Source organism: Meriones unguiculatus, chromosome 1 (assembly GCF_030254825.1).
Source record: "Meriones unguiculatus strain TT.TT164.6M chromosome 1, Bangor_MerUng_6.1, whole genome shotgun sequence".
NCBI classification, from domain to species: Eukaryota; Metazoa; Chordata; class Mammalia; order Rodentia; family Muridae; genus Meriones; species Meriones unguiculatus.
Genome location: NC_083349.1, coordinates 197,022,940 through 197,155,006, shown reverse-complemented (window position 1 = coordinate 197,155,006; position 132,067 = coordinate 197,022,940). Strand labels below are relative to the sequence as shown.

General features: G+C 47.9%; 3 protein-coding genes across 10 annotated transcripts; all 3 read left to right on the top strand.

The window, feature by feature from the left end:
- The first annotated feature begins 10,468 nt into the window (after nucleotides 1-10,468).
- Paqr5 (progestin and adipoQ receptor family member 5) lies at nucleotides 10,469-78,787 on the top strand. 2 transcript variants are annotated; one of them, XM_060375583.1, is made up of 9 exons: nucleotides 10,469-10,603; nucleotides 36,016-36,139; nucleotides 47,435-47,576; nucleotides 59,987-60,114; nucleotides 63,188-63,393; nucleotides 66,263-66,389; nucleotides 72,147-72,243; nucleotides 74,019-74,160; nucleotides 78,532-78,787. In XM_060375583.1, the coding sequence occupies exons 3-9, from the start codon at nucleotides 47,526-47,528 to the stop codon at nucleotides 78,771-78,773; spliced, it is 993 nt and encodes a 330-aa protein (XP_060231566.1). In that variant the 5' UTR covers nucleotides 10,469-10,603; nucleotides 36,016-36,139; nucleotides 47,435-47,525; the 3' UTR covers nucleotides 78,774-78,787. The 2 variants fall into 2 exon arrangements, with proteins under 2 accessions (XP_060231566.1, XP_060231573.1); XM_060375590.1 differs by lacking the exons at nucleotides 10,469-10,603; nucleotides 36,016-36,139 and adding an exon at nucleotides 48,681-48,859 and having other exon boundaries at nucleotides 47,441-47,576.
- A 9,139-nt stretch (nucleotides 78,788-87,926) lies between these two features.
- Kif23 (kinesin family member 23) lies at nucleotides 87,927-117,277 on the top strand. Of its 7 annotated transcripts, XM_060375534.1 has the most exons (24): nucleotides 87,927-88,049; nucleotides 89,540-89,609; nucleotides 90,619-90,747; nucleotides 96,710-96,815; nucleotides 97,018-97,154; nucleotides 97,467-97,576; nucleotides 98,263-98,433; nucleotides 101,278-101,319; nucleotides 102,767-102,879; nucleotides 103,025-103,146; nucleotides 105,115-105,217; nucleotides 107,087-107,166; nucleotides 107,244-107,363; nucleotides 107,555-107,681; nucleotides 107,935-108,093; nucleotides 109,010-109,167; nucleotides 109,616-109,789; nucleotides 109,954-110,133; nucleotides 110,549-110,860; nucleotides 113,438-113,665; nucleotides 114,916-114,998; nucleotides 115,186-115,267; nucleotides 115,855-115,925; nucleotides 116,877-117,277. In XM_060375534.1, the coding sequence occupies exons 1-24, from the start codon at nucleotides 88,039-88,041 to the stop codon at nucleotides 116,890-116,892; spliced, it is 2,904 nt and encodes a 967-aa protein (XP_060231517.1). In that variant the 5' UTR covers nucleotides 87,927-88,038; the 3' UTR covers nucleotides 116,893-117,277. The 7 variants fall into 7 exon arrangements, with proteins under 7 accessions (XP_060231517.1, XP_021495629.1, XP_060231546.1 ...); XM_021639954.2 differs by lacking the exon at nucleotides 101,278-101,319; XM_060375563.1 differs by lacking the exon at nucleotides 110,549-110,860.
- A 3,003-nt stretch (nucleotides 117,278-120,280) lies between these two features.
- Nucleotides 120,281-121,378, top strand: Rplp1 (ribosomal protein lateral stalk subunit P1). The gene is made up of 3 exons (XM_021639953.2): nucleotides 120,281-120,472; nucleotides 120,782-120,856; nucleotides 121,141-121,378. Exons 1-3 carry the CDS (start codon nucleotides 120,401-120,403, stop codon nucleotides 121,336-121,338), a joined length of 345 nt encoding a protein of 114 aa, XP_021495628.1. The 5' UTR covers nucleotides 120,281-120,400; the 3' UTR covers nucleotides 121,339-121,378.
- Nucleotides 121,379-132,067: the final 10,689 nt, after the last annotated feature.

The following is a 132,067-nucleotide window of genomic DNA, read 5'->3' as shown; positions in this document are numbered from 1 at the left end:
TTGTGTCAAGTTGACATGAAACCAGCCAGCACATGGGCAAAACATCTGCCCCTGAATGATCACAACTTCCCCTCACAGGAAAGATGGATCCCACACACGCTTCAGACTCTTGGGCGAACAGGAGTCCCACTTTGAACATTAGTCATGACCCTCAGAATAGACTTGTTCCAGGTAAAGCCGTATACAGACAGAAATATAGAAACACAAATATTTAATTTTTGAGCTCCACATCTGTCCCTGGTGCTAGGAGAAACAATACAGACAGAAAAGGAGGAGCACACACTTTGGACCTGTCCTGACTGGAGTCGCAAAAGCAAGGCCTCAGCTTTCTATTGTGAGAGGAGTGGTGATGGCAGATGTGGGCAGCATTAAATAAGGTCTAGAGCCTGCAGAGCACACCACAGCTGGCTTGGACTAAGAACGTGGCAGACACCTTCAGCACTCAGTGTGAGGCTGTTGCTGGCCCCCAGAATGGTCTGTGTGAATACAGACTTCCATAGGAGCCGCAGGCTGGTCAACAGGGCCATGATCTGGCCTGAGATTCCCCGTGGCAGCCAGGCTAGGCCAGGAAGCCAGCACTGCAGGGACTTCCGGTGCCTACTCCTGAGCCTGGTGAGGACAAAACACAGGCAGGCTCCCTCCCACCTTTCCTGAAGCCACAACTTTGAGATGTCCACACCCATGCTCTAAGAACCATAGGCCCAGTGCCAGCTCCTCTTCCATAAGGTAACAGTTATCCATTCTGCTCCTAATTATAGAAGCATCCCTGCCCAGCTAGCCTGCTGCTGAGGAGGCTCGGGGAGTACCAGATCCTCTCTCCTCCCCACAGCAGGGGAAGATGCAGAAACAACAGGTTAAACATCCCCTCAGCGCTGGCTTCAAGCTCATCCCCACCTTCTACAAGCTGAGGGACACCAGCATCTTTCTGACCATGGCGGGGAGGGGTCAAGTTCACTTTCCAACAGTGTAATAAAACATCAGAACTAAAGCAGTTTGGGGAGGAAGCTTTATCTCAGCTGCAGAAGCCCTGGAGGAGTGCTGTTTAGCGACTTGCTCCTCATGCTTCCTCATGTGCTTTCTTATGCACCCTAGCACCACCTGTCTAGGGTGGCCCCACCCACAGTGAGCTGGGGGCCTTCTACATCACTCAACCAATCAAACAAAAGTGTCCCACAGGCTTGCCTACAGGCCAGTCTGAGAGGAGCATTTTTCTCAACTGAGTTTTCCCCTGATGATAGCTTGTGTCACATTGAAGAAAGAAAGGTGAAAAGGAAGGAGGAAGGGAGGAAGGGAGGAAAGAAACAGGACCAAGGTCCCCTCTGACCCTTTCTGTCCTGGCTGTCCTAGAACTCACAGACACCACGTGTGTCTGCCTTCTGAGTGCTGGAATCGAAACTTCGCACTGCTGTGCCAGCCCGACATTCTCACTATGAAAAAGGAATGTCTGGAGAACCAAAGCTCAGGACGCGAGGTCAGCCTGCAGATTCTCCATGGGCGGCCATCCCTATCATCGTGAAGACAAGCTCTGGGGTCAGCTTCCCCGCATGCAGGATGTGGGGAAGGGTCACCCTGTCCTGGAACCCTTCCACATTTGAACTTTTGTCCTTGAAAGGTCAGTATCCCAGAGCGGCCGGCCTGTTAGCCCCTGTGTTCACATGAACAACTGAATTCCAAGGCCTTCCCTGAATGCAGAGCCAACGATACTATTGTTCTAAGCCCATGTCAAATGTTTGTAATACAAACAATATTATATCAATAGCAGGAATAAAAAAAAAATCACCCATAATCCCCCAAACCTGGAGGTGGACAGTTTGGTTTTCTTTTGATTTGGTTTCTGTTTTTGGCTTCTCTTCCAGCTCTCATCACCCACAAACGTGACTTTTCCAGTGCTGAGTTCTGCCTCGATGCCCTGCCACACTGGAACGCCCCCCCCCCCAGCGGTTTCCTTGGCCGCGGCAGCCTTCCCAGTCAGCTTTTAAACAGGAGTGCTGTTGCTAACCGCTGAGCTGGGCACAGAGGCCGCAGCTGAGTCTCCAGGCAAGTCTCCAGTCCGAGGCTGTTTCCTCAGGCTACACTCTCAGCTGTGGGGCTGCAAGGAAGGGGTTAGGGTATTCCTGCAGCTCCTGAGAGAACTGAGAGTGCGGCTTTGCCTGGGGCGCAGCGAGCTGGCACTTGAGGGCTGAGAGGGAGCAAGCGGTTAGGGACGGGTCTCTAGACTGGCTGAGAGAAACGAAGTTTGCCCTTTATCCCCCAGGAGGAAACCCGGCTTCCGCACAGGCAGAGGAGCAGCCCCCTGCCCCTGCCTCCCTGCCTTCCCTCCCGCGTCGTCAGCTGCAGAGTTCACCCAGTCCAGGGCAGCGAGACACCCAGAGGAGCTGTCTGTCCTTCAGACAGGAAGTGCGATTGCAGCTGCTGGGAAAACCCACCCACCATCCTTGTGTCCTGGAGAGAGCGGAGAAAGCGCCACGGGTTTTGTGTATAGCTGCTATGGCTAGATCTAACCTGGAACACCGTGAGAGACAAGGAAGGAGACAAGGTCTCTGTGGTGCTGTCCCCACAGTCAAGCAGGCCGAGGTAGATTCCCCGAAGGCCTCCGCCCTGTTGTGCATTAGGGTCATCAGAGGAGCTATGAGTCTGCCCTCTCTCTCTCTCTCTCTCTCTCTCTCTCTCTCTCACACACACACACACACACACACACACACACAAACAACATACGCACAGATAAACCCACAACTTGGGAAGCTGAGGCAGGAGCATGGTGAGTTCAAGGATAGCCTGGGCTACCTAGGAAGACACTGTCTCAAAAAAACATTCTTTAGTGCGTATGTGTAGTGACCGCAGAGCATGTGTGAGCATGTACATGTGTGTGGTTCTGCGCACACATGGACGTGTATGGAGGCCTCTTTTTCTAATATTTTTTTATTTATTACAATTTATTCACTTTGTATCCCGGCTGTGGAGTCCACTGATCTCTCTCCCTTTCTAAGAGACAAGGTAGAACTAGTTATGTAGCCTAGGACAGCCTTGAATCTCTGATCCTCCTCCTCCACCTCTTCTTCTACCTGCATTTCCCAAGTGTGCACCACCACACCCCATCTGTGAAGTGTTAGGAATGGAGCCCAGTGCTTACTGCGCGCCAGGCTAGCACTCTGTCAACAGAGCTACAGCTCCAGGCTCCTGAACTGCTGTGCCTAGGGCTGGAACCGAGATGCGCTGGATTGGCGTGATGCCCTCCTGGAACGGCACACAAGAAGCTCTGTGGCTGGTCCTGCTGGTCTGCAGTGTTGGTAGGTTATGGGACCTTTAAGAGGTGGAGCCTAGCCGGGGTGTGGAGGTGCTCATCTCTAATCCCAGCACTTGGGGGGTGGGGTGCCCTGGCAGGAGTCTGTGAGTTCAAGGCCAACCTGGTCTACAGAGTAAGTCCACGCCAGCCAGGCCTATACAGAGAAACCCTGTCTAGACAAATTAAAAAAATAATATTAAGAAAGAAAGAAAGAAAGAGAGAAAGAAAGAAAGAAAGAAAGAAAGAAAGAAAGAAAGGTGGAGCCTTCTGCAAGGTCACGAGGTCATCGGCAGTGTGTTCCTCAGGACAGATTAATGCTGCCTTCCTGGGACCCTGGTTAGTTGCTAGGAGAGTGGTTGTTACAAGAATGAGCCTGACCCTTGAGTGCTGCTTTTCCAGCTCACCATGGGATCGCTGGCCTCATACCTGCAGCTCTGATGTTATTTGCCGAAAGGCCTCCGTGCGATGTCAAATCACCGGAACTACCTAAACTTAGACTTTTAACCTCCAAAACTGTTAGCTAATTAAACCTTTAAAAAAACAAAAACAAACAAACAAACAAAAAAACACTACCCAGCCTCAGGTGTTTTGTGATAATAAGGAAAAACAAGCTAATACAATGGGTTTTGTGATGCAAGGACAGGAACACATTTAGGCTAATAAGAGAAAGCGGTTTTCAGGAGGTAAACAGGGTGCTTGCAAGGGAAGGGGAGCTAAAGCCCCGTTCAAGTATGTGATCCTCCCCCAGGCCTGTGAAAGAAGCCCTCCACCTCCATAAAGCAGTGTTTCTCTGTGCTAGTAGAGCCTGGTCCCCTTGATGTAAAGACAGCGCCTGGGCATGGCAGGCTAGGGTCTGAGTCAGGCCTGGACACCACAAGGCTACTGAACTCTCCAGCAGCTTTTCTATTCTCTTGGGCCATCTTATTCCTCAGGTCAGATAGGCCTGGAGGCCCTGCTGGACACAGGGGCTGTAAGTTTTTTGTTTTTCATGTTCAGGTGTGTGTGTGTGTGTGTGTGTGTGTGTGTGTGTGTGTTACAGGTATGTGTGTATCTGTATTGCTTGCATGTGAGCCCTTTGTGTGTTTGTGGGTACATGAGTAGGTCTGTGAATGCTAATATCCAAAGTTAACGTTGGGTATCCTCCTTGATCACATTCAATTTTATTTATTGAGGCAGTGTTTCTCATCCATTACCTAGTCCAGTGTCTTAGTCGGTGTTCTACGGCTATGAGGAGACACCGTGGCCATAGCAACTTTTATAAAGAAAACATTTAATTGGGGCTGGCTTATGTTTCAAGGGTTTAATCCATGACTGTCATGGTGGGAAGCGTGGGAGCACCAAGGCAGACATGGTGCTGGAGAGGTAGCAGAGAGTTCTACATCTGGATCCACTGGCAGCAGGAAGAAGAGTGAGCCACTGGGCCTGGCTTGAGCTTCTGAAACCTCAAAGCCCACCCTCAGTGATACGCTTCTCCTAATAAAGCCACATCTGCTCCAACAAGACCACGGGTCCTAATTTTTTTCAAATCATGCCACTCCCTATGAGCCTATGGGAGCCGTTTTCATTCAAAGTGCCTTAGCCAGCTAGCTGCTTGCCCTGTCTCTGCCCCCGAGTTCCGGGACTGAATGAGGGCTCACCCAGCCAGTTTTTACTTGCGTGAGTCAGTTCTCTCCATGGTCTGGAAGCACTCTACCACTGAGCCACCTCCCCAAGCCCCATGTCCTAGTTCTGATAGGCACTGAGTCTAGGAAACTTGCAAAGCCACAGCAGGTCTGGGGGCTTCTTCAGGGTACCTGAGAAAATAGACTCTTGCGGTCTCTCCTTAGCGAGGCAGAGGCCTGAGCCCTGGACAAGAGGAGGTTCCGTCTTCCCCTTCCAGAACCTTCTCCTAACCTCACACACTCAGCAAGGGCCAGCCCGTCGTGCTCCACCCTCTGAGCGCTGCTCTCAGGACATGATCCACGCATGGGGAGGGACTTCTAGCCGCAGCACTCCTGCCACAAGCAGTCTACCTGAAACTCCGTGCTCTCAAAACAGAAGACAAGGCACACCGCAACTGCCTTCTAGACTGGGCTGCAGAAGGAGGCTATGGCATGGCGAGGGCAAGCAGAGAGAAGCATGGATTTCTCCCAGCCCCTTCTCTGGAGAGAGGTCTTTCCAGAGGGAGCCCAGGTATTACCAGAAAGCATGCAACTGTTCAGATACAGCTGTGGTCTGACTATGTTGTGTGTGTGACAAAGCATTTCCTGGAGACACAACACGCATATCTACTTACCCCAGATAGGGATTCCAGGACAGACCACCAAAATCCAGTTTGGTGAACCCTAAATTTTATTGGGGTTACTTGCAGAAGTATGGGCGAGGGGTTACAGAAAAACAGAAATGCCTCAAAGACAGCTTCATCACCAAGGACCATGCCCAATGTGGGTGACAGCTCAGAAAAGCCAGGAACCTGAAGCACAGTGCACAGCCTGTACGCAGTTCAAAAGGTTGAAGAGTGCCCTTTCCAAACATCTCCGGTCTAAGCCACTTCCAGGCAGCTCAGATGGTCTCTGCTTCTTCAGGCAGCTTCTCTGATCTCAGAGTCTTCTTTGCAGCTCAGCTTCCCTTTCTCTGAGAGCGATTCTCAGCTTTTTATTGTTTACTCTGGCAAGGAGAGGCCTGGTGAATCCAGTCAGTTTCAGGGACTTCCTGAAGCTATTTTAAGTAGCTTGTCTTCATGTTTAAGGAACTTGCCACAAAATGAAATGTTTCAATATTGGAGGAAACTGTTAACACAACAGACTATCAGAGGGTCAGAAAAAGAAGTCACAGGGAGGTGAACCCCTAGTTCCACCCCTAGCAAGATCTCCAAATGGCTGTAGTCTTTTGTAGTACCACTAAGATGGAGAAGAGTCTGTAGGAGGCTCTGTCCAGGCCCAAGCAGAAAGGCAGCCTGTCACACTGTCCCACCCATGCTGGAGTGGGAGGAAACACACACTGCTCCGGGCCTCATCCCTACTGCTGTGACAGTGACCAAGGTGAAAGAAAGGTCAGCAGATGTTATGAAGTTCAGGCTGTTGTGACCCAGAGTGGTTTGCTTAGGCAGAGAGGAGAGACATGGGACAGGTGGACAGCTGTGTGAAGATACAGGCAGAGAGTGGAGAGACCAGCTGCAAACCCAAACTGAACAGAAAACCAATCTGAAACAGAAAACTAAAAGAGGTGAGGACTTTCTCTTCTTCCTTGCCCCATCCTTCCTCTTTTTCATCCTCTTTTCTTCTCTCCCTTCTTCTTTCATTCCCTCTCTCCCTCTCTCTGTCCCTCCCTCCTTTCTGGTCTGCTTAGTCTCTTGGGCTCAGGCTTGGATGGAGCCTTTTCTTTGATTTTCGTTTTGTTTATTTGTGCATAAACTGTGCAAGTGCCAAGGCATGCAAGGGACTATCACAGGACAGCTCTCTCATCAGTTCTCTCCTTCCGCAGGAGTTCTGGAGAACAGAGGTCGGCTTGCATGGCAAGCTCCTACCCTTTGAGTCACCTCAGCAGCCCACAGGGGCATTTTGAACAGACAGAGGGGAGCCACAGCCTGAGCCCAGTCTGGAGGAGCTTGCAAATCCCCCGAAGGGTCCGTGTGATGCTACTCTGGGAGGAGAAGGGAAAGATGGGAGGCCTGGGCTATGTGGCTTGCACTGGTTTGTGGAGATGTCAGAGGAGACTGACCTCTGAGGCTGACCTCACCCTTCCTGTGGTCTCTAGGCCACCCCGGACACCTGCAGATCCCCACAGTGTGTGCTTTGTTGGCCTCCACGAGCCAGCACTGGGGCTGGTGGGGAAAGCCGGTGCCCCGCACAGCTTAGATCTACTCTGTGCTCTGTGCTTACACAACGCTTCCTGATGTGTGCAGCTACATCACAACCCTGGGAAGGAGGCGGAAGTTACCTACCACCTCAGGGGTGGAGAAACCCCGGCCCTCAGAGAGGAGAAACATTTTGCCCAAGGCCTCTGGCTTCTGGAGCTCACCCTGCCTGGCCATGTTACCCTCAGCCTTCTTGGCAGGTGGCGTGCAGTCCTTTTGGGCATTTGGGAGGCCATGTCTCTCCACGGATATCTGGCGTTCCTATTCCCCCAACTGGCTTGGGCTGAAAATGCTATTATCTACACTTGCCAGTCTGGCTTTCCTTCTCTGTGCCATTCTCTCCTTCCAGAGCCTGCCACCGTCTCAGCAGTCTCCCACTCCTGACCCCTAGCTTAGTTCCTCTTCCCCACCCCAAGGCACCCCATCCTTCCCAGGCACCGCATTTCCTTGGGTTGCACAGAAACCCTAAAATAACACCTAGTCCCGAGGATCAGGGTCTACAGTTCAGCTCTGCTACTTATGTTCTGTGACTATGTGACCTTGGGCAGAACACTTTCCTCTCGGGCCTCCTCTCCTCAATATGACACTGCAAGCTCTTCTCTGTGCTGTCTATGCCAGCAGCCCACTCATCTCTCCTTCCCCTGCTCTGAGTTTCCTGTGTGCTTACCATCCCAATCTCCCTTCTCCACCTGATGTTTAAAGATCTAGCTAGCTACCTAGCTAGCTACTGGTCAAACGTATATGTGCCTGAGTATATGGACAAGTACCATGTGCATTGGGCCTCTTGGAACTGGAGTTACAGGTAGTATGAGCTGCCTATGTAGATGCTGGGAACTGAACCCAGGTCCTCTCCAAGAGCACAGAATGCTCTTAACCACTGAGGCATCTCTCCAGTCCTCCTTGTGGTGTTTTACATTTGCTCTGAACTCCCTGAGGACAGAGATGGGTATCCACAACACCTATCTGAAAGACTGCCATAAATTAAGACATGCTAATGCATTCCTCACCGAGGATATTTAAATTAGGAGCCTGCATCTTTCCATAAGCCTGCAGTGGGCAGGACTGTTGGTATAATGTTCTTTTAAAATGTATACGCCTTACCCTTATTAATTCAAATGCTGATTTCCCCACCCCCAACTCTGGTTTCAATCCGGATATTGCATTGTGATACTCACTATAAGCATCCTGTCTCAACTCTTGTGTAAACAGGACAAAATAAAGCAACTAGATACAATGTTGTGCAATGGGAGGAGCCAGAGGACAGGAAAAAGGGGAGGAGCCAGAAGGCAGGAGATGAGTGGGAAGAGAAGGAGCAAAAGGGAGAGCGAGGAGAGCAGAGCTGGAGGAGAGATCTTGGAGGATGTGGAGCATGAACCAGACCTAAGATTTCACAAAAAGCAAGTATAATGTGGGAAATCTAAATGTTAGGAAACTGAGGGTTTGGAGGTTTAGGAGGAAGTAAATATTGCCCAGCATTGTGTTCTAGGTTAACTAAAATCCAGTCTCTGTGTGGTGATTTGGTTTTACAGCTGCTGAGGATTAACAGCAGCGATACCAGAAGTTAAACCCATAGTAAATATTAATAACGCCTACAACACAGGACTTTGAGTGGGCACTGGGCATCTGTTTACCCTGGCTGCTGGTAGTGGGTGCATGCTCTTACTGGGTTGCAGCTTCTGTGGGGAGCATAAAGAGGACTTCTGGAGAATGCTGCGTGCCTTCTGCCTCCGAAGCCCATTGCTGTTCCATAATCAAAAGATGGCATCAGAAACCATACACAGGGCTCAGATTCTTGTGTTACTGCCATACCTGCTTGGGTAGGATGGGGGCTGGAGGTGGGGGTTAGACAGAGGGCAGCCCTTGCTCTCTCTGCCAGTAGCCTTCCTTAAGAAGACAAAGTCCACGATCTGCATCTCCATCTAGCAGATTTACCCAAGGCTGAGCCCAGCATGGAGCCCATTTCCACTCCCTCATCAAACTCTGGTTTGCAGAGGATGCCTGCCTGTGTGGCTAAGTCCCTTCCTCCTCAGCGAACTAGATCTGGAAGTGCTGGAGAGACAGCTCAGCTGGTAAAGGGCTTGCTTCCACAGCCCGCGATTAAAGGTGAGAAGAGGTTAGAAAGAAGGTTCAGCATCAAGAGCTACTACTACTCCTCCAGAGGACCAGAGTTCAGTTCCCAGCACCTACATCCGGTTGCTCACAACCACCTATAACCTAGGGGATCCAGTTGTCTCCATGGGCACCTGTGCACACAATGTGCACACACAGACACACAAATTAAAAAAAAAAAAAAAGCCAGGAATTAGTGGCTCATGCTTGTAATCCCAACACTGGAAGGCAGATACAAGTGGATCCCTGGGGCTCACTGGCCAACCAACGTACATGAACACACACACACACACACACACACACACACACACACAGAGAGAGAGAGAGAGAGAGAGAGAGAGAGAGAGAGAGAGAGAGAGAGAGAGAGAACAAACCCAGCAACAAAACAATTAAGCAAGATGCCCAGCGTCATGATCTGGGATGTGTACAAGGGGCTGACGGCAGTTTGCTCTAACACATCACATTGATTTCATTCAGAAACAGACCGCAGGTATCTGGAGGCCCCGTCTCCTGTTCTTCCCAGTGCCGATACCTGCCGGCAAGGCAGGGCAGGGAGCAGAAGCAAGCTAACTAGAGTAAGGACCCAGGTGTCTGCCCACTGATTGATCTCGGGGATTGGCTGCCTCCAGTGGGGCGGGAGGAGGAGGAAGCGGCTTCGGACTGCTCTTCCCTCCGCACCTGGAGGAATCAGTTTCCAGAGCCCTGCAGCCAGGTTTCTTTATCTTCTGTGTCCCTCCATCAGCGTCCACTAGCTGGCAGAGGGCCATGCCCAGCACCTTCCAATCGGGGAGCCTGGGACTTGGGACTCCGAGCCTGTGGAGAAGAGTAGAGGATTGCCAAGGACCCACTGTCTTAGGCGGACTGATGGCCACTGTTGGCAGAGGAGAGGATGTCCATAGGGTGGGACATCACACCAGTTGCTTTCATGTCCGTCAGCTAGCCGCACGGTGGCCTCTGGGATCCCAGACCTCAGAGCTGAGGGTAGAAGGAGCGTAGAGCACTCAGCAGCGAGCACAGGTTGCCAGAAAGGACCCTGTGCACCTCAGATTCCAGCCAAGGGGCACCTGAGGCTGACGGGACGCGGGGTGGCTTTGGAGGTGAAGAGGTCCACGGTTCAGGCCAGGGAGGCCCGGAGCGGCCAGGGAGCTGGGAGGGTTGCCCATTGCTGGGCTCCTCCCCGGGGCCGCCCCGCCCCGCCCCCGCCGGGACAGCCTGGGCGGGGACCCGTGGCGGGAGGGCGCGCCGCCTGGTGCTCCAGGTGCATTTCCCGAGAGCCTGGGGGCCGCGGTGGCCTGGGAAGAGTGGCCCGTCTCGGATCTGGTTTTGCCACGTCTCTACGCCCCGTCCCCTGGACGCCAGTGAGCCTCAGAATCCAGGTAACCAAGGGCGGAACTCCCAGCCAGTGTCCCCCACGGGTCCCCGTCCACGCGCTCCTTCTCAGCCGCTGAGCCGCGGAGGCCGGGTGCTGATGGGAGATGAATCTTGGAAAGTTTGTGCCTGGACGGCAGTGCATCAGGCAACTGCCAAGGCAGGCACTTGCACCCGCGCACCCCAAGCCCACGTGAAGGAGGGGAGGCTCCTGCCCCGGCCTTTCCGAGTATCCTGTTTTCCCCTTAATTAGATCAGCAGATCAGCGAAGCAGACACCCTCTCTCCCTATCCTGGCTCTCCATCCCTAAAAAAAAAAAAAAAAAAAAAAAAAAAAAAAAAAAAAAAATCCGGGATAGGAACTAACAGTTGGTAATTCTAAACATCAGGAATGTTTATGCGTGAACTTCCCGCCTCCTCCCAGCAGGCGCACACTATGAACCAGTCAGTGTGTGAGACGGGCACAGTTTTGTGCCCACAGAGGTAAGACTGCACCCTGAGAAGGAGGGGGCCTGGGCACAAGTGTCTTTTCTTCTTTTCTTTCTTTTTTTTTCCTCTGTCTCATTCTGTTTGGTCAGGCCAGGTCCTCACTGACACCCATTTCAGCACTCTCGAGGCCCGGTATGATGAGCCTAGGTGGTGAGGTGGGTTGCCCAGAACCCGCTCAACACGCATGGGTGTGCAGGTGGAAAGAAGAAAGCTGTGCCTTCTCCCAGAGCCAGAGATGGGGAGTTGGGTGGACCCTAAAGCAGCCATTATGACAGACATGGACAGCCCCAGTTTCACTTTTCCGTAGGGGCAACCCGTGCAGGTGGTATGTGAAGAAAGAAAGGACACCCCAAAACGTTAAGCATTTGGCTCGGGCACAGTGGAGGGCCTCAGCCTCTTAGACCAGGTGCTTCTGTGTTTTAAGAGATCACTGTATTTGTTTAGCATTGTGTAGGGGGAGGAACAGATAGAAGCCAGAAGACAATTTGCAGGAATAGGTTCTTCCCTTCCATCATGTGGGGCTGAGGACTGCACCAGGTTGTCAGGCTTGGTAGCAAGCCCCTTAATCCACTGAGCCATTTTGCTGGTCCTTTTCTGCATTCTGCTTGCCTGTGCCCTTGACCAGCAGGGACCTGTTTCTCCTTGAAGTTCCAAAGTGCGCAAGGCAAGGGCACTTCCAAACAGAACTCAAATTCCCTTAGGAAACTCTGCCAAGCCCTAGCCAGCCCCTTGTTAAGCTCCCCGAACAGCAGGAGGCAGGCAGGACCTGCACTGATCCCTTCTGTAGTCATAGTACTTTGGGGGGGGGGAGCAGAGCGTCGTGAATTAATCAGAAACAGGTGAGTTCTTTCTCAGCAAACAGGTCTCTGCTCTTGGAGAGCAGGATGAGCATTGAAAAGTGGGACCAGAAAGCTGTTGACACTCCCAGATGCCTCACACCCTGCCTGCCCCTACTTGGGGCAACTTCTTTCTTAATCCAACAAAACAAAGTATAATCATCAAGCCCACTTCTTGTAGGGCCAAGGATGGGCAGGGTGCTGGGTGAAGTGGACAGCCTGTCCCTCGCCTGGGCTGGAGGGTGAGAAGCTGGTCCACCCAGAGGCGGTCCCCCCACTCCCCAGGAGGTCTCATTTGTAAACGTTACTTCTCATTGCCTCTTGATTCTTTCCACCCTGTAGGGCTGCTAGGGATTTCGGAGGGGATTTGCTTCCCTTGCCTTAGTTTCCCCTAGTGATAAAGTTTTATGAGCAAATGGGTGCTCAGGAGGCATCTGTGTGCTGCAGAGCAAACCAGCAGGTGACGAGTGTGTTTGTGTGAATGTGGGGTGCTTCTCTAGGTGGGCTTTATGTCTTTCTTGAGCGGTAACTGCATTTTAGCGTGTCCTGGGAGAGTAGGCTTTTCCAGGAGCACAGAAATATTCACTGATCAGAAATAATCTCTCCAGGAAGAAAAAGTTCCAGAACTCATAAGAACTGGAGAGCCTTGAACCCCTCTCCCCTTCTTCCTTCCCATGTGGGGGGAAGAGAGGGGAGACCCTGTCATAGAGGCAAGGGCCAGAACAGGAAAGAGGAGGGAGGGCTCCCAGAACCCAGACATGGGCCTTCAGGCTGGCTCCCCCAGAGAAACCATGAGCTGACGCTCTCTGCAAGGGGCAGTGGGAAAGCCCTGGTGAGGAGGGATCCCAGTTTCCTAAGGAGGTGTAGAGGCTAGCATGAGCTGGGCAAAGGTAATCGGCCAGTCTGAGAAGTACATCCACAGGCTGGGGGTGGGAGAGCGCAAAGGCTCCCTTAGGGATACAGGAGGAAATCTTGGGGTCAAGGGAGAGCCACACACCCTCATACAGAAAACAGCTTTTTTTGCATGACTCTGGGGGCTTTGGCCTTTTGCCCCAGCCCTGCCTTTGACCCCAAACAGCTCTGTTCATTGTCAGAGCTGGAATGCACCTGCTGAACCTTGGAGCTGGGACAGAGAGCACAGAAGCCCAGCCTTGAAGAAAGTGATTTCCCCATTGGTTGGGATAACTGGGGAGAAGTGAGGGGATGTCAAGGAAACGATGCAGCAATGAGGCCTCACCTGAAGGAATAGGGTGTGGCTTCTCTGATCGCTCAGGCCACTGTAGAGCTCCCTAGCCCTCTGCTGTCCTTGCCCTTAGCCATCCTCTGTGGAGAGTAAGGCCATGCCTGAGACCTGGCTCTCTGTCCCCTTGCATGCTGGCTTTCTCCTACAAGTTCTGCGGCTTTCCGCCACAGTGGATGGAAAAGTACTCCTGTTGCAACACTCTGTGAGTCAGTGTCCACTCTGCTGTCGTGTGTGGCCTCACTTGGAGACAGGGTTGGATCTGTAGAGAACAGGACATGGAGATTGTTAGGAAATTGTGTAAGCTGCCAGAGGGGAGCCGTCGCATGCGAGGGTTTCAGTAGTTCTTACACTTGGGAAAAGGATGCTGTTCCCCACAGTGGTGGCCCAGTTCCATCCCCGTCCCAGCCCTGTCTGCTAAGCTGGGTTTTAGGCTGCACCCACCCTGTCTGCCGAGCTGGGTTTCAGGCTGTAGTAGTCTCCTGCCTTCTGACCTTGACCAGGCCAGGATCGCTGGCAGCAGGCTCTAGACTGTGGGCACCTGAGGAAGGAGAGTTGTCTGAGCCCCAGTCAGGCATTTTGCCTCCTAAGGTCACCCCTTTGATTAAGTAGTAGCTCTGTAGCCAAGGTGCCCCATGCAACTTGGGGAATTCACTGAAGCCTGTCAGAGGCATGGAGCCCAACCACACAGCTTCTAGAGCACAGAGCCTGGCATCCAGCTGCCACCGTAGCCTGCCACTGGTCTTGCTCCATCCCCAGAATCTGAATGCCAGTGTGGCTGACAGCAGCCCCCTCAGGTTCTGGTCCTAACACTGTTAAGCTACAAGTATGACACTGGTCCTGTTTCTTTCTGTTTCCTCACCTGTCACAGTAGCTTGGATTATATCAAAGTATCTCACCGTTAGCACCATTGCCATTTGGAGGCAGAGGGGAGGGGACCGTCTTGCACCATAATGAGTGTTTCCCTCTGCCGTTGGCCTCTACACAACAGTGTCATCACACACACACACACACACACGTCAGTGGGTGTTTTGCCTGCGGGTGTGTCTGTGCACCACATACATGCAGTACCTATAGATACCAGAAGAGGGCATCAGATCCCCTTGAAACTGGAGTTATAGCTAGTATGAGCCACCATGTAGGTGCTGAAAACCAAACCCAGGTACTCTGGAAGAGCAGCCAGCAGTTAACCACTGGATCATACTGGCTTCAAATTCACAAAGATTTGCCTGCTTCTGCTGGGATTAAAGACATGTGACACTGTGCTGGGCTTCTGGGTCCTTTCTGATGTCAGAGAATGCCCTTCAGACATCACCAATGTGCGCTGGAGCAGCATCACCTCTGGTTGAGAAGGGTTGTGTTAGGGTGGTGGTTCTCAGCCTTCCTAACGTGATCCTTTAATACAGTTCCTCATGGTGTGTGACTCCCTCAACCGAGAAGTTATTTCATTGCTGCCTCATACCTGTAAGTTTGCTTCTGTTATGAATCATAATGTAAATACTAGATATGCAGGATACCTGACTCCTGTGAAAGAACCATTCATCTCCCCTCCCCAGAGGGGTTTCGACCCACAGGTTGAAAGCAGCTATGTCAGATGGTCCCTGAAGACCTCCCCTCCTCCAGGATTCCTCCTGGGACAAAAGGGCTTCCAGCTAGTTCTGAGAGTGCTCTGTGCACAGATGAGGAGGGCAAGGCTGTCGGACCACGTGCTGAGAGCCAAGGCCAAGCTCTCTTTGCCTCTAGACCTTGAGTTACATAAGGAGGGGGTAGAGGCAGGCCTGTGGTCTGGGCCCCCCAGTGAGGTCAGCGACCTTCCAGTGCAGGACAGCATGCTGATGACGTGTGTCCTTATTCCGCATTCCTCTCTCCTTGCCCTGGGAAGGGGTGCAGAACGTAAACCAGCCCAGCAAACACGGGAGACAGGGCTGGGTGCCCTTTTAGATGCAGGCTCACGCCTCAGCCAACCTACCCTGGCTGGGTTTTGATTATTCCTCCCATGTCAGCTGTTTATTAACTCTGTCCACGGAATCCCCCTCTGACCTTGTTGCCTAATGGAAGGGCAGAAGATTTGTTTTGACAGGGTTAGGGTTGGTGCTACGGTTGTTGATGAATCTTGGAAGTAAGTCACAATTGCTTTGGGCTCTTCATTCTTGCAGTCTTCAAGAAGATGCTCAGTTCTAGGCTGCATTCTGGGGAGGGTCCCTAGGCTACAGAAACCCCCTAAACAAAAGGGTCTGTTACTGCCCCGCACAAGTGTACGGAGGAGGGTGTGGCCAGCCCCGAGGTCCTTGCACTGGAGGGAATTTCCCTTCGGGAGGAGGTGGCAGCAGTGTCAGAAGCTCCACAAGAGATGGAGGTGGTCTTGTTGTTTGTCTCTTTGCTATTGTGGTGAAACATATAGGATATGTGTGTGTGTGTTCATGCATGCATGCATGCATATGTGGGCCATGCACATCTGTGGTAGCCAGAGGTTACCCTCAGCTGTTTTTCATCAGGCACCATATACCTTGTCTTTTGAGACAGGAGTTCTCACTTTCATCTAGAGCTAACCAAGCAGGCTAGGCCCTCCAACAGTGGGATTATAGGAATGTACCATCATACCTGGCTTTTTTACTTATGTGGGTCCTGGGTGGTCCTCATGTCCACCAGGCAAGCTCCTTACTGGCTAAGCCACCCTCCAAGCCCTGTTTTGGGAATATTAAATGATACGATTCATTGTCACCAAGCACATCCGTATTATTCCGCAGGTGTCACCTCCTCTGTAGCCACACTACTTCATCATTGACCAGATAAAACTTTGCACACAATAAACACCCATGTCCCGCTGTCCAGCCAGCCTGCAACAGCCCCCTGCTTCCTGTGTCTGTGACTGACAGGTAAAGGTACCTTATTTCAAGCAGTATGAGTCTCTTTTCTGTGGCACATAACACAATCGCCTAAATTTTTAATGAAAAGAGGTTTATTTGTTCACAGTTCTCTCCAGAGTGAAAGTGATGTGTCTGTTGTTGGCCCTTCCAGCTGCCAGTCTGGAAGCAGCACAGAATATCTCCTGGCAGCAGGCAGGAAGCACGCCTGTGTGTGCGTTTTCCCCTCCTCTTCCTGGGAACGTGCTGGGAGCTTCTAGCTGGGTGCCCTCTGCTTGTGCACCCCTGACTGAGTGTGGCCTGCCACCCAAAGATGCACTGGTGGGGAGCACAGGAAGACGGCACCGTGTGTAGCTCGTGGAATAATCCAGTCTTTGTCTTTCTCTGGCTGACCTCTCCATTGCCATAACATCCTCATGGCTGGTGGTTGGCGTGTGTTGTAGCCTGAGTCAGAATTTCCTTCTGGGGCAGCTATGGGTAGCTATAGCCCACATTCTGTGCCTCTGACCTTCGTCCCCCTGGACACCAGGGCTGCTGCCACCCTTTGGCTACGTGAATGATTCTGGGGTGAGCCCGGTAGTTAGCAGCTGTCGAGTCTCCAACTCTGACCTCTAGGAGCGTATGCCCTGGAGTGGAGCTGCTATTGATACGGGAAGAATACATTTAGAGTTTTGTGTGCTTTTTGAGATAAGCCTGAGCTGGATGAGATATGGCTCAGCAGCTAAAGATGTTTGCCACCGATCCTGGGACTATGTGGTGGGAAGAAAAATCAGACTTTTGCAAAATGTCCTCTAGCTTCCACATAGTTGTTGCTGCTTCTGTTGTCACACACACACACACAATTAATAAATACAATTGGAAAATAAGTCTCTTGAAATAGGCTCTTCATATATAGCTTAGGCTGTCCAGAAGCTTGCGTTCCTCCTACTCAGCTCTGAGTGCTAGGATTATAGGCAGGTACCTATGTTTAGGTTGCTTCAAGGAGCGATGTTTGGCCTTGGTTTCAAGGATAAATGATCTTTTGGGACATCTAAGGGGGGGGCAGAAGGAAAGTTCTAGCTTATAGCATGGAGTGAGTGGTTTGGAGGCTTGTGTATGGCATCAGAGGCTGTGCTGTAGGTGTGCACAGGAGTAGGAGATGGAGTGGAGAGACTTGCTCCCAGCTAAGGAAACTGCTCTGCCCTAGGGAACTGAGAAGCAACGAGAGATTTTAGACAGGAATTCATGAAGGTTGATCGCCTTCTTACAAGGATGGAGCTGGAAGTGACAAAGCAGGAGGACTGGGAGGGAAAGAGGCTGGAGGCAAGAAAACCACCAACCAATCACTCCGGCTTCCCAGGGCCGGAGTGCTGGTGGCTGCTCGGGGCTGCTCATCCTCAGGTTTGCAGCTGAGTAGATGAGGCAGCCTCCCTCTGCTTGGGCTTCTAGGAGGAACAGTGGTTTGAGAAGGTAGGAGAGGATCAGCTTGGCTGGGTGGCTTTGGGGCCCATGAGACCACCCAGGAGGAATGAACTGAGAGCGTCAGTTCATGAGGTCAGTGTGTGAGGGTGAGAAGTCAGTCAAGGAGCATGACTGCCGTAAGGTGGCACAGAGTGACCAGGAGAGCTGAGATGGCCTCTCTGTAGACTGTGGCCTGCCCTGTGAGTGTCTTAGCAATCCACACACTTTGACTGCCAAGCTCCAGGCTCTGTGCCTGTGTACCGGGGAGTGGACACAGAGATGAACATGAGCTATCACTTTAATTCGTTTATTCATTCCATAAAGGCCAGGCTGGACCTGGGCCAGTACCTCTGCACAGCTAAAGATTGAATGTTGATAGGTGGCATGCAGGAGAAATGGAGCGTGCAGTGAACTGTATCCCGGGCCTTGGCACTCTAAGGTGGGGCTTCTCGGCACTCCTGACATTTTGCCTTTTTCAGTCTGTTGTTTTGTTTTCTGAGGCGCAGTCCCATATAGCCCAGACTGGCCCAGGAGACATGTGTAGCTAAAGATTAGCTTGTACTCTTGATCGTCCTGCCTTCACCCCCTGTGTGCCAGGAATACAGGTCTGAGCTTCCAAGGCTTTTTACAGAGTGCTAGGGATGGAACCCAGGGCTTCTAGCTGAGCTGTGTCCCTACCCCATAGCCAGCATTTTGGACCAGCAAATTCCTTAGACAGTTCTAGACACTGTAGAGTATTGAGAAGCACACTAGATGCCAGTAGCCACACTCACAGGGGGCAGGAGGGGCAGACATTGTTCTCTGGGGAGTGAAATTGCCCCCACCAGGTGAGCCTCATTGGTCCAGAGGTAGAAGGGCCGATGAGAAGGTGCTAATCTGAATTCATCAAGGTTAAGCAGGGTGGAGACTCCATGCTAGCCTTCTTTGCATCACCATGTTAGAACTAATTAACTTTATATCGGAGATAAACACCTTAGAAAGGGAAACGGCTTATTCTGACTTGCAGTGTGGGGAACTCCATCCATGTTACTTAGCCCTGTTGCTTTGAAGCTCTGATAAGCCGGAGCACCATAACAGAAGCACAAGGTGGAACAGGATGGGAGGCATCAAGAAAGGAATAGATAAAGTTCCAAGATTCCCTTCAAGGGCTCACCTCCGTAGGTCTGGCAGACTTCACGCTAGACACCTTAAAGGTTCTTAAAGGTTCTACCACCCCCCCAATAGTGCCATGTGTGGGGAACCAGGACTTTCACACATGGGTCTTTGGGGAACACTTCCCAAACCAAGCAATAGAAGAGAACATTCAAGGCATAGATTATAGGTTGTGTAAAGGTCTTGAGGGAGAGAACGAGCATAAAGGGAGACCAATCAAGAAGCTGGAGTAAGCCAGTCATGGTCACCCGTGCCTTTAATACCAGCACTCAGGGAGGCAGAGGCAGGCATATCACTGTGAGTTTGAGGCCAGCTTGGTCTACAAAGCGAGTCTAGGACAGTCAAGGCTACACAGTGAGACCCTGTCGTAAAAAACAAAACTAAACAAAAACTGGAGTAGCTAATGAAGAGGGCTTTAGTTAGACAAGCTATAGTCATGACAGGCAGGTTTTAGGTGTACTTCAGAGGTGGCTTGGCTATCTTTCAATGCTGAAAGGCTTTCAACACCGCAGTGGCAAGGGAACCTCCCAGATGTGCATGGGGCTTGTTGGTTGAAGATACTCCGGCTGGAGAAGGAGGGGTCTGGCTGGACACACACCTTGAGAGTGAGCAGCACAGATGCCACTGAAGCCATGAGATGAACTTGAGAATCCAGGATGGAAGGCTGAGCCAGGGACAGAAAAGCCAAGTGGGGTCTACTCTACTCCACTCTCAGGCACCAGCATGCTTCCAGGCTCCACACAAGGTCAGAGCAGGAGAAAGCTACAGAGTCGGGAGCTGTGGCCACCTGAGCAAAGGAGGCCGCTGTACCACCTGCAGACTGCAGACATGTCAGGGGAGGACCAGAGACACCCACCCGACAGCAGAGGAGGGTGCAGAACGCAGACTGGACGGCGTCAGGGAGGGCTTCGTGTGTTTATCTGATCTGTTTCTGCCTGAGTCTTTATTTTCCACTTACAAAGAGCTGCTCTCTTGTCTAGAATGCAGGTTGTCACACTGAGTCCTTTGCCTCCACCCAGGATATTCCACGGAGTCACCTTGTGTCCGGGTCACTTTGTAAACGCAGGTGGCTGCATGTGAGACAGCATCCCAGGCGAGGAATGGCCCGACAGTGTGGTGCTGGGCGTTATCAAACCGGCTTGCTGATTTAGAGATAAAAGACAGCTTCTCCTTGAAGTTTTTGCTACAGTTTTTTTGTTTGTTTGAGATAGGGTCTCACAATATACCCCAGGCTAGCCTGGAACTTGCAGTCCTCTGGCTTCGGACTCCTGAATGCTAGGATTATAGGTAAGAAAAAAAACAAACACATTTATTTTTTTTAAATTGGGGGTGTGTGTGTGTGTGCATGTGCCACAGCACAGATATGGAGGTCAAAGGACAACTTGTGACAGCTGGCTCTCTCTTTCAACCATGTTGGTTCCAGGGATCAAATTCAGACAGTCAGGTTTGGTAGCAAGCACCTTTATCTGCTGAGCCATCTTGCCGGCCCTGTTCCATGTCATTTTAATTTGCATTTGTCTTACTATGACCAAGGTGAGCATGACAGACGGGAGCATTTTGTACTTCCTTTTCAGTGAACAGTCTGCTCATGTTTTACCCAATTTTCATCAGGTTTTTTGGTTTCTCACTGAATCAGAGGAAATCTTACTGAATCAAAGGAAATCTTTGCTTATTTTTTTCCCTTTTGAGACAAAGTCTCACGTAGACCAGGCTTGAATTCCCTGTGCATTTGAAGATGACCCTGAACTTCTGATCCTCCTGCCTCTGCTTCCTGAGTGCGGGGACTGCAGACATGCAGCACCTTGCTTGGTTTACTTGGTAACGGGGTCAAACCCAGGGCTTTGTGCTAGGCAAGCACTCTACCAACTGAGATACATCCCCAGTCTTGAAGGCAACGTTTTTATGTACCAAGGAAATTTGCTTTTTCCAATTCTGGAATGTAAATTCTAAGTCGTCCTTCCTCACTGAGTCATCGAAGCTTTTGTTATGTGTATATTGGGGGAGTAAGATTATTTGATTTTATCTATATGAATGCTGTGCTCCGAAGCATGGCTGGTGCCCGTGGAGGTCAGAAGAGGGCATTGAATCCCCTAGAACTGGAGTTATGGATGGTTGTGAGCCTCCGTGTAGGTGTTGGGACTCGAATCCAGGTCCTCTCAAGAGCAAGTGATCTTAACCACTGAGCATCTCTTCAACCACTGTTTGCTGGGCTTTGCTGTTACTTCTAGATCTTAAAAATTATAAATGCTGATGAGAGGTAGTCCCCTACTCAGCAGGCAGGAAGCTCTGGAATGGAGGTCCTGTGGAATTAGTGGGACAGGCCCCAGGACGGGAGCAGGAATGTTTTGGGAGCAACAGGGGAAGGACTTGGGTCTCGTGCCAGGTTTAAAGTAAGGTGCTGTGTGCCTGGAGGTTGGTGGCTACACATTGAAGGAGCAAGGGAGATGGCTGAGTTAACACAAGGATGAAGTCAAGTCTGTGAGGTGTCAGAGGCCCATTGGGCAGGGTCTAGTGTGTCAGAAAGAGAGGTATGTGGACTCTGAGTCCAGGCTAGATGAGGAAAGGGATGGGACCTCTGTCCCCATGGCATCTTCTTAGTTCCCATCTGTGTCCTTAGCGTCTGTCAGTCACCTGGCCCTGAGGACTGAGCCCACGCTGGGGACCGTGTTTTCATTCCTCTCGTATGCCAGGCCAGGTGTCACACACTAGGATAGCCTTTGTGCTCAAAGCCCACTGGCTCTTAACTAACCAGTTTAAACTGTCCATTCTTAGCCATTTCCCCTGCACTGCCTCCCCTTTCCTAGAGGCCCAGACCTCCCCAAAATGCTCCCTGCCTCCATCCACTGACAAACCTGGTATTCCCGTATCGCTGTATGACAAGGCCCCTCCGTATAGAAAAGTAAGCAAGACAGTCAACTTCCGATGATGTTGCCTCTCTGTGTCATCATTTACGTTGATTCCATGTGCTAAGTCCTTGAAGTGCCCGTGAGGCCTTGGGAAGTGCTTGGATAGAAATAGTAAGAGTCAGCACATTATGCAAGCACGCAGTAAGCAGACCCTCGGGCTGGAGAGATGACTTAGGAGTTAAGAACACTCCTTCTTCCTGAGGACCCTACTTCAGTTCCCAGCACCCAGACTAACTGATCCACAGCTGCCTGCAGTTCCAGCTCCGGGGCATTTAATGTCCTCTTCCTGCCTCTACAGGCACCCAGATTCGTGGCGTCTATCCTACAGACACACATACACCAGCAAAAGCTTTCTTCGAAGCGATCCTGGAGGAGGTGGCTGTGTGCCTGGAGATGGCTCCAAAGAATGAAAATGAAGTAGGGCATTGGAATGAGAATCGGAGCCAAGTGGGAAGCAGTGTGTGTGTGTGTGTGTGTGTTGGACATGGCAGTCATCAGCCATAACCTCCAGTGAGGGTTTTCTTGTGATTGTGGGATAGGAACAGGCCAGGTGACAGCATCGAAGTACAGATGGGTTCTAGAGATGCTTGGTGGAAACAGGTTTCTTCCCCCAGTAGTGAGCTGACTTGGTGAGAAATCTTGCTACAGGCTCAAGACAGGGTTGAGCCATTGCTTGTGCTAAATGAGGCTCTGCACTGGGCTGTGTTGGGGCCACACCAGCGCCTGCCTACCCTTCCTGGTGCCATCAGCAATGCCTGGCCCTGTTTGAACTCACCAACCAGCCTCTTCTCCCTCAACCTCAGTCCCCATGGGGCACCCTCCTTCCTGCCTGATTCCACAGCACAGACATTTCCCCTCCTGCCTGCTGTGGGCCTCCCACCTCCTTCCTCTTGCTTTCTCTAGTTTCTCTCTCTCTCTCTTCCTCTCTGAGGCTCAATGCCCACACTTGTCCCCTGGTTCTGACTTTATAGGTGTTTAAAAATTGGTTTTTAATATTTTTTATTTTAATTTATTTGGGTGGGTGTTTTGACTACATGTATGTCTGTGCACTATATATGTACCTGGTACCCACACACTCCAGAAGAGATATTTGGTGTGCCTGGAATTGGATTTTCATACAATTCTGAGCCACCATATGTGTGCTGGGAATTGAACCTGGGTCCTCTGGAAGAGCGGCAAGTGCTCTTAACTACTGAGCCATCTGTCCAGCCCTGGTTTTATTTTTAATTACGCCTATGTTTGTGTCATTGTGTAGGTGTACATGAGTGCAGGTGCCTTTAGAGGCCAGAGGAGGGCATCTTATACCCTTAAGGTGGAGTGACAGGTAGGAATGAGCCACTTGACATGTGCTAAAAACCAAACTCAGGCCTTAATTGCGGTGTCATCTTTCTTTCCACCTAGAAGGAACTCATAAACACCCAAGAGGCTTCTAAACACCAAAAATGGGGGCCTGGCGGGGTGTGGCTCAGTGGCAGAGCACTCATTGAGCATGGTTCAGATCCCCAAAACAGGCTGGCAAGATGGCTCAGCAGATAGAGGTGTCTGAGGACCTGCGTTCAATCCCTAAGGCACATGCTGTGGAAAGAGACAACAAACTGTAGTTTGTCCTTTCACTTCCACACACAGACTATGGCACATTTACACACGCACACACACACACACACACACACACACACACACACACACACACAAAACAAAATGTAAAAGGAGAATGTTTAGACCCGTGTTGTTAGAGGAGAGGAGGAAGGAAAATAGTAAGTAATGATGGTGGTGACTGGCAGTGCCGCTGCTGTCTGAGGCTGTGGCCCGGTCCACACTCCAGAACATGGAATCTAAGAGCAGATGGGCAGAGTGAGTGTATTGAGTTTCCTTTCAGAGCACGGGTGAGCCGTTCCTTACAGGGGTGTGGGTGCTCCTCCCCCAACAGGCTTTTCACACCTGGAAAGCCTTATCCAGCAGGGATGAGGGTATTATGGCCCATCCCCCTAATCTTCTCCAGAAAATATACTCTAGCCCCACCCTGAAGCCGGAAAGGCAGGTCTGCACACAGCAGGTCGGGAGGGAGCAGCTGGGTACTCAGGCGAGGATCTCATACCCCTTCCCTCCCCTCCTTGAGGAGGTGTGCACAACCAACAAGCAGGTAGCTCTTTTGCAAGGAGGCCCAGCTGAACACCCCAAGATGGTGGTTGCTTGGCTCAGAAAACATTGAAGTCCCTGTTCTGCAGGGTGCTCCCAAAGGCACCCTCCCATTTGGCCATTGCTGGTGTTACCGTGTGATGTCTCTCATTTCACTGTCACACACAAACAAAAGCTTGCCATGCATATATACTTACATGTATATCTGTATGTATGTATATGTTTGCATGTATATATGTGTATATGTAAATGTTTGGGAATTTCCTACATGTGTATAATGTGTTTTGATGAACCCCTCTCCCCAGTTCCCACCCTGTCTTAGTCACAGTTCTCTTGCTGTAAAGAGACACCATGAGCAAGGAAACTCTCATTGTTGCCTAAAGAGGCCTGTATGTTTCAAAGTGAAATTTGCGGGGAATAACGTCGCACTCACCAAGCCCTTGACCTAGGTCTGGTCTGGATGCTCCATGGCGGCCTCAAAATGCACGTATTGTATTTGTTTTATCCTATACTGGTGTGTTGCTTATTATACGAGGGCCCAGATGAGCTGTGGTTGGCAGAGAATGCTTCTGGAAAGAGGAAGAGCACAGTAGACAGTAGGTATGAGGAGTGGTGGAGGGGAGGAAGAGCCTGGAGTCCACAGAGGTCCCCAGTGTTGGGGAAGTTGAGTGTCAGATCACAGCAATGTGAGAGCATGCTGACCGGTCACTCTGGTGACAAGGAGCTACTGAAAGGATTTAGTGGGCTCAGTGGAGTGTCTGTGAGCTTCTGCCCCTGGGGAGTGATGCCCGCTCCCTGCCAACAGAGGAGCCTGGAGAGCCCAGCTGGAAGGACTTAGGATGGCAGCCCTGGTGAGGGATGGAACAGGGGGAGCCTAGAAGCCCTAACGAGTTGGATGCAGCCTTGTGCCCACAATAGGCCAATTACACAAACGTGTCAGAGTGAAAGGACAGAAGGGACCTTTCTTCATGTGGCTACACAGGGGTGAGGAATAAAAAGTCCAGTGCTCACCCCCAACCCCAGTCCATCTGTAAGGTCCCAACATGAGGTTCGGATTTACATAGAGGGCAAAGGGTATAGCCAGCTAAACAGTCCCAGTCAAGGGGTGGTCCTGCCCGTCATCATCATTATTTGAGCTCCAGTCTGTCCTGCAAGGTGGTCTGATCCATTATCAGAACTGTGTCATCTCTTTCCTGGAGACAAGTGCCCCTTCTGGCTGGCACCAGGTTTTGGCTTTTTCCTTCTCCCAGCATGAGATCCCTGTGGGATTCCCAATTCCTTGGGGTCCAGTTTTTAATAGAGCACCATGAGGAAGGTTCCAAGTTCTCCTTAGATCTTCACTCCTACCAGGACTGTGACAGACATAGAGGGCCAGGCATTTCTGTGAGGGACTGTGATTCATTCTCACTGCCTCCAAGCTACCTTGCACCTGTCCAGGGCAGGACAGAATCCCCCTCAGTGGTGCCTGTTGCTGGCTGGAAGCCTTTCCTGTTGAGAGGTAGGAGGGAAGGCAGATGTCAGCTTCCTGGGAGGGGAGAGCTTTGGGCTAGAAGGCTGGGCCTCAGTGGCTCATCTCTTACATGTTTTTGGTACATAACTTTTTTTTTTTCAAGTTAAAAGAAAGAAGGGAAATTAAGTAGAGTAGAGTGAAGGATTGGTTTGCCATGAGGCTAGAGGAAGAGGGAAAGGAAAGAAGGGAGGGAGGGAGGGAGAGAGGAAGGGAGGGAGGGAGGGAGGATGTCCCTGACTTTGTGGTCTTCCCCCTCCCACCTCTCCCTTCCAGTCTGGCCCAGCTTAATCTTCAGCTTTGTCCCAGGACAGTCACTGGAGCTCCGAATTCTAGACTGTCACTTCACAAAACTGGAGCTTCTGGGTTTACTCCCTGAACAGCTGGTAGCTTGATCTTGGGCAAGCCTCTTTCCAGGGCTGCAGATTCCCAGCCAGATATCCTGCTGACTTTGGGGTGCCTAGACCATTCAGTCCTTCTCTTCTCCAGACTGCCAGGGTGTCCTCAGGGGGCCGGACAGAGCAGGGGGACTAAGGCAGAGATGCTGAAGTCTGTGGGCAGGGGAAAGATTAAGGTCTCTGGGCTCTGCAGACCTGGAATTATCCTCCATTGAACCATAGCCTCAGATTTGACTTATCAAAGCACTCTCCTGATAAGGGCTGCACTGTCATGAAGGCAGCTTTATTCTGAGCTAGGCTTCTAAACTTGCAGTTTCAACACCCACCTACCTTGAGAAGAACTCAAGAAGAACTCTGGGGCTAAATGATTCCTTGCTCAGGGAGGCTGAAGGATTTCATGAACCAAAGTCCTGTCCAATTGTGCTTTCACTGTCACACACAAACAAAAGCTTGCCATGCATATATACTTACATGTATATCTGTATGTATGTATATGTTTGCATGTATATATGTGTATATGTGTATATGTAAATGTTTGGGAATTTCCTACATGTGTATAATGTGTTTTGATGAACCCCTCTCCCCAGTTCCCACCCTGTCTTAGTCACAGTTCTCTTGCTGTAAAGAGACACCATGAGCAAGGAAACTCTTATAAGAGAAAGCATTTAACTGGGGACTTACAGTTTCAGAGGCTTAGTCCATTGTCGTCATGGCAGGGAGCATGGTGGCAGGCATTGGTACTGCAGCTGAGAACTACATCCAGGCGGGGGAGGGGATGCTTGGATTACCTGCATCCGGGCCTGGCCTGGCCTGGGCTTCTGAAACCTCAAAATCCACCCCCAGAGACACACTTCCTCCAGCAAGGCCACACCTTCTAGTTCTTCTAATCCTTTCAAACAGTTCCACTCCTGGTGACTGGGCATTCACATGTATGAGCCTGTGGGGGTCCTTCTCCTTCTGAGCACGCGGGTCTTGTGGGTGCAGCACAGCCTCTGTGAGCTCCTGTGAGCGGCACCCTGAGTGTGCCTGGTGAATACAATTTGTCAGCGCCAGCTCTGGCTGGCTCTTACACGCTTTCTGCTCCTCTTACGACACATTTTAATAGGCTCCTTAGAGTGCGATTTTATTTTTGATTCATGTTTTAATGGCATGAGTATCAGTGTGAGAGTCCAAAATGGGCACACAGCATGGCTAATCAAATCCAGCCTCTGTTTACCCGCGCACCTGCTTCTTGACTTCCGGCTACCAGGACCTACGTGCAGGCTGGCTTACAGAGAACACACGGAAGTTTGCATCCTGCCTATTCCATTTCGCTTAGCACAGCACCTTCCAGTTCTTCCATTTGGTTCACCTGAAAGGCTTTGTTTTTAGCCCCATCGTATGTACAGATCTCATTTTCTTTACCCCTTCATCTGTTGGTGGCCGCTGGCTGGCTCCACGCTTCATCTACTGTGAATGGAAAAGTAGTCTGTCTGATGGGCTCATGGAACCTCTCTAGGGAGGGAGAGTGGTGAGCAGGGCAGAAGACCTTCTCAGGATGAGGTCACAGGCATGACAAGCCAAGCTGGACTTACCCCAGGTTTTGAGACCCCTTGCAAGCGATCTGTGCTCTCCTGTTGGTGAAGTGGTCTTCGCACAGCCAGCTTCTCCACCCCTCACTTCCCACTTCCCGTTGAATTCCTCCCCTGAGCTCCCTCTTTCTGCCTCCAGTCACAGGGAAGTACACTCACTATGTCCAGGACCGATGGATCTGGACCACTGGATAAAAGTAGAGGGAAAACCGAGCATCTTCTCTGGTAATTTCAAGGACTTTTTACACACTGGCCAATTCTCAAAGTGCTGGAATGTTCCTCAGGCTTTTTCTGGAAAGCCTACAGGAACCTGCCTATCTCTGTTCAGAGGGCACAGCCATGGACGTCCACCTCCTCACACAGAAGTCAGCCCCAGGATGACATTTCAGGGCTGATGAGTACAAGGACCCAGGTCCAAGTCCATGCTCCTCCTCAGGATACTGCGCTTCACAACGTGCACACACACACACACACACACACACACACGCACGCACGCACACACACACACACACACACACACACACACAGTACTCTGTAGGGCACTGGAGACAAAGGTGGCTTCACTGTGGGAATGATTAAGATTTCTTCTTGCCACTTTTCATAGAGCCCCCACTTACCCTTCCTATGCAAAGTGAATCAGTGCAGGCCTGGGTTCAAGGACGCTGTGTGGAAACCTCTTTACCTCCCCACACAGTGGCATCTAGTTGCCAGCTCCTCACTTGTCCCTCTGGTGAGCCCTCCTGGGTTCTGAGTGAGCCTTAGTCAGGAGCCCCTGAGGCCGGCCGTGGAGCCTCACAGTGCCCCTGGCTGGTGCTAAGGGGGAATGAGTTATGCATGCCCTCCTGTTCTAGTGGACTGGTTTAGAGGGGCACATTGTTTTCAATCCTCCTGAGTTTTCTCCTCCTCCTGCTGCTTTTCGTGTGTGTGTGTGTGTGTGGTGTATGTGTGTGTGTGTGATGTGCTTGTGTGTGTGTATGCACTTCCATCTGTGGTAACAAATGCTGGTTCACGGAGAGGCCTAAGGTTGGTATCTCTAATCTTCCTTTGTTGGAGGTATCCTGATGGTTAGGTTGCAGCTCTTGCCTGGACTGACCGGATAGCCATGACGAGCTTGGTGCTAAAGGCAGAACTCCCTCCCCTTGGCGGGGTCCCCTGCTCTCTGCCTGACTTCGTCTGGAGAGTGCCTTTGGATATAGATTCCCCTAGCCACACTTGGTATGTGGCCTCTGACACAGCTCCCTGCTAGCTCTCCCTCCCTGGCCTATGTTAGTTAAGCACTGACACTCCACTCTTCTCATGGGAGCGTGCTGTAAAATGCACATCAAGTATCCTTGAAGTGACTAACTCCAACCAACTATGTTCCGGGGCGTGTGAACCCTGTAAGGGGTTCTCCAGCCATTCGAGGCATGCCTTTGTCCTGCCCCTCCTGACTTCCTGGGCTGCAGGGAGACAGCCCCAGTCCGAAGGAGAACCCAGCCCTTACTTGCTCTTGCATGGCACTCTTTTGAGGCAGGATCCCACAATCAAACCTAGAGCTTGCTGCTGTGGTTGTCCCAGCCAGCTTGCTCCGGGATCTCATCTCTGTCTTTCTAGGTTGGAATTACAGGGCACCGCCACACCCACCCAGTATTTAAGTGTGTGCCTAAGATCCTAACTCCCACTGTAAGAGGCGAGCACACACCCCCAGCCGCTGCTCAGTTGCTTTTAAATGATACACGTTACTTCCGCCCCTAAAATAATGACAGCAAAACTAGCTTGTGTTTAATAGTGCTAGAATAACCTAATTTCTCATGCCGGCCGCTGGGGCTCTCCATCCATGGCTGCATTCACATACTGTGAAATGTGTTACACAGGTGTTGGGGGAGCAGGAAGCATCTTGTCTGTGCTCACAGGGACACAGGTAACTGTCACAGCTGGGGCATCTGAATGAGGTGGGAGGGGGCTTAGCAGAAGCAGCTTTCTGGGGACCATGAACCGATGGTGGGAAATTTCCTAGCATTATCCCTTCTGCATTAGTTGCTTTTCCCATTGCTCTTTGTTGTTGTTTTTAGATTAATTTCATTTTCATGGTATGAATGTTTTGCTGACATGTTTGCCTGTGTTCCTTGTGCATGCTTGGTGGCCACTGGGGTCAGAAGAGGACCCTGGATTCCCTGCAGCTGGAGCTATGGACAGTTGTGAGCAGCTGTACGGATGCTGGGAGTTGAACCAGGGTGCCGGAACAAGTGCTCTTAACCACTGTGCCATCATCGAGACATACTACCCGACAAACGCAGCTTATAGTTTGGGGGGATAGCACCCGCCATGGCAGGGAAGAGGAGGTGGTGGCTGGCCCCACTGTTATCAGGGGTCCGAGGCTGCTGGTGCTGGTGTTCAGGGTGCTTTCTCCTGTTCATTGAGCTTGGAGCCCAGCCCACGGGATGGTGCCACTCAGTGTGAGCCCTCCTTCCTCAGTTTACCTACTCTAGAAGCTCCCTCTCACAGGCATGCCTGGGGGAGAGGAACTCTCTCCAAAGGAGACTCTAGATCCTGTTGAGTGGACAACCGGAGGCTCAGAAAGGCTTCAGGATGCTCGGCAGGTGGAACTGACCGAGAGAGCTCGGGTCTGGTCACGACGGCAGGCCTTGTCACCCATGAACTAGTTAATGCTTCCCACCTTCACCTCTTCACTGGGTCTGGATCTGTTTGCACATTATGTCCCTTCCAGCTGGGCCTGGACAGCCCTCCCCTGTCCTCCAGCTGAGAGTTTGGATCCCTGCCAGCCCCCCAGGGTGACCTTCCTCCTGGCAGTTGGCACTTCCTTTGCCTCTGTGGCTGCCCTCTTCCCACCTTACCCTTGGGGTGTGTCCTCCTGGGTAATGATAATATGAAATGACTCACCCACAGTTTTACTGGTTAACACCACCACCCGCAAGTCTAGTAAATGAAGGCAGTGGCAGTTAATGATTGCCAAGGAATACTTTTCACAAGAGCAAACCTCCATCAGAAGAGGGAGGAATGCCATTTCCCTGTGCCTTCACTCTGGAGCCCTGGAGCCTGGAGTCAGAGTACTCCTAAGGGTGTTGTTTCTTGACCTGTTCTTTATGTGCGTGTGTATGTGCGCACACACACAAACACACACTACCACCACCACACAGCTCACATCAGCCCCATGTTATGCTCCCATCTCTGGCATCTCTAGGCCCAGGGCCAGGAGGCCTCCCTGTTCACAGCCTGTTTTCCTGCTCTAGGCCTTGGCTCTCCCAAGGGACACTACTCTTTCTTCTGCAAAATGAGCTTCACTTTGTGATCTGCATCAATCCTTGCTTTTGTTCAGAGCCTCTCCTTGCTTTCTCCTGGGTTCCTACTCTGGACTCCCCCATGCCTTGGACAGCTCTTTATGTATATTCCCCGTGTGTCGGGTTCTTTGCTCGGCTGAGGGTTCAGCCGAGGGAGAGGTAGGAGGCTGCCACCTAGACTGGGTCAGCTGGCCTCTAGGAACAACCTTAAGCCTAAGGTGCCATATTCGGTCAGTGGAAGGAGGAGCATGATGAAAAGAGAAATGGAGTTTTCCAGGCAGGTAAGGGTGTGTGCACAAGCATCTAAAGCCACAGGAGTGGCTTGTAGGAAGGATAAGGCAGGAACTGCAGTCAGATAATGTCCTCTGTGATGTGAGGACCACAAGGCAAGTGCTCTCAGATTTGTTTGTCTCTTGCTGCTCCCCCATTGGTTAAGGTGAATGTCTGTCACCTCAGCAAAGGGGCTTCTCTCTCCAAGGGCAGCTAAGATGGCTGACAGCTGGCTGAGCAGTGATGCCAGTGCTGAGTTTGTGCCTACTGAGGGTCTGTGGAGTTGCGTGTAAAATGAATCTCCTTTGGCAGCTGTCCCCCACCTCCCACTGTCCATCTTGTCTCAATGCTTCTGGCTTTGGATTGTGTAGTCCCTCAACATACCCAAGGCCACAGAACACAGACAATGCTCCTTATCTAGCCATGCCTGGGAACTGACCCTGAGACTTTTAAGGGCAAAAGACATATAAGATTTGAGGAGAACCAGTGAGTGGGCCTTGATGGGCGTTCTGCATGACTGGGGACTCCAACTCAGAAAGCTAGAGGTAGACTGGAGAGGAAGGGCTGGCTTTGGAGAGAACCACCATATCCCTCCACAGTGTGTTTGGGGTGGCTTGCTGGAAAAGGTTTCCAGATCCTTTCTCTGTTTTAACTCTGGCCTCCTCTCATAGCCTCACATGAGGGTCAGCTGCCCACCGAGAGCTCCAAGCTGTTCATTCAAGGTGGAGAGCCCCAAGCCCATAGAGGAGCCTAGATTTCCCAGGGCTGGGGGAGGGGCAGCACTTCTGATGTGTTGTGGCTCTTCTCTGGGTTCTTGGTTCTGCCCTTGAGCACTGCACAGTGTGTTCAAGTGTGAAAATGTTCATCTTCTCTCTACATCTTCTCTTGTTCAGGCTCCCAGCAGCTCACAGTGGCTGCTTTATCTCAGGCTGGTCTGATTAGATTAGCAGCTGGAGAGAAGGTGGAGGTAGGACCAGCCTCCCCCAGTAGTCTGGGAGGCTGCACCAGCAGGCAGGGCCTGTGGTTTCTCTCTGTAACCCTTTCCAGCCTTCGGGAGGAGCCTGCCATGGCACCTACCCTGGGGGGTCAGGGAGCAGGTAAGTAGGATCTCAAAGAACCTTGGCACTGGCTGCTTTGGTAGCAGTCTTGAAGGCAACAGCTCATGGCTTCTGCCGTTCTTCTGTGGACCAGAACCTCAGTGGTGCTGACTCCTTCTGTGTACAGTTGCATGGCTTCCCTTCTCCTGACTCCGGAGAGATCGAGGTAACTGAGCGGTAACATGTGAAACTCCCAGGGTGGTTTGGATGCTCGCTTTCCCCGCCAGCTCTGACAACGCACAGAGGGTTCTTTACCCCTGGATCAGGCCATTCCTGTGTCCATCACATATTTGTATTTTGCAAAACGGCATTTCAGAAATGTGAGAGTGGACGTTTCATCATCTGAAATACAAAAATGATTTTAAACACTGAGTAAAATAAAACTTACAAAAATGTACATTTTCATTTCGGACCAAGTTAGCAGATGAAGAGAAATGAAGGTTTCTAGAACATTAAAGTCTATACTGTTTGTTTATTTACTTACTGATGTGCATATTGTAGTCTGGGCCTTGTGCATGCTTCTCAAGTACTCTGCTGTACGCACTTTGAAATCATAGCATTTTCAGGGTGGATCCTGAAGAAGACGTGTCATTTGATTCCTTGGAAGCAGACAGAAAAAAGACAGGTTTTCTCTGTGTAGCCTGGCTGTCCTGGAACTCACTCTGTAGACCAGGCTGGCTTTGAACTCAGAGATCCGCCTGCCTTTGCCTCCCAAGTGCTGAGATTAAAAGCATGTGCCACCACCACTGCCTGACATAATTTTGTTTTCCTAGAAAAAGCTTTTTTGTGGATACGGGAGCTGACTCGTGAGGTTGTCCTCAGCCTCTATATGCGTGTACACACAAGTACACGCACACACGCACACAGACACACATACTCACACACACTCCAAAGCAGGGGTTCTCAACCTTTCCAGTGCTGCAACCCTTTAATATAGTTCTTCATGTTGTGCTGACCGCCAGCCAAAAAATTATCTTTGTTGTTACTTTATAACTGTAACTTTGCTGCTGTTATGAATCATAATGTGTTTTTTGACCCCTGAAGGGTTGAGACCTGCAGGCTGAGAATCAGTGCACTAAAGGTAGGGCAGAGGGAAGATGGCTAGGCAAGCTCAGAAGCATAGAGGAAGCTCTGGCGTTAGGGACAGAGGTGAGAGAGCAGATGAGGGAAACGTGGCCAGGCTGGCAGGGGCTGAGGCCGGTGGGGTAGACTGTGGAGGTCCCACAGACTTGCTGAGGATTGGGGTCACCCAGGACCTACTGGAGGGGACTGCATGGTTTTCTTTTTGAGTAGGGTCTTGTTTGTAGCCCAGACTGGCCTGGTACCACCCTCCTGTCCCCAGCTCTGTGTGGAGATGACAGTGCACCACTGTGCCCATCCTCTGGATTTTCTTGTAGGACCATAAGGCAGGGACCATGAGCAAAGCAGAACCTTCAGGGCCAATGAAGAGGCATTGGGGTTTCCAGGGCCTCCTGGAGCTCACGTGCACTAGGCCTGAGGTACGGGGGAGCCCGCGTCCGCCTTGCTCCCTGTGAGTGCTCACGAACAGCACGTGGCTGGCCACTGTGGGTGCTCCTGTGCTTTGCCCACGGCTTCTCCAGTGCTTTCAGTGGGGGCCACTTGTCTCTCCCAACTCTCACTGGTAGGGATAATTGAAGGAGAAACTTGGGCCTTCAGACCTAGGAATTGTGCTTTCCCAGATGCCTAAGCCACTCAGCAGTATCCCTCAGGCCCCAGCAACCGTGAATGGGGAAACTCCAAGGCCGGTACTGTGGGTAGGGACCCACAGGAAGGCTCAGAGGTGACATTCTCAGGAACCTCAACATTTACAGCTCTGAGCTGGCTGACACAGGTTAATCCTCCACGACCTGCCAAGGCTCGGAAGGCTCACCCTTCCATTTCTATTAAACAGCGTGGTTGCTTTGAAGATGACACTACCTGTGTGGTTCATCGTGAGGCTACTCCAACCTGAGAAACTGAGAGAGGAAGGGAAGCCCGAGGTTGGCTGCCCTGCCCCCACTGCCTTGAGAACCTCAGTCACCACTTTGGGGAACAGCCTTCCAAGCATTTTCATTTTCTGTCCATAAAAAATACAAGCCGTTAAATGCAGCGAGTCTTTATATGGGTGGTATGACAAGATTTACACCATTACATAACCTGTCTTTCCTTTAGCAACTTGTCATGACACAGTTTCCTGTCAGTTACCGCAGGTCTGTAACACTTTTGGTAGTGCCTCGGTCCGGGTGTGCATGGGAGGGTACGAGAGCTTTTCTGTGCAGTGTGCTGAGGGATCTCACCCAGTCTCTCCCAGATGTTCAGGGTTTGCCTAGTGGTAAATATTGAGAATAGCTGCCGTAGCTGGCAAGAAAAAACAAAAAAAGGTCTAGCTCCTTCCTTGAGTCCTAATGCCCTGCTGGGGGGTCACCATGGCAACCTCCTGCTGGATTCATTTGTGCCATCCTCAGAGCTGAGGTGGCTGAGGCTACAAGTAGGATAATGGTTGCCAGCAGCTGGATTTTTGTTCACTATCAAGTACTAGGTCCTTCTTCTTCTCCTCCTCCTCCTCCTCCTCTTCCTCCTCCTCCTCCTTCTTCTTCCTTCTTCCTTCTTCCTCCTTCTTCCTTCTTTTCTTCTTTGTTTCTTCTTTGTTTATTATGTATACAATATTCTGCCTGCATGTACACCTGCATGCCAGAAGAGGGCACAAGATCTCATTATAGATGGTTATGAGCCATCATGTGGTTGCTGGGAATTGAACTCAGGACCTTTGTAAGAACAGCCAGTGCTCTGAACCTCTGAGCCATTCTTCCAGCCCCAGGTCCATCTTCATAAGAGCTAGTCCCACTTCTTCTGTCCTCCGTCAAGGGATAAGGATATGAAAGAGTGGGTCATTGCCCAAGCTTACATGGAGATGAGAGAGCAAGCACTGAAGATTGTGGTGATGAGATTCCACTGCATGGTAGTTTGCACTCTGGACACTGAAAATTGGTTTGTATTTGCGACTTAGAATCTTCCTTCCCGGGGCTGGAGAGATGGCTCAGTGGCTCAGAGCATTGGCTGCTTTTCCAGGGGACCCTGGTTCAATTCCCAGAACCTACATGGCAGAATTTGAGTCTGTAACTCAAATTCCAGTCATCTGACTCACATACACACACACATACAGACACACACACAAGCCAAACATCAAATGTACATAGCAAAAAAAAAAAAAAACCAAAAAACCAAACTTGGGCTGGAGAGATGGCTTAGCGGTTAAGAGCACTGGCTGTTCTTCCAGATTGGACCCTGGTTCAATCCCCAGCACCCACATAGCAGCTCACAACTGTCTGTAACTCTTGTTACAGGGGATCTAACACTCTCACACAGACATATGCAGAGTCAAAACAGCAATGTACATTAAAAAAAAAAAAAAAAGACTTGCTTGCCGCCCAGCTGGAGGTTAAAGTCCCCTGCCGCCATCCTGAGGCCTCTGGTCCTGGCAACGGGCAGCCTGTGCTTATCTGGTTCTGATGAGGGTGCACTGACTTCATCCAGCTCACCCTGGCAGCTGCCACGTAGTCCCTCTACCACCCCCACGTTACAATCAACAGGTCTGCTGGTAGTAGTAGCCCCCTTACCCGCTGAGGATATGTTCTGAGACTTAGGATGCCTGAAACCATGGGTGTTACCGAACTGCTAGCTGCAACGTCTCCTATCTTCTGATAGATATATCTGTGATAAAGATTAATGTAGAAATGCACACAGTTTTAGGGGCATCAAAGTGGCACAGTTGATAAAGGCACTTGTCTCCACACCTGGTGACCTGAGTTGGATCCCTGGGACCCTTCCTCGTCATGCCCATAATTACACAGATGCACACACACACAGTCAATAAATAAATTTATTAATGTAATTTTTAAAAATTCAGATATACTAGTGGATTGATAGCAGTCATAAAAATAGAATTATAAGGATTTACACAACAAAAGTAGGAACAGGGTTTCTTTCTTTTGAAAGATCAAAAATAAACACAAGCATTTTGAACTGAAGTTGATCATGGGTCACTGAAACTGCAGGAGGTGAAGCTGTGGGTGTCGAGATGGCTTTCCTCTTTGCCTACCTCCGACCTTTCCCGTAGACTCTCAAGACTCTGAGCCTGCTGCACTGGGGGGAGGGGAGAATTCACCTCAAGGCCTCACCCGGAATCCATGCCTTCCTCTTAAATTCTGACCTTCCTTTCTTTTCTATGTTCCTAGAGGCTCCCGTTCTGGCCACTATCAACATTAGCTGGACCACAGAGCATCCTTGAGTCTGATGTGCACTAGAGTGTGAGTGCTGAAGGCTTCCTTTCTCATGGCAAGCTGGAGAAACTGAGGCTCAGGGTGAGTCCTGGTTCTTAACCCACCCCGACCTTGTTTTCCCCCATCCATGCCACCAGCCTGGCCTTTTTCCTCCTGCAGGTTCTTCTGTGCTCCTCTCTTTTGGGGGAAGCCCAGATGTTTCTTGGCTTCTGAAATGTATCTGAAGCTTTAGCTTCCCCTCTGAGACACGGCCACATTGATTGACTGACTGACTGACTGGTTGATTGTGGGGGCAGGTTATGGTATAGCGTATATGTGGCAGTCAGAGGACAACTCAGAGGGCTAGGGTTCTCCTTCCACATGTGGGTCCCAGGGATTGAACTCAGGTTACAGAGCTTGGCAGCAAGCGCCTTCACTCACTGAGCCATCTCACCAGCCCCCTGGTCACAGATCTGGAAACTCCAGGCCTCTGTGTCTGGAAACTGCCCTGGGGGCTCCTTGTTTTTGAAGTGCTCTTTCAACCGCATGGGAAATGAAGTCCAATTTACCGTTTCTCTCCTTGTGATTGGACACTTGATTTTGTCACTAAGGGCTCAGACTTTAATCTGGGCAGCCAACCCAGAGCTGTGCGGGTTGGCTGACCATCAAGGGTGTTGGGCCCTTGATGGTCGGGAGAAGCAAACTGTCAGAGGTATTTGAGACCTGGAGACAGGCCCCAACACCTGGCTAGAGTAGAGAGACCCAGAAAATTGCAGAGGAGAGATTGTGAGTGGCCATTACCCAGGCATGGGCTCCCCCAGGGTGGCCCACAGGGACAGCTGGGTCAGAAGGACACCTCAGGTGAGCTGGCCGGCAGGTGAGTGCTAAGCTATTGCCCCTGGGTGTGGACATTCCCCTAGTGCAGGACAGGTCTAGCAGGAGGCTTCTTTGCTCAAACTGTCCCTTGAGCTGCTGTGCCCTCTCCCTGAGCTCTCACAGTCTGTGTGAACACACACCACTCCCACAGCAAAGCTACCCTAACCCTCCCCTGCTGCTCCCTTCGTGAAGATTCCCTGCAAGATTCTTCTACCCAGCTTTGCCCCTTTTGTCTGCAGAACATCTGCCCCATTTCTCCACCAGTCCATGTGTTCCCATTGCTCTGCATTGCCAAGGCTCTGTACAGCTCTACGCCCCATTTGCAGAGTGCCTGGCTCGTGGCCAGCTCATCCCATGGATATGTACGTGAGTGAAGAGGCAAACCATTGCCTGCATAACCTCGGAGGAGAATACTCAGTAAGGTTTTATAGGACCTCATAAAAATAGAGCAAGCCCTGTCTCCAACCGAGGACTAAGTCGTGGCTATCAAAGTGACCGCGCCCTCATGCCAGTGTGCCAGTCCCAGCCGCTGAGCAGTTTGCTGCAGGCACACTTGAGGCAGAGCCTCCATCCATTATTCATGCAGTCTTCCAGCCTCCTATGAGGACCAAAGCCGAGGGCTGAAGCTGCATGTTTAAGGCTACCAGCTGCTAAGCAGGAAAACCGAACCTGCAGGTGTGACCCTAAAGACCACCTGGAGGAGTCCAGGGTGGTGAGGTCAGAGTGAGGCTAAGTAGGGGGTTGGTGTTCTCTTGGAAGAAGCAGATGTGACTAGCCCTGGATGGTCAGGAGAAGCAAACTGTCAGAGGTATTTGAGACCAGGAGACAGGCCCCAACACCTGGCTAGAGTAGAGAGACCCAGAAAATTGCAGAGGAGAGATTGTGAGTGGCCATTACCCAGGCATGGGCTCCCCCAGGGTGGCCCACAGGGACAGCTGGGTCAGAAGGACACCTCAGGTGAGCTGGCCGGCAGGTGAGTGCTAAGCTATTGCCCCTGGGTGTGGACATTCCCCTAGTGCAGGACAGGTCTAGCAGGAGGCTTCTGTTGGGGCTGCCTGCAGAGACAATACGGTGTGGCCTGCAGGCAGGCAGAACAGGCCCTCCATCCATCAGCTGGTGCACACACCTGCGGAGCCTCTGCAGTCACTCCTGCCCCTCCGGGATTTGTCTAGACACCAGAGTGCCTCAGGGTTTGAATCAACTCTTGTTGACCAGACACTCTCTGAGGCTGGTGGTCCGGAACACTTTTCAGTTCACAAATATCACCTAAGATCTGACAAAAGCCATGGCTGGTCCCCAATGACACAAATGCACGCGCACACACACACACTTTTCTGTGGTCTCTAGGTTACAAATCCCTACCCAGCAGGTGTCACTGCTGCCGTCCCGTGCCCTGATATTTTCTGTTCTGTATTCCCCAGGTTAGTCAGACTCCGTAAGTCAGCATCTCACCCGCACCTTGGACAGAAGATGCAGGGTGAAGAGGCCTAGTGATGTGGCTCTGTGGACAGTAAGCCGCACAGAGGCTGTTTCTGTTTGCTGAGGTGGGCGTTTAGACACTGGCTGACACCCGGCTGGACAGCAGGGGCAGGGGCAGGGGCAGGGGCAGGAGCGTGCCAGTTAGCTTAGGAGTTGCTTTGGAAGCAGCCAGCTTGCTGGCTGTCCTGCGAGCTCCCCCGGGGGTGGCCTCAGGTTTTGGCTCCCACAAGGTGGGGCTACTGGATTTTCCAGTTCTGCAGACCTCTGTGTACAGGTTCCCACTGCGGCTCACAGAGCCTGTTTAGTCTTGACTTTGCTGGGTCCCGGTCCAGTGACCTCAGGCAAGTCCTTTCCTATCTAGATGTCTATCTCTAATGGCCAGAAGGGTGGGTCGGGCAGGTCTGCTTCTCTGCAGAGAGAGGGCTTGGCAGCAATAGGAATACGTGATACCTGGTTGCTTTTCTCTTCTGGAAGATTTGGAGAGAAAACGTTTTTGTATTAAAACAACCATAATTGAGTTATGGACCAGGCTATAACATACATGTTTAAAAGCCCACACTGCTACACCCGGCTTTTGAATGTGGGTGTTGTGGGTCTAGCTCTGGTCTTCTTGGTGGGGTAACAATATTTGCTGACTGAGCTGTCTCTCTAGTATTAAACACTCCATTAAATTATTTTTTATTGGTTTTTCGAGACAGGGTTTCTCTGTGTAGCCTTGGCTGTTCTGAGCTCACCTTGTAGACCAGGCTGCCTCACATTCACAGAGATCCCCCTGCCTCTGCCTCTGAGAGTGCCGGGATCACAGGCGTGCGCCCCCTGTAACTATTTTTACAATAGGCATCCTAATGGAGGTGGAGCAGAGTTGTTTGGGATTGTGGAGCCCTGGGGACTGGATGCTGGAGCATCTGTCCATGTACTTAGTGGTGTCTTTGGAGCAAATATATCCAAATATTTTTCTCATCTGTTTGCTTTAATTTTTCTTGTTTATTTTATTCATTCATTCATTCATTCATTCATTCGTGTGTGTGTGTGTGTGTGTGTGTGTGTGTGTGTGTGGTTTGTAGGTGAACTTGTGCCATGGCATGCATGAGAGATCAAAGCACATGCACATGCATGGTTCTGTGGGACTGGTTCTTCCCATCTACCATGTAGGTCCCAGGAACTAGGCCCACCTGGGCTGTCAGGCTGGGCGGCACGTGCCTTCACTGGCTGAATCACTTTGCTGGCTTTGCTGGCCTCATGTTTCTTTTTAAGATTGGTTTTGTTGTTCTGCTGTTTCCCAGCCTCATCTGAAATAGTAAACTGAATCAATCCTCCTGCCTCAGCCTCCTGAATAGTGCTCAGAATTTGCTCATTTTATTGTTGCTGTTTTGAGCCTAGGTCTCCCTGTGTAGCCCAGGCTGGTCTGGAATGTAAGACATCACGTCTCTGCTGGCCTTACATGGCAAGCACCTATGCCAGTCACCCCACCAGCTCTGCAGTTTGAGTTCTCCAACAACCTCCTCTCCCTGCTCAGGGTCTATGACTGACCTGGGTAGAGAACCCAGGTACCCCACCACACCCAGGACACGGGGCCCTTCGAGGACACCAGCATCCAGCCAGTCAGATTGGTTTCTGAGGACAAGCAGGTGGCACAGGTCCCTCTGAGCACCTCCCTACTGCCTTCTGCAGATCCTCTGAATACTGCTTCTTCACAGTGTGTGACCTCTTCTCTGAAAGGCCCCTCCACATAACCCTGCATTGAGCAGGTCCCAGATCTGTGCTGCTCAGTGGTTTCCTGAAAGCTCATGGCTAAGTCAAAAAGTGAGAATAGGTGGAGTCTCCAGGGAGTTCCTGGAAAAAATATTTTAAGTACTTATCCTGAATAAAAAATAATTTAACAGGAGAGATGACTCAGTGGTTAAGAGCACTGGCTGTTCTTCCAGAGGTCCTGAATTCAATTCCTAGCAACCACAAGGTGGTTCACAACCATCTATAGTGAGATCTGGCTCCCTCTTTGGGTGTGCAGGTGTGCATGCAGTCAGAGTACTGTATACATAATAGATAAATCTTTAAAAAATAATTTAACAAAAAATCTCTGTGAGAGAGAGAGTTTTTTTGAGACTGGGTTTCTCTGGGTATCTCTGGCTGTCTTGGAACTTGCTCTGAGGATCAGGCTGGCCTCAAACTCGGAAATCTGCCTGCCTCTGCCTCCACAGTCCTGGGATTAAAGGCGTGTGCTACCATCCACAGAAGATTATTTATGCATTTTATGTATGAGTGCTCTATCTTCATGTTCACCTTCAGGACCGAAGAGGGCAGCAATCTCATCATAAGTGGTTATGAGTCACCATGTGGGTGCTGGGAATTGAACATAGACCTCTGGAAGAGCAGCCAGTGCCCCTGACTGCCGAGCCATCTCTCCAACCCCATAATTTTATTTTCTGATGTAATATTTTCTAGAAACTAAGAAATGTGTTTTAACTGAGTCTTGGGTTTCCATCTCCAGAACCATGTTCCTTTAATGCTCATCAGTAAGCTTTTGAGGATGGCATGGACAGCGTGATGCTTTCCCAGTGAGCTGGTGCTCGGGATCCCTTGAGGAGGTACACAGTCTTCCAGCTGGAGTAAGGTTCAGATATTCCTGATGGCCCCTTGAAGAATTGAACAGTAGGTTCAGAGAGTGACCCCTGTAAACAGGCCTGAGCATCCCGGAAGCCTTCGCTCTCGCTCAGCACACGGGCACCTCCGTTCACCCGTTCCAACATACGCTCTGCCCGCTAACGTTTCTGTGCACATTGCTTAGTGCTTTCCTGCTGCTGAGATAAAGTACCCTGACAAAAGCAACGTAACAGAGAGAGGCTTCATTTGTGCTCACAGCTTGAGGGTAGAGCCCCTCACAACGGGGGAGTCCTGGAAGCCAGCAAGATGGCTGCCACTGCTTGGCTTGCTTTCTCCTTTTCATACAGTCCAGGACCCAAGCCTGGAATGGTGAGTCTTCCCATCTCTCTCTTACCTAATCTCTTATGGCCACCCCCAGAGGGCCTGTCTCCTAGGTGAACCTAGATCCTGTCAAGTTACAGTATTTACCACCTAATGAAGCTGGCTGACCCGGGGAGCCGCGGGGACCCTCCTGTTCCTACCTCCCCAGCGATGGAATCACAGACACCCGCTGTAGATGAGGACTGGGGACTGAACTTAGACCCTCACGCTTGCACGACAGGCACATTCATAACTAAACCATCCCTCTAGCCTACCCCCACCCCACACATCCCGGACTAGCATTTCGCAGCTCTAAAATTGGAACTCACTTCCAGGCAACAGCGTCTCCTGATTATAATTGGCGCCGCTTTCTCTTTTTTGGTACACGAAAGTGGTGATGTGCCTTTCAGCTTAGCAGTGTCTGAAGGTCATTGCAGTGCCATCCTGGTATCCAGAGGTGCTTGGGGACAAATGGAGCATACCTCCATTAGCACAGCACAGGGAGAAGCTGCTGGGTTTCTGCCTCCCTTATTTGTTTGGGAAAACCAGCACAGGGCATCATAAAGACTTCAGGCCTAGCTACCTGTCCTTTGGGGGACTCTCAAGCACGCCTTGTCTGAGAGTTCACCTGACAGCTGTCTGGTAGTGATGCAAGAGGAGCCAGGGGTAGTAAAAGTAATGCCATGAAAGTTTTACTAATGTGCTTGCTTAGGAAATGTTAAAGTAGAATTTAGCTGAAGGACCACTGCCTCCAGTACATCTGCAAGATAAGTAGTGTGCTAACCAAGCTGGTTAGAAACTGCAAGAAAGCTGGGTGTGGTGGTGCACGCCTTTAATCCCAGTGCTCGGGAGCCACAGGCAGGTGGATCTCTGCGTGTTTGAGGCCAGCCTGGTCTACAAAGTGAGTCCAGGACAGCCAGGGAAGTTCTACAGAGAAATTATACAGAGAAATTCTGTCTCAAAAAACAAAACAAAACAAAAAACAAAACAAACAAACAAAAAACAACAACTGTAGAAGAGATTTGGTGTCCTAACTACTCAAAAGAACAGCACTGTTGTACTTAAAAATAATTCTGCCAATACTTTGCTTTATAAATCTCTCATCTGCCCAGGTAGCCAGACTTGCAGTCTCCTGACTCTGTTAAATTGTTCAGTGTAACCTGGGGCTGGGACCTGAAGGACGCTTGAGGATGGAGAGTGTAAGCCCAAGGCCTATGTAAGCTGTTAAAATTTTCTGTGTGAAGCCAGTTCTCCTTGGCACATTAGCCAGAACCAGCCGTGTGCTATTGTTAAAGAACTTCCTTTGTTAGTCTCCAAGACTTTGGATTGACTTCCCACTGCGAAGGCACGTTATTTCTGCAACAGTAGCACACATAAGACATCTGGTTCAGTTCAATCTACCCATTCTTCACCTGTGGCTCCATGGGAGGACCTACCTGCCTGGCCATCCTGTAGCTGTCCCTGTGTGTGCAAACCAGAGGGTGCCTGTTCTCGGAGTTTCACTAACTTACATGTCTCTGGTGCCACCCATTTCTCCAGAGAGACAGAATTGATGTGCTCTTGGGCAAACTCTTAGGCATAGGTGCCCAGCGACCCCAGCTGAACCCCAACAGCCCGTGGGAGTGAGGTGATGGTGGGTCTCTCAGATGCTAACAAATAACCACTCATGAGGCTACAGTTAAAACATTATGTTCACAGCACACTGCCTACGTGAAGTATTTAAAGATTACTGCTATTGCTGCTGCTGCAACGTGTGTGTGTGTGTGTGTGTGTGTGTGTGTGTGTGTGTGTGTAGCTATGTGAGTGGTTATCTGAAGCCAGAAGAGGGTGTCATGGCCCCTGGAGCTGCAGTTACAGATGGTTGGTTGTGACTCAGCCCATGTGGGTGCTGGGATCCAAACTCAGGTCCCGTGCAGCAGCAACGAGTGATCCTAGGCACTGAACCATCCCTCCAGCTCCTCCAAGTGGAGTGTTTAAAAGCAGATTGTAGAGTTCAAAACAGCACACAAGTGTCTGTGCACTGGGATGCAGTCTTTGGCAGCCAGCGGCAAGTACATCTTCAACACGTGTAGCTTCTGAACTGTGGGGATGGGAAGCTGAGATCCCACTCCTCACCCGACATAGGGGTCAGCCGATACCCTGTCTCACAGCGTTGTGCTTTAAGAGGAAAAGCACAGCGAATTGACTTGATCAGAGTTTGCTGGGGCTGAGGGGTGGCTCAGTTGGTAGATGTTTCCTCAGCATGCTTAAAGCCCTGGGTGAGATCTGCATAAAACTGAGAGTCGTGGTGCACACTTTGAACAGCTTAAACAGACGCAGACTTTAAGTCTGGCTACTTGGGAAGATGGGAGATTTACATATCAAAGATGATTGTCAGAATTATTTTTAAGTACACCTACAATGCCAACACTTGAGAGGGGGAGACAGAATCATATATCCAAAGTCATGTTCAGCTCTTCAGCAAAGTCAAGGCCTGACCATAGGAAACCCTTTTTTCAAAACTAAAAGCTGTTGAAGGCTGAGGAAATGTCTGTTGGTAACAAGCTTCTGTCCTCAGAACCTATATTTGATGTTGCACGCTTGTAATCCCAGCACCAGGGAGGTGGAGCCAGATAGACATGCTAGCCTGTTAGGAGAGCTCCAGGCCAGTGGAGATGCTGTCTGAAAAAAGGAGATGTCACCCGAGGGACGACGTATAAGGTTGTCGCTGGCCTTCACATGCTTATATGTGAATGAGCGAACACACACACACACACACACACACACACATTTTCCGTGGCACAAAGTACTTTAGAAATACAGGCCCAAAGACCCTGCAAGAACCGTGTTCAAGTTCAAGTTCTGTGAAGAGTGGGCATCCTTTTGAAATGTGTGATTGGACACAGAGTGTGGCCTAACGCAAACAGACCCTCAGTGGGATCCCCAGCCGGGCCTGTCTGCTCAGAATCTTGCCTCTGTGCAGCATACTCTCTTTTGGATGTGGGCCAGGGCTCCCTGGAGTCAAATTCTCCAAAGGAGCATGAGACCATGTGTTCTCTGAGTGTTACAACTTGCTATAGGAGAGAGAGGAGGTGACAGAGGGCCAGGGCAGGACAAGGTGAGAGAGCCCGGTTTCTGAGGCCTAGCCTCCTTCAGTTTAAAGTGCTCAGCTTGGTGAGGAGGCGTAGTCTGGGATGTTGTCTTCCGAGCCTCTCCCTAATGCAGTGGTTCTCAGCCTTCCTAATGCTGAACTTTCCTTCAGTTCCTCATGCTGTGGTGACCCCCACAACATGTGCTTCTTCTTACGGGAATTTTGCTGCTTTAATGAATTGTAATGTAAAAATCCATACATGGGGTATCTGATGTGGGACCCCCAAAGGGGTCATAACTCACAGGTTGAAAACTGCTAATATAATGGATCAAGGATTAGACAATATTTAGTCAAATTGTATGAGAAAACTCGAAAAAGTGACAATATTGATAAGGAAGGCATTGTCTTTGATGACACAGATAAAGACTTCAATACATTTATTTCTATATAGTATGAGTGGAAATTTTTAAATTACTGTATTGAATATAATTGAGAGCCTATATGTTTGCTTGGCTAAATTAATAAATTCATGCTAATAATGTGACTAATTGTCAGTTCATTTATATTACTAGAATTTATTAAATTTTTGGAACCTGCCATTGGGAAAACAACTCTCTAGGTTGTTTTGGGCCATCTTATATGACTATATTTAGTAGTTATCTTAGGTTTTGTCGATGTTGTGATAAAGTGCCATGACCAAAAGCAATCAGTGAGGAAAGAGTTAACTTCATCTTACAGCTCCTGGAAGTAGGAGCTGATGGAGAGGCCATGGGCGGTGGTGTGGTGGTAGGGGGAAGTGCTGCTGACTGGCTTGCTCTCCATGGCTTACTCAGCCTGTTTTCTTATAGCTCATAGGACCACCAGCCCAGTGATGGCCCTGCCCACATTGAGCTTGGCCCAACCATCAGTTAGAAGAAAAATGCAGCTCAGGATTGCCCATGCCAATCTGGTGGGAGCATTTTCTCACCTGAGTTTCTTCCAACGTAACTCTACCTTGTGTCAAGTTGACAAACACCTAGCCAGCAGAGTAGGTTATGAAGTCTTCAGGTACAGCCTTTGAGAGTGGAACCCCTATCATGAGATGCATGGAGTACTCAAGTTCATTTTTACTTCTTATTAATTCTTGGATGGCCTTGAGTTTGAGTCCTAACATGAAGTCTCCTGGTTAAGATTTTATTCTTGTGATTTTTTTTTAAAGGTTATTACAGGAAAACTCCAGCAAGTCCTGTGGAAATATTACAATACCCACTTATTTTTCAGATAGTTTCTCTTGTATCCAGGGTATCCTGGAACTCTCTGTGTAGCCAAGAATGACCTTGAACCTTCCTGCCTTGACCTCCTGAGTGCTGGGGTTACAAGTGTGCACCACTACACCTGGTTTTTGTTGTGCTCAGGATCAAGCCCAGAACTTTGTACATTCTGAGCAAGAACTGTACCCTCTGAGAAACATCTCCAGCCCTTGTTATAAAGCCACAGAAACTCCAGTAAGATGAAATCTTCATGAGGCACTAAGAAGCTGTATCTTTCTGACGAGTTTGGATTTTATCTTAGAAACTGTGATGTTTAACTGTAATCGTCAACCTGACACAACCTGGGAGTCCTAAAGAGAGATTGTTTGGGAAGGGTTGGCTTTTGAGCCTGTTTACTCGAGATTATCTTAACTGCCGTGAGGAATCGAAGCCACTGTGGGTGACAGTACTCCCTGGGCCAGGGTTCCTGAGCTGCGTGAGAGTGAAGAGAGTGAGCTGAGCACAGTCAGGTGAACATGCCTTCATTTCTCTGTCATCCACGGTGGATGACAGAGACTCCCACCACTGTGACTCCCTTGCAGTGATAGACGATAGCCTGGAAATTTAGCTAAAAAAACCTTTTCCCCTAAGTTGCTTTTTGTCATTTTTTAATTAGACTGTTTTTAGCACAGCAACAGAATTAAAAGAACAGATGCTCTTTGGTTCAGTTCAAGCTTGCCTCTAGACCTCTGCACGAAGACACAGCAACCCAAGCTGCAATGCTGGTGATCCTGCAAATTGCAGTCTGGTTTTCCTAGTGTCTGTGAAATGAGGAGCTTGTTTCCCAGCGGGTAGAACTTACGAGATCAGGGAGTTCGGGCTCAGTGAGGTCTGAAAGGCTTCAGATCGGCTATGTGCCATGACTTCCCACCATCAGCCACTGGGCTTTCACAGGAGAGCTGACAGACATAAAGATGAGCCCCTTAGGTGTGGGCTGACAACTTAGGCGTAGGAAAGGTTTCATTGCTTTGGATGCTGTAAGAATACAACAGCAGAAGCTCCACACCTTGAAACAGGTCAGTCAGGTTCTGTCTTACCCGGAACTTGCCTCAGCTTGCTGACTTGGTAGTAGTGGCTCCCTACTTGCCATCCAGGCCACACACATCACATTCTGCTTCCCACCGTCTCCCAGTGCTCAGGAGAAATTCACTCTTGGTGCTCTGTACTAAGATGTAATTCCCTTGATTTAAAGTCCATTCTCTTCATGTGTGTGGTGTGTAGGTATAATCTCTTGCATATTGTAAAACCCCCTTTGACAGGGGTGTGTGTCCATGTGTGTCTTACCCAGTTGACCTCCTTTTATTTGTGTGTGTGTGTGTGTGTGTGAAAAAAAAAAAGGAAATCTTTGCGCTTTTTTTTTTTTTTTTTTTTTTGACAGAGTCTCAAGTGGCCCAGGCTGGCTAGGAGTTGATTACTTTGAACCCTGGATACCCCTGCCTCTACTTCCTCAGGGCTAGGATTGATGGCCTACACTAGCATGCCTGTCTTTGAACCCAGGGCCTCATGCATGCCAGGCAAGCCCTGCACCTACTGAGCTACATCCCCCAGCCATGGGAATCTTGGGGGGGGGGGTTGTTTTGGTTTTTTTTTTGTTGGTTTTGTTTGTTTGTTTCGGTTTTTGCTATCATTCTAAAGCAAATGTTCAATGGTTAAACCAGCAGATACCGTCTCCAGTTGGAGTCAGGTGGAGTCTGGCCTGATTTCTTGTCTGTCCTCTTTCAGGGAAGCCACTTTGATATCCCGGGCATGTCAGAACTCTGAGACCTGCGGAGACCGGAGTGACCCCAGCTGCCTCGCCCAGCCTGGTGTCAAGATGCTGAGCCTGAAACTCCCCAGGCTGTTCCGCATAGACCAGGTGCCCCAGGTATGGGCTTTCCCTCCATGGCGGAGTCCCAGGGTCTGCAGTGATCAGCCTCTGCAGTAGGGGGTTTGGGGATGCTTTTCACAGGCCCCTTCTTTAAGGCTCCCTCCAACCCTTCCGCAGAAATCAGCACCCCTTGCCTGACCTGTGCCCCAGGCTGGCAGAGTACAGCCCTTCCATGCAACATCTGTGCTACATCAGGAAGCAAACTCATTAGAGAGAAGGATCTGGGCTAGCCAAGGGAAGGAGTAACAGCTGCAGGGTGGGGCCTCCTGTGGGGCCTCAAAGGGGCCGGAGAGCAGTCACCGCAGCCTGGCTCCGCGCAAGTGCTCTCTCCAGCCCTTACTCCCGACCTCTACTTTATTTTATTTAAACTAGCCTCAAACTCACAATCCTCCTTCCTGAGCCTCCCATATGCAGGGAATATACCACCATTCCCAGCTCTAGCCTCCACTCTTGCAGGAGGGCCAGGTCAGGCCAGGTCTGGGGTTGGACTTGCTTGGTGGCTGTTCTTGACTTTTTGGGGGAGAGCATCCTGACTTATGTGGTCCTCCCAGACACCCTGCTTCCATAAGCCCTAAGCTTTTGGTTGTGTGCTCTGCCAAACTGGAGGGCCTCCACGTTGTCATGTAGAGAAAGCACAAGACCTGTGTCGCTGGGTCCAGCTCCCTTCCTGCAGGACTGACTTAGAGTGGATGCTATGTTGTGGTGGGATGTTTCACGGAGATGAGCCCCTTTCTGCTCAGCTGATTGCCACACACTGATATCTTGTAGTTCCTAACCAAGCTCACCACACCAGTGATACGCTTTAGAGAGGCACCTGCCAGGTTCTAATCTAGAGGTCTAGAGCTAGGTGATGCCGGGGAGATGCTGAGAATCATGGGTAGCGCAGAGTTGTGGGGCAAGATGAGGAAAGCAGGAAGCTCTAGAGAAAGCCACCATCAGCGGCCCTTTCAGCAAGGCCTGCCTCTGGTATCACAGGGCCACCCACTCCCCTCCCTGCCCACACATCAGCAGGTGTGGCCACTGGGGACACAGGGTGAGTCTTGGATTTATTGATTCATGATGATTTTATTGACTTCTTCCTGTGTGTGAGCTGTTTGACAGGATTCAGAGACGACATGTTGGCCATTCTGTCTTTACTGGGCTCCTCTGAAGCTCACTGGGAACTCAAACATACATGAATACTTCGTAAAGCAGCTCAGAGGAAAGATGGGCCCCCCTGACCCCTCCCAGTCACACACACACACACAGACGGGCACCGGATTCGAACCCAGGACCTCAGGGTGAGCTGCTTAGCCCCGCCCCCCTGACCCCCTGACCCCGCTGTCCCCCTTCCACTGTCCCCCCGCTGTCCCCCGCTGTCCCCCGCCCAGGCACACACACAGATTCATGATGTCGTGGAGAAGGAAGGAATCAGGAAAGAGAGACAATTAAGATGAATTTCAGGGGCTGGGGTAATCACTGGTGGTAAGATGCTTGCTGTGCAAGCCTAAGGACCTGGGTTCAAATCCCAGGACCAAAGTAAAACAGCTGTCAAGTGCTTGGAAATCCAGCACTGGGGAGGCAGAGACAGATGGATGGGGCTCACCGGCCAGTCACCCCAGCATCGACTGCAAGTCCCAGAGCAATGGGAGATCTCTAAAAAGGAAAACAACAACAACAAAAACCCAAAAAACTCAAGATGGCACGTGAGGAAGAACCACACTGGCCATTGTCCTCTGACTTCCACACACATGTGTACACAGAACATACGTCCACACGTGCATACGTCCACACAGAACACATACACACGCAACGAAGGTAATGAAAAATTAAACGCCTCATAGAAAAGTTAATTTTTTTAGCCTCATGTAGCTTTCCAGTGAAGGAAAAAGAGGATTTTGCTGTGGCTTTCTTCGTAGTGCTCTCCGTCTCAGCTCCCATCTGGTGTTGCAAGTCAGGCTCACCGTTTTCATTTTCACTGGAGTCATCTCTCCTCTTCCTTGCCTTTCAGCCCTTCCTGTCATTACATTTTTAACTGTGCCTTGTGTAAACAGCTCGCCCTTGCTGTCCTGGCTCGGCAGCGGCTGTCTTCTCACTCCTGAATCTGCTCCGTTACCGCTTCTAGTGCTGTTACAGAGGGTTTGCGTTTGTCACAACTGTCTTATGTTCGTGCATCTGCTGTCTCTGCCACCACATTCCATTTCAGTTGTCTGGGACGAAGTCTCACAGTGGTTTCCTTAGTCCCGTCTCACAGTCTGTGTTTCTCCTCTACTTACATACATGTTCTGTACCCACTAGCTTAGAGATCACTTCAACTTTTTTTTTTTTCTAAGACTGGGTTTCTATGTGCAGCGCTGGCTGTCCTGGAACTTGATGTGTAGACCAAGGTGTCCTCAAACTCTGTCTGCCTCTGGAGCGCTAGGGCTAAAAGTGTGTGCCACCACCTACCTCACTTCAGCTGTCTTGCCATGAGTAGCTAGCTGTTCTAGGTGCAAGGGAGTAGACAGGCAGAGGTTAAAAGTTACCCACGATAGGCTGGGAATGTGGCTCAGTGGCTAGAGCACTTACCTAGTGTGCAAAAAGCTCTGGGTTCAAGTCCCAGTACTGGAGGCCTTTAATCTCAGCACTCAGAAGCTGAAGGCACAAGGTTCAGTTTTTCTTTGACTTTGGCTACCTAATGAATCTGTAGCCTGAATGTGGTCAGCCTCTGCTCTACGAGACCCTGTTATTCCAGATGTCAGTGACTTGAGGTGTCAAAGATGTCTTTGACTTCAAATGACACAGCAGTCACTGGGAGATGGCAGATGCTAGCAATGGAAGATCTGTCGTCTCCCAGTTGCGCCATCTGGAACAGGTGGCTTCCAAGGTTGCCACAGAGGGGAAGAGAGAGGACAGCATCTTCAGCCAGGTTTCCCAGAAACAAACTGAGATAGAAGTTGGGATGCAGGAGTTAACTGAGGAGCGGTCTCAGAAACAGCACTGTGAGAAGCGAGGATAGCAGGATTGGGGAGGAGCCGCAGGAACAGAACCTATGCCCGTCACAGCAGCCCCTCACACGCCATCATACAAGGGATCTGTCCTGAATGTAAAAAGTAGCTCAGGACTTTGTATCTGTGGTAGGTGGGGTGGGCTGATCTGGAGAAGGGAATATAATGAAGACAAGATTGTGCCTTTTGACCAAAACAACTTCCCCAAAGACGTTTGTTGGCTGAATTCTGCCATGTGGAAAAGATACCTGCAGCCAGACCTTACAACCTGAGTTTGATCCTCGGGACTCAGCTGGTGGAAATTGAGCACCAGTTCCCACTATTATCCTCTGACCTCTACACAAGCACCATGACACACACACACACACAGTAAATAAACTTTTTAAACATGAAGGGGAAAATGCACTGCAGGTTCAAGGCTCTGTACTACTTCGAACCATCCTGGCCTAAAGGTAGCATTACCTGGAAATGGTCACCTGACTCTGACCAAACTTCAGGCAGGTCTAAGACCTGGGGAAGCACACGGGGCAGCTGGTGTGTGCTGGCTGTTTCTGCCATTCCTGACTGCCCCTGCCTGCAGACAGCCACGCTGAACAGTTCTGCAGGTGTACCAGTCATCGCTGTGAAGGCCACATCAAACCGCTGGCCTTCTTTCAGCTGTTAATTTCCTCCTCAGTCAGGCCTAGAAGTCAACCGCTTGCCCTTTGCATATATTTCTCAATGTCACTTTATTTTTTAATGTTTTTAAAAGTTATGCTAGGCTCTTTTCTAATGTTTCTTCTTTCTGTTTCCTTGAACATAGTTCTTTTATATATATTTTTTCAGTGTCTTCTTCAAGCTCGCTCTTCCTCCTCTTCTTTATTCCTCCTGCCCCCTTTTCTTTTTCTTTTCTTTCTTTCTTTTTTTTTTTTTTTTTTTTTTTGACATGGTCTTACTGTACAGTCCTGACTTGCCAGGAAATTTCTACATAAACCAAACTGGCCTCAAAGTCATGGTAATCCCCGGATGCTGCCTCCTAAGTGATGGGATTGCAGTCACACACCACCACACCCAGCTGTGACTCCACTCCCCCCACTCACACACACATACACACACACACACACACACACACACATTTAAGATTCCTACACATTTTTATTCTGTGGGCGCTTGGCCACATGCAGAGCCCACAGAGGCCAGCAGAGGCCTCTCCTGGAACTGGAGTCACCATGCTGAGAACTGAACCTGGGTCAGCTGGGTCAGCCTGTGCCCTGAGCCACTGAGCAGCTCTGCAACCTGACTCTGTTCTTGCTGCTGCGTCTCCCTCGTGGTGCTCTGTTCCCGAGTGTGCATACTTGAGTTCACACAACCCTGAATCAAAGTTACACCTTGAGGAAGGCTTTGTGCTTGCCTCCGGAACTGCAAAGCCCGGAGCTTTTCCGCTTTGTAGCTACATTACTTGAGACATCTTGGTTCTCAGAGATGGTGTAGATTTTGACCAATACCCCATCTACAGACATCAGACTATCAGAGGTTCCGAATTCTGAATTCTTGGGAGGTTTTATAGTTAGTGTGTGTGTGTGTGTGTGTGTGTGTGTGGCTTTTGAGACAGGGTCATCTCTTTACAAAGCCTTGGCTCTCCTGGAACTCACTATGTAGCTCAGGCTGGCCCCAAACTCACTGAGATCTGCCTGCCTCCGCCTCCCCAGTGCTGGGATAAAGGTGTGCGCTACCATGCCCAGCTGAGGTTTTTCTTTACTCTCCCTTGGTTTCCAGTAACGCTCCTTGTTGCTCTCTACCACCTGAACTACACCCTCAGCCAAAAATGTTAGTTTAAAAATCCTTTTAAAAGTGAAATAGTTCAGCTTAATCTGGAAAGGGGATTGGGATGGGCCGTCGAAATGTAGCCCGTATACTCAGCCCCACCAGGTGTTCTTCTGAGCTTCGTCTAACAGTATCCTAGAACAAATATCAGCAGGGAACTCAGACCCATAATTAATATACTTTCCCACCATGGATCAAACTGGAGATCTTTGGTTCGGTTGATTTCTTCTGGTCCATTGTGCATCTTATCTAAAGTGAAGTCCACATGCTCTCTTAGCCCTCTCACTGGGTGAAATGAAAGTAGTTTAAGGTCAAATTGGCTGTGCATTTCAGGAAGTTATCTCATCCTGGGGATCATTCAGACAATGAGTTCCACACCTCTGAACTGTTTCAAAGAAAGCTTTCTGGAGGCTGTTAAAATGCCTTAGTAGGTAAGAGCAGTGGCTGCTCTTGCAGAGGCCCAGGCTTGGTTGCCTGCCCATGTTATCTTGGGACTGTCTGTAACTCCATTTCCAAGGGCTCCAGTGCCCCCTTCTGGCCCCTACAGGCACTGCATGCAAACGGTACATAGACACTACATGCAAGCAAAATACCCACAAACATAAAAGAAAAATAAACCTGGAAGAAATAAAAAGCTACGGACTCCAGCAAACAACTCAAAATGTGCACCTGCTGGCCTGGGACAGGCACACGTTGGGATTTTTCTCAAATTCTGACCTTTATTAGCTTCCTGCTACTTCCTTAACAAATTTTCACAAATTTGGTGGCTTAAGTAAAAGAGGCTCAGAGGTCTAGCCAGCACATGTAAGACTCCCAAGGCTCCAACCCTAGCACCGAGGAAACAGAACAGATGACAATAAACTGGCTGGTAGTATCTTCCAGTTCTATGGACTGCAAGTGTGGCACCGATTGCTGGGCCAAAATTCCAGTTAGAAGTGGACAGAGAGAACCTGTCCGTGCTCTGCCTAGCTTCTAGAGGTACTCCCCCACCCCCATCCCTCGGCTCCTGACCCCCCTTCTCCATCTTGAAATCACCCTGACCTTCTTTCTGCCTGCAAACCTCTCACTAGACACGCTCCTGGTCTCTGACCTTTCCCTTTGCTGGTTTTTCATGTCCTGTGTGCTAGGTAGCATTCATTTTTTGGACTGGAAATGAAGAGCACATTCGAAAAGGCATCTGGTCTTTCCTCCCCCCCCCCCAACCATGCGCCTCCCCCCTTCCCTTTTCTCACCATCAAAATCTACTGCTATTTACGACAGGCCAGAGACCCTTCATTTATTTCCCCTTGGGTGATTTGCAGTTTAATAGCTAGAAAAACCCCGGGGCAGAATTTCAGGCTTCAGCTGGCCAGTGCTTTGGGGTCTCAGTGTGTCAGGGGCCTTCTGTGGTGTTGCAAGCAAGCAAGCAAGAGAAGAACAAACAGGCTGACTCAGTCTTCCGCCCCCGGAGCAGGGAGGTTCTCACTCCAAATCTTCCAGTCTGCTGCCATAGATGCAGAGCGGAACCCTACAAATCGATTCTGCTGTGCAAATACCCAGGTGCCTGCTATTTCAGAGGGTGAGGGGTCGCTGGAGATGAAGCCAGGCTTCAGACTAGCGAGGCGATGATTGTAATTTGCCGTTGGGGATCAAACTGAGCTTGGAATACAAAATTGTTTTCAAATGTTCTCTTTGCTGTTTTGATGTATGTAGCCTGTGTTCTGTGAAGATTGACTCTGTTCGGAGCACTTTGCTGAGGCTGGAATGGCAAGGGGGAGGGAACTTGCCTGTTTGTGCTCAGAGCTGCTGGGTGCAGGAGCACACCTGAGTGCTAGCAATTTTGTCCAATAAACAGAGGTTCAAGCTGGGGTGGGCAGGGATGGATCTAGGGAGGAGAAGGGTAGATCAGTTGTGTTATTTCAAGTGAAAGTCATTCTGCCCTCATCTTAGATGACTGCTGTCTTTTTCTATCCCCTGCCCATCTGCCAGGGTCTCTCAGGAGCTACCTGAAATCCTGCCCTTACCACTTGTGTAATGTTGGGCTTGTCATACCTGTAAAAGTCAAAATTGCAGGACCTGTGGAGGCAGGCTTTTTTGATCAGTACCCCAGCCCTGGCTTCGGTGGCAAAGATCTCTTTTCTCATCCTCAGATCTGGGACCAGATTGTAATAAGAACAATGGGTGTTTGGCTTACGTAATAGGTGTAGGGACATGTCACTGCTCCCAACTGTCAGCAGCAGCTATGACTCGCCTCATGGTCTAGCAGAGACATGGTCTTGCCAGGGACAGATAGCTTCTGTGATTGTGTGACGTTTGGAATTCTGGAAACTTAAGAGGCTATCTAAATACTAGTGCCTCATTGTAGGTGTTGGTGTTGGCTGGTGGTCGTTCATGGGGCTTGGTTGTGGTTTGTTAGTAGTCGTGCTCAAAGAAGAAACAAGAAGAAAGAAATCAAGTTAAGGATCTCTCCTCTCTCTCTCTCTCTTGATATATATATATATATATATCCTTCTTTCTCTCCTGTCCAGTGATAGGGGTGAAACCAGGGGGATAAAGGGTGGGGAAAAAGAAAAAACCACAAAGCAACAAAGACCAGCTACAACCTTCTCTCCTTCTTCCTTCCCTCCTTCTCTTCCTCCTCCTCCTTCTCCTCCTTCTTCTCCTTCTCTTCCTCCTTTTACACCAGCCTTATTCCAGATAAGGTTGATTACCCTGACCTGTTTTCAGAAATGTAGCTCAGGCTGTACTTGGATGCCATGTGTAGCCAAGAATGGCTCTTTAACTCCTGGCCCTCATGCTGCCTGCCTCCTGAATGCTGGGATCATGGGAACACACCACTTGGCCTGATTCATGCCACACTGAGGAACAGACCCAGTGTTTTGTGCTTGCTAAGCAAGCTCTCCACTCTCTGAGCCACATCCCCAGCCCTGGGACCAGAATTTTAAGTGTGATTGACAGGGACAGTATCTCTGCTCTTTCCTTCAGGCTGTTGACTGCACCTGTGCTTGTCCTCTGTGAGGACCCCCAAAGAGGAGCATAGCTGCTTGATCACTCACGTGGGCAGTTTGTGAGAGGCCTCTTCCGGTCAGCCCGAAGCCCTAATCCTTGCCACCAAACCGCCGTTGCTAGCAGATCAATTTCTTCATCTTCCACTCTCCCAGATAAGGTCCATCACTCTGGCTTGTCAGCAAGAATCCTGTCAGGTTGCTTTAGCCAGGTTCCTCTTGTCTCTTGGGGATTTTCCAACTACTAGGCCTCAATCTACTCTTTGGTTTTAGACTCCTACTTGCCTGTGCCACAGTGGTCCTGAAAAAAAAGTCTTCCCTGCTTGGTGTTACCTAATTTAAAGAAGGATCTGCTTAGCTGATTCACACAAAGGAGCAAATAATTAATTATAAATGCACCTTTCCAGAGTCTTTGTATTTTAGTAAGAAGCCAATACTTTAGTTCATTTGAAAACTTTTGAAATGTTTATTTACTTTATATGTATCAGCATTTTGCTTGCATGTATGTATATATCTATACCATACACACACACACACACACACATATGAAGCCAGCACATGTAAGACTCCCAAGGCTTCAACCCTAGCACTGAGCATGTGTGTGTGTGTGTGTGTGTGTGTGTGTGTGTATACCACATGCATGCAGTACCCAAAAAAGCCCAGAAGAGGGTGTTGGATTCCCCCAGAACTGGAATTAACAATTGAGAATTGGCATGTGGCTACTTGGAACTGAATCCAGGTCCCTTGCAAGAGCCCCAAGTGCTCTTAATTCTGAGCCATCTCCCCAGTCACCCCCACACACACACTGATTTTTTTGTTGTTACTGTTGTTGTTTTTGTTTGTTTGTTTGTTAGAGACAGGGTTTCTCTGTGCAACATTGGCTATCCTGGAACTCACTCTGTGGACTAGGCTGGCCTGGAATTCACAGAGATCATCCTGCCTCTGCCTCTGCCTCCGAGTGCTGGGATTAAAGGCCCACCATACCATAACCAGGCTGATTTTTTTATTTAAATGGGAAAGAAAAATCCAAACACTTGAAAGTAGTCTGGTGGATCAGTGGGGAAACCTCTGGGAGCCACATTTTCTGACGGAGGACCTTCTAAGTGCTCCCAGACTAGAAACAGCCTATTCCGTGTGCATCAAAGGCAGAAGGCCTACTTGCTTCCCTGTCCATCGTGGAAACTGCAGGTCAAGATTCCTGTGCCATTGTAGGAGTCTGTCCCCTGCAAGCAAGGCAGAATGGTGGATCCAAAACTGGAAGGATGACTGGGCTGTGGGTCAGGCAGTAGAATGCTTGCCTGGTGTGCTAGGATCCCCTGATCCCCAGAACCCCACTCACTGGTTGTGGTGGTGTATGCCATGATCTCTGCATCCAGAGGCAGGAGAAACGGAAAGTCAGGCTGTCCTTGTGTTAGCTCCAGGCCAGCCTGGGCTGCTGGACACCCTTTGCCAAAAAAGTAGAATTTAAGATGATATTTTTTTAATGGAAGCAAATCAGTTTCATTAGCTAAGGTCCAAATCTAACTCAATTGTATTTCTTTTTTAAAAGAAATTACATTTACTGATTTCTCATACATGAGTTTACAGTCTTCTTATTTTTTGGCAATGTAATACATGTATACAATGTATCTTGAGCCTATCTACCCGCAACTTCCCTCTCTCACCTAGCGCCAGTCAAACTGTGTGCCTGGTGCTCAAGGGAGTCAAAAGACTAAGTCAGATCCCCTGGAACTGGAGTCGCAAGTGGCATGAGCTACGTGTGAGCACTGGAAACCGAACCAGGTCTTACTCAAGAACAGCAAGTGCTCCTAACCCAAGAACGATCTCTCCAGCCCAAATTGTATTTTTTTATGAGATCATAAATCAGCTTCTCTGTCCTCCCTCCCACTGCCTAACCAGTTTACACAGAGTTGACCTTTGGTTTCCTAAAGTTCGTAGCTAACATCAGAAAGCCACATATCTGCGGCCCTGGCTAGTTTTAACTGTCAACTTGACACAACCTAGGGTCATCTGAACAGTGAGCCCCAACTGAGAAATTACCTAGGTCAGATTGCCCTGTGGCCATGTCTGTGTAGGATGCTCTTGACTGTGAATTGATGTGGGAGGTCCCTGCCCACTGTGGGCGGGTGATCCTGGGCTACCTTAGAAAGCTAGCCGAGGCTGAGCCTGTGAGCAAGCAGCGCCCTCCGTGGCGGTAATGTGTGGAACAGCAAGCAGGCTTGCCTCGAGCTCCCACTTTGATGATGAACTGTGACCTGGGATTAGAAACAGCAAATCTACCCTTTTCTAGGTTCCTTTTGGGTATTTTATCACAGCAGCAGGAAGGGAACTGTCACGCCTGCTGTACAGGTCGCCACGGTCCTATTTCATAGGTCCCATGGTGTAGCACAGCAGTCCCATCAGTGTGCTTCCTCCCTCCTCTTTTGAGATGAAGTCTTGCTAGGTTTGCCAGGGTGGCCTTGAACTTGCAGAGATCCTCCTGCCTCAGCCTCCCAAGTGCTTAGATTTCAGGCATGTGTCACCAGGCCTAGCTTTCAAACATGCCTTTTTGCTTACTTTCTTTTATAGTTTTGTGGGAACTCTTGTCCAAAACAGCAAGAGGTAGGAGCAGCTGTGCGCTATGCAATGCTTTGTTTTTATTTTCAGTGCTGTGGATGGAACTCAGGTCTTCAGCATTCTAAGCCAGTGAGGCCCTTGCAGCCCTTCCCTCTCACAAGAAAGCAAAGGGGAAGCTTTACAAAGTGTTGGGACTTAGCTTCCAACATGGGGACTAAATACTGCATGCCACTGTAATAATTTGTCCATCTACTCCTGTGTAAATACCCCCCCCCCCCCGTGTGCGTAGGTCAAAGGACAACTGAGTTAGTTCTCTCCTTCTTCCATGTGGCTTTGGGAATTGAATTCAGGTCTTGGCAGTAAGTGTCTTTGCCCATGAAGCCATCTCATTAGCTGTAACTTACATTCAGAAGGTTATGCCAGTCTTTGAACCGTTGAAATCAATGGTACTAGCCAGGCATGATGGCTTACACGTGTAGTCAACATTTGGGAGGCAGAAGCAGAAAGACTGCCAAGTGTCTGAGGTCAGCCTGGGCTACAGAATGAGGCTCTATCACAGAACAAAGCCAGTGATCTCTAATCAGAATTAGATGTTGCCTCCTGGAGACCAGTCCAGTATTTGGAGACATTTTGGGTTGTCACAACCTGGCATGGAAAGGGGCTTTAGTTAGAGTGATGAGCACTTCCAGCAAGTAATAGGTGACAGTCCAGACACACAATAGGCCAGAGTCATGTGGCCCAGACACCAGAAGTGGGGGGAAACCTTGAGCTAAGCAACACGAAAAGGATTTCTTTTCTGTTACCCAACCAGCTCAGTAAATGGAACCCTTTCCTTTTCTATGTTTTCCCCGATCTCTGCCTTACGGTGAGTGTATACAGCTCTGTAGCTCTTATACTCATGGCAGGAATACATTTCACTTTTCTTCACTTGATATTCTGAGATGGGGACCTACTTGCCCTGGTGTTTTAGTACTAATCATGTGTATTAGTGCATGTGTGTGCATGTGCAGGCCAGAGGTTGACATTGAGTATCATCTTCATTGCTTCACCACATTATCTATTTATTTGATTTTTTGAGATAAGGTCTCACTGTGTAGGCTTGGTACTTGCTACCTAAGCCTGGCCTTGGACTCACAGAGATTTGCCTGATTCTGCCTCCTGAGTACTGAGTTTAAAAGTGTGCCACCATACCCAGCTGCCACTGTATTCTTCGAGGCAGGGTCTCTTACTATACCCAGGACTCACCAATTGGCTAGAATGGCTGGCCAACAAACTCCAGGGATCCTTCTGTCTCTACCTCTCCAGCGCTGGAATTATAGGCTCTCACTGTTTTCCATGCTTGGTATTTTACAGTGGTGCTTGAATCTGACCTCAGGTCCTCATGATTGTACAAGAGACACTTCATCCACAGAGCCATCTCCTAATCCTTCTGTTACCATTTTAAATTGATATAATGCAATACTCTAGACAAGTTTAAAAAAACAAAACAACAACAACAAAAACTAGTCTCACTGACCAGTCTAAATTTCTTACTAGAGTGTTGGGGAAAGAGAGAGCAATGCTTACCAGATGGCCTCTCTAGAGACTGTGGCCCTCTGATCCTGCTGTGGCCAGCCTCCTCTTCCTAAAGTCCAGTCTTTAGCATCATAGGCCTCATCATCAAAAGGCCTTTATGAAGCGCCTTGTGAATACATCATCCCCCTGGAAGATCTTCTGCAGAGATCACGCTACCAGCCTCTAACATCCAGGGCAAGCTGGCTCAGGCAGACAGCATACATGCGAGCCAGTCACGAAGGCATCTAAAGATCAGGCCATAGGCCTCAGGCAGAGTACAAACACGGGGACTCTTAGACAACATTCATGCCAAGGGTAAGCACAGCTGGGAATGCAAAGCCATCTGACCCTTGTCTTAACTGGCTTGGGGCTGCTTGGAGGAGAGGGGAATCTGAGAAACTCCTGGGAGGAGAGTGGACAAAGGCAGGAAGGAGAGGACCAGGTCAAGGAACTATTCAGTCACCCAGGAAACTTGATGATGCTAGCCAGAGACACCCTTCCCTTTGTCTCACCTCCTTGCCCCTTCCTTGTCTCCCCTCCACAGGTGTTCCATGAGCAGGGCATCCTCTTTGGCTACCGACACCCACAGAGTTCCGCCACTGCCTGCATCCTCAGCCTCTTCCAAATGACCAATGAGACCCTCAACATCTGGACGCACTTACTACCCTTCTGGTACCTTCTGGCCCCTTCTGGCCCCCTGGACACCCCACCTCTGGAGCCCCAGGGACTTGACTTCTTAAAAACACAGCTGGTGTTAGGGAGATTTTGAGCTAGGGTCAGGGGTCCACCTGCATGTATGACAGAAGGAGAAGGATCTGGGACTGTCATGGGCTAGGTGACAGGCTGTGGATTGCCATAGGATGCTAGAGCTTCTGTTGACTGGGTAGCATTTATCTTCATCTCCTTCAGTCTTGCAGGCTTTGCTGGTCTTCAAGAAGTCTTTATTAAAATGTCACTAACTTGAGCAAGTCACTTAATCTCTCTGAGCCTGGCATTTTCTGCCTGTAGAGGCATGATCCTCTGTCCATTTCTTGGGACTGCTGTGAGGCCTGAGAGAAGACCCTGATAAAGACAAAGATACAGGAGCCAGAGATGTAGCTCAGTTTGTAAAGTGTGTGCAAGAAGCCCTGGGTTCATTCGCTGCCGCTGCATATACCAGGCATGGAAGCCCTGTGCTGTAACCTCAGTCCTCCGGAGGACTGACTACAAGTTCAAGGTCATCTTCAACTACATAGTGAGTTTGAGGTTAGCCTGGGTTACGTTAGTCCTTCCCTGACAACAAACAAACAAGCAAACAAACCAACAAAAACACAGGCACAGTTGTGGGCACGTATAGTTGTCTAGAGATTATAGTAACCATTGGTCAGCTTTCATGGAGCCAGCTAAGAGCCAAGGTCTGGGAAGTAAGGGTGGCAGAATGGCGGGGGGGTGGAGTTCCAGGAAGGCCAGGAGGCTCCTTACTGTGAAAGGTGGAATGAAGGCCAGCTTTACACACCTTTGCTTGGAAATGGAGAGGTGGGGCAGGCCACATCCCAAATCGTGTTACAGCTCTCCCTAGGCATCTGTGGGGAGTGACTCCTTGTTCCCTGAAAGACATCAGGACCTGTAAGTTTTCGCTGTGTCGAGTGCACAGCATTTCCATATCTCTCTGCACATCTTCCATGTTCTTTAAATCATCCCTAGATTCCTTAAAATACAGAGGCAACATGCTATGTCAAAGACTGGTGCGCTGTTAACACAATAAGGACAATGTGTGCAGTGCAGATGCAGCCCCTCCCTGCTGGGAGATTTTGGTTGAATCTGATGAAACAGAACCTGGAGAGTTGGGTGTCTGTGAGGCCTAGGGACCCTCAGATATCAGCAGGTCACTGTTCTACTTAGCTGTCTGTGGACCGGCATAGATTCAGCTGGAGAGGGGAAGGCTTCCTCCGGTAGAGTATACAGATGGCAGCCCAGACCTGAGCAAATCCTTTGAGTCATTTTGAGAAGCTGAGATAGGTGTACAGTCCTTGAGTGTGGCAAGCAGACGTGAGTTCCAGGAAGGTTGTGTGCTTCAGCATGGAACAGCCAGCACAACTAGATGTCAGAAGAGAGAGTGGGGATCCAGCAGCTAGCAGGAGGAGAGAGAGAACTGTCCTGGGCCCTGCAGTCTGGGCGGTGGTAACAGGGTCCACCAGCTCAAGAAGGCCATTAAATGTTTGCCTTATAGAAAATTGAGGCTGAGGAGATGAGACAGTGAATGAAGACAGTCGGTGAGCAAGCCTGGCAGCCCAAGTTTCATCTCCAAAACCTAAACAAAGGTAGAAAGAAGAAACTGACTTCACAGAGTTGTTCTCTGGCCTCTACATATGTAGCACAGTATGCATGTGCACGTGCGTACACACACACACACACACACACACACACACACACACAACACTGCCACCACCACAGCAAAAAAAAAAAAAAAATTGTAAAGATTTCTGCTGAGTGCGGTGGTACATACCTGTAATCCTAGGACTTGGAAAGTTGAGGCAGAAAGATCATGACTTTGAGGCCCAGTCTGGGCTGTACACTGGGGCCCTGTTTCAAAGAAGTATCAGCAACAGCCTGTACATGCTTTCAAAGTGAAGACTGCAGAAGAGGATACAGCCAAACCACTCCTCTGGCCCCTGGTTCTCCTCCCTAGAGCTACAGGGGCACCTGTGGGCCCTCCAGAGTTTTCCCAGGGAACCTTGACTGTGCCGCAGCGCCACCATTTCTCCCCATTGCTCCCGCAAAGACCACATACCACATTATCTGTGCCTGAGACTCTAAGGATTCTGAACAGGTGTTCCGGCTGGATGAACCATAGTTAGCTTATGCTCTCTTACGGCTTGGTTTAGTTTTGGGGGAGAGGGTCTCATGTAGCCCAGGCTGGCCTTGAACCCTGTATAGCTAAGGAAGATCTTCCTTCCTTCACCTCCAAGTTCATGTGCCATGATGTCTGTCTGTGTTTTGACTGCTTTGAATTTTGTGCCACCATGTAACGTCTACCATTGCTCGTGATGATGTCCACACACAGCTGAGCCACCTGCACTGCTCCAGCCCCCAACAGCAAGCCAGGCTCTCAGATGCCCGCTCCAAAAGCAGCACTAGGGAGAGCTAGGACAGTCTGCAGCCGGGACACCCCACAAACAAGACGAGGAGTCATCCGTCGATGACAAAAGGAGGATTTGGGAGGAAGAGCAAACAGCTCAAGTGTCCCCTATGCTAGACAACGAGAAAAAAACACACTTGTAGCCAGAAAGGCTCTGTGACCCTCCTTCAGGGACCGGGTAGAGAGATCTGCAGAGTCTCCCTCGTCGACAGACACTGTGCGAAAGGGATGTTGCTCTCCAGTAGTTTTTGTGAAATGGAGAGTCTGTCTGTGTAGGGAAGACCTGAATATGACTATGGGCCATGAAATTTTACTAAGAAGGAACTTCCCAACTCTCTCAGAGCCACCGCGAGAGAGAGTGAGACCCTCCTTCTTAGATCTGTATAAGCCGAGACTGGAGAGTGTCTTGGGAAAGATGCTATAGGAAGGGTTTTGTCCTTAAGGACTGACTTTATGCTACTTGTCCGTCCCCACCGGCTGCTTCAAGCAAAGCAGGCACTCGCCCACCACAGCCTCTCCAGTATGTGTCATGTCACTTAAGTGTCGATTCAAGGATGGAGCATCCCCAGTGGGGCGGAAGGCAGAAAGCAGTCAGAGGGCATTCAGTGGGCGCGTGTTCTGTTGTAGGTTCTTTGTGTGGAGGTTTGTGACTGCACTGTGCGTGACGGACATCCAGAATGACAGCTACTCGTGGCCCATGCTTGTGTACATGTGTACCAGCTGCGTGTACCCGCTGGCGTCCAGCTGCGCACACACCTTCAGCTCCATGTCCAAGAACGCCCGCCACATCTGCTACTTTCTGGACTATGGTGCCGTCAATCTCTTCAGCCTGGGTACGTGAGGCCTTCCTGGGGACTGCCACCTGCCTGTCTCCCGTGAGATTGGGTTTTCGGTAGTCATGAGAATGTGGGCCCCTATCAAGGGCTCAGTAAGGAGCTTGCTGTCTGCGTGCTGTCTGTGGTATGCCCTAAGCTGTCGTGTCTGTAGTTCCTGTGGTGTAAATGCCCCCTCCTTCCCTCCCTCCCTGTTCCCGAGAGTCGTCACCAGATGTAGAGGTCTGAGGAGAAGCCTTGGAGCGCCTTCACTATGTCGTCACTCTGTCACACAGATCCAGACGCTAAGTACTTAGGACTCCGTTACTGTGGTCTATTTAACTGAGTTTCAATGGTGGCCACAATTAACCACCGGTTGCACAGACTTTGAAATGTTCAGTTTGGTTCTCACGGGCCACTGTGGACTGACCGCAGCACATCAGGGCTGGGATCTGTGTGCCTGGTAGAGAAAGGATAGGGTCACAAACGTTTGCCCAGAGGCTTAGAGGTACACAGACTTGCCCCCGGTGCTTCAGAAGTGGAGTGGTGCACTGCCAAGCAAGTGGAGTGGTGCTGCCCCCATCCTCTCTGACTTTTTCCTTTTTCTTTTTGACTAGCAAGTCTCTCCTCCTGCTTTTCTCCTCCCAGGGTCATTCATCTGCCCCTTAGGATGCTGGTGCTGGCTTCTTCCTCCCTCCTGGCTCTGCTCTAGCTATGAAAGCTAGTCACTGTATCTGTCTGTTCCTGCAAGAATTTGTCCAGGAGGAGGCTACCCTCATCCTCTTTCCTCTTCTTTCATAAGTGTATACCTGCCTCTCTCTCTCGTTCGCTTGCTCGCTCTCTCTTTCCTTTCTTTTTGAGACAGGGCCTCAAACTGGCCATGTAGAGAAGAATGACCTTAAGTTCTGACCCTCTTGTAGCCATCTTCTGTGCCACTACAGTTGATCTATGTAGTGGGAATGGGACTCGGGGCTATACAAGTTCCAGGCAATACCCTCCTCCAACTGAGTCCCACCCCCAGCTGCTTGCTGGGGTGTTAATAAAAGCAGGCATTTGTGGGAGTCCTCCTAAGCCAGCTGTGTGCTGAGACTCTGACACACACCTTTTTAAAAAAAAATTTATTTTTATTTGTCTGTGTGCCACGTGCGTGGGTGCCTGAGGAGGCCAGCAGGGAGCAGCCACTTCTCTCTTACAGACGGTTGTGAGTTGCCTGATAGAGATGCTGGACACCAGCCACAGTCTCTCCACCCCTCTGGTACATATTTACATGGCATTCAAGGGTCCAGATCCTGCTCTTGTGCCACCAGTCCCAAATTCAGTCTTAGACGAATTTCTTAACTTCCCCAAGGTTCATTCTCTATAGCAGAACATAGAACAAATTCAAATGCTTTTGAGTCTGTGTCCACCTCACAAGGTAGCCATTACTGTGATTGACAGCGAGCATCTTCATCTGCTACCTGGCCCATCTCAAGCATCCCCCACGGGACCCCTTTCTGGGCTCAGGTCAGCTTGGCTTCCCGCTGGAATTTCAGGAGGTCTGAGGCCCCTTTGCTCTTCCATTGCATGCAACACTTGTCAGCAGTGGGGCATTGTGGTCCAGACAGCTCCTGAGCATTGGATGTGAAGAAGGGGTCTCTGGACCCCTGGAGCAGAGCTCCTGAGTAAACTCCGAAGGGGATTCTGTACTGTCCTAGGAGGGGAATGCTTAGCCCTCTCACCTGGCACTTGTGTTTGTGTGTGTGGAGGTGAGGGGACCTTTGTGGCCCTTAAGTGCCTTGCACTTTTTGAGACAGACTCTCTTCCTGGCCTGAAGATCCGTGGTGAGGCTAGGGGTCCACTGTCTCTGCCTCCCCAGCACTGGGCTTACAAGTGATCCCACCAAGCTGGGGTTCCTTTCACCTGTGACCAGCTTCATTAGAAGATCCACCTGTTGACTGGCAGAGGAGGCAGAGGTTGAGTCTGGCCTGTTTCTTCCTCTAGCTGTGTACCCAAGGTTTTTGATGTATTAGAACAGTGATTCTCAACGTGTGGGCCAAGACCCCATTGGAGGTCAAATGCCCCTTTCATAGAGGTCGTCTCAGACCTTTGGAAAACACAGATATTTACAGTACAAATCCTAACGGTAGCAAAATTACAATTATGAAGTAACAATGAAAGTAACTATGGTGGGGGTCATTATAACATGGGAATTAAAGGGTTGTGGCATGAGAACTACCGTATTAGAATAACAGGTGAACGGGGCCAAATCCAGCCTCTCCCAAAGGTAAGCATGCAGGTCCCAGCCGCTCTGAGACAGGCAGTAATAGCTCCTGGTTCTCCAACCAAAAGCTTTCACCTTTAGTCTTTCTAGAGAGTCTTGATAGAGCTGCCTCTCTCAGACTCTGAAACCCAGAGCCAAGCCCCATGCCCACTAGCCAGCCCCAGCCCACTGATGGGACATCCCTGTCCTTGTCCCTCCCTTCCTGTGACACTGAGCTTCTCAGGGGGTCAGATGAGTTTGGCATCATCATTAGTGGCAACCTTTGTTTAGAAGCAGCTGTTCATCTCCAAACTGCCTGGGTTTGAAGCTTATTTCTATTTTTTCCACTGTGTGACTCTATGTGAGTTACTAGCTCTCCCCGTGCCTCTATGCTCATCTTTAGAATAAGTGTAAGCTTTATATGGGACAGGATTATAAAGACAGCATGAGTTCACACACACACAAACACACACTTATCCAAGAGGAACATAGCCTTATGGAATTTAAGTGGCGAGGCAAGGGGAGGGTATTCTGGGAAGGCCCAGAGGCCGGCTCCTGCACAAGTCTCGGCAGAAGATGAAGGCTGGCGGTCTTTCCCAGGAGTGCTCGCGGAGCTGTGGCCTGTGTCTCAAGGTCGGGGTTTCTCCCCAGGCTCAGCCATTGCCTACTCTGCGTACACATTCCCTGACGCGCTGATCTGCAGTACCTTCCACGAGTGCTACGTGGCCCTGGCTGTGTTGAACACCGTTCTCAGCACCGGCCTCTCCTGCTATTCCAGGTACCGGGGCGCTCTGAGCCTGGGTGGGAGGACCTACCATGCGTTTCCACGGGAGGGCCAGTTACGGTCAGCAGGAGAGGTGAGCCCAACGGAAAAGGCTCCAGGAGCCTGGCTCCAGGTAGAGCAGTGCGATGTATTGTTTCCTTCACTCATTGCTAGGACAAAATACCTGGCAACACTGACTAAAAGAAGGCAGGAGGGTCAGAGCAGCAGGGCTGGGGGCTGAGAGATGGTGCTTCCAGCCAGCTTTACCCTTCTCATTCACCTCAAGACAGCTACAGTACCCACAGAGGGTGGCTCTCTCCACTTCCATTAATCTAATTCTGGAACTTCCTGATAGGTCTGCCCCAAGACTTATTTCCATGGTGACTCTAGATTCTGTCTAGTTGACAGTATTATCACACTGGATAGTGGGCAGGCTTTTCCAAATGTAACCCAGTGCTCTGAAATTCTTCATAACTTAAACAAGAGTGTCCCTATACTAGAATTGTTTTTATAGTCGCTAAAACTTCTACAGCAGCCTTTACTGCCTGGGCAGGTCACCGTGTGTCTCCTTTGAACTTCAGTTTGATCATCTGTACTGTGGGGTCAACACAGCTCCCTTCTGGGCAGAAGACTGTAGGTCATGTGTCTAGGATACCTGTCACAAGCCTGGGCAGGGAAGGTTCCCCATAGCCAGGCAGGCCTCCCCTCACGGCGATGGGTGGTTCTGGCATCGCTAGGATCGCGCACCGGGTGACGAAGGGTATTCAGAAGTGGTGTGAGTCATGCCCAGCTCCCTGCCTCTGATCCTGCTAGTCTTTTTCCTTTCACACAAGCTTCTGTGGGGTGGAGTGTGGCTGGCGTTGCCATGGGGATATCTGGGCTAGTTGACACTGCTCTTTGCAGGAGTAAGCTGCCTGAAAGTGCGGGCTCCTCCGTTGCTTAGAAAACCTTCCAGATGGTTGTGGCAAGGTGACAGTCCCAACCAGATGGTGCCGCCATGGCAGGAAGGGTCAGGCCATGGAGAAGCAGGCAGTGTTCCTCTTTGGGGTGGTTTTGGTCCAGTTTCCTCTGGGTGACACACATGGGGAACCTGGCAAACTTTTTTCTTTTTTTTTTTTTTTTTATGTGGGAGGGTGGGTTTTTATACAGCGTCAGAAGGCTCACCACAGCTTGCCCTGCATTTGCCAGGATGCCTGAGACGGGCTAGATGCAGGCATGGTTTAGTCTGCCCGGAGTGAGGCCTTGCTCCGTGTGTCCCACACTGGGCTTTATGTGGCTTCATCCCTGGCGATCTGTTCCCTTATCTTCTTGGAAAAAGAGGAGGGACTCTTTTATCTTCTTGAAAAATCACGGATTTTGGACAGGACCTGAATCTAGCTGTAGAGCCAGGGAAGAAAGTTTCTGGCCCCGGGCTGCCATGTCCTAATTCCAGGAGGAATTAAACTTTGTGGTGTACAGCCTCTGCACCGGGGTGGAACTCTGGGGACTCCACAGTTGGTGGAGAGAGAGAGAGTTTGGGTCCCTTGTTGACCTTGATTTTTAACAAGCCTACTTTATTTAGGGTTATTAAATGCTTCTACCTCCCTTCCAACACCCCAACACCGGGTAGGCGGGAAAGAAGATTAGTGGAGACAGAGGCCAGAGTTCTCTCTGCTACTTCCCACTGGGAAGGGTCGTAGGATTCTTTTGGGGGCAACACAATACCAGCTGTCCAGAAATCCAGAAGTCCAGGTGACCAGCAGATCAGCAAACAGCAAATGCAGCAGCAGAGCGAACCAGCAGCAGGCAGTCCTCCTCCAAGCAGCCGCCCTTCTTCCTCTGGGCTGCCATGTTTACAACCCTAAAAGTCCTCAGACTTCAATTCCACCTGGCAAAGACCACGCTTAACAGGTGTGGACAAACTAAAATCCCCAACTTGGAATTTTAACAAAAACATGTTAACATATCATAAACCAGAATGTCATCACAGTCCCCATCTTGGGTGAAGCAAGCACAGACCTGGAAGAGCTGTGCTCACGGCATAGACATGCAGAGCGCCTGGCCTTTCCCCCGGCTGCCCAGAGGAGGCCTGGACACCCCGAATCTGGCCTGTGGTCAGCTATTGCCCCTGTGTAGCTGGTCTCTCCGCTCCTCATTGCTCTGGTATTCAGAATGGGGCACCAGAGGGGAGAACGGCTGTGGGGAGTAGGGCTTGAGGCAGCGCCTGGCTCTGAAAGATACGGACCCTATGACTAGTGTGCCGAGACTGCTCTCCCAGAGCCCGCAGTGCAGCTTGTTAGCACGTTTGCAGCCTTTTCAGTTAATTACAGTTTTGCAAGCTCCTGACCACCTGTTAGCCACCAGGGCATGGTGCTTGCTTCTAGCCCAGGGTCCCCCTGACCATGCAGGCCCAGAGGTGGGAGCTGTGCACTCGGGGTGCCTGCTGTATTTGGTGTTTAGCCCTGAGCCAGGAATATCTTGTGCCCCATATCTGGGGCCTCCTTTCCTTGACTATGACACACTTTGTTTCTGCGGCTCCAGAGACCACATCTGGGGCTGTCATCCCCAGTCACCTATCCAGCATTCCTCAAAGGTTGCCTGGGCTCTGGGGACCCATGTGAAAAGTCTGCCACACCTGTCTTGCCTTCAGAGGGTGACTGGTGCAGGAAAGACAGGACACATGTGCACAAACACGCACACACACACACACACACACAGAGCGGGGGAGGAGGAGACTGAGAGGGCACTGCCTTTGCTCTGTGAGGCAGAACAGAGAGCAGGGGATGCAGATGATGTCAATGGCACATAGGTAGACACACCTGAGATGGGAACAAGCGACAGCCTTGAAGTTGGAGAGAAGGAAGGGCCTTTGCAGCAGAGCAAACAGCCTGTGTGAGGATGGTAGTGGGAGGGAGTGGAGGGGCCAGGAACAGCAGGGTGAGAGGGAGGGTGGCTAGTGAGGGCTCAAGGCCAAGCTGGAAAGTTAGTGCCTGCTCGGAAGATCACCCTTTGTACTTCGTGAACGGGGATCTACTGGGCTCTCCTTTTTTGGGCTCAGTTTGCTTTCCACAGGACCTTTGAGATAGGTCACCAGTAGCCGTGCTCCGGTTCTCTCATGCTGCCACACTTGAAGGGAGTAAGTAAGAGCTGTTCTTTGTGGAGGACGAGCAGGGCCTCCACAAGAAGCAAGAAGTGCTTGCTTCTCTCCTGAGTCTGCCCTCGACCTGGCAGTGCAGAGAGCTGTCCTTCCTCCCTCTGCCTCACATCATCGGTCACTGTAGATCTTCCTGTCAGCACGTCTGTTGCGTCATTGAGTTTTGTTTGGTTTAGTGTCTGACTGTGTAGCTCTGGCTGCTGTGGTGCTCCTTATGTAGCCTAGGGCTACCCTTTTACCTTAGCACCCCAGTGTTGACACAGATGTGTACTCCCAACTAGTATGGTGACTGTCACCAGGTTACCTGGATCAGAGGAACAACACCTCAGTATGTAGAGTGATAAAAGCCAGCCTCAAGAGGGCCGGGGTCAGAATGGGGGCAGTGGCTCAGCGGATGGAGTTCTGCAGGCTGTGACATGTCAGCCAGGTGGCAGAGTGAGGAGAAAGCCCCCCCACAATAAAAGACAACTCATGCACACACGCACACACATTCACATACATACACAAGTGTGTACTTTTGCAGTTGAATAACTTCCATCTAACTGCTTGCATCAGGCATTAGATTTGACGTTTCAGTTGCAAAGATTTATTAACTCAACCTGGTCTTAAGGGAGGCTTCTCCCCAAATCCTGGACTGCTTCCTGGGCGGAGCTCTCGACCCCAGGCTGTGTAAACCAGCTATACTTTGACACTGTGGCTGGGTGTCTCTGGCCAAGGCTGCTGCCTCCAGGAATCTCTGGCTGTGGCGACACCCTGTGGTTTGATGTGGAACTGCAACCTCCCTTGCTCTTTCAGTCTGCTTCTCCCTTTTCTCCCTGTACTCAGCTTTGCTGCTGTAGAGTTTGGTCCATCTGCCCCCTGCGGAAGCACTTTTTCAGGCCTGGGTGACATGTGGACTCATGTCGCAGGAAACCCAAGCTTTGGGGTACAGCCCTCACCAAGTCAGAGCCAGGTTTTCTTTGCGTGTCAGTGGCCACAGGAGCATTCTTAGGGGTGAGCCTGCCCCAGACATGCCAGACACATACGGGGCCAGCTGCTGCTGGGATGGTGGGAATGTGTTTCCTCTGGGCCCTGGGGAAGAAAGGCAGAGGCTGGGCCTGTCAGGGGCAGGCAGGGCAATGTGACAGTCGAAGGACAGACACCTTGGGCTAAATTCTAGCTGTTTCTTTTCAGCTCCTCCTCAGATCGTCCACCCGGTACCCATCCTCTCTCTTGTTGTTATGTAACCTCTGCTTCAACAAGCTTTGAGATGAGCAGGGAGTGGTTTGTTTTCAGAGCTACATTTAGTGACTGGTCTCTGCATGATCCTAAAGGCTTTGGTGCCCCTTTAAGTCCTTACAACACTGTGAGGGAGGGACTGGCCATACACAGCTTTACAGGAAACCTGCCATAGCAGCATGGCTCTGATGTGTCTAGCTTGTGTTGGAACCTAGTACATCCCTATGAAACTGTAGCAGCACTGCCTCTGCCCCCACTGTTACAGTGTAATTGAGAAGGTAATTGGAAACTGGGTGGTGGTGGTGGTGGTGGTGGAGGTAGCGACAGCGGCAGCTCATGCCTTTAGTCCCAGGACTTGGGAAGCAGAGGCTGGCAGGTCTCTGTGAGCTCGAGGCCAGCCTGGTTTTTCAGAGTGAGTTCCAGCGCAGCCAGGGATACACAGAGAAAACCCTATCTTGAAAAAACAAACAAACAAAAAGAAGATAATTGGGTTTTGTTTTGGCTGTTGGACTCAGGGTCTCCTATAGCCCAGACTGACCTCAAACTCACTCTATAAAATATATTGAAAATGTCTTTGAACTTCTGATCCTTCTGCCTTGACTTCCAAGTGCTGGGATCACAGGCATGTGTCACCATGTCTGCTTTATAAGGGCTGGGGATGAAACCCAGGGCTTCTGGCATGCTAGCAGGAACTCTACCACAGGAGCTGCAGCTGTGGGTAGAGTCTCCTAGCTCAGCCCTGACCTCCTGACCTCCTGACCACCTGACCTCCAGCCTGGGCATCTGTGCTGCCAAACTCCCAGGTCTAAAGCTGTTACCCCTCTCTAGGTCTTCAGAGGCCCAGTGGTGACCTACCCATCCAGGAGGTCCTACTTCCTGCTTCTAAACAGTTAGTGCAGTGCATTCCTGTTGGATTCTGTCTTTGCGTTGGAGGGTAGTGGGAAAGCTTTCCTCGGGCCAGTGTTCCTGCGCATGGTATAAATAGTCTAGAACCTTCTCTGGGCTATCCAGCACCCGCTTGAACCCAGGTCTTTGGGTGGCCATCACCTGGCTGGTTCCAGTTACTTGGGTTGCATATGAATGTGCAACCGAGGATCTGTGCTTAAGGTCCCTTCCTGTCTCAGTGGTGGCAGCCTTCTAGAACCTCTTTGCTGGTAAGTCCTCTGACCTTTGCAGGGATTTTGCCTGAAGTCTCTCCAGCCTCGTCCATCTTGGTTCGCACACCATTGCATTTCATGCTCTCAGAGACAAGTATCTCCTTAGCTGAGCTTTTATAGTTTCTACCAATGTAGAAGGACTTCCAGAGGCTCATGGAAAAGCTGTGGTCCATGGAGGTTGTGTAAAAGTGCTCTCCCTCTGTTGACGAGCCATGAACACATGTGTGCGTTCCTGAAAAGCTTCCATTTCCTCCCTGACTGCAGGTTTCTTGAACTGCAGAAGCCCAGGCTCTGCAAACTGCTCCGGGTCCTCGCCTTCGCCTACCCCTACACTTGGGACTCACTCCCCATCTTCTACCGGGTAAGGACATGGGCTACCTCTCCTCTTCTGTCAGCAGTGCCAGGGACTTCACGGTTTCTCGAGCTCTGAGGAAGTCATAACACCGCAGTGGGTCCTGGGGGACTCATAGGAGCAGAGAGACTTGGGTGCTGCAGGTCACATGGGCCTGAGTTCAAATCCTATCTCCACGGTTACTTGCTGTATGGTTTATGCAGTACACAAATCCATTCTGAGCCTGGGTTTCCTCATCTGTGAATGAGGCTCCTGTCTGCTTCTGCCTGGGAGGTAATGAAGACTTTTAGCTGTAATGTGTCGTCCAGGTTCAGCATGGCCTTGGGAGTAGGCTTCGCCCAGAGGCAGCATGAGGCACAGGTGGCAAGGGGCGGGGCACGCAGGCAGTGAAGAGTTCCCAGGGACGCTGGGTGTTTTCTGCATTTCCTTTGAGTGGGGCTACAGGAGACTTAGGGATGGGAGTGCAACTCAGAGCTCCTCCCTCTTGGAGGCAGTTTGTGCAGACACACACAGGGAACTGCAGCTGCCAGCCTTCATCAGTTACATGCAGGTCTCATGTGATGCCGTCTAGTGGCTGGGTAGCTAGGGCAGAGGGGCAGGAGGTGGCTGCATTAATACCAGAATGGCCCTGCCTCCATTCCAATCCTCATTTCACTGCTTGTTGGTGCTTCGCAAGTCAAGCTCAGGCCCACTTTCCTTGTATATAAACGTGGAAGGTGAGTCTGCCTTAAGGTCCCTGCTGAAGCTCAGATGGGGTGAATAACTGGCCTGGTGCCTGGCTCCTAATAGTAGGGGGGGTGACTGTTGTTATTTATAAAATAAAGTAAAAACTTTTCTTAATCTTGAAGCGTTATAATGGTCATATGTTGAGGGGTGGTGATATTGGATACTGAGCCTAATGTCTTCTTTGTGCTAGGCAAGGGCTCTACCATAGACCTATATCCCCAGCCATTGACTGATTGATTGATTGATTTTGAGAAAGGACCTCACTAAGTTGCTCAAGCTGGCCTTCAACTAGCTCCACAGCCTAGATGGATTTTGGATTTGCAGTATTTCTGGTTTAGGGACTGAGTTCAAGCTTGAGTCACCCAGCTAGGCTAAACAGTGATCCTTTTTGATGATTCAGAGAAGCTCCCAAGACTTCTTGTTTTTAAAGTTTTATCATTCACATTTCTTTTGTGTGCACATCTGTGTGTATGTGTGTGTGAGAGCGAGAGCCACAGCAAGCAGGTGCCTGGGTTGGTGGCAGGGACTTTACCCACTGAGCCATTTTGCCAGCTTCCCTTCTAAGCCTTGAAGCCTTTGTTATGAGCTGACTCAGCTCTGTATTGTAGCTCTGCGTATGGAGGCAGGTGCAGTAGGACTGTTCTTCTCTGCTTGCATTTTATTCCCCCGAGAGGAGCAGCAGTATCTAGTAGGGTTTCCCCTCCCCTCTGCTCATCTTTCTTTCTCTGTCCTCTCCTCTTCCTTTTCTTTCCCCCTCATTCCTCCAGGCCACAACTCTGAAGAGGTGAAGCCTGGTCTGTGGCGTTTGTGTGTGCTGGGAGGTATGGGTCTGGCTTCTTCTCAGCACCTTGCGTTCTTTTGTTCATTTATGTATGAGTGCTCTGTCTGCACATACACCTGCGTGCCAGAAGGGGCATCAGCTCCCTTTTTTAGAGATGGTCATGAGCCACCATATGGTTGCTGGGAATTGAAGTCAGGACCTCTGGAAGAGTAGACAGTGCTCTTAACTGCTGAGCCATCTCACCAGCCCGACCTTTTGTTCTTTTAAACACCTGCAGCTCTTCCTGTTCCCAGGGGAGAGTTCAAGAAATGAAGCCATGTTGTACCACCAGAAGCACATGATCATGACCCTCCTGGCCTCTTTCTTGTACTCCGCTCACCTGCCAGAGCGGCTGGCTCCTGGACGCTTTGACTACATCGGTGAGTGTGGTGGGGGAAGGGTAGGCACAATCCTGAAGCAGGCTGTGATTCCCAGCTGGGGTAGGAACATCCTTGACAATGTGCATGTAGCCACAGGCAGGGGGCCTCGAGAGGAGTGACCCTAAGGGAGTCAACAGCCATAGGCCATGGTGAGTGACAGATACAGTGAGCAACTTTACACCTCCCTTGAAGACATCATGTGTGTTGCCAGTGCCCTGCCAGGCACAGGGAGGATGGAAACAGGCAGGCCCAGGACCCTGAAGCATTCCAATGGATATCTATTCTGTTGGCACCTAAAGTCTGACTTCCCAGCATGACAGAACATGGGGGCAGCCACAGAGAGGAAGAGGAAAGATGGTTTGCAGGTAACACAGAGTACCAGATAGCAGGCCGCTGTGCAGAAGAGAAAGTCTGTCTGTCTGGAATATGGTGAGTGGAATGCCTGGGGTCATATAGAGCTGTGGGTCTCAGGTGTGTCCCTGACCAACACCAGCAGCAGAAGGCAGCTGAGGCTTCAGCTTCTGGGCCCAACATCAGACCTCCTGACCCAGGAACTCCAAAGCAGGACAAGGCCAGAGGTCATGTGACACCCAGGAGAGACTTGAGAGGGAGTGTGGTTGGGAGAAGTGACAGAGCACAGGGGGCTCCTCGATGGTGCACCATTCCCTCCCAGCGCAAGATGGGGTTCTTCTCCCCTGGCCCACCTGGTGCTGCTGGAAGAAAGGCACCTATATTTGTCTGTTGTGGTGACTATAAACTCGGGGTTTGTTTTTGGTTTATGCTTTGCCGGCACAGCATGAGGCACAGCCTGGTGGCACAGAATGAGGCAATGGGATGTATTTGTCCACAGGCTGGAAGCAGAGAGAGATGAATGCTGGTACTCAGCTAGCATGCTTCATATTCAGTCCATGACCCCGACCCATGGAATGGTGGCTCTTCCTTTTTCAGTCAACCCAATCCAGAAACTCACTCACAGACATACACAGAGGTTTGGCCCTTGCATGTTTTTAGGGACTGTGAAGTTGACAATATTAGCTATGGCAGCACCTTTGGGTGGCTTCTGTAGGCCACAAGCCTTTGGCACAAGGTTCCTTAACTAGATACCAAGAGACTCAAAAAGCCAGTTACTGTCCCCTCCATAGTAAGCACCCAGGTTCTCCCCAGGCCATGTTTGTCCCTGCTGGAGCCTCCTCTCCACCTACTTCAGAGATGGAGCCAGAGAAGCGTTGTGTGATCCAATCAGAGTCTCATTCTTCTCTTCTCTGTCCTAGCAGAAGGGACTGCAGCTAGCAAAATGCTTAGAGCACATAATCCACAGAGATTGAGATCAGAGGCCAGGAGCTGGGGGACCCAGGCCTCCACCTGCCCACTCCAGCCCCACCCTGAAGGAAGACAGAGCTGTGGATGAGAGCTTGGGGACACAGGGGCAGGCAGAGGTGTGGCGAAGACTGGTCACTCCACATTCTGTTTGCTCACGTCAGTCCTGTCCTCTGGGGCCTAAAGGCACACAGCAGGAAAATGCTTCGGTAGCAGGGGAGGGTGCTCGGCAAGCCTGGTTATCCCTGGCCTCCAGGAAGCCCCAAGACCTGGTAGGTGGGATATTTGAAGCCACTCTTCCTGCCGTAGCCCTTTTACAGGCAGCCATTGCTGGTGACACATCTGTGGCTCATCTCTCCAACCGAAGCAGGGTGAGCGAATGCAGTGAGCCAGGGCTCTGCGATTAGCACCGTATCACAACTGTAGCAGAGTCACTTGCCTGCTTCACATACACATACATTTGGAGCTGGGCACAGCCTGTGCTTTGAACTTGAGTAAGGCTGGGTGCCATCACCTTCTTCTTGGGATGGAGGCTAGAGCTGAAAGAAAGCACTCATGCCGACATTCAGCCATCCTGTGTCAGCTCCTGTGGCCAGACGCCCCAACAGCAGGCTTGTTGAATACTTCTCAAATGGGTTTGGTGGCACCATTAATTTTTTTTTATTACATGTCCGTGATGTGTTCATGGGTGGTACTGTGGCTATGTAGAGGTTCAAGGACAATTTTCGGGAACAGGTTCTCATTTTCTACCATGTGGGTCCAGAGTGAACTCAAGTTGTCAGGCTCAGTGGAAGGAGACTTCACCACTGAGCTTTCGCGCGCGCACACACACACACACCACACACACCACACACACACACTTTTCATATTTATTTTTTAGCTAGGGTCTCAATATATAGTGGAGGCTGGCCTTGAACTCAGCTTGAACTCATGACCTTTCTGTCTCTGCCTACAGAGTGCTTCAGTTACGGTAGGTGCCACCACACCTGGACTGCTTCTCCTAAATAAGAAGCCGTATCTAACTGTCGTGTTGAATTGGTTTGCTAGGGCTGCTGTTCCCACACACAAGGGAAGCTCTACATACCAGGGTGGGTGACCTGCACAACAAAATGCTATTTTTCTCCCACTCAGAAGGCTGACTGCTTGAGATGTCAGCAGAATGGTGTCTTCATCCTTTTTCCTTGGCCTGTGGAAGAGTTCCTTCCCACAGTCTTCATGGGATTCTTCCTCAGTGTAAATCATGTCCGTATCCAGTGGATGAGGGACCACCCCAGTCACCTCACTGGGATTTAACTCTCTCTCCAAGATGGCCACTGGTTGGACTTCAGTATGTAAATGGTTCAGAGACACAGTTTAGTCATGGAAAATACTATCTTCTCATCCAACTTTCTGCATCAGATTTTCTAACCCAGGACTCCTTTTCTCAGGGCCTTGCCTATGTCTGCCCCTCCTGCTTGGGCTCCTACCCACCAGCTGTGGGGCTGGTGAGCTCAGTCTGCATGGCATCCCAGCTGAAGGGCCCCTGATCAGATCTCTAACTAGCCAGAAATTGAGACAAGGACACTTTGGAAGAGCAGCAAGAGGCAGAGAGAAAACTTAGCTGGCTCTTCCTACACCACTGAAGTCGGAGTTAGAGCCCTGGGGTATCAGGGTGCCCAACAATTTATTTAAGAAACAGATTTATGCATAAGTCGCTTTAGAAAAGGATCTGTGCTCATCCAGTCTTCATGGTTTCTTCCTGTTGATTTCTGAAATAATACAGTAAGGTGATGTATTAGGGTTCTCTAGAATAGAACTCTCTCTCTCTCTCTCTATATATATATATATACACACACACACATATATATATATATCCTATTTTATACATATATTCATATATAGGATCTATTACCCAGATTCTCCCCAAGACATATTTGTCCCTGCAGCAAGAAACGGATACAAATACGAATAGAAACAAAAACAGTGGTATATAATGCCTCCAGCAAATGTAACAGTATAAATCCATTTGGGACATGTCCACCATTCCAGTATAATCCCTTCTGCCCAGGCAGTGAGCATTCCCATTTCTAACCCTGCATGGCTTATTCTGAACATTTTTAGGTTTTAAAACAATATTGTATGTGTTCATATATATGAGTGTGGTGTGGGGGGAATGCACATGTGTGTGTGGGTATGTGGGGTGTGTGTACATGTATATGTGAGTGAGGGTGTTGTGTATGCATGTGTGTATGCATACATGTGTGTGCATTTGTGAGTGGGTACACGTGTGTTCATGTGTGCCTGTGTATTTGTGTACATGTGTGGGGGTTGGTGCATGTACATTCTGAAGCTAGAGGAAGATGTTAGATGTCATGCTTTATCACTCTCTGCCTTGTTGCCTTAATCTCCAGCCTTGCCACCAGCTAGCCCCAGCAATCCTCCTGGATCCACCCTCCACAGCGCTGGGGTTAGAGGCATGACCAGTCTGGCATTTTACATGAGTGCTAGGGGTTTGAACTTAGGTCTTTATTTGCACAGCAAACAGTCTTACACACTGAGCCATCTCCCAGGTCCTTTTTAAGCATTTCTTACAAATAAAACTAAAAAACTGGCGTGGTGTACAAGCCACAGCTGGTGATCCCAGCACTCTGGAGGTAGAGGGAAGAGCGTCCAAAATTCAAAATCATTTCACAGTGAGTTCTAGTCCAGCCTGGGCCGCAAGAAACCTTTTATCAAAAGGCAATCAATACCAAAATAAGTTCAAACAAACAAACAAATAAAATCCTGTATGTGATCTATTTCTGGCTCCTTAGATTTACCCGTCCCATTTTAACATGCATGGCATAGCCTGTGTCCACTTGATTAATGACTTCTTAGCACTTGATTCTGTGTGCATACATGTGAGTGTATGTATGGGTGTGCAGAGGTCAGAGGTCAACTGGTGGGAATGTGCACTCTCCTGGGGTGCCCTGGGTAGCACTCAGGTTACCAGGCTTGGCAGCGGGAGCCTTCTGCCACCGAGCCATGTCTCTGGTTCTGACTGGTAGTCTTGATGGCCTTTTGTGTCTGTCACAGGTCACAGTCACCAGCTGTTTCATGTGTGCGTGATCCTGGCCACCCACTTGCAGATGGAAGCCATCCTTCTGGACAAGACCCTGAGGAAGGAGTGGCTCTTGGCCACCTCCAGACCCTTCTCTTTGCCTCAGATAGCAGCAGCCATGCTTCTGTGCATTGTCTTCAGCCTCAGCAACATTATTTATTTCTCAGCTGCTCTGTATCGGACCCCTGAGCCTGAATTACATGGAAAGGAAACATGATCAGAACATGCTGGGCTTCAGTGTTAAGCCGTGGTTGTGGTGCTGGCTTACAGTGGCCAAATCGTTCGCAGTGACTGATGTCCTGATACTGTTTAATGGGTTCATATCAGAAAGACCTATTTAACTGGGGAAAGTTGTCTACACATGCACAGATTCTGTATGTGTTCTGTAAGAGGGAGGACATGGGCTTAAGTCCTGGGTAAGGCAAATTATTGAAATACTAAGTTTTAAATTTATTTCAAATGGGTGTCTAGGGGCTGGAGCTAGAGCTCAGTTGGTAAATACTTGCCCAGAATATACAAAGACCTGTTTTTGTTTGTTGGTTGGTTTTAGCTGTTTGTCTCATGATGTAGCTCAGGCTGTCCTGGAATTTACTATGTGCACTTCGAACTCACAGAGACATGCCTGCCTCTTACTACTAAGTTCTGGGATTAGAGGCCTGTGCCACTACACTGAAGCCCTGGTTTCGACCTCAGCACAGCATGAACCTGGCCCTATGGCTCATGCCTATAATTCCAGCACCAGGGAAGCAGAATGAGAGGATCAGAAGTTCAAACCCATTTTTAGATACTTAGGGAAATTGAGGCTATCCTTGGATACATGAGAGTCTGTCTCTAAAGAATAGTTCTATTTAAACAGATTAAGCAAGCTGCTCTGCCCTTATAGTTTTTTGTATTAATGTTTAAAATTGAAATAGGCTGCTACATTTGGTGAATTTTGTATCACTAACTGCGCCTCCCGATGAGTGAGATGGTTCAGTGAGTTAGAAGCTTGCTGCCAAGCCTAGCAATAGGACTTCTGGTCTCAGGACCTGCTGTAAATTATCCCACAGTACAGATAAGATGTGTTGACCTCTGGAGCTAAGTAATGCCATCCCTATAGGGCTTCCTGTCACCTTTTCAGGCAGTAGAAGCACTGTCTTTGGGGGTGTCCCATGCCTGAGACTGTGTTGGCATGCCCAGCATGCTGCCAGACTTAGTATCTGTGCAGAGGATGTTGGAGACCCAACCAGTGGAACAGTCAAGTGCCCAGTGTTCAAGCTTTCCTGTGAAACAAAAACACCAGGTAAGCCTAGGGGTTCTGCTTTCCCAGGTTAAATGCAGGTTTTTTTGTAGAGGAAATATGGATAGGAGCACGTCCCCAGGAGGATTCCAACACAGGAGGGCCAGGGGTAAATGCTGAAGACATTTGTGGTGTCTTTCACCTATGGTTTGATCAAAGTTCCAGCAACTTGTTATCTACATGTGTCCCTGTTTTTTCTCCAGGGCTTCCTACTATTGATAGATTTTTTTTAAGTGGATAAATAAAAATGAAGTCTCATGGGTCAAACCCTAAACTAAAAAGTAAGTAAAGCCAGGAGGCTTGGAGAAGAGTTGCTTGGGCATACATGCTGATTTAAAAATCAAAACAAAACAAAAACACCAGTGCTCAGCTTCCTGTGTGCAGATCAAACATGGTCAGCCAGCTTCCTGACTGCTGAGCCAGCTTCAAACTCAGGATCTGTGCCTTCCCTCCCACAACGGATGACAATATCCCTTCTGAACAATGGGCCCAAATAAACGCCTTCTTCAAAAATGAAACGATAATATCACAAAACAAAACAATAACAAAACCCAAAAGACCACTCTGCTAAGAGCCACAACCCTGTGCAACAATCACGTCTGCCCTGCACAGAAAGTACTTATGCAGGGACATCGACCCACAGCTGTCTGTCCATCCTTGGACCAGTGGTTACCAAATATTTCACACTCATACGCACTATAGCCTCTTTCTCGTTTTGCCCTAAAAAGGTTGCCTTATAGGACCGGAAATGGTTCAGTGGATAAAGCGCTTTCAGTGCAAGCATTAAGGAGTATCCATATTCTCTAACATACACCATAGGACCCTAGGTGTGGCTGCATGGACGTGCATCCCCAGTGCTGGACAGAGGTGGGCAGCTGCTAGGAGCTCGCTGGCCTGGTAGTCTACCTACACATAGCAGTTTAGTGAGAGGTCCTGTCTTAGTAAGGGGGAAGAGCAATCAGGCAGACATTCTGACATCAGCCTCCGGTTCCACATGCATCGGCATGGACAGGTCCATCTAGGTACACTCACCCTTGCCTAGACTCTGAGTGTGCATGCAATTTACCACACCATGGGAGCAGCCGTTGCAGCAGTGTTCTGGGTTAATTTGTTGTCTTTGGAGATGCTGTTATTTAGGATCATGATACCAAACGGCAGTTTCTTGTTCGGTGCACCATTTTATAGTGTTTTCCAAAAGTCCAGAAATGCTGATACAAATTTTAAAGAGGCCCATTAGTCCCCGATCTACACGTGGTAATGACTTTGTGTTGGGGGTGGGGGGGAGGCAAAGTCCTCTTTGCTGACTCTGAAATACCCTCTGTCCTGTAACACTCCCTCCAGGGTTAAACAGCTCAGCCATGTCAATGGCCATTCTGGTAGCTCACAGCCTCATCCTCTAATGACCAATGTAGTTTGAATGTTGAGTGGTCAAGAAATATGGTTTTGTTATTTTATTATCTGTTGACTTTCCCCCGGAAGGGGAGACTGATACAGTTATATGGGCTGGTAAATTTGGGGGACATTATTTGCAAACTGCACAACAAATTTTGTTCTTTAACAACAATCTGACACTGTCAGTGGCATTCCCCCATCTACTTCACATTCCACAGCCCCAATTTTATAGTGGAAAAAGTTCTAAGTTGGGCTGGGTGTGCAGCTCAGATGGTAGAGCATTTTTGCCCAGGATGCATGAGGCCTTTGGCTATGATACTGAGCAATTCATAAATTAGGCATGGTGTTTCATGCCTGGGATGCCAGCGTTTGTGGTTCAGGGACAGCAGGATCAGGTCACACTTGGCCACACGGTGAGTCTGAGGCCAGTTTGAGAGTCATTAGGCAACAATGATCACTCTAGTTCAGCGGTCCTCAGCCTGTGAGGTCTTGACCCCTTTGTGGATCAATAACCCTTTCACCAGGGTCACCTAAGAACTTTGGAAAACAGATATTTATAGTATGATTCATAACAGTAGCACAACTACAGTGATCGGGTAGCAGTGAAATAATTTTGTGTTGGGGTCATTACAACATGAGGAACTGTATTAAAGGGTTGCAGCATTAGGAAGGTTGAAAACCCCTGGTCTAGTTTCCAAAGGTTTCGAGGCCTTCTTCTGTTCTTCATGGGCACTGCATGAACATGGCATACAGACATACAGGCAAAACACCCATACATATAAAATACATTTTAACAAAGCAAATGGTAACAACAAAACAGTAGGTGTAGGGCTGACACTCTGGAGACAGATGTGAACAAAAGGCCTGCCCTTGTGAACCCATCACTGGCCAGGCAGATAAGTCCGGAAAAAGGTAAGTTCTGTGAAGGAAACAGACCTAGGGAAGTGAGGAGAAAGGTAGCCCAGTGAATTGCATGGCTGCTCTGATAAGCTGTCAGCTCTGGAGAGGTTTCAAAGGCCACAGGAGCCAGGCTGGCTGGTGATTAGTGGGCAGACATTTGGGGCCTTGGGTCCGCAAGGGCTATCTTACTGGAAAGAGAGGAGTCAGGCCATTCTTTCCAGAACTGTTGAACTGCACTCTGGAAGACAATGGTGAACTCTAAAATTGCTCTCAGTTTTCTCCAGAGAGTGCCCCAGGGCTTTCCCGTGCTGCCTCCTAAGGCATGGAATGCAGGGAGTTCTGCAGTAAAGCACCTCTGGCAAGGCAGTTATCAGCTGCTATCTTGTCTAAGCATCAGCTTTCTAGACCTGGCCTCCTGGAAGAGCAGACGAAAAGGAGCTCAAAGATACCTTACTTCACCTCGACTAAACGTTGCCCAACCAAGTGAAATGAACAAATTCAGGCCCAAGCATGCTGACATGAGATGGAAGGAGGCGGGGGTGCTGGGTACTAGGTTACTCAGAAAAATCCCCAGGTGATATTCCACCTTATGCTGCTGAGAATGGAACCCAGGACACTATGCATAAGACCCACGCAGTGCAAAACCTACACTAACCATTGGACCTACCGAGAGAGAAACACATCAAAAGAATGTCATATGGGGTAAAGAGATGGTTTATCTGTTAAGAGCACTTGCAGCTTTTGCAGAGGAACCAGGCTTGGGTCCCAGTTATCTGCATAGAGGCTTTTACTGACCTGTAACCCCAGTTTCAGCAGATCTAGTGTCTCTGTTGGGCTCTGCAGGCACAGCGCATACATAGTGCACATTCAAACAAACAGGCACACACATAAAAATTAAAAAAAAAAAAAAAAAACAACTAAGGGCATGTGTCTTTGCAAAGGACCTGAGTTTGGTTCTCAGCACTTAAATTGGGCAGCCCACCATCACCTGGAACTCCAGTTCCAGGGGACCTGAGGCCCTTTTATGGCCTTTTCAGGCACATACCTATATAGACACACACATGAACACAATTAAAAATATTGAGAAGATGTAATACAAGCTATACTATACTGTTTTCCTTCCCAGTTACTACTAATGAGCTATTTCCCCTGTCCGTGTGTGTTTGTGTATGTAACAGGGTCTCACTGTGTAGTCTTGGCTGGCCTAGAACTTGTAATATAGACTAGGCTGACCTTGAACTCTTAGAGATCTGCTTGCCTCTGCCTCTGGAGTGCTGGGATTAAAGGCATGAACCACCAGGTTTGGCCCAGGTGACTTAAGATGAGGAAATTTACGCTGGGGCACTTATGCTCTCTAGCACTTGGGTGTCAACAAGCAGGAGGATCACCAGTTAGAGGATACATAACACGTTGGGATCTCAAAAAACAAAACAAAAACAAAGAAAAAAACAACAGAAAACCCCACCAGGGATGCAGCTCATTACCAAGGGTGGAGGTGGGGGTTCATAAACACTATTATAGTCTGTTTCTCCTTTTAAAAAATTTCCTGCAGTGTGTGTGTGTGTGTGTGTGTGTGTGTGTGGTGTGCACAAACTTATAGGAATTGGTTCCCTCCTCCTCTTCCCATGTAGGTCCTGGTAATCAAACTTAGGTCATCAGACTTGGGGTCAAGCATCTTTACTAGCTTAACCACCTTAATAGCACCAATTCTACTTAAAAAAACAAAAACAATTTCAGATTCAGAAATGTGTTGCAAAATACTGGAAACCTTTCCAGCTTCTTGCCACTTGCCCCTTCTCATATTTATAACCCCTTCCACAGCAATGGGAGATAGCCACTTGGCCATGATGTATCTCCTGACTGGCTCAGTCCTCGAGAGTTGGGCAGGTTTCAGAATTACTAAGCCCTGTCAGGGTGAGAAGGGCTGCCATCCCAACTTTTCTGTTTCAGTTTCCTGCTGTCTAGAGCCTAGGGTAAAGTCTAAGCCAGTGCTCTCCCGCTGTGGGTTTCCACTCCTTTTGGGGTCAGGCAACCCTGTCACAGGGTTGCCTAAGACCATTGGAAAACACAGATATTTACATTACGATTCATAACAGTAGCAAAGTTATGAAGCAGCAATAAAAATAATTTTATGGTTGGGGTCACCACAACATGAGGAACTGTGTTAAAGGGTCACAGCATTAAAAAGGTTGAGAATCACTGGTCTCAGCAGTCTAAACTACAGGGATAGTGATTTCCACTTTCTGTGTGTGTGGCTAATGTGGCTAACAAGTCTGGATTTATTTCATGTGGGTTTGTTATAGAGTCCCCTCTACATGATTGATTTGTTTGTTTCTGGAGTATGTAAAAGATAAACACCTACCCTTTCATTGTTCAGCTGCATGGGAATCCCCCCCACCAGTGTTTCCATGGCAACTGATAAACAACCAGTCAGGGTGACTGAGGTGTGTAGAATGGGTCCAAGTCCCAGAACTGCCCTGTCTCCATTTTATCTCCTTTTCTCAAACACTCTGAGCTTGAGCAGTTGGCATTTATAGACTTCCCACAGCTGGACTTGCTTATCTGAGTGTCTTAGCTACTTGCAGATTAACCATCACACTGTGTATTTGAAACAAAATAGTTTTAAGCATCTGCAGTGCCAGTCCCCTTTCAATAATTTGCAACAAGCCCCTCTTGCCCAGAAATTAAAGCTACAGTTACCACAAGACCCATAGTTCTACCCAGGAGAAAGAAAAGTGTGAATACACATTCATATATATATATATATATATATATATATATATATATATATATATACATATATACATATATATATAGACTTTAATGCAAGTTACAGTTTTTTCATTCATAATTACAAATAAGAGAGACAAGTTAAATTTCCATCAGCTAATGAATGGACAAATCTTCAAACATTCATACAATGTAGTACTATTTGGTAATGAAATAAACTGCTGAGGCATGCAACGCAGAGATAAATTTCAAAACCTCATACTGAGTAAAAGAGGAGTCTGGAAAAGTCAACCATCAGAGAAGGAAACAGACAAGCAGTCAAGCAGTAGTTGCTGAGGGATAGGGATGGGGGAGGGTGCTGATGACCCAGGAGCAGCATGGGACACCGGTGAGATAGAAATTATGGCTTAAATTTGACCTTTCTTCCTTCTTTCCTTCCTCCTTCCCTCCCTTTCTTCTTAGATAGACTTTCTTGTAGCCCTGGCTGTCCTCAACCTCACAGCTATCTGTCAGCCTCTGCCTCCTGAGTGCTGGGATTAAAGGCGTGCACAGACACACCTAGCAGCCTGCCTTACGTTATGTAGTGTAGACAGTATCCTGTGGCCAAGGCTGGCCCTGAACAGGCTTTAGAGCTGAGAATGAACATGAACTTCTTTTATCCTTCTGCCTTCACCTCCTGAGAACCCAGGTTGTAAGCACGCACCACCAAACTCAGTTTAGAAGGCACTGCGGGTTGAACCCAGGGCTTTGTGTATGCTAGGCCAGCACTCTACTGAGCTCTGTTATCAGCTCCTGAAATCTGATTAAGAAAAAAAAGGAAGAAAAAAAGGCTTGTGTTTTAGACAGCTGGAGAGATGCTTCAGCCGTCAAGAGTGCCTCTGCTCTTACAGAAGACCTGGGTTTGGTACCCAGCCGCGCACATGGTAGCTACCGAGTCTCTAACCCTAGCTCTGGGGCAGCTGATGAAGTCTCTGGCCTCTTCAGGGATTGTGCACACATGGTGAGCAAACTTATATGCAGGCAAACATTCATGAAATACAATAAGTCTTTAAAAAGATTTTTATGTCTTAATTGTGTATAAACATATGTGTCTGTCTCTGGGGGTGTCAGCATATGCGTACAGGTGCCCTTGGAGAACAGGGAAGGTGTAGGAGCCCTAAAGCTGTTATTTACAGGTGGTAGCAAGCAGCCTAAAGTTGGTGCTAGGAACAGAACTTGGGTGAACTGAAAGAGCATCAATCACCCTCAACTACTGAGCCATCAAATCTGACTTTAAAAAAAGCCTCCCAGCTGGGTGGTGGTGGCACACACCTTTAATGACAGCAATCAGAAGCCAGAAGCAGACAAATCCCTGTGAGTTCAAGGCCAGCCTGGTCTACAAAGCAAGTTCTGGGACAGCCAGGACTGTTACACAAAGAAACAATGTCTGGAAAAAAAAAAAAAAGATGTCTCCCAGATATACTTTGTCCTCTTTATCATACTTGCCCAGGTCTTTATCTCTGATTCTTGAGAGAAATGCAGATCTTTCAAGGCTAAAGTGATGGAGACTTTTCAGAAAATGAATAGCTAGAGAGCTTTAATATGGATGGATAGGAGCAAGGGAGAGAAAATCCAACATGATTAAAAGCGGCAGATGGAGCAAAGGGAGAGCCCCTCCAGCCTTTCAGCCCTTAATGCGAGGCGCTGGGCATGCAACAATGCCACCTAGTGAGGCTGAGGGGGATAAGCCGGAGAGGACTAGGTAAACTGGTACTGTCAGCTGGGAGGTGAAGGCTGAAGTCAACAGAGCAGTGAGGGGCGGCAGGGGCTCCGGTACCCAGAGTAGGGTTGCCAGTGGATCTGCTGAGAAGATGCGGCATTCTCAGAGGAAAGGAAGGATGAGAGACAGCAGAGAGACCTGAGTCTGGGTGCAGATAGGTTTCAAGCATGTGTGCTAGGTGATAGGTGACACAGTTGAAAAGAAGAAGAGCCTCAGGGCTCCAGGGTCTCAGCAACGGGTGAGGACTCCATCCTAGCGTGTCAACTAGACTCGTGATTTAGAGGAGAGAGGGCTGTCAGATGGACCTGTTTTGAAATACGGTGGCTGCAAAGGTACTATCTGCTTCTAGAAATTTATCCCACCTATAAAAGAACAAGTTTCCAGGCTTATTCAGTGTAGCAGTTTACAATAGTAGATATTGGAAAAACTAATGTCCAATAATATGGGCATTAAACTATGGCTATTAAACTGACTGTCCTTGTCAGAGCTGGTCCTTAAGTTTCGAAAGGGCTTGAATCTCAGAACACAGTTGTGAAGACCTGTGGCCATCAGCGCAGGGGCAGAGATTAAGTGACAGAATCAATTCGTGGAAGACGAGTAGGTTCTGGCTGTTGCACAACAGCAGCGGGTAGATTTTATTAATCTCCGGAAACATCACAATCAAGAATTTAAAGGTTAGGCGTGTGTAGCTTAGTGGTATCAGTTTTGCCTAGCATTTGTGAGACTCCGAGTTTGATCCCAGCACCATGAACAATAAATAAATGAATACATACGTAGAAAAGAAGGAAACTTACGAAAGTCTGACTGCCAAGTGGGTGTAGTCAGTACCATGTTGGTGGCTACCATGGAAGTTTGAGGCCAGCCTGGGATACACGAGACACTTTTCAAAATAACAAAATAAATCAAAAGTAAGAGAAAATGTAAATGTAGAACTAAGCGTGAAAGGAAAAAATAAAACACAAAATATAATATAATGAGATGATGAGGGGCTTGGAAGCCAGCCGGCCAGCCTGAGAGAACACGGCGGAACGACTTCACTTCCTTCGGGGTTCTGGGCACAAGGCAGGAGACCTCAGTTTCTGCTTCGGTCGGAACGGAAGGGTCGGGATTTCCCTCCTCAGGTTTTCCTCCTGCGCGGCGCTGCTCCGCCTCAGGCTGTGTCCCCGCGTTACCAAGGCGACCAGCGCCTCAGGTGCCGCGCCCGAGCTCGCGAGGCCCCGCCCCCGCGCCGCGGGCGGCCGCTGATTGGGCCGTTTGAAATGCGCCGGGCGGGCGCACTGTGCGGCTCGCGGCGCCGCCGCCCGGCTCTCCTCGCAGCGAGAGCGGTCCCCGCGGCCGCCGTGTGCGCCTCTGCGGTCCCCGCCCGCCCTGCCCCGGCCGGAGCCCGACGGCCTCGCGCGCGTCCGGAGGCGAACTGCGGCCATGAAGCCAGCGTGAGTACCAGCCCGCGGAGGGGCGGGCGGGGTGGCCGACGTGGGGGCCGGGGCTGCCGGGGCGCGGCGCGCTGGAGCCCGCCTGGGCGCCCACGCCCGCACGGCCCCCTCGGCCGCGAAGGCCCCAGCGCCGGCGCCGTCCACCCACGCGGGGCTCGCCGGCGGCCAGCCTGCCCCACGCCGCGTCGGGCTCGCCGTGCGGGCGGCGGGATGAAGGGCCCGGGCGAGCGGGCGGGCGGCGGGATGAAGGGCCCGGGTGAGCGGGCGGGCGGCGGGGGCGGCGCGGGCGCCGTGGGGGTCCCCGCACCCCCCAGCTCGCCCCGAGGTCGGCGTCCTTCCCCGGCCCAGCCACTTTGCGCTATCTTTGTCCCCGGGCCATCCCTCCGGCTTCCACTCTCCTCCACGCCCACATTCCTCAATAGTCCCTAGACACTTCAGGTGGGCGGTGTCCTGGCTGCAGTTGTTCTGCAGGGGAGGGTCGGCTTTAGACGTCGGTACCTCGGAGCTAGCCTTCACTAAACGAAAACCAAAAAACGGAACTTGTTTAAATGAGGATTCAGTTTATATATTTACTTAAGCACACCAACCCCAGCTTATAGCCCAACTCTGGTTTGCTTGTATTTTATGTGTGACTATACTGAGGAAAATATTCTAATAATCCACAGTCCAAACCAGTCTTTTGATTTAATCTTAAAGTTAAATATTTCTGTAGCCTATAAATGAGGAAAAAGTTATATGACAGAGAATATTGAAATACATCAGTTTTTTTTCTATTTACTTAAAACAGCAAGAAATTTTCAGTTTGGAGCCATATTTAGGAGATGGACTAAAGGATAATAATAGTGACCAGATGTTCCTTGAGAATATAGTGTAGATGGATTATTTGTTTATCTATCTTTTGGGATCCAGCTGGGAGCATTGTGAATCCTGTACTCTTCTACAGACTATCCATAACCCTTAGGCATACATTTTGGTCAAAGAATGAATTCGTGTGCTTTTCTAATAACTGAGGTAATGGTTGCTGACACTGCTTGTGCACCTGGATAAAGTTAAATGTAGACGTCTCAAGTTTATAGTGAGTGTAAAATTGTTGCTCAATATACCAATTTTAAATCAAGAACTGACAAACTAGGAAGCTGGGGTATTACTGGTAGATCATAAGTAAATCTCTGAATTTGCTCTCCAGCATTGAAAAAAAATATTCTTCTGGGTAGTTCTGGTATCAAAAGTATATTTTCCCAATCACAAGTTTAATGACTTAGATTACAATTGCCTATTCCTCTAATACAGTTTATTATTATTATTATTTATTTTCATGTTATTTGGTATGCAGTATTTTGGAATTTCTAGGAAATGATTTTTTTTTAAGCTCTAGGAACCTAGTTCATTGTGGTTAGAATTTGTGACGTCTTGTATACTTGTATTGAATTGAAATTTCTGTTTTGTTTTGGTTTTTTGTTTTTTTTTTTTTTTTTTTTTTTTTTGACCAGGAAGGCTAAGATGCCCAGGAAACCTGTAATAAAAAAAGGATCTCAGACAAACCTTAAAGATCCAGTGGGGGTAAGATTTATATGTGTGTGTGTGTGTGTGTGTGTGTGTGTGTGTGTGTGTGCTTGAAAGGGGAAGGAGAAGTGATAGGAGCACACAGTTAAACTGATGCACTCAATTGTGTACAGCTGGCTTTAGCCCTGAAAGTTTTCTTTCTCCACAGGATTAACTGGCCCAGAAAAAAGGAAGTCTTTAGTTGTTTGGCTGCAAACCTGTTAGCAATAATTAGATTTGAAAAGTTAAATGATCAGGATCTCCTCCCAGGTTCTACTCTTTGCCGTGGGGCAGGGTGGGACTTTGTTCTCAGGTCTTTGTTCTCCCCCAGCTGTTTGTGGTAACTGACGCGTTGGCAAAGAGAACCCTATACTCAGAGTTCATAGAGACTAGTGTTGAACAACTCAACTCAGCTACTACCTTCTGAGAAAAGAAGGGTTTGCTCGGATGAGTTTTGAATACCACTGCAGAGGGTCTCCTGGTCTCAGTTGTACCACCTGCTTTGAGCACAGCTGGCCGGCCAGGTTTTCCCTGCAGTGAGCTCCTCTACCCTCCAGGTGCTGTGATTACAAGTGGTTGCTGCCATGCCTACCTGAGCTGGCTGTTTGAGAGAGTTTTATGTTAGTACAATTTTGTTTGTGCACAGTAGTGAAGAGAAACTACAATTTAATATCATAACCTAAATTTATCTTGATTTAATGCATCTTTGCATTTGACCACTCTGAGCTGTAGCTTTTGTTTTTTTTATGACTAAGTTTGTTTATGTTGAAGATCAGATATTTGTAGATGAATGAATAGCAGCTTACATGGGAGATCAAGAGTGCTGAACGTTGAAGGTGCCTTGTGCCTGTAGTCCCAGCAACAGGAGATGAGTCTAAGGCAGGCAGATTGCTGAGGGTTCCAGCCAGGCTCGGGCTACAGAGTGAGAACCTTTGTCTCAACAAACACAACAAAACAAAACAAATAGAAAGACCAAAAAGAAATCAGGCAAAAAGGCGACCTTGTTTAAATACCTTTCTCTTTCCAGGTGTACTGTAGGGTGCGTCCGCTGAGCTTTCCCGATCAAGAATGCTGTGTAGAAGTGGTCAATAATACAACTGTGCAGCTCCACGCTCCTGAGGGCTATCGACTCAACAGAAATGGAGAGTATAAGGAGGTAGGGTCCTAGTGGAACGGACCTGTTTTCTTTTTTGAATTTAAAAATTTGTGTGTGATCTCGCTTGTGGGAAGGAATGCTTTAGCCACCTTTTCTAGAATACTAGTCTTTGATTTCTAGGACATACAGATAGACTTTTGGTATATTGGAATTTAGAGGATTGTTTTCTCTTTTTGGTATTTTTGTGATAGCTGTGTAGGTCTGACTGTCCTTGAACTCACTGTGTAGACCAGGCTGGTCTCAGACTCACAGAAATATGCCTGCCTCTGCCTCCCAAAGGATGGGATTAAAGGAATGCGCCACCATCACCTGGCTTCCAGGAGATTTCTTAAACTGGATATGTTCAACTTCACACCAAGAGATTTGAATAACATTTAATAATGGGCATTTTGTGTGTTTTTCCTTTTGCTGGGGCTTACACCCTGGGCCTTGCGCAAGCTAGGCAATTGCTCTGCCACTTGAGCTATATCTGCATAGTATTGTATATTTGAATTAACCTGTTAGGAAGCGGTTTTGTTTTGTTTCTCTAAAAATATTACCATGTAGCCCAGTGTCTTAGTCACTGTTCTGTTGCTGTAAAGAGACACTATGACCAAGGCAACTTATAAAAGAAAGCATCACAGTTTAAGAGGGTTAGTGCATGATCATCATGATGGGAAGCCTGGTGACACATGCATAGCACCAGAGCAGTAGCTGAGAGTTTACAATGATCTACAACCATGAGGCAGAAGGAGAGGGACACTGGGCTTATGTGGGCTTTTGAAACCTAAAACCCACCCACCATTGCATACCTCTTCCAACAAGGCCGTATATCCTAATCCTTCCTGCACCAACTTGGAACCAGACATTCAAATATATGGGCTGGGGGGGCGGGGGCATCCTCATTCAGACCACCACACCCAGGCTGGCCTCAGAACTTCTGGTCTACCTGTTTTGGTCTCCCCAGTGCTGAAATTAGAAGTGTGTGTATCACTTGATGCCTTCAGAGTGGGTTTTTCTTGTTGGGATTGGACCTTGTTCATGGTAGGCAAGTGCTAGCTACATCCTCAGCCCCCCACCTTCCTTTTTTTTTTTTTTTTTTGATAACATCTCTTTGGTCAGTCTGGCCTTGAACTGCCCTTACAGCTTGAGTGGTATTATAGGCATGTATCACCATATGTAGTACTTGGAGAATATTTTGCTTATTATTTGCACTGTTGGAATGAATTTAAGGCCTCCTGCCTGTTTGGCAAATGTTTTATTTCTGAGGTATATTACCAAGCTGTTGGTGAGAAGTTTTATATTTAGCAAAGTAGTGAATAAATTGAAAATCATCCATTTAAGCTTAGCATAGTATTTCACATCTATAGTACTAGAGTTTAGGAGGCTGAAGCAATAGGGTCATGAGTTTCAGGTCAGCCTGTGCTGTAGAGGAAGACCTGCTTCAAATACAATAACAGCAACAACAATGAATATATAAATAGAATTCCTTTAGTTCCCCAAATGTTGTAGGAAGCTGGTCAGTCACTAGCTGGTACTTTAAAGTAAGACTGTGCCCTTATGGACTTTATACCCTAAATTGGCAATTGGTGGACAAATAGGTCAGATATATGTGTATATGTGTACATATGTGTGAAATAAGGCAGAAAGTCAGGTTTGTTGAAGGAGTGGGGAACATGGGAAAATAGAGGATCGATTCAGGCTGTCTGCTTTCTAGCTGCCATTCACTCTTTTATTTGTTGAGATGAGGGTCTTACTCTAATCTGCGTGCCCTAGAGCTTGCTAAATAGTCTGGGCTGGCTTTAAACTTGTGGCATTTGGTCTGCCTCATTTTCCTGTATGCTGAGATTTCAGGCCTGAGCCACCACATTGGACTGCCATTCAGGCTTGTGTATACTACTGCAGTGTCATGATTCTTTTGGGTCTCATGTCCTCTCTGCTGCCAAATTTGTCCTTGTTATCTCAGCAGCATGTTCCTTCCTGAGTTATGCTCGTTTCCCTCTCCAACTCTCAGCTGGTTTGTCACTAGCTTCCCTTTGCTAGTTTCTCCCGTCTAGCCTCTGAATACTAGGGTGTGCCGTGTCTAGCCTCATATTTTTTTCCCGCTTTCTTGTCTTCTGTTTTCTGGATTGTTTGTTTTGAGACAATCTCACACATTAGCTTGGGCTGGACTAGAACTTGTTTTAGTGTCCTGAATGTTGTAGGTCTGAGTCACTGTGCTTGACACAGGGACTCTTTTCTATCATTTCCATGGTTTTAAAGGTTCTGAAAATTTTATGGCAAGCCCAATTTTTTTTCTAACTCTAATTATTTTATTTTTAGGTTTTTTGCCTGTCTGAGACAGTTTCTCTGTAGCTTTAGCTATCCTGGGACTCACTGTGTAGACCAGGCTGACCTTGAACTCATAGAGACCTTCCTGCTTATGCTTCCTGAGTACTAGGACCCCTGTGCCACCGCTGCCCTACCCATCTCAAGTTTTATGCATTGAAAGGAGCTATTGAGTCCCTATGACCCTCCAAATGTTTTCTTCTTAGCCTTTTCAAATATGGTGCCGTTGTTGTTCAGTAGCCCAGTGCTCTGTCATCTGGGTCACATATAGACACCCTCTCAGCTCTGCCAAGTAGATCCTCAGATTATCCTTTCCTGTCTGTCTCTCCTGCTACTAGCTTATTCTGAGCTGGTTAGTAATCAAACTGTCTGTGTGGGGAAGCGTTTTTATTTTGTTCAGGGCAGCGGATACTTGGCTTGTGCTAAGTATAACTAACTGCACCAGTGCCCTGACTAACTGCTCTCTGAGCTCTATATTGAGATGTGTCTTGTGCTAAGTATAACTAACTGCACAAGTGCCCTGACTAACTGCTGTCTGGGCTCTATGTTGAGATGTGTCCACTGACTGCAGGCCGAGGAGGAGCTATGGAAGACATAGGAAGCAGGAAATGGCTCTCAGTGTTAAGGAGGCCTGGTAACAGCCAGCTCTCAGGAACTTGTGCTGAGGATGCTTTGAGGAACACCCATAGCCTCTGGTGAGGCCTGTCTGGTCTGTCTGCTTTTACACAGGATCTTGTCTAATGGTTTCCACAGAGCTGCAAGAATGATCGTGCAAAGCAGAAAGAGAGCTTATCATTTCCCTGAAATCTCTCAAGGCATAAAGTCTATAAGTGGGCAAAATCTCTCCTGCTCATCTCCCCATCCTTATCTTTTAGTACTCATCTAGTCTTTTGGGATTCTCTGTAAGTCAAAATCATGCTTACCTGCCATTTTGGACAACCTGGATTTCTTCCTTGTAACCTTGATACCTCCTCATCTTGATTCTCAGCTTAAGTTTTGCTTCCTCAGGGTATTCAAACCACGCCAGCATAAATAACACTTCACTCTAGTACTCAGTGCGCTACTTTTATAAAACACTTATTATATTGGTTTTTTGACAGCTGTGCAGTGTTTAAAGATGAAGGTGTGCTCTGAGGTCACTGGGAAGGTTCACCACTTTGTGAACATGACTAAACACACTTGCATTTGCTAGATGGACTGCCATAATAGACACCATGGGCATGGGCACACAGACTGTTGCTGTTAGACCACAGCAGCACACTACTGTCTGCAATTTAGGAGGCAGTTATACCGCAGTGCATCTGTGCCTAGCCATACAGGTTTGTTTATCCTAGTGTCACCACCTCCTGGAGTAATGTGGGAGGTCTTTTCCTTTAGGGACTAGTTTGTCACCTTAGGGGACCACCATTGTTTGTGGTCTTTTACTGAGCTGAAGCATCACAGGATGCACGTCTGTACTTGTGCTCACTGTCTTTCTCCTGTTCCTTATGTAAGCATCAGAGGGATGTGCACCTTCTGTCTGTCAAAACTGTAAGTTTGGATTAAGAAAGAATGAATGGTCAGGAAGGTTGGTGGAGCAGCAGGTCTTTGAGGATACAGTGGGAGTTGAATACTGATTCACTGAATTTCAGGTTTGTACAAGTAAGTCTAAAGTACATACAAACAGGGTTTGGTGGGGATTGAGTACTCAGAGCAGCTGTGGAGCTGGCTTTGCTGCTGTTCGGGACTTGAGTAGGTCCCTTCTTGAACCTGTTTTCTTTACTCCAAAGGAGGAGGTGTTCTTGAGGAAGAGGAGGGCATCTGTTTTCCTTGGAAGAGCTCTACACGTTCTTGTCATGCTGCATTGGTTACTGAGAGTACATTCAGAATGAAACCTGACAAAGGCCAAAGTTAGCCTAACTGAAATGGGTGTTTTAAATAAATTTTCTTTTTTAGACCTTTAAATTACATACATACATATATATATATATATATATATATACATATATATATATATATATATATATATGGGTCTGGTGCTCATGAGGTCAGGAGAAGGCACCAGATCTGGAACTGCAGTTATAGACAGTTGTGAGTCACCATGTTAGTGCTGGGAACTGCTGAGCCATCTGTTGAGCCCCTGAAGTAGGTGTTTTTGTCTCTAATAGGCTATTTAATCTTGTTTATAATTTCTAAAATAGTGATTTGAGAGGCTGGAGAAGTGGCTTCCCAGCAAAGGACACTTGCTCTTGCAGGGGGCCAGGGTTTGCTTTCCAGCACCACGTGATGACTCAGCTTCCTTTAGCTCTTACTTCTCGGAATCAGACACCCTCTTTTGGCCTTGGTACATAGTGAGGACTACTTAAGGAAGTGTGTGTGTGTGTGTGTGTGTTTGTGTGTACATACACATATATGTATACATACATAAGCACACATACATGCATACAGGGTCAAAAGTAATATTTATTTTGTATAAGAAAATAAGAACTCAGATAACACGGGCCAGTGGAGACACATGTTTTAAATCGCAGCACTCAGGAGGCAGAGACAGGTGGATCTCTATGAATTTGAGGCCAGCCTGGTCTACAGAGTTCCAGGACAGCCAGGGCTACACAGAGAAACCGAAAAATAAACCAACAGCAACAACAAAAAACTCAGATAAGATTATAATTAATTTCCAGTTTTAAAATGATGTCCACTTGTTATTTTGCTGTCCTCTTACAAAATCAATCTTTTATGTTATTTTTGTCTGCGTGCACACTGAGAGAAACCTACAGGATATGGTCCTCTCCTTTCACCACCTGAATTCCAGGGGTTGAGCCTAGGCTCTCAGGTTTGCTAACAAGTACCTTTACTTTCTGAGCCATCTTGTTGCTTTGCTACTTTGTATATACCTTTGTAGAGAAAAAATAGAAAGCTTTGGCCAGGGGTGGTGGTACATGCTTGTGATCTTAGCACTTGGAAGCAGGGGCAGGAGGATCACTGAAAATAAAGGTGGACCTGGTCTATGTTGCAAGTTCTAGGCAGCCATGACTACAAGCAGACTTTCATATAAGCACACTCAAAAGAAAAGAAAACAACAACAAATAGAAAACTGTAACACTTGACATTTTTAGTAAATCTATTTGCTTATTTTTTTATTTTTTTGAGACATAGTTTCTCCATGTAGCCCTGGCTGTCCTGGAACTCACTGTGTATTGGGCTGGTCTTAAACATAAATGTGCATGCCTCTACCTCCCCAGTGCTGCTATTAGAGGTGTGTGCCACCACCCACCGCTCAGCGTAAATGTAAGATGATAGTTCATTGCCTTGTTTTGCTTTGTTTGTTAACAGGATTTTACACTATAGCCCATGCTGGCCTATAATTCTCTATGTAGCCCCAGGCTGCCATCAAACTCGTGGCAAACTTCCTGCCTCAGCCTCCGAAGCACTGGGTGTGCATTCTCACTTTCGATCACTCCATCTATGCAGCATTAGTGCACTTAATGACTTCTTCACTGTACGCAGTAGATAGGACTGAAAGTATTTGTTATGATAGCTGTGACTACTGAAGGCTCTAAGCCTAAAGATCATTGTTGATTTGAAATGCTCATAACAGAAACATTCCAAGTGCAGAACAGAGAGATTTCTGATCTAATGGAATTCCGTGTGCTTATTTTTTTTCTTCTTTCCACAGACTCAGTATTCATTCAAGCGGGTATTTGGCACTCATACCACCCAGAAGGAACTTTTTGATGTTGTGGCAAGTCCTTTGGTAGATGACCTCATTCATGGCAAGAATGGTATGATTCTTGGAGTTTAGTTGAATTCTCTGATTGTCTGATAAAATTTTTTAATATTATATATTTTGGCTTGACACTGGATTCAGATTTAACTCATTAGAGTGATGCCCTTTGGGGGTTTGTTAATTTTTGTGTTTTAATATAATGACATGATATGTGGGACTTTTAAGACGATAGCTCATTGTTCCTTGCTACACTGCAGGTCTTTTGTTTACATATGGTGTGACGGGAAGTGGAAAAACCCACACAATGACAGGTTCTCCAGGGTCCGGAGGCCTGCTTCCTCGTTGTTTGAACATGATCTTTAACAGCATAGGGTCATTTCAAGCAAAACGTTATGTAAGTACAGTTCCTTTGGGTTGTGACTGTCACTGTAGACACAGAGCTGAGCCATCTCTGGTGCAGTGATGCTGGGGAAAAACAAAAAGCCTTGGAGTGACTTTGAATCTTCCATATAGTTAGCTGTGGTGGGCATGCTGGGTGCATGCCTGTGATGCCAGCACTTGGGAAATAGAAGCAAGACGATCAAGGACCAACACCTCTAATGCCCTTTCCCCAATGTTCAAATGTTAACCGCTTTCTAATTTTAGATGTTTCCATTCCTTAAGTAAAGTTGATCTTTTCAAAAGTCTTTTTTTGCTCCTCTTTTAGGTTTTTAAGTCTAATGATAGGAACAGTATGGAAATACAGTGTGAAGTTGATGCCTTGTTAGAACGGCAGAAAAGAGAAGCCATGCCCATTCCAAAGACCCCCTCTAGCAAGTGAGTAACTTCTCCGTAACCCAGGCAGGGGGAATTCTGTCCTGTAGTTTCTGTAGGTCTGGGTAAGGTGAATACAAATTAGAAAAGTTGGTCTTACAGTTGACTTTTGTGACTTTTTGCACCTTTGTTGTGAATCTGGAGGGCCCAGGCTGTCCTTGATCTACCTTGAATCTGAATAAAGTTGCTTTATGAATTCATCTTTAGGTGGCAGAACATGTTAGAGTTTGTTATCGCTCTGGTATTGTCTCAGGCTTCTAGTGATATTGCTTGAACGAAGCAGCTTGGCAAGGAAAAGATTTATTTCATCTATACTTCCAAGTAAGAGTCCATTACTGAAGGAAGTCAGGGCAAGAACTCAAGGCAGGAGCTGATGCAGAAGCCATTTAAGGATGCTGTTTACTGGTTTGCTTCCCATGTCTTGTTCAGCCTACTTTCTGCCCAGGGTTGGTACTACCCACAGTGGGCCGGGCCCTCTCACATCAGTCATTAATCAAGAGAATGCTAGCCAGATTTGTCTGTTGGCCAGCTTCTTAGAGGTAGGTATTTCTCCAGGTGAAAGCCCCTTTTCCCAAAGACTCCAGCCTGCGTCAAGCTGACATAGAACCAGCCAACACAGATATTATCTACTTTTTATGTTGACTCACAGTGGGTAAATTTGACCTTATGGGATCTGTTTCTTATTTTAGGCGACAGGCAGATCCAGAGTTTGCAGATATGATAAATGTTCAAGAATTCTGCAAAGCAGAAGAAGTTGATGAAGACAGTGTCTATGGTGTATTTGTCTCTTACATTGAAATTTATAATAATTACATATATGATCTATTGGAAGAAGTGCTGTTTGATCCCATAAAGCCCAAGTAAGTACCGAAGAGAGTCTTCAGTAAACCCTGGAAAACTAACCCAACGAGCCATGTTTTTGTTTTTTTCAGGTATAAACAGGGCTAATACTTGTTTTCAGAATGCACACAATAATCATGTAGTCATGCGCAATAAATACATTTATTTATTTGAGACATGGTTTCTCTGTGTAGTTCTGGTTGTCCTGAAACTCACAGAGATCCACCTGCCTCTACCTCCTAGAGTGCTGGGATTAAAGGCATGTGCTATCACACCCAGCAATACTTTCATTCTTCTGTTTGTTTTTTGAGACAGGGTTTCTCTGTGTAGCCTTGGCTGTCCTGGAACTCACTTTGTAGACCAGGCTGCCCTCACACTCAAAGATCTGCCTTCCTCTGCCTCCTTAGTGCTAGGGTTAAATGTGTGTACCACCACGCTTAGCCCTAATACTTTTATTCATAACTAGATTGTAGCTATATTTGGAAATCAGCAGGTTAAGGTATAGTGATCTGAATTTCCATCTTGAAAATTGCTTTTGAAAACTTAGACTTAGGTTTAAGACAAATCTCAATTTTATAGGTAGTTTTTGGGGCACCTTTCAAAACCCTGTCAGTGCTGGGAGTTCTGCACCTTCTTTGGGCTGTCTGTGTCTTGGTGATTTCTATGGAATGGATCCTGGTCTGAACAAGTAATTCTTAGCTCATCCTTTGCCAAAAAGTGTAAACTCACATTGCACTGCCATTCTGCCAGAGGGACCTGCTACTCCCCAGGTATCTGTGGGTCTTGCCTTGAAGAATCTGAAGATCACTTACCATGTAGCTTTACAGAAGTGCCTTTCTTTATGCCAAAGTTGACACACAAATTTTGTGTCAGAAGACTGATACTGTTTTTAAGTGGATGGTTTTGTTTTTTAGCTAAAGGCTGGTCTTACATGCTATGTTCACTGCAGCCAATTAGAACATAAATGATGCGAAGACCTTTGTCTTATACATTACATTTGTGTATATGTGTACTGTGGAAACAGCTGGATTTAGAAAACCATTAAAGTAAAAACAGTCTGATGTTCACTAATGTCAGTGTGTTCACTAATATGAAAAATGCATTGACTGATTGAGGCCATACTTAATAAAAGAATTTTCTGTGGCTCTTACTGAATTGCATTTCAATGAAGGATATTCATTTAGATCTTTGAATTACTAATGATTAGTAAAGTAGGAATAAAGTGGCTAGGTGAATTAAATCTGAAAGTCTTTTGCTTTTGCTTTACTCACCCATTTTCTAGATGAGAACAGTTTTGTTTTTGGGGTAGTGTTGCGTTGCACAGGCTGCTCTCCACTTACACGTGCTTCTCCTACCTCAGCCTGTTGGTGCTGGGACAGCAGTGTATATCACCAAACCTGGCTTCAAATGCAGTTTATATAAAGGGGCTTCTTTCTGCAGTTACCTGTCTGACTTTGTTTTTGGAATATTGAAATTAAGAGAGAAGTACCTAGGTTAAGTTGTAGAGAGTAATGAGAGTAAGGTCTTGGAGGCAATGCTTTTTATGTTTATTAAATTATTTTCCCATTTTAACAAATATTTTCACACATGTGTTTTAAACTATTCTTTGTGTCAACTCTAGTTTTGTATGTACCTGTTTTACTTAAACGTTTGTGATGTCATTCATTGCTACCAATTAACTTTCTTTTTTACATTTTTGGTTGTGAGCCTAGCCTTTAACGGCTGAGCCATCTCTCCAGCTCTTAACTTTTTTTTTTTTTTTTTTTTTTTTTTTTCGTTTTTTTTTATTTTTTTTTATCAGTTACATTTTATTAACTCTGTATCCCAGCCATGTCCCGATCCCTCATTCCCTCCCAGTCCCTCCCTCCCTCCCTCCCTCATCTCCACCGTGCCCCTTTCCAAGTCCACTGATGGGGGGGGACCTCCTCCCCATTCATCTGATCCTGTTTTATCAGGTATCTTCAGGACTGGCTGCAAAGCCCTCCTCTGTGGCCTAACAGGACTGCTCCTCCCTTCGGGGGTGGGGAGACCAAAGAGCCAGTCATTGAGTTCCTGTTAGAAATAGTCCCTGTTCCCCTCACTTTGGGAAACCAATTGGTTACTGAGCTACCACAGGCTACATCTGAGTGGAGGTTCTAGGTTATATCCATACATGGTCCTTGGTTGAATGTCAGTCTCAGAAAAGACCCTGTGCCCAGATATATTTGGTCCTTGTGGAGCAATCCTCATTTAGAAAGACAGATGGGATGTGCATTGAACGTATGACAGGAGTCTACTGAGCGCATCTGAAAGACTCTAACTAGCAGTGTTTTCAAAGCAAAGACTCATGACCAAAACTTTGGCAGAGTACAGGGAATCATAAGAAAGAAGGGGAGTTAGTCTGATGGGGAAAGGATAGGAGCTCCACAACTTTTTTTTTTTTAAGTTAGGCTCACCATATAGTCAGGCTAGCCATGAATTCACAGAGATCCACCTGTCTCTGCCTCCCAAGTGCTAGGATTAAGGGCATACCCTACCGTGCCCAGCACTATCAGTCACTTCTATGTCTGTAATGTTCGCAGTTTGTTTGGCTTGTTCTAAGTGACATAGTTTCAGGTGATATTGTCATGGTTTATTCAGTCATGCAAAGGAAATAAGTGCCTTCCTGGGTTATCTTTTGATGCCTGTAGAAGGTTGATCACGATTGTGGATTTAATGTGAGGATGGTATTGGCTCTCCTTTTCTGAGGGGTTAATACAGTGAAGCATCTCATAAGTTGAGTGTTTTAAATCTGCTTCATCATTACTGTCACTAGGCTAGACCGAAATGCTTCTGCAAGATGGCTACTCTAGAGCCATCTAATGTCTGCCTTCTTCCTTTGGTAGGTGGAATGGCTGCAGCACACCGATGAGGAGCACAGAGTCAGTGTATGTGATGGTATTGACTCTTAAGGGCATAGTTAACACTAGTGGTGGTCATAGGTGGCATGTTTGTAAGCAGTTTGCTTTTCTTTGGCAGTGGGCAGGCTGCAACCGCTAAATGCTCCTTTCTTCTACAAAATCTTCCCTTGATTATCTGTGATGGGGACTAGTAAATGTCTCCATACTCACCATTCACAAAACTGAGTATGGGGCTGGTGAGATGGCTCAGCAGATAAAGGTGCTAACTGCCAAGCCTGACAACCTGAGAGCCATCCCTGGAACCCACATGGTAGAAGGAGAGAAGTGAATTATAAGTTGTCCTCTGACCTCCACATATTCAAGCCCAGATAAATAAAATTAATTAAAACATGGGGTTGGAGAGATGGCTCAGCTGTTAAGAGCACTGGCTGCTCTTCCAGAAGACCTGTGTTTGATTCTCAGTACCAACGTGGTGGCTCATAACCATCTGTAACTTCAGTTCCAGGGACCCAATGCTCTCTTCTAGTTTTTGTGGGTGCCAGTCCTACATGTGGTACACAGACTTACATACCGGCAAAACACCCATACATGTAAAGCAGCAGTACTTAAAAACAAACCAACCGCCCCCGTGGCAAGCCTGGGTTGGCTACCCAGAGGCTATTTAAGCTGTGGGCTGGCTTTCCCCGGGGTCCGAGGATTGTTCCATGTTCCTGAATAAACTGCATTGAAAAAAAAAAAACAAACCAACCAAAACAAAATAGGCAAGCACCCTTACCTAACCTTCAGCTGACTGGCTGCAGACTAGAACTCACCATGCCTCTTTTCTAGGATGGTCACTCCTGGCATATGCTAAGACCTTTCTAAGTTCATCTGCCTTTCTGTGAAGGGCAGCGCCAGTTGTATATGCTGATCTCTTCACTGAGGAGAGTGCTCGATCGTGGTGCATAGCTGCGCTGAGAGTTGTAGTGCTGTAGTACTGTTCTAGGCTAATTCTTCATGGCGCTTAGTGTGCTTTCTAGAGTGGCTTAGAGCGAGCTTTAAAAACAATTAGTTTGTACTTTATAACTAATCTTGGCTGTATAATCATGTTTTGTTTTTCAAGCCTAACATTTCTTTGGTAATCTTATATAATTTTACATCCATTAAAGTGTGGACATATGGGAGCATGCTTGTTCTGTCTTACTCTGTGGTGCCTCTGTCGTAAAACCCCAGAAGGCCCTCCCTGGGTGCCAGCACTTCACTCTCGGACTGTCCAGCTTTATAACCATAAGTTAAATGTGAGAAAAGCTGGGATATGCTCAATGGCATATCCCATTGATATGCCATTGGCTAGCACTGGCTAGCAGGCCCGAGGCTCGGGCTCTGGAAGTGAGCTCAGGAGGAAAGGGCTATTGTGTTGCTTGGCACTGTAATCGTAGTCTTAAAGACAGTTGGATCTCACTTAGGAAACTAACCTTTTTCTTCTTTCCCATAGAATCCCACAATCTAAAATGCTCCGAGAAGATAAGAACCACAACATGTATGTTGCAGGATGTACAGAAGTAGAAGTAAAATCGACAGAGGAAGCTTTTGAAATCTTTTGGAGAGGTTAGAAACAACTAGAATGTGAAATGTGAACTGATGCTTTCAGCCCTCAGAGCTATTGCTACAGTTTAACAGTGGTTCTTTTGGGTTAACAGGTATGATAAATAGCTGAGCTCAGGTATAATCAATGGTCTCTCTGCTGTCACAGGTCAGAAAAAGAGACGTATTGCTAACACCCATTTGAATAGAGAGTCCAGTCGTTCGCATAGTGTATTCAACATTAAACTTGTCCAGGCTCCCCTGGATGCTGATGGAGACAATGTCTTACAGGTAATGTTTGTGTGTGAATCTTTTCTAATTCAGTCCTAATTTTTGAAGATGACCTAAACTAGGGTGCTGACATGGTGATGAGGATTGGTCTGGAGTCAGTAGCCATGGAGCTGATGACTTATTTTCATGTCAGTAGAGCTGTTTCTGGGCTCTGCCTATTGAGTCTGCGATCTTAGTGCAGAGCATGTGTGGCACGTGGGCCTTGCTGTGCTGTGAAAATGGTCTGCAAAGCTTTAAAAGTCTGTAAGAATGGCTGGGCATGGGGCACACCTGCAATCCCAGCACTCAGGGAGGCAGAGACAGGTGGGTCTGTGTGAGTTCTAGGTCATTCTGGTCTACAAAGTGAGTCCGGGATAGCCGGGCTACACAGAGAAAAAACCTGTCTGGACAACAAACAAACAAAAATAAAACAATGCCAGTCTGTAAGAGTGTGTGTTGCATTGGTTTAGGTGTGGTTTGCCTTGGTGAGACATCTCCTGTGATGAGGCCAGGATGACTTTGAACGTTTTTGTTTTCTCTTTATCTCTGAGATTATAATGTAATTGCATCACATATCCCTTCCTTTTCCTCTACCCAAACCTTCCTTCTTTCTTTTTACTATTTCTCATTATATAGGCAAAGTTGGCCCCAGACTTTAAAAAGTCTCATAGGGGTCCACCTGCCTGAGCCTCCTGACTGCCAGAATTAGAGGCATGCATTACCATATCTGGCTTTTGGTTTTTTGTTTTTTGTTTTTGACACAATCTGACTATGTAGCTTAGAGCTCAGAGATTCACTGCCTCAGCCTCCCCTGCTAGGACTAAAGTCTTGCTTCACTGGTCATGATTTTAACTGTTTAGTGTGGCCATGACCAGGCTGGCAGGGAAGTTCCAGGTCCATTAGGATTTGAGTTCTGACTCCTGCCTATTGCACAGTCAGAACCTGACTATGAGGGCCTCATAAGCTTGTGAGAGCTAAGGGAAGCAGGGTGAAGTTTCTTGTCCACTGCTTGGATTAGTCAGTGCTCAATAAATGTTAGTCAGAAAATGGCCACAAACAAGTCTCCACACCTGATTTCCTGTGAGTGACTCTGCTTTTGGTGCTAGGGATGTAAGTTCTAGCTACTAGCATAATACCAGTTAGGTGCTTCTTGACTTTCATTTCTTTTTTTAAAACCTTCTATGATGTGTATGAATGTTTTGCCTGTATGTATGTTTGTGTACCACGTGTGTGCCTGGTGCCTGTGGAGGCCAGAAGAAGGCATCAGATCCCCTGAAACTGAAGTTACAAGTGTCTCTAAGCTGCCATGTCAGTGCCAAGAACCATACCTTTGGCTTCTGCAAGGGCAACCTGTGCTCTTAACTATTGAGCATCTGTCTGCCTGGCTTTCTTTATACACACACACACACATACATACATACACATATTTATATAAAGTTCGAGTACTGTGAAATTGTTCTATTACCTTAAATTATGGGTTTTTTTTGGGGGGTGGCTTTTGTTTTTTCCGGTTTGTGTGTTGCTGAAGACAATGCTTAGAACTCCAGTCCTGGAATATAGATACCTGGTTCTAGTAGAAAGGAACAGACCTCTGTTCTCAAGAAGTCATCTAATGTCTGCTCTGAGGACAACTGGGTAGCAAACAAGCAGCCAGCCAGGTGCTTCTAGCAAGCTTCCTGTATCATGCATCCTCTTCCATTCTGGGCATTTGTATTGTGCACGTACAGTGTCCATTAGGATTTAATACTATGTTAATGGAGTTTCTTGTTTTTTTGAGACAGGGTTTTTCTCTGCAACCTTGGCTGCCCTAGAACTCACTTTGTAGACAAGGCTGGCCTGGAACTCTGAAAGCAATCCACCTGCCTCTGCCTCCTACTGGGAGCAAAGGTGTGCGCCTCCACTGCCTCCACTGCCCGGTTGTTGGCTGAGTCTCTAAGAACATTGTAACGAAGTGTAATTTAGCTTAGAGTGTTGCTTTTATCCCTTCAGGAAAAAGAACAAATTACTGTAAGCCAGTTATCTCTGGTAGATCTTGCTGGAAGTGAAAGAACCAACAGGACTAAAGCAGAAGGGAACAGATTACGTGAAGCTGGTAAGTAGAGTGCTATACTTATTTATGTCTGTAACTTTCAAAAACTTTGAACATCAATTTGTATTTATCAATGGGAGTTTTCTGCATAATCAGTGAAATAACATTGATTATTAAACTTAGCCTTTAAATTATGTCTTTTAAAAAATTATTAGCAATTTATTTGTGTGTGCACGCCTCAGGGTGTGCATAAAGGTCAGAAAGTAACTTTTAGGAATTAATTCTTGCCTCTGGGGGTTGTGGGGATCATACTTGGGTCTTGCGCCTTGGCAGCAAGTGCTTCTACTGGCTCAGCCATCTTGCCAGCCCAACTAAGTTAACTTTTTCTTTGTGTAGTCCAGACTGGCCTTGAAGGAACTTGTGATGGTCTTCCTGCCTTAGCCTCCTGAGTGTTGGTATTACAGGCGTGTATCATCATATCTAGCTAAATGATTTATCTGACAGGCATGATGAAATTAGGAAGTCTTAGTATTCCAAGATGAACAGGTCTAAAGCACTTGGGAGTCTGAGATCTGAAATTTTTAGAGGTGTGATTAATTTACTAGCCTTATCTGGGCTCAGAAATCCAAATGAGATAGGTCAGAAAAAAGAAAACATGATTACTAGAAAGTCCTGTTGAGATGCAGAGGAACAGATTTTGCTGGTTCCTCAGACACTTGAATGTTAGAAACATGTCCTTTCCGGGTGTAGGAGGGACTTCTGTCCCTTTCATGCTATAGTCTAAAATAATCACTTGGGATGTGGCTGCCCTCCCGGGTACGATGTGCCTGAGTTTGGTCTCCAGTACCACCACCCCTGAAAAAGAAAGGAAGCAAGCCAAGTGACTGAGTTTGTCTGTGACAGAATTTAGGGTTTGGGAGGAACTGTTACTTTTCTATTGCTGTGAAGAGACACCAAGTTATTAAAAAAAAAAAAATACACTTAGTTGAGTGCTTACTTACAGTTTCAAAGGGTGAGTCCATGATGTCATGGCAGGGAGAAAGGCATGGTACTACAGCAGTAGCTGAGAGGTTTCTGTGGAGCAGCTGTGGAGCAGGTGACTTACAACCTTGAGGCACGAAGAGCAGCTGGGAATGGCCTGCACTTTTAAAACCTTTAAGCCTACCACCAGGCCCTACATTCTAATCCTTCCCAAAGAGTTCTTCCAATTGGAGGCCAGTCAAACATATGGAGCTATGAGAGCCATTCTCATTCAAACATAGAATTAAGTGTCCTATTGTATGCTGAGGCTAGAGAGATGGCTGAGCACTTAAAAGAACTTGTTGGCACCAGTGGTGGAAGTCTTTAATCCCAGAACCCTGAGGCAGAGGCAGGTGGGGCTCTATGAGTTTGAGGTCCACCTGGTCTACAAAGCAAGTTCTAGGACATACAGGACTCTGTTAAACAGAGAAACCCTGTCTCAGAAAAAACTTACTAACTAAATACCCAAAAACAAACAAAAACCTTGTTGCTCTTCCAGATGACATAGGTTCACTTTGTGACATCTACACGATAGCATACAACTGTCTCTAACTCTAGTTCCAGGGGATCTGATGCCCTCTTCTGGCCTCTGTAAGCACCAGACACACATACACATTTCCATACATGCAGACAAAACACTCAAATGCATAGGATAAAAATAAACAAAGCTTAAAAAGAGACTCTTACTTAAGAGTAATGTGTTTAGAGAGTTTTTAATAGTCCCTGAAAGATGATTGCTGAGGCTGTTCAGAATCAGTACTGTTGAAAGTGCTAACCATGCATGGAGAGCTCTTGAACCTGAGTCATGGACATGTAGCAGTTAAATGAAGTGGAAGTTTTACAGGCACACAGAGGTAGCAGCTCCTCCTATCTTGCTGTTTCAAGTGTCTTTTGTATCTGACTTCATCTCAGGTAACATTAATCAGTCACTGATGACGCTAAGAACATGCATGGAAGTCCTAAGAGAGAACCAGACATATGGAACCAACAAGGTAAAGCAGCCTTGGTCTACTACATTTAACTCTCTAGCATTTTAACTATCATGCTTAGTTTTCGGGTGTCTTTATAGATGGTTCCATATCGAGACTCAAAGCTAACCCATCTGTTCAAAAACTACTTCGATGGAGAGGGGAAGGTGCGGATGATCGTGTGTGTGAATCCAAAGGCTGAAGACTATGAAGAAAGCTTGGTAATTTAAGTGTATTTGTTCTGTACAGTTGGGATTCTTTAGGGAAAACAGCTATTTGGATGTGAAGAATAGCGTTCTGTACATTTCATAGATTGATACAGGGTCACTGAATATACAAATGAGGTATTTAACCATCCATAAAGAAGGACTAGGGTGGGATTGCTTTTACAAACTCTGTTTTGTATTTTCAGCAAGTCATGAGATTTGCTGAAGTAACCCAGGAAGTTGAAGTAGCGAGACCAGCAGACAAGGTGATATGTGGCTTGACGCCAGGGAGACGATACAGAAACCTGCCTCGGGGAGGCCCACTTGGAGATGGTATGATCTGGTGTAGATCCGTGTTCATTTGTGTGTCTTTCTGTAGCTTTTAAAAAATCTTCTCAAGAATCAAATGCAAGAAACTTTGGACCAAGGGTTTCTTTTGTTGTATGTTTTATTTAATTTTTGAGAAATTCCATACCTAAAGCAGGGCTCCGTGAAGCATACTTGTAATTCTGGCTCTGAGTAAGCTGAGGGGTTCTGTTAATGCCATCAGACTTAAGTTCTTTAATAATTTTTAAATTCAATACAGAACCTCTGGTGACTGAAGTGATTCCACAGAGCTTCCCACCACTGCCCCCATACAAGCTTTTGGATATCAATGATGAGGAGACCCTTCCAAAGCTGATCGAAACTTTGGAGAAACGACATCACCTTCGACAGCTAATGACTGAGGAGCTTAACAAACAATGTAAGGGCAGGGCTGCTTCCAGCTGCTGTGAGGGCAAAGGGAGAGACAGGTCTCAGTGACTCCATCTGCTAGGACACCTCCTTAAGGAAGACGTGCTTCTTGGCTTTATAGTGGTCTCAAATGTTGTTTAATCTGAATGGCAAGATTTTGTTTTCCTCAACAAACAGCTCTATTCTAATTTGCTTATAAAGAATATAAGAAGTAGGTGTCTCTCTACCTGTTTTATTTTTAATAGTGGTGGACACAAGGTGGTATTTTATAGTTTTTCCGTTTTCAAGTTATTTATAATTTGTAATTGTTTGTGCCTCACGATGGTGTACGGAAAAGTGAAATAATGTTTGAAAGTTTGTAGAGCAATTGAACAAGTCTGGTTCTTGGAAGTGACTTTGTTTCCATGAGTGGCCAAGTGTTCAGTCAGGTTCAGCAGGTCTCAAACACAGATTATTTCTGTTTTTGAATTTGTAAGCAAGCTTTACTCTAAGTGTTAGGAAGAGGTTACAGAACACTTGTTTATGCAGTTCTGTCTGCAAATACACCTGCAGGCCAGAAGAGGGCACCAGATCTCATTATAGATGGTTGTGAGTCACCATGTGCTTGCTGGGAACTGAACTCAGGACCTCTGGAAGAACAGCCAGTGCTCTGAACCTCTGAGACACCTCACCAGGCCCTACAGAATATTTCTGTGAACATGTATAGATTTGACAATCAAACTACCTAATTTCTTTCCATTGTTCTTACATTTGTTGGTATTGCACTCAGGGCCTTGCACATACACAAAACAGACGTGCATAGGCAGCTGCATGTCAGCCTCATGGACAAAGGCCACGGAGGGTCTGAGAGTGTCTGCCAGTGAATGCTGGTTTTGTTGGTTTTATCCTGTACCAGTAGAAACAGCACAATCTGTGCTCTGTTTCAGGTATGACTTTCAAAGCCTTATTAAAAGAACTTGACAGTTCTCTATCAAATAAAGAAAACTACATTCAGGAGAAACTAAATGAAAAAGAAAAATTGATCTCAGGACAAAAATCAGAAATAGAACGACTGGAGAAGAAAAACAAAACTTTGGAGTACAAGGTTTGTGGTCCCATTGTTGGTCTGTGTGCTGGCCATTCATTCAGCAGTGCTCTCAGAACAGCTTCTGTGCCCCTTGCTGCTGTAAGGGGCACGAAGGGAGGAGGAGACTTCGGTCTTTAATGTTCTGAGAACAGCTTCTGTGCCCGTTGCTGCTGCGAGGGGCACAGAAGGGGGAGGAGACTGCGGTCTTTAATGTTTGGAGTTTACCTTGAGACATGCAGGTAGCTGGCTTAGGAGGGACTTGTTGAGTAACTTCCCTTCTGGGTGGGGGTGAGACTGAGGAATAGAGGGCAAGCGTGTGTGTGTGTGTGTGTGTGTGTTTGTGTGTGTGTGTGTGTGTGTGTTCTTTGCACAATTTTGTTTTTGTGAGCAGTTTAAGGACTACTTATTCTACAGTTAGGTAAAATGTTTGCACAACAGATGCTGAGCACGGTGGTCTCCTTTGCAGATTGAGATTTTGGAAAAAACAACTACAATCTATGAAGAAGATAAGCGCAATCTGCAGCAGGAGCTCGAGAGCCAGAATCAGAAGCTTCAGCGGCAGTTTTCTGACAAGCGCAGATTAGAAGCCAGGTTGCAAGGCATGGTGACAGAAACGACGATGAAGTGGCAGAAGGAGTGTGTGAGTGTTCTTCTTAGGTTAAATATTTGCATTTCTGTGCTTGTGGCAGAGCCTTGGTGGTGTCTTTTAATCTCTGAAGAACTAAAGAACTGTCATTTTCAAGCAATAAAGTGGGTGATGTGGTGTGACTAAAGTAGACTCTAATTTGCCATTGCTCCTTGTAGGAGCGTCGGGTGGCAGCCACCCAGCTAGAGATGCAGAATAAACTCTGGGTCAAAGATGAAAAGCTCAAACAGCTGAAGGCCATTGTGACTGAACCCAAACTTGAGAAGCCAGAGAGACCGTCTCGGGAGCGGGACCGGGAGAAGATCATTCCGAGATCCGTCTCTCCTTCGCCTGTGCCTGTAAGTGTTTGCAGCTATATCTAGCTTAGTGCTAGAAAGTTTATTCCAATTAGAGGAGTTTCTCTGTGAGGATTGTTTTGTTTCATGTCATATATTTTTAGCTTCTGTTTTAAAACTTAGCACAAATGGCCTGGGCATAATGGCACCTGCCTTTAATCCCAGCATTTGGGAGGTTGAGGCATCCAGATCTCTGTGAGTTTGAAGCCAGCCTGGTTTACAGAGTTCCAAACCAACCAGGGCTACATAGTGAGACTCTGCCTCAAAAACAGTAAAAGTATAGCACAAAAAACTTAAATGACTGCAAACTGTTTCTTAAAATGTTAAATCAGCATGTAGTAAAATTGTAAAAAAGTAATATTGTTTCTCTTAGTTTGTTTTTCAGTCTTATTCATTAATTTTTCTCCAATTTTTCTAGCTTTCTAGTAACAATATTGCTCAGATTTCCAACGGCCAGCAACTCATGAGCCAGCCACAGCTACACAGGCGTTCTAACTCTTGCAGCAGCATTTCTGTAGCTTCCTGTATTTCGGAATGGGAGCAGAAACTATCTCCGTTCAGCACACCTGTCAATGTCACCTCTCTTGCAAGGCATAGGCAGCAGGAGCCAGGACAAAGTAAAGCGTGTATCGTGTCAGACAGAAGGCGAGGGATGTGCTGGACTGAAGGCAGGGAGATGGTCCCTACGTTCAGCAGTGAGATAGGCGTAGAAGAGGAGCGTGGCCGCAGGGTTAGTGCCGGCATTCTTTACAGCATTGTAGTGTAGACTTTCTCTCTTTGCTCTTTGTAACTTGACTCCAGAAGTTCAATGGCAAGATGTTTGGTTCCAAAATGAAGACGCTCTGACTGAGCCACCCTGCTCAAGGCTAAGCTCTTGACAGGAGAAAGCAGGAGCACGTGCCTGTGAACACTGAATGCCAGCCAGCATGCTGCCACAGGGCTTTGCACAGACTTTGCATAGGATTCCTAGAGTCTACTGCTACTGCTAACTACATCTACTTCCTTCCTCTGATTTTCTGTTCCTCTTTTTCCTCTTTTTTCCTTTTTTTTTTTTTCCTTGTTTCTGGGATTGAACCTAGGGTTTCAACATGCTAAGAAATTGTTCTATCAATGAGCCATAGTTCCCTCAACCCAAATATGAATGTATGAGACTATACTTTTTTTTTTTTTTTTAATTTTGGTTCCCCTTCCCCGAATTCAGTTTTTTTCCTTGCTGTTTTGAAAAAAAATTTTTTTTTATTTAAAAAATTTTGTTAATTCCACCATTGTCAGGTTCATTGTTGTTTTATGCAAGTCTTTCCTCTTATGATGCATTCTAAAGTAAGCCATAGATTTTATGCTGTGCGTTCCGTTTTCCTGTGTAAACAGTCTACCACATTGAAGGAAGTCCGCATTTCCCGAGGAGATGGCCCCTCTCTGTCCTGCCTGTCCCAGTGGCCTTTCCTTCCTCCCATGCTGCTCTTCAGATGCATGTGCTGCATGTGGCATTCACAGACCTTTAACACCAAATTTGCTTCCACCTCGTTCAACGGTGCTGAAACAAACCAGTTCAGGTTTTCCTCAATATTAGATAAAATTTCCTTCGATTTTGAATAAATCATCACACTAATACTGTGAACTATATATTTAATAAAATCTTAGCTGCTCTTTTAAAATTATTGTTCTAAGTAAAATAGTTTGGCAGTAAATTCTTGCCTAAGATCTGAGCTGATTTGGAATGTTGATGAATGCCTGCTATCTGATTGCTAATAATGGTGACCAGTTCCAGGGATCTCAGAGGTAACAGACAAATTCTAAAGTCTCAAATTCATTCTTAGCAGATGTTACTTTGAGCCTTTTAGTGAGCAGAAGCTGGTGAATGGTCTCTGATCAACTCTAGTAAATCCTCCTCTCTGTGAAGGTCAGATACAAAACTGCTGGCTGGTCTGTTTCCCCCTGGCCAGCAGGAAGGAAATGCCCAGTTTGGGCTGTGAGATAGTTAGGAGGATGTGCTAAAGACATGGACTTCAACTTTCTTGAGATTGGATCTCTTTAGAAGTGCAGCAGAAAAGTTCCCACAGGACTAGTATGTGTCCATGGTCATTGGTCACAAGTGATCAAGTGGACTGAGTTTTACATTTTTGTGTGGAAAGAATTTCAGAATACTTGGGTCATGACTGCTAGTAGATTCTCTGCAGTCTGTCCCCTTTCAAAGTTTTGTTTGAATGTATTGTGCTGTAAATGTGTTCAAGGGAGCTCTTCTGCCAAGTGCTAGAGCCTGAGAGGCTAGGTTTTCTTATTCAACATCAATCAGACCATTTTTAGAATGGAAGGTTTCCTGTCTGTACAGAAGCTCAGTGTCTTTGTGGCAAGTTGTGGTGACTGTAGGGTTGTCACTTGAGCTGTCTGTCCTTGGGCTGGTTTCCTGTAACTGAGCAACTGAATCAGAATCCTTATTTGGTTAGCTTGGAAGGACTCTGCCTGCAGACTGTCATTTACTTTCAGATTTATAAATAGGAGATGCTTAAGTTGCTTATACTACTTTATCATGCACATGAAATACATTTTCTTAAGTTAAACGTGCTGTTTAACTTGGCACACATGGCATTTGACTGGAAACCAAGCAGTTTTTATTGTATAATACAAGCTGAATTCATACTATAGTCTTTGATTCTTGAAGCTTTTAAGAAGAATGGAGAAAGAAATGGTATATTTGAAGCTTTTGTGGAATTGTGTTTTGAAATACAAAAAAATCTTTACTACAAGTGCTGAGAAGTACTTAAAACTGTTTAGGCATGATGCAAGTGATGTTCCTGTACACCTGTGTTCTTCAGGTTTTTTGTAAGCCAGAGCTTCAACAGTTTGCACTGTTTTTTAGTCTGGCTGTATATGAGGGTTTTTTTCTATGTAGGTGCCTAAGACTACTTAAGTGTTGTATTGATCTTGCTGATACTTTTAACAGAGCTGCCTAATCTATGTATTACTTCGCAAAGCAGGCATAATAATTGGTTTTTGATCACGAATGCAAAATGGATTATTTATCCTGAACTAGCTATAAACAGGAACATCTAGAGTCACCACAGTTGTTATCCTTAGCCCTGTGTTGACATGGAAGCCCACACACAGACTATCTCGTACACATTGTTGTCCAAAGATGCCTTTTGGTTCTGTTTGGCTGAGAGAACACTAATGGTGTCCGTGTTTAGCTTGGACAGCTGTGACTTCTGTTGTTGTGAATTTGGGTTATAAACTGCTGCACTTCTAATGGTTCTCAAAGTAATCCTGGGTTGTGCTTGTTTCTCAATTCCTCTTCTTCCAACCTGATCAGAACACACCAATTCCTGTACGACACAGAAGGTCCCGCTCTGCAGGGAGCAGATGGGTAGATCATAAGCCTGCCTCTAACGTGCAAACTGAGACAGTCATGCAGCCACATGTCCCTCACGCCATCACAGTGTCTGTTGCAAATGAAAAGGCGCTAGCTAAGTGTGAGAAGTACATGCTGACCCACCAGGAACTAGCATCCGATGGGGAGATTCAGACCAAAGTCATTAAGGTAAAGACAAGTCTTCACAAAAGAACACCCATGAGAGACGTTCACCCTGCTATCCCTTGAAGAGATCTAGGACATAAATGGGTGTTGGGTGAAACTTTTGTTTTAGCAGAAAGTTAATGTTATTACTTAGTTTGTGAATCTGTTGAGCCCAGATCTGCTTAAATAGGCTTAGGGTCTTGGATTTCATTTTTCTTTCCTTTTCTATTGACTTACTATTTTATGTGCTTTACCTGCATATATATCTGTGCACCACATGTGTGAGTTACAGACAGTTGTAAACTGAAGTGTGGATTCTGGGACTTGAACCAGGGTCCTCTGGAAAATTAGTTAGTACTCTAAACCACTAAGCTAGCTTTCTAGCCCCTGAGTCTTGGGTTTCTTAGTGTACTCCAGATCCATGATGTACTCCAGTTACTAAAGTACTAAGGTTTTAGCTAAAACTTATATTTCAAAAGTAAACCCAGAACCATATTGACAATCTACTTGAACCCTAGCACCTGGGAGGCCAAGTCAGGTGGGCCACAAGTTTGAGGCAGTGCTAGAGCATGTAAGTGTCTTCAAAATCAGATAGCATTAAAAAAAACAAAACAAAACAAAACAAAACCCACCTAAACAACCATCTCTTACTTTGCTGTCATTTCGAGATAAAATGTTTGCATTAAAACTTGTCCTGTGGTCAGGCATGGTGGCACATGCAGGAGGGCTTTAGTCTCAAAATAAATAAACAAATGAATAAAATTTGACTGAGGACATTACTTAGTATTGGGCTACTAAAAAATCTTACTTGGAAAGAAGAGACTTTCCTGCCTATAGACGATTTTTTTTTTTTTTTTAAACTTATATAGCCAGTAGAAAAAGTCAGGAATATAGAATAAAAAGACAGTGCTGAGGTGGGGAGTCATTTGAAGTCGTGAGGACAGTTATAATTAAGACCACTGACACCAGAAAGCAGCAGCACCTTAAGAGAGGAGCTGCCTCTGCTCAGTTAATTGAGCCTTGGTGCAGTTTAGCTTTTAAATAATAGGTGCAATTAAATATTTTTCCCTGCAGCCATCCATGTTACTGGTTATCTGTGCTGGACCTCTCCTGTTAGTGAGAAGTGGACTGAAGTTTCTGAAGGGTTTGATCAGTAGTTTTAGCAGCCGAGGGTCTTTTGGGTTTATGGGTGAGAGTTTGGGATCAGTTTCAGATAGGTTTGTCTATCATTTGGATATACCAAGTCTAATAGTGACTTTCTCTCTTGGATTTAGGGTGATGTTTATAAGACAAGAGGTGGTGGACAATCTGTACAGTTTACTGATATTGAGACTTTAAAACAGGAATCGCCGACTGGGTAAGTATTGGGCACAAATAGCTCTTTAAAGGGCCGTTTCTTAGCCTCTTGTTCTTAGGAACTGAATAGACTTTGAGGTTTGTCATTAATTCTCCGCAGGGGTATAGGTGGCTTTCCCTCATAGCTAATGTTTTTCATTCTTCTTAGATGCAAAAATGATTGTTGCATCATGTTTCCCCTTTTTCAGTAGTCGAAAACGAAGATCGTCCACAGTAGCACCTGCCCAACCAGATGGTACAGAGTCTGAATGGACCGATGTAGAAACAAGGGTAGGGGTAAAATTCTTGCTTGCTAAAATTAGCTGCATAGTGCTGAGGCACTTCATGCTCTTTGAAGGTGCTGAGGCAGGAACACATACTGCCCGTGCAGCCTGGAGGCCTGTAACTAACATTCTGGTAGGCCACTTGCATTTCTTTAGGTCTGGTCTTTACTAGAGCTCCTCTGTGTGCGGGTGGGGGCAGGGCTCAAGAGTGGGGTGAGTATTGCTCCAGACCAACGAGAATACTAGCAGATGGACTAACCCACAGCAGCGCCCAGTGCTCCGTGTGACTACTGCTCCTGAGGAAAGGCTCTGAAGGGGAAGAATTGGGCAAGGCCCTGGCTACCAGCTTCTTCAAGACGCCCCTCTCTTCTTATCTAAAACGAAAAGATACCTGGCTAATCAATCTCCCAGGCCCTTCTTGCTCTTGTTGCCTATGCAGAACTGGATTGTAAGTGTGTGACTAGTGGTTAAACCTAGGTGTCTTCGCTGTACTAGAACAGTGTTGGATTTCATCGCAGTAGAGCCCATCTAAATGGAAGTACGCTTCTGGATCGTTGGGAGCTGACTTTTCCCTCTCCTGTCACTTTTCTCTAGTGTTCCGTTGCTGTTGAGATGAGAGCAGGATCTCAGCTGGGACCCGGATATGAGCACCATGCACAACCCAAGTGAGCACTGTGCCAGCTCTGCTGTGTCCTCCCTCTTGCCCCGGCTTTCCCTCACTCTCTGCCTTTCCCTGGGCCCTGGTGGCAGTCTGTGCTTGGCCTCTGCAGTGCTGAGCTCTCCAGAGTGCTGGAAGAGCTGCTGGAAGAGGTGTCAGCAGATTGGTGGCTCTTCTTCATACTGTGTCATTTATAAATTGCCTACAGGCTGAGCTGAGAACATCTGGAAAGAGGTGAAGAGGGGTGTGTCTTTCTATGAAATATGACTAGGCATAGATACACAACATATGTTAAATACTAGCTGTTTTTGGAACCACAGACAAGGCTTTGCTCAAGGCTGAGGTCTCTGATTTCTTTGCATTTCTGTAAGATGCCTTACTCTTAACTAATGAATCTCATGCTCTTGGTATTGCGGTACTTTTTGTTTGTTTTTGTTTTGTTTTTTCAAGACAGTTTTTCTGTGTAATAGCCCTGGATGTCTTGGACTTGAACTTGTTCTATAGACCAGGCTGGCCTCAAACTCATGGATTCCCCTCTCCAGTGCCACTACGCCTGACCACTGGTATATGTTCTATAGATAGGTAACGCTAAATGCCAGAGTTCACGTTGAAAGAAGCACGCCATGTGCTCTTCTCTTAAACCCACATGCGGGAGTCAGCCTATGTCTTCCATACTTCATATACTATCAGTCTTCTCACATCTCTTTTTCTACATTTTGACCTTGGGTTAGTTCCTTTTGCAGTTTGGAAGGTGGCTGCAGTAGGCTCACAACAGGAGGAGCTACCTCCTGTTGTAATCTGTAAGTTACTCACTTGCTCCAAGGACTTAAATTTTCTTGTGATAAAAGGAATTCTCACAATGTTTCTAAAGAGTCATTTGTCATGACTGTTGCTAAGTGCAAAATTCAATATTAAATGCTGAGGGGTTTTTGTTTGTTTGTTTGTTTGTTTGTTTTAGGCGCAAGAAGCCTTGAACTGACAGCCCTGGGAGGAGAAGAATATTTTTATATTGGTGATTTCTCCAGAGCTGTGCTACACGCAGTGTCTGAGTCATCCTGCAGAAGAATGTATCTAGATCACATTGTTTGTTTTTTTTGTATTGTGACTTGTCTAAAACTCGTTTGAATATTTTGTAAGGTTTTATATATATATAAAAAACAAACAAATGCTGCTATTGATTAGCCGCAAAAAAATGCACTTTAGATATATTTAACAATTAAGAATTTCAAAATAAAGATGGTGACTAGCCAATGGTAAAACCATTTTAGGAAGGTATTTAGAATCCTGTGTGTATATATTCACTTTCTCACCTTTATTTGTGCCATGAGAATCAAAATAAAAAGGATTAAGAAGTGCAAAGTTGTGTGGTGCCCATTCCCTCAGCGTGCTTCCACTGCAGTGGTCTATGTATCTGGTCCTCAGTGCTTGGGAGTTCCAAGAAAAGAGAGCACTGGAGAATAGAAAGAAACCTGGGTGTGAATGAGGTTGCCTTTATAGGGTACAAAACAGTCTGAGATGCTGCTCATAGACCCCAGAGTCTGCTTCCAGGAGCCAAGCCCGACATCACAACTACCATCTTTATACATTAGCTTTGCTGCACGCTTCTTAGCTCCTAATGGCTAGTTTTGGTTGGTTGGAAGCATTCTGGGAAGGAAGGTGCTCAAAGTCAAAGCCTCCGGTGGAGCTGGGTGTAGCGGGATTTCATTTTCAGTGTGTTCTGTTATGGCATTCTGAGATGACACATCTCAAGATGACAGCAAGATCTCTGAAGTTCTTCCTGTCCCCTCCAGTGCAGTTTTCCTTACACTGAGGAGAATAGCCTTGCACATCGTCCCCTCACCCCTCTGAAGGTGGAGACTGCATACCAGCTAGCTTTAACAGATTTTTGCAAATTTCTTTTTCCAGTTTACCACTGTCACTAACAATTCTTCAGTCCCCATCTTCTTTTCTTGGTGTCAGAGATACCTTGTATGAATTGACCGACATGAAATGGGATTTTGTTGATTTAATGAGTATTTCCAGATTGTAAGTGTTGAGTTTGGTTTCTCCAAAATATAAGAATCTTTGCAATAAACTAGTAAGTTTTTGGGTATGTAGGACTTCGCATATTCCTTGCAACTTTGAATCTCCCTGCCTGTGACTTTTCTATTCTATGGCACATTTATTTGTGATGCTAGTGATTAATTCCAGGCCCACCCATCCGTGGCCAGAGCTTTGTTTTCCACTCTCCTCTCCTTGGATCTCTACATTCTACTGACATTATCAAGTTCTCAGCAGCTCTCAGTGTACTGCCTGGGTCTCTGTCTGGTCTGTACACCTAAGTAGAAATTGTCAAGGGCCAGGTGTGTTGGTGCAAGCCTCTAATCCCATCACTCGGCAGACAAGGATTAACATAAATTCAAGGTCAGCCTGGACAGCATCTTTCAGACGGAGCCTGGGTTGTCTAGTAAGGTCATGTCTCAAAGTGACTTTAAGGGGCCTCAGATGTAGTTAGTGGGTGTAGTGCTTGCACAGGGTACAGCAGGCCCTGGGTTAGGTCCCTAGCACTCATGAACTGAGTGTAGCAGTGCACCACAAGTAAAATCAGTCCCGGGGGGGCAGGAAAAATCCTACTCTCCAGGTTATCCTCAGCTAGTTCAAGTTCAAGGCCAGCTGGGGTATGTCACACCCTGTCTGTTTATAGATTTGGGACCACCTTGTCAAAGTCTATTGAGAGAAATAAAAATTTGATTGGAACTATATAATTTGGAGACTTAACCATTTTTAAAGTCTTATCTGTGAAAACTATATGGCTTTATTTAGGTTCCTCTTCATAACTATTTCATAACTTGTTTGTGGTGCCGAGATGAGAGTTTTAAGGCAACTAGTTAACCTAGTATGCATGAGGTTCTGGTTTCACTTTCCTAACACTGGAATCCAAGGTCACCTCTACACAAGCTGTCCAGGAGCTCTACAACTGAGCTGCACCCCAACCTGAAGCGTGTTTGTATTTTGTAAGTTGACTGCATGTATGAGCATTGTCTTGGGGTTTCTATTGCTAAAGATAAACTACTGTGTACTGAGAAGCAAAGGTAGACATTCGTGTTTGTGCTCCATTTTCTTTTTTCTCTGGCTGTCTGGAACTCCCTTTTTAGACCAAAGTCTCTAAATCAGAGATCAACCTGCTTCTGCCTTCCGAGTGCTACGGGCTTCTACCCCACTTTCAAAGAATGTTCAAAAAGTTTTTCTATCGATACTTGCCTTATATGTCTGCTCAATACCCTTATCAGGTTATGAAAATTATTCTCCTAGTTTTCTAGGCGTCTATATGATTAGTTGCCGAATTTTATCATGTGGCCTCCTACTTCTTTCTGTGGCGCATGTCTGCTGATGTCTGCAGGATCGGACGCCCTGCAACTAAAATGTGAGGCAGTTTGGGGTGGGGGGTGCCAGAATCAAAGTTGGGTCTAATGGAAGAGCAGCAAGATGGCTTAGCTTCTGAGCCATCTCTAGCAGCCTCTGTGCATTTTTTTTTTTTTTAACTCTTCCCTCCATGAGACAGGGTTTCTCAGAGATCAGCCTGCTTAAGCCACTGCGCCTGGCTCTGTGTGCCTGCCTCCCTCCCTCCCTTCTTCCTTTTTCTTTTAAATTTATTTATTTTGTATACACTGTTGTGTCTGCATGTACACCTGCATGCCAGCAGAGGGCACCAGATCTCATTACAGATGGTTGTGAGCCACCGTGTGGTTGCTGGGAATTGAACTCAGGACCTCTGGAGGAGCAGTCAGTGCTCTTAACTTCTGAACCACCTCTCCAGCCCCCTTCTTCCTTTCTCTCTTTCTGTCTTTGGAGACAGGTTTTCTCTGTGTAGCTTTGGCTGTCCTAGACTCGCTTTTTGGCCCAGGCGATCCACCTGCCTCTGCCTCCCGAGTGCTGGGATTAAAGGCGTGCGCCACCACGCCTGGCTTCCTCCGTGCCTTCTTAATGAACTACTTTTGAGTATTCTTGGAGTGAACTGTCCGGTGTAAGCTCCAAACCCCTCAGGTCTTCAAGCACTTCATCAGCGAGACCGGGCCTGGCGCGCGCCGCTGGGCGGAGGCTACCACGTGACCGCCGGGGCTAGCGACTCTCAGCGCGCCGAGCTGCGGGGGCGGCCCCGGCAGTTCACACAGGACAGAAGCGGCGCGTCTCCCCAGCTGACGCTCCCCTTGCTTGCTCAGCCTGGACCTTTAGCACTCCCAACGTCCCTAGGCCGTCAAACCGGAAGCCGGAAGCGCGACCCGGAACTGCTTTCCTCAGGCGCCGCCTCTCTTGGCCCTGCCCCTTCCGCCCGGAGCCGACCGTCGATTGGTCGGCGCGGCCCCATAAGTGGGTTCGCGCAGGCGCGCGCGGCCTTTTCCTCCGCTGCCGCCAAGGTGCTCGGTCCTTCCGAGGGAGCTAAGGCCGCGTTGGGGTGAGTCCCTCACTTCTTCCGGCGACTAGCACCGTTCCGGCAACCGCAACATGGCCTCAGTCTCCGAGCTCGCCTGCATCTACTCCGCCCTCATTCTTCACGACGACGAGGTGACGGTCACGGTAAGTGAGCCGCGGCGGGCGGCCACGTGTGTGCGCGGGCCCGGGCGCTCGGCTGGCTCACTTCGCCGCCCGGAAACTCGAGAGCTCGGGGGCCCTTTGCACGCCTGCGCTGGCTCCTGCCCGCGCGGTCTCGAGCGCGCTTGCGGCGGTCGGGTCAGGCTTCCGAGGCAATCCACCAGCCGCCGAGACTGAAACGTGGCCGATGTCTTCATGAGGCTGCGCTTAGACCAAACTTGCAACATACCTCTGTAAGCGACTTGGTACTAACCGCATTCTGAGCGCTCTGACGGCTTGGCGTTTGTGTTCCAGGAGGATAAGATCAATGCCCTCATCAAAGCAGCCGGCGTCAACGTTGAACCATTCTGGCCTGGCTTGTTTGCAAAGGTAAGTTGAGTTAGCCCTGCTGCAACGCCATTTCCACCGCCCCTCTTGAATTTTGTGTCGTAGTTGCTACTTACTAGAGTAGCATTTATGTCAAGCCCGGATTTAGAACAGTTTTTCCATTTATGGGGGAAAATTAGTTTATCTCTACCAAATACCGGACCAGTTATCGATAGGCTGTAGATGTGTGTGTTGGTCTGGTCTCAAGGGTGAAGTGTTGAACATTGTCATTGGATCGTGAAGGGGCTGGAATAAAAGCCATTAACCTAGCTATTCCTGTGTTGCAGGCCCTGGCCAATGTCAACATTGGGAGCCTCATCTGCAATGTAGGGGCTGGTGGGCCAGCTCCAGCAGCTGGAGCTGCACCGGCAGGAGGTCCTGCCCCAGCCACTGCTGCTGCCCCAGCTGAGGAGAAGAAAGTGGAAGCGAAGAAGGAAGAATCTGAAGAGTCTGATGATGACATGGGCTTCGGTCTTTTTGACTAAACCTCTTGTTAACATGTCCAATAAAAAAGCTGAACCTGTAGGTGGACTGGTCTTGGTTGTATGCAACAGGCTTCAAAAAGTTATGTCTCAAAAATGTCAGGATAGGACCTTTGAGTTCAAAGCCAGCATGAGTTGCTTGTCTGAGAAATAAGGCCCAGAGACTATTTGGTTCATAGTTCCTGTTTAGTGATAGCCATTTGGAAACGAACAAGCCCTGTAAGTGCTTATAGTACTGACAGGTTGGTTTGGGTGGTAGCATCTACCTAGAAAGGTAGGAGAGCCTACCAGTCCACTTGAAGGGAGCTCTGAGAGCTAGAATCCCTTAAAGGTGTGGAAAAGTTAACCCTTTGAGTTTCTCTTAACAGTCCTGTCCTGCTTCTGTCTCCCATGTGCTGGGACTAATGGCATGCAGCAAGGAGGTCTGGTGTTTGTAACTGCAAGTTAATGTGGAGACTAACAATTCATAGGTGAGAGTAACTGGTACCCTTTTGCCTTAGTGATGCAGGGATGGGTTCAAGGCCAGATTGAATAACAAGCCTTGATTTTTCTGATAAGTCACAAACAGCTTGTGCAAGCAAACCTTGATAATTTTGTTTGGGGAAACACAGCTCTTTTAGACTTGTATGGTTTTAGCTGTAATGAAACTAAGAACTATGGTACAGCTCAGTGATAAGAATGCTTGCCTAATATGTTTGGCCCTGGGCTAAAATCCTGTAGCATGCTCCCAAGTCAGATAACGGACACAACATGCCAGGGCATAATTTTGGGGGTTATAATGACCAATTAAGGTGAAGGTCTGGTTTTATTCTGATTCTTGGTACTTGCTAGGTACCCTCTTGATGGAACAGTGCCTTCCCTAGGTAACCTTTGGGTGGGGAGCTCTGATTTTGAGGCATGGTCTTACTGTGTAGCCTTTACATATTATGTAGACCAGGCTGGTATCACCTAGGAGAGGAGATAGCAGGCAAGCCTGGTTCGGACTCCGTAAAGGTCGGTAGAGACCTGACTAAAGCTGTCCCCTGACCACAATTATTGTGGCAAACATATCTATACACATGTTTACATAAAGGAGCATGTCCAGTAACCAGATCTAAATTTCCCCCGGTGATAGGCTGTTCCCTGGCATGGTGAGGGACCTGAGCTAGTCAATGCACCCTAGCACTGAAGCTCTTGGGTAGAGGATGGGCCAGCCTATGGGTCATAGCCACCTTACCCTTAAATGGGTGTGACTCCATAATCTGGAACTGAGGCAGGACTCAGTTTGGCCTTTTCCCTGCTGCTGGTTTAGGGGCTCCTGCTGTCAAGAGGGTTGTGACCAGAATAATATCCATGGGAGATCTGGAGATGGGGACTCAAGATTTTTGATGCCATTAGGCTCAAAGGCGCAAGAACTGTTACAGAGCATTTCCATTTGAAATATTTGAGGATTTATCATACAGGCTCTATAGGTAACCTGTATTAGCATGTCGAGCTAAAGTCAATGTGGATGATAACCAACTACTGGGTTTGTCAGGAAACTAAAACCAAAACAGCCCCCCAAGCCAAATTCAGGAGGCCCACCTAGGCTGGATTAACTGCATGCACTGTGTACTGGCCACGGCTCTCGTGCTGGCCTGAAGAGAATGAGCCTACCAGCTATAACGGACCCAAGCCCCAAATGCACCAAATATTCTTAATAGTAAGAAGCGGCAGAGAATCCTGTCTGGCCTTGTCTGAAAGTAGCTGTCAACTGTGGAGACAGGTCGCAGCCCTTAGGCTGGTGTAAATCTGGCCTTAACAACTCTTCCTCCAACACTCAGCCGCTCTAACAAGAGGTATCCAGCCTATCGCCCAGGAGGCGTCTGGGAAGATTCCCTAGGAGATGCTGGAGACACCTGGGCACCCACAGACTTCCTTTGGGATTCGGGGCTCCAGAGCACTGCACCAGGATTTGGGAGAAGATTCACCGGATGTCGAATCTTGAAGCTCAGTATAGTTGGCTGGCTGAGGTGAATATGCGCCTCCTGGCCCTGTGCTGGTTGAGAAGCCCTGTATAGAAAAACCAAAAGACAAAAACAAAGGTCTTTTCATAAAATGAGATGTGCACATTTTCATTAGGCAGTGGGACCGGGATAGGACACATCTAAACCGGAAATAATGAGCCGGTTTGTGCTTTGGGGTGTGGAGCGATAGTACCCTGGGGCCTTTGGCCGGGTTTTGGGGGCGTGTCTGGGTGATAGCCACACTCTGTAGCCCTGCCCAGGCACCATGGGCAAGTGCATTTGGTTGCTACAGCCCAGAGAACACAGAAGATGCTTATACATTTTTTTTTTCTAAATTTTTGAATCAGTGTCCTCTGTTCAAGTAGCTTAGGCTGGCTGGGACCTGCCAGAAACCCTCAGACTTGCCAGTGTCTGGCATGGCAGCTGTGCTCCACATGACTGTGCTCTGCTGAACTTTGGGTTCTTATGTCAAGCTAAGGTCTCTGGGATGCTGTTAAAAGCAAATGGACAGAGAACAGTCCATTTTGCCGCTTACTAGGCTCTTCCACGGGCCACTGATAAGAACCTTCTTAGAGGGTGTAGACAGTCTACATACCACCTATTCTACAGGGATCCCCGTTTAACCAGCTTTTTAACGAGGAGCAAACCTACTTCCCCATGTCCTGGAGTCACAGGCCTGATTTGGGGGGTAAAGGCAAGAAAGGAATTTAATCAACGTAGTCCTGCTGGGGGGCAAATGGGTGATCTAGGGTTCCAGCCCTGTGTTTCAGGGCTAACAAGCACGAGATTACACAGGGAAGGGTGTGTGTGAGTGAGAAATCTTGCTTGTCAGCAGCCTTCAGTCACAAGATGGTTCTGTGGAGCTCCTGGGCAGTTACCACAGTTGTCTCTGAGGGAGCAGTTTGTTTTCCATTCTGAGGGGATTGCTCCCAAGTGAAGGCACAGCCTCACTATGAGTGATCTGCCTGCAAGCTCTGCTCTTTCTCGAAGGGTTAGCCAACTTCCAGGTGCTCGTGGGGTCTGGGACAGGACTGTGTAAGTCTGGCTGGGATGGATGATCTGTTGATCAAGCTCCACTCAGGGTCTTATCACAGTGACTTCTGCCTTAAAGAGGAAGGCTTACAGTGTTAGATGAAATACTGGCTGAACTGAGTAGGAATCTTACCGAAAGTTAAGGAGATGGATCCAAGGTGAAGGCTGGCAGGCTGCCTTTTCCCCTTCACTCACTAAGCTCTTCTGCAGGCCCAACTGTGGAGCTCCTGTTGTACTCACTGCCCACTGAGTGGAAGACACATAGAAGGCCTCACTGGGAAGAATGCATGAAGGAAATGTTAATGGATGAGTAAATGATTCTTCAACTGTTGAAGGGAATTTTTAGTAGTATGGTGCCAGGGTTGGTTCTTTTTCAGACAGGGTCTCTATGGGCTGGTGGGATAGTTCATCAAATAAAGGCACTTGCTGCCAAGCCTGATGACTTGAATTCAATCCTGGACCCACATGGTGGAATGGGAGAGGACCGACTCCCACAGGTCCTCAATATACACATAGACAAACATGCACAATAAACAAAGAGAGATGGGGGAGGAGAGAAAGGGAGGGACACTGAGAGAAGCCAAGAAACTGACTGATGATAGTCTAGTTTGGTTGTGAACTCCTGGTGATTTCCTGCCTCAGCCTCCCATATTTGGGGATTAGAAGTGTGTGACACCATGCCTGGCTTCCTAGACCTTGCTGACAAAACTGAGGAAATGCATGGCTGGTTTAAATATCAAATACTGCGTGTGTGTGTGTGTGTGTGTGTGTGTGTGTGTGTGAGAGAGAGAGAGAGAGAGAGAGAGAGAGAGAGAGAGAGACTGAGCCCACGACCTCAAAGGTGAGGGAAGGACACTACACTGGGTTAGGCCCTCAGCCCCACCTTGTGTTTGTTCTTTCAAGACCAGGTTTCTCTGTGTAGCCCTGGCTGCCCTGGACTCTGACTTTCCTGAACTCTTTTTAAGACCAAACTGTCCTCAAAATCACAGAGAGCTGCCTTCCTCTGCTTCTCCAAGTGCTGGGATTATAGGCATGTGCCATCATTCCAGGCCCATCTTAGGTTTTTTTTTGTTTTTGTTTTTGTTTTTTTTTAATATTTTTTGATTTTTAAATAATTTTATACACTCACTTGTATCCCAGCTGTAGCCCTCTACCCATCTTAGTTTTTGAGGCGGGGGTCCCAAGCTGGCCTGGGACTCATAGCCTTGCCTCTGTGTTCCAACTGTCTGGGATTACATATGACCCTGACCCAAAAGTAATTAGCAATTTCGAAGAAGGGATGATTTTGGTTCTCTTTCTCAATATTAAAAATGTCTGCCTTCTGCCAGGCAGTCGTGGTTTAACCCCATCACGTGGGAGGCAGAGGCAGGCAGATCTCTGAGTTTGAGGCCAGCCTCGTCTTACAAAGTGAGTTCCAGGAAAGCTGAGGCTACACAGAAAAACCCTGTCTCAAAGCAAGCAAACAAACAACAAATAAGAAAACAAGCCTTCCTTTCTTTGCCACTCACATCTTCAGTTTTCAGGGATCTAGCCTATGAATAAATTCATAATTTTTCAGGGAAGCATTGTTTGAAGCAGAATAAGAAAGTACACAATAGGTTGAATAAATGTTGCTTCCTCGGGCTGGAAGTGTGGCTCAGTGGTAGAGCTCTTGTCTAGAGTAAGAAAAGAAGGCTCTGGTTTGATCTTAGCACCACTAGCCATTATACTGGCCAACAAACAAGATGATTCCCTTGAAAATGTTCTGTGCACGTGTGTAAGCACATGTTTTTGTATGCATGCAAGTGGGTGCTGAGGGAGGCCAGAGCACCTGGCATGGGTCCTCTGGAGGTGCTGATTGCACTCTTAGCCCCTGAGCCACCTCCCCAGCCACAAGACATCCAGGCTCTCTACATTGCAGTTTCTAGGAGAGTGCCCTGTAAGCTCCAACCTGCCCAGGATGCCTCATGAACTGTTCTGTGAGCTCATGTAAATATTTGCAACCGTTTAAAAATGGTGATTTCAGGGTTTAACAAAATTGTACATACACAGTCTTTTAGTCTGGATTTCTGTTGCTGTGATGAAACATGCCCAAAAGCACCTTGGGAAGAAAGGGTTTATTTGGATTACTCTTCGATATCACATCATTATCTAAGGCAGTCAGGTCAGGAGCGCAACCAGGCCAGGAGCTGATGCAGACGCCACGGAGGAGTGCTGCCTGCTGGCTTGTTCTTCCTGGCTTGCTTAGCCTGCTTTCTTAGAGAAGCCAGGACCACCAGCCCAGGGAGAGCACCACCCACCACGGGCTGGGCCCTCCCATCAATCACTAATTATGAGCATGCTCTACAGCTTGCCCACGGCTGGAGCCTAAGGAAACATTTTCTTGAGTGGCCCCCCAAGATGGCTCTAGCTTAAGTCACGTTGACATAAAACTACCTAGTACACTTGTCTAACGGAAGGATCACCAAGGTCAGCCATCCTTTGATACGCCCACATTGGTGCTCTAGTGTTCTTAATCTGTCATGGGGAAGCAGCAGAATGAGGAGAGACTCTGCCTCAAAACCAGAAGGCAAGGACTCACTCCTGAGAGTTTGAGGCCAGCCTGGTCTACATAATGAGACCCTGTTTCAAGAAAAAAAAAAAAAAAAGATAAATAAATAAATAAGCAAGATGGCTCAGTGGGCAAAGCTACCTGCTGCCACACCTAATGTTAAGAGTTTGATCCCTGGGATCCACATAACGAAAGGAGAGAAATAACCCCACAGTTTTCCCTCTGATTTGCATTTGAAATGTCACACTGCACATAGCTCATATACACACAAATTAATGGTAAAAATGACTTTGAAATTATTAAAAAGCAAATTAGAGAAGTAACTTGCAGGAGCTTTTTTGGTTTGTGTGTTTTTAACTCAAAAGTCAAATACTGGGATTTCAGGATTAATGACGGTACAATCGCAAGCACGCTGGATTTGAAATGAATCTGTAAGGATGCTGGCTCAGTGCTGCCTCACAGTGGCCTGTCATGGGAATGGCTACACGGCTGGGTGCTCCTAGGATTTGACCAGGGACTGAGGGGCTGGGGCTCCCACACCTTGGTAAGAAAAGGCAAGATTACGTGTCAACCTGTGACCCTCTCCAGACGTAGCTAAGTGCACTTGAATTTGATCTTACCTCCTTGGTAGTTTACTTTCACACACTTGGCTTTTCCTGTTCATACACTCAAATTCGTTTCTTGTCTGAGAGCCAAGGATGCATCTGAGCCAAACAGCATTCAGGCGTGTGCTGTGCCCCTTTTGGCTCCTTGAAAGAAACAATCACGTGAGGACAGGTTCTGCTTTTGCCACGAACGTTCAGAAATGCTGCTGTGTCCCCTAAATAAGGAAAGCTCAAAGTTTGGCTATGAGTCTCAGCATCTGCTTTGATACTCTGCTGGGTAGAGTCTTTCAGAGGCCCTCTGTGGAAGGCTCCCAAACTTTGGGCAGAGTGCAGGGAATCTTATGAAAGAAGGGGGAGATGAAAGACCTGAAAGGGACAGGAGCTCCACAAAGAGAGGAAAAAATCTTGGCACAGGGGTCCTTTCTGAGACTGATACTCCAACCAAGGACCATGCATGGAGATAACCTAGAACCCCTGCACAGATGCAGCCCATGGCAGTTTAATATCCAAGTGTGTACCCTAGTAAGGGGAACAGGGACTGTCTCTGACATGACTCAGTGGCTGGCTCTTTGATCACCTCCCCCTGAAGGGGGAGTAGCCTGAACAGGCCACAGAGAAAGACAATGCAGCCAGTCCTGATGAGACCTGATAGGCTAGGGTCAGATGGAGGGGGAGGAGGACCTCCCCTATCAGTAGACTTGGGGAGGGACATGGGAGGAGATGAGATGAAGGAGAAAGGGCAGGGTTGGGAGAGGATGAGGATGGGGCTACAGCTGGGATACACAACAAATAAATTGTAGTAAAAATAAATGAATAAATAAAATTAAAAAAGAAAAGCTCTTGTGAAATGGAGACCTGGGGCAAAGTTTGTATCATCTATAAAATTAATTATCGTCCTTTAATTTTCATGTTATTTTATTTACTTTTTTGTTTGTTTTTCAAGAGAAGTTCTCAAGGACAGCAAGCTGTCCTTAAACTCACTATTTAGACCAGGCTAGCCTCAAACTCAGAGATCTGCCTGCCTCTGCCTCCTGAGAGCTGGGATTAAATGCCTGTGTCTCCAAATCCATCATTTAATTGTTTGTCTGTCCGTCTAACTATCTGTCTATCTATGTACTTATCTATCTATCTGTCTGTCTATCTTGTCTTGGAGACAGGGTTTCTCTGTGCAACCCTGGCACCAAATTTGTAGACCAGGCTGGTCCTTGAACCAAATTCAAGTCCTCTGAAGAGTAGGAAGCACTCCTAAGCTCTGAGCCACCTCCTGAGAACCCTTTTAGCTGTTGCTGTTGTTTTATTATTGCGTGCCATGGGTATGGGTGTGTGCACGGCCAGGACACACACATGGAGGTCAGAGCCCAGCAGCTCGGAGGGGCCAGTCCTCTCACCTTTATGTGGGTTCTGGTGTCTGAACTCAGTCCTCATTCTTGACTAGGAATGAGCCAGCCCCGTCTCCTTTTAGAGTGATAGGCGCCTGGTAACTTCCAGAAGATTGATGGCCATGTCTCTTGGTGGAAGTGATCCGCACAGAAAATGCCTCTGTTTCCTCCTTGGCTTGATTTTTCTTGGTTAATTCAGGTGGCTCTTTCATTGACTTGGCTTTGATCTAAACCTTCCTTCTCAAAAGAGGATGGAGGATTCCGTAAATTAAATGGAAAGTGAAACACTGGAAGGTTCTCTGTGTAGCTGTGACAATAAGTTCTTTGAGGTGATTTTAGCCAGTGAGTGGTTGGATCCAAGTTAGTTTTAAGACTGACAGGTTTATATGGGTCAAAGGTTTCAAACCGTGGTGTCTCTTTACTTGGGGAAATGAAAACCTCATGTGAGTGAGGCCAAGGAGGAAGTTGAAAGGTGTTATAAGATCTGGCGCTGCTAAGTCTTGTTTCTTTATTCACAGCCCTCCCCCCAATAATACTGAATCAGTGTAAACACGTTGGTGGTTAATTGGGATCAAAAATATTTTCTAGGCAGGTGAGGTGGCTCAGTGGCTCGGTGGGTGAGGGCACTTGTTGCCAAGCCTGCCGAGGAGCTCCACCCCAGAACCCACGTGGTCGGAGGGGAGAATGACTCCTGACCTCCACAGCTGTGTGTCACCGTGTGTGCACATGTGCACATGCACACAACAAAGGAATAAAAATCTTACCTTTTTAACCACTTCTGCCTTATTTTTCATCCATGCGATGTTTTGGAGACAGGGTCTCACATAGCTCATAGCCTTGAACCCCCTGTGTAGCTCAGATAACCTTGGACTTCCTATCCCACCGCCTCCCTCTGAGTGCTGGGATTATAGGCCTGCACCCCTATGCCCAATTTATATGGCACTAGGGATCGAACCCAGAGCGCCATATATGCTAGACAATCTCTCTTCTAACTAAGCTGACACCCTGTCCCTACTGCTGTCATTTAACAGGTGTCCCATTGTGCCTTTTTGTTTGTCTTTGAGACAGGGCTTCATGAAGCCCAGGCTGGCTTTAAACTTTATATTTATATAAAGGTTCAAGTTTCAAATCTATATCTAAGCTTAGCCTTAAACTCCTGCTCCTCTTTGTCTACTCCTCTCAAGTACTGGGATTACAAAGCTGGAGCTTAATTTCCTTGTAGCTTTCTTGAAATACAAACATTTTCCTGGGGAGTCGAGACATAAGTGTCTTAAGCCTTCAGAGCCATTGAGCTTGCTTCTGGTCTTCCTTCCTGTGGGATCCTGTCAGGACTTTTGCCTCTCCACGGAAGAGGTGACTCCTGGAGTGTGAAGTCGGGTGGGCAGAGGTTGTGTGGAAGAGAGAGGCCTTCTTTGCTTCAGGGAGATGTGGCATGACATTGGCAAGCCCCAGCACTTCCCTGGACCTCAGCCTCCTGGCCTTTGCATCAAGGACTCTCAAGGACTCCTGTCTCGGCTTCCCTGTCTCTGGCTTGTGAAGTGGAGTCGCCTTCCCGCCCTGGGGCCACCTCAGCTCCTTGCTCTATTTATTCTCAAGCAAAACCTTCCTTCTGTTTACTCAGCAAAGATCCTTCTAAGACAGGCTAAGCACACCGTTTACTCTGCTAACAAGCCTTGGCATAGACAGGGAGACTCGTGTTGACTTATTCTTGAGCCTCCGTTGACATTCACTGGGTAACACAAACACAAGAGACAGCCTGCGAGCACAGGCCTGAGACAGCGCTAGGAAGCTTCCTGTAGAAGGCCGTGCTTTCTGTTTTGGTTAGAATCACCCCCTGAGGTAAAAATAATGCTGTACACACACAAGGGATTCCAATTTGTAACTGTCCTGGCAGGAATGAGGATATCCTAAAGAACTGGAATTTTTCTCCAAAATGTTGTGCTGGGAGAAGGAAAACTGTGAGACCTGATGTCAGTGAGAGGGGAATCTTGTCTCTACAGAAGAGATGCCACAGAGTTCTAAGTTTTTGTCATGAGAAACCGGAGCCCAGTGATGGGCAGGTGCCCAGTGTGGACATGCTACTTGGCCCTGCACACACTCACCCTCTAACAAAGCTTAAACTTGTGTCAAGACCCGGAGATAGACTTAGGCGTTCTCTGGACCTCACTTTTTATATCCAATGTAGCCACATTGGCTAAATCCCCCCTGCTCACTATGACTTGCCTATTTGTCTGGCCTGTTGAAGGTGGCCAAGCACAGCTCGCTAACACTGCCTGGGCCCAGGCTCTGTCTGGCCCTAACAACCCTGGTAGCACAATGAGCTCCTTTGGGTTTTGGGGTTCAGTGGCTGAGTACTTTCCTGAAAGTCTCTCAGAGGCTCCCAGCTTTGCTTCACAAGATCACATGTGATCCTGCAACACTTGGAAAGCACAGCACACTCTCACAGTCCCTTGGGCCATGGGTTCAATTCCAGCTATGCTCTTAGTGGCTATAGGATCATGGGACAGTCCCTATTTTCCTCTAGCTTTCAGTGTCTCATCCTCTTTTTTTTTTTCTTTTTCTTTTTTTTTTCTCTCTCTTTCTTGTTTGTTTGGTTTGGTTTTTCGAGACAGGGTTTCTATGCATAGCCCTGGTGTCCTGGATTCAAACTCATAGAGATACACCTACCTCTGCCTCCCAGGTGCTGGGATTAAAGGCCTGCACCCCCCTGTCCACTATTCATTCATTCATTCATTCATTTATTTTAAAGACAAGGTCTCACTATGTAGCTCCTCGATGGTCTGAACAACTCCTTATGTAGACCAGGCTGGCCTCAGATTTACAGAGATCCACCTGCCTCTGCTTCCCAAGTGCTGGGATTACGGTGTGCACCACACCTGGCCTCAGTGTCCATTTTGACGGTGAGTATGCACCTCCGGTCTGAGCCCTCACGCTGCAATATTCAAAATCATTTGTTGAGTGAATGAACACATCACCCCAGCTGAGCTCTTCACTGCACAGTTTTGTGTTTGAACCCTCCCCAGGGCGGGCTTCACCTGAGTCACTTCCACAGGGTCTGCCAAAGGTGTCACTGGTTCAGATGTGAGTCTGCAGTGGCTTCACCACCTTCGCCCGCCTTTGCCTGCCTCTTCTCTGTGCCAGCAGGCGCTCGTAAAGGGACCGTCTTTTCAGGTGAGGCAGCCGTGTACTGGGTTTGTCTTT

Bases quoted from the DNA above. Each gene is read 5' to 3' on its own strand.
- Rplp1 (XM_021639953.2), top strand. From the start codon at position 120,401: ATGGCCTCAGTCTCCGAGCTCGCCTGCATCTACTCCGCCCTCATTCTT. The intron at 120,473-120,781 runs GTAAGTGAGCCG...TTTGTGTTCCAG, and splicing joins ACGACGAGGTGACGGTCACG to GAGGATAAGATCAATGCCCT. The intron at 120,857-121,140 runs GTAAGTTGAGTT...CCTGTGTTGCAG, and splicing joins GGCCTGGCTTGTTTGCAAAG to GCCCTGGCCAATGTCAACAT.
- Paqr5 (XM_060375583.1), top strand. From the start codon at position 47,526: ATGCTGAGCCTGAAACTCCCCAGGCTGTTCCGCATAGACCAGGTGCCC. The intron at 63,394-66,262 runs GTACGTGAGGCC...GTTTCTCCCCAG, and splicing joins CGTCAATCTCTTCAGCCTGG to GCTCAGCCATTGCCTACTCT. The intron at 74,161-78,531 runs GTGAGTGTGGTG...TGTCTGTCACAG, and splicing joins TGGACGCTTTGACTACATCG to GTCACAGTCACCAGCTGTTT.
- Kif23 (XM_060375534.1), top strand. The intron at 102,880-103,024 runs GTTAGAAACAAC...CTGCTGTCACAG, and splicing joins TTTTGAAATCTTTTGGAGAG to GTCAGAAAAAGAGACGTATT. The intron at 109,790-109,953 runs GTGAGTGTTCTT...TGCTCCTTGTAG, and splicing joins TGAAGTGGCAGAAGGAGTGT to GAGCGTCGGGTGGCAGCCAC.